This window comes from Myxine glutinosa, chromosome 10 (assembly GCF_964187855.1).
Source record: "Myxine glutinosa chromosome 10, kmMyxGlut1.1, whole genome shotgun sequence".
NCBI classification, from domain to species: Eukaryota; Metazoa; Chordata; class Myxini; order Myxiniformes; family Myxinidae; genus Myxine; species Myxine glutinosa.
In genome coordinates, this window is record NC_136270.1 from 6,802,510 (window position 1) to 6,920,098 (window position 117,589).

At 45.8% G+C, this 117,589-nt stretch overlaps 1 protein-coding gene across 3 annotated transcripts; it reads left to right on the plus strand.

Annotated features, from left to right (window-relative positions):
- Positions 1–16,623: 16,623 nt before the first annotated feature.
- Positions 16,624–106,387, plus strand: LOC137434260 (zinc finger CCHC domain-containing protein 14). 3 transcript variants are annotated; one of them, XM_068127091.2, is made up of 14 exons: positions 16,624–17,550; positions 25,282–25,408; positions 34,606–34,676; positions 35,226–35,297; positions 35,490–35,845; positions 36,147–36,244; positions 58,890–58,982; positions 59,543–59,576; positions 82,203–82,392; positions 82,519–82,604; positions 91,511–91,638; positions 100,902–100,991; positions 101,493–102,938; positions 104,119–106,387. In XM_068127091.2, the coding sequence occupies exons 1-14, from the start codon at positions 17,017–17,019 to the stop codon at positions 104,172–104,174; spliced, it is 3,381 nt and encodes a 1,126-aa protein (XP_067983192.2). In that variant the 5' UTR covers positions 16,624–17,016; the 3' UTR covers positions 104,175–106,387. The 3 variants fall into 3 exon arrangements, with proteins under 3 accessions (XP_067983192.2, XP_067983193.2, XP_067983194.2); XM_068127092.2 differs by having other exon boundaries at positions 16,625–17,550; positions 58,890–58,976; XM_068127093.2 differs by lacking the exon at positions 34,606–34,676 and having other exon boundaries at positions 16,792–17,550.
- Positions 106,388–117,589: the final 11,202 nt, after the last annotated feature.

Genomic DNA, 117,589 nt, shown 5'->3' on the forward strand with positions numbered 1-117,589 from the left:
GAAGCTTATACTACAGTCTTAACTTATCCCAGGACACGGGCCCGTTTCACTCTCAGACACACTCACACGGGGATGTAAAAGGTCAGGGTGATGGTCCAGGGATGATGGCGTCCAGGCAGTCGCTCCGGTCCCCGACTCGTACCGCGAAGCAGATGGTCAGGGCAGCAGAAGCTCCCACTGGCCATTTACGTGGAGCGGACAGTTACAGGGCGAAAGGCATGGCTGGCTGGCGGTTACTGGCGACCACGGTCACGTATGTATTAAATGCACTGGCGCTATACGCGCCCCCAATACCGCTCAATAGGCGCTCCCTAATGCAAGTTCAATGGCATACATGCTCTTTCAAAGCGCGTATCCGCTGCAGTCCTCTTCCAATGCGCTTTCCTCACGAGGCCTCTTTGCACAATCACGTCACATAAGTCCTCCGCTTCGACCAGTCCTTTTACATGCACCAATCATGCCAGTTCTTTTACCTGCGCCAATCGTGCCAGTCCTCTCGCATAAGTTCCTCATACAATGATTGCAGTTGCGTCAGTCCTTTCGCGGGCTTTTGTGCGCGCGTTTATATAGCGCTGCCCAGCGAACCCTCTCAAACTTGCCAGCCACGCCCTTACCACGCCCCTCACGCCCTTTCACCCGAGCCCTGGTTGGTTGTTGGCTCTTACCGTCTCCCTGCCGCTCCCCGACCTCAACGCCGGCTCCACCCTCTCTCAGGCCTACCTCGTGTCATTTGGCTGGTTTCGAGCGAAAAACCTTGCCAGCAGCAAACGCTGCTGGCAAAGGAGGTGGATTAGCCGAATCAGGGCGCGGAATGGATGCTGCCCAACGAGGTCGATTTGGAGGGTGGCGGCAAAATGAACGGGACCTACCCTTATTTATTTTATACAACGCAGGTATCACTAATAAGAATGGCCTTATCCTACACACATATTATGACATAACTAATGTTCTAAGGTGGCCTACGTGTTGCTTGTGGACTAACTATGGGGGCAAACCTTTAACCTTTAATGATGGTATATGTACATTCTCAGAACCACAACAATATTAAATACAACCATCAATGCACTAAAGTTCGACACAGGTTGTTATGATTCATCCATTCCAATTAAATCAGTAAAAATTTATAATGGAAAAAGTTGGTCTTACAAGTCGGAAGTTAACGGACGACTGGACAGACAGACTTCCGGACATCACGATGCATTTTATAAATTCATCTCTTCATGAGAATGGAGATAACATAACCTAAAAATCAGTGGTTTGCCCCAAAAAAGATGTATTTACTTTCTTCTCCATTACATATTGTTACATTTGTGGGGGGTTGGCAATACCTTAGTCCAGGTAGAATGGTGTAGGGAGTGTGCTCCAACTGTCGTGAAGAAGAAGAAACCCCTATGTAATAAGCAGGAAATTCGTTGAGACCAGATGTCGTGCAAGCTTGTATCTTTGTCCCCATGAGAGGGGTGGGGTTTGTTAATTAGCTCGGGATTATGGGTAAATTAATCCCCTGCATGTAATGGCCTCTGTTATTTATTCCTTTGTTCCTTATGACACACGCAGAATACACACCTAGGAAGAAATCGTCCGTTAACCACACTAATTAAAAACCAACACATGCGCCAAACTAAGACATCCGCCAAACGAACACATCCGCCAAACGAACACATCCGCCAAACAAACACATCCGCCAAACAAACACATCCGCCAAACAAACACATCCACCAAACTAACACATCCGCCAAACTAACACATCCAACAAACTAACACATCCGCCAAACTAACACATCCGCCAAACTAACACATCTGCAAAACCAACACATCTGCCAAACAAACACATCCACGAAACTAACACATCCACCAAACTAACACATCCACCAAACAAACACATGCGCCAAACGAACACATCGACCAAACTAACACATCCGCCAAACTAACACATCCACCAAACAAACACATGCGCCAAACTAATACATCCACCAAACAAACACATCCGCCAAACTAACACATCCGCCAAACAAACACATCCACGAAACTAACACATGCGCAAAACTAACACATTCGCAAAACAAACACTTCCGCCAAACAAACACATCCACCAAACAAACACATGTGCCAAACTAACACATCCACCAAACTAACACATCCACCAAACTAACACATCCGCCAAACAAACACGTGCGCCAAACAAACACATCCGCCAAACTAACCCATCCGCCAAACAAACACATGCACCAAACTCACACATCTGCCAAACAAACACATGTGGTTTTCCCAGGAAAGATCATGGCAGATAGTGAGACCCAAAAGCTTGAGTGACAGAACTTCTTGGAGAGGATTATTCAGAAAGTGGATTGGAGGGTTGTCCAGTCGGTCTTTTTGGAGAGACATCGTAAGAGTGTGAGATTTGTCAGGATTGAAAGACATGTTCCACTTGTTTGCCCAGTCTGTGATTTTGTCCAGGTCTGCAGAGAGTGAGGAGGCTGCAGACTGCCGATCTGAGGGATGAAGAATGGAACGACAGAGAGTAGAGTCATCAGCAAAGAGATAGAGAGGATTTTCAAGAGAGTCAGAGAGATCATTGATGAAGACCAGAAAAAGCACAGGGCCCAGAACACTGCCTTGGGGAACTCCAGCCTGAACAGTAAGAGGAGATGAGAGAAACCCATTCAGGGCCACACGTTGACTACGACTAGAGAGGAGGTCCGCCAGCCATGCATGGAGATTTCCATGGATACCAAAAGAGGAGAGTTTGGTGAGAAGAGCGGGGTGCCAGACCATATCGAAGGCACGTGATATGTCAAGGGAGACAGCTCTAATTTCCTGTTTGGCATTGAGGACCTCCATCCATTGTTGAGAAAGCAGCAGCAGCATGTCCAAAGTAGAGTGACCAGGTCTGAAACCAAATTGATGATCAGAGATCAAGCCATTGGAGAAGAGGAAAGATTTCATATCTGAAGCAATGATGGATTCCATGACTTTGCTGATAATTGGGAGAAGGCTGATTGGTCTGTAATTGCTAGGATCTGTTTTTGCACCTTTTTTGTGCAAAGCGGTGATGTTGGCTGATTTCCAAGCAGATGGCAGATGACCTTGAGCAAAAGAGAGGGTGAAGAGAACATTGAGAGGGAGTGAAAGAGTGGAAGAACAGGATTTTAGGACGCGTGGGCTGATGCCATCAGGTCCAGTTGCAGAATCAGAGTCGAGGGTTGACAGAAACTTTTCCACCTTGTCAAGAGGAAAGGACACAGAGTCCAGGAGCAGCTGGGTACGACTGGGTACGGTGGGTACAGAGAGGGATGGGTTTGGGACACAAGATTTAGAGGCATACACAGAGTTGAGGCATTCAGCTTTTTCACGTGCGGAGTCAGCCGTGTAGCCATTTGAGGTGTGGGAGGGGATGGAGGGGGAACAAACACCAGAAACAGACTTGACCAGATGCCACCAGGATTTGGAAGAGGGAGACAGATAAGAGAGTTCGGTCCTGAGAACGGAGAGATATTGTTTCCTGGCTCTCCTGAGGGTGGACACACACTTGTTTCGGGCTTTGTGAATGGAAATGAGATTTCCTTGCGTTGGATTTGCCTTCCAGGAGACGAAAGCAAGTTGTTTCTGGGCAACAGCCTCACCACAAGAATCCGTGTACCATGGACGGGAGGAAGGGTATGACAACTGAAGACGAGATGGGATAAATCTGTGCATGAGAGAGCAATTTACTTTGGAAGAATTCCCAGGATGAGTTGATGTCAGAGGTGGTAGAGATGGGAGACCAGTCCAGATGGTTGATGGCTGCTTGAAGACCGTGCCAGTTGGCCTGAGTGAAATGCCAGACTGGTCGACGCTGAGGAGGCTCTCTGCGAATGGTCAGAGAGATGTCCACTTTAACAAGCACATGATCAGATGAGCCGATTGGAGCAGAAGAAGAGCAGCAGACATTTTCAGGGAAGTTAGTCATAACCAAGTCCAGAAGAGAAGATGCTCCGTTGAACATTATGCATTAGGCCAACTAGGCAGCCGCCGAGGGTGCAGACATCCGAGGGGCGCATTTCTGAACTTGTAGCAATAGCTCGAAGACTTCCAATGTTTATGCTGCCACAATAAGTACTTCTCTTCATACTACAACAAAAACTCCTGGATAATGTGCCTAATGTTTCCGTTGCTTTAAGGATCCTTCTCACACTTCCAGTATCAGTGGCAAGTGGTGAACGTAGTTTCTCAAAGCTCAAAGTTATAAAAACTTACATACGCTCTACAATGTTGGAAAAGAGACTAGTTGGCTTGGCAACTATATCAATTGTACATGCCCAGGCATCAGCACTTGATCTGGTTGAATTTGTGACAAAATTTGCAAAGGAAAAGGCACGCAAAGTGAGATGTTGATGTGTCTGAAATTGAAACTTCTATGAGACATTTTTAACTCTGTTTGTCTGTTTTTTGTTTGTTTCTCTGTCTGAGTGTAAGCGAAATATTGTGGTAACATGACGGGTTGGTTACGCCAAGTATCCTTAAATGGTATATATACTTGTGAAGTGAAGTGAGGAAGTGTGTGTGAAGTAAAAGGTTTGAATGTTGTGTTGCCAATGGCTGAGGTATGCATTATACCAAGTGCCCTTTAGTTCAAAATCATCTGTGTGCCAAAATATTTTATTTTGTATTTGCGAAAGATAATCAAAGATTGATTATTTAAATTTTGATTTTGCATATCTAAAACTTATTGCTCAAACCAAAAACTGTTTTGTTTATCTGTAATTTCCATTCACACACTCATAAAGGGCCCACTTACTTTATTTTGCATTGCAAACCACATGTAGTGTCATATTTTTTAAAGTGAAAGCCCATTTGCCCCAAAGCTTGGGGTAACAGGGCCACTGCCATATTAATGGATATTGCGCCTTTAATATTGGTGTTGTTAGCATCTTACGGTACTTATTCTTGCAATTTAAAATAAATTTAGCAGTTTCAAGTTTTCTGCTTTTTATTTTTTCTCCAAAACATCTTTTTAATAATCGAAGTTGGCAAAAAAAAATAATTGGGGGGGGGGGGGGGTAGGGGATGCAAGTAGCTGGCCTTGCCTGGGGCGCAAAATAGACTGGCGCCGGCCCTGGCCTTATAAGTGATACACATTGTTAAATACGCACATGAAACAAAACAAAATGACAAGTAATATAAAGTTGCAGCAGTTTTATTGTCACAGTTGTGTCAGCTTCAAAACATATGTACACATATCATGTGCAGCTTCATTTATTGTTCACAGAAAATATGTAGTGTTGAAGCGCGGTGCGACGCGCGCTTGCTTGCGCAACAAGAAGGAAGCGGACAAGGCGGTGAGTTTAAGAGTCTTTATTAAAAGAGCTCACTGTAGCACTGGCGCGCTCCGGGCTGCGCGCCCGGTGTATATCCTGAGGCCACGCCTACCCCTCGGGCGTGGTCGCCGCCCACTTGGTGCGCGGAATGATGTCACCACGCCAGTGGGCTTTCGTGTCCGCCACACGCACCCCCCCAGAATTCCCACGCACCTGGAGGGCCAGTTTGCGGGGCAAACGGATGACCCGGCCGAAGCGCCCTCTGGCGGCCGGCGGCGTCCGGGGTGCAGGGATGCCAGCTGGGATGCCCCCGGCTGTACCCGGGATGGGTGCCGGACCGGGGGGCGGCGTGCCGGCGGTGCTGGGCGGTGCCGGGGGTCCGCCCGCCGGGGGGCGGCCCCGACGCGGGGGCCGAGCCACCGGCGGTGGGTGGTCCATGTCGAGGTGGGCCAGCTTGAGTCGATCCACCGAGACACGGTCGGGAGTACTGCCGATGTCCAAGGTGAAGTATTTCACCCCGGTCTCCAGCACGCGGAAAGGCCCGTCGTACGGGGGCCGCAGTGGTGTCCGGTGGGCGTCGTGCCGGAAGAAGACATACTCCGCGGTGCGAAGCTCCGGGGCGACGTGCGTGGGTGGGTGCCCGTGGTGCGCCGTCGGCACCGGGGCGAACCTCCGGGCGGTCTCCTGCAGCGCGGAGCGCCGTGGGGTCGGGGTGCCGTGGGGTCGGGGAGGAACTCGCCCGGCACCCGCAGCGGTTGTCCAAAGACCAACTCCGCCGCGGATGCGCGCATGTCCTCCTTGGGCGCCGTCCGGAGGCCCAGCAGGACCCAGGGGAGCCTGTCGACCCAACCGCCGTCGCGGAGGGTGGCCCGGAGCGCGGCCTTCAACGAGCGGTGGAACCGCTCGCACAGGCCGTTGACCTGGGGGTGGTAGGCCGTGGTTCGGTGCAGCTGGACCCCGAGCCCCCGCGCGACCGCGGCCCAGAGCTCCGAGGTGAACTGGGGGCCGCGGTCGGACGAGATGTCCGAGGGGGCGCCGAACCGGGCGACCCAGGTGGCGATGAACGCCTGCGCGACGTCTGCCGCCGTGGTCGCTGCCAAAGGCACGGCCTCCGGCCACCTGGTGGTGCGGTCCACCATGGTAAGGACATGGGTGAAACCCCGCGAGGGGGACAGAGGTCCCACCAGGTCTACGTGCACGTGGTCGAACCTATGTGCCGGCACCGTAAACGGGGCCAATGGGGCCTGGGTATGCCGGTGCACCTTCGCGCGCTGGCACGCGAGGCACGTCCTGGTCCAGCCGCGGACGGCCTTCCGGAGGCCATGCCAGACAAACTTGTCGGCGACCAACCTCTGGGAGGCCTTCGTGCCCGGGTGGGACAGGTCGTGGATGGCGTCAAAAACCTGGCGCTGCCAGGCTGCGGGCACGATGGGGCGAGGCCGCCCGAGGGAGACGTCGCAATCGAGGGCCGTGCCCGCGCCGTCGAAGGGCACTTCGGTGACGCGGAGGCCCGTGACGGCGATCCGCAGGGCCTGGACCCCGGGGTCGGCGGCCTGGTCCGCCGCCATCCGGGCATAGTCGATGCCAAGGTGGACTGCGTGGGCGACGGCCCGGGAAAGGCAATCGGCCACCGGGTTGTCCTTTCCCGCGACGTGCCGGATGTCCGTCGTGTACTCAGACACGGCCGCGAGGTGACGCTGTTGCCGGGCCGACCACGGCTCGGCGACCTTTCCCATCGTGAAAACCAGCGGCTTGTGGTCGACGAAGGCCGTGAACGCACGGCCCTCGAGCAGATGGCGGAAGTGCCTGACCGCCAGGTGAAGCCCAAGCAACTCGCGGTCGAAGGTACTGTAACGGCGTTCAGGCGGGCGAAGCTGCCGGCTGAAGAACGCCAGCGGTTGCCAGGCACCACGCACCCATTGCTCGTACACCGCGCCCACCGCGTAGTCCGAGGCGTCGGAGGTGAGGGCGATCGGGGCATCGGGCGCCGGGTGCGCGAGCATGGTGGCGTTGGCCAAGGCGAGCTTCGCACCCGAGAACGCCGCATCCATCTGCTCAGTCCAGGTAACGTCCTGCCTCACACCTTGCTCGGCTTCACGCTGTTGAGGCCAAAGCTTTCAGAATCATTGGAATCTCCTGCGATGTAGTCAACTCCGAGGGCCTTTCACTCACTCACCGCAGGCAAGTTGGTGGTCTTTCTGTCTTCTACCGACTCCTCTCCGGCCTTGCTCCCCCAGCTCTCTCTGTGCTCTGTCCCCCCAATATTCCTTCAGGTCGCACAAGATCTGCCTGCAACCCTCTTATGGTTAAACTGCCAAAGTCTAGGCTCTCTGCTCACCTTCACTCTTTCATTCCCCTTTTCTCCCGCCTCTGGAACAAACTCCCCCACTCCCTTCAATCCCACTCCTCCCTCCAGGTCTTTAAAACAGCTGTTCACCACCATCTCTTATCTTCCCCCATCGAAAACCTTGATCTTTTCTACCCCCGGTAGTTCACCCCAGAGTCCTTGCAGTGTTCATATGTTTTATTCCTCTCCCACCTCCCCCCAAGTCCTCCCGATGTCCCTGCCCTCAAATGTTGTGTTTGTGTCCTTCCCCCTCTCTCCCCATCTTGTCTGCCGCTCCCCTTGTGTTTTTTTTTTTTTTTTTTTTTTTTTTTTTTTTTTTTGTATACAAGATCGAGGCTCGTGAAAGAGCGAAAATTAATCACACAGAAAGACAAACAGACACATAAAACAAATAACATCGGGAGCGGTAGACAAGATGGGGAGAGAGGGGGAAGGACACAAACACAACATTTGAGAGCAGGGACCGAGAGACATGGAGACATCGAGAGATCTGTGGGAGGGAGAGGGCTTTGGGGGGGAGGCATGTGAAGGGGGGAGGCATGTGAAGGGGGGGAGGCATGTGAAGGGGGGGGGTGGGAGAGGTATAAACATATGGACACTGCCAGGATTTCCAGGAAATAAGTTGGAATTTCAAACAAGGTGGATCTGGGGTGAATTAGTGGGGGTAGAAAAGATCAAGGTTATGGATGGGGGAAGATAAGAGATGGTGGTGAACAGCTGTTTTAAAGACCTGGAGGGAGGAGAGGGATTGAAGGGAGTGTGGGAGTTTGTTCCACAGGCGGGAGAAAAGAGGAATGAAAGAGTGAAGGTGAGCAGAGAGCCGAGATTTCGGCAGTAGACAAGCCCACTTGTGTTTCACCATGTGTTTGTGTGTGTGTGTGTTTTTTGTGTGTTTTGTGTGTCGGTTTGTCTTTTTGTGTGATTAATGTTAGCTCTTTCACGAGCCTCGATCTTGTATAAAAAAAATAAAATAAAATAAAACAAAAAAAAAAAACGTCACCTTTGCCCGGCTTCCCTCGAAGGGCCTCGTGTAAGGGGCGCAGGAGCTGGGCGATGCGGGGCAGGAACCGATGGTAAAAGTTTACCATGCCCAGGATGGCGGCGGACCAGGCCGCCGACCCCGGGGTCCAGGCCCTGCGGACCGCCGTCACGGGCCTCCGCGTCACCGAGGTGCCCTTCGACGGCGCGGGCACGGCCCTCGTTTGCGACGTCTCCCTCGGGCGGCCTCGCCCCATTGTGCCCGCAGGCTGGCAGCGCCAAGTTTTTGACGCCATCCACGGCCTGTCCCACCCGGGCACGAAGGCCTCCCAGAATTTGGGGAGTTTCATTTGGACCGCGTTGTTTGCCATTGCGATGGCATATCCGGTTGGTCAGCGACGGCTGACCAGAACGTCGGAGGTCACCAAATGAAGCGCGGTGCTATGCGCGCTTGCTTGCGCAACAAGAAGGAAGCGGACAACGCGGTGAGTTTAAGAGTCTTTATTAAAAGAGCTCACTGTAGCACTGGCGCGCTCCGGGCTGCGCGCCTGGTGTATATCCTGAGGCCACGCCTACCCCTCGGGCGTGGCCGCCACCCACTTGGTGCGCGGAATGATGTCACCACGCCAGTGGGCTTTCGTGTCCGCCACAGTGTATAAATTTCTACAGAAACATTTCAAACATTACTATATGCATTGTTACTTCACCAAAAAATAATTTTTATGATTCATTCACCATGTGGAATTAGTTGACGCAGTTAGTGTTTCAGACGCTCGTATAAAAGGACACGGAGCCGTTAGTAGCTCGAACAAGCCATGTTCCACGTCCGGCACTCCCGGCCCAGAGGTCACTCCAGAAGTACATGTGCACAGTATTGTCATGCCACAGTCATAGCCGGCGAAGCCGGTGTTGTGAATGAACGCGTACGTATTATGTTGAAAAGCCAGATTTTGCTGGATCCTTTGAGAATTTCGAAGCTTTGACGCACCAAATCGCTCCATGGAGGCCGCCATCTTGCGGATGCGGAAGTATGCATAAAAAATTGCGAATAAGTTCAATAGGAGTTTGTTTCACCCGTCTTTTTTTGATTCACAATCTTATGCACCTCTAATTAGTAATTAAAATACTTTAAGACCAACCTCGTTCCCCGGGCCCACACGGGCCCTGGTTATCTTCAACGAAAATCTTCACCAAACACCGGAACCAATGAGATTCGAGCATTTGAAAAAATATTTCAAAAAAGCTTGTTACCGCGTTTCGGAGGCTGAAAACGGCGTCAAATATTCTAAAATTGACGAAGAATTATTTTTTAGAAATCTCGCGGCCGTAGGGGATAGTTTTTCACGGCCGGAAATATCCGAAGTTGAGACGGAATTCACCGAATTAAACAAGAAGTAAATTTTATCAATTTTAATCTCATCCAGAATGCAAATAAGGTCATTTTGAACTAGGTACGGTACCTACTACACCTACCTACTACCAACTACCTAACCTACTGAGTACTGATGCCTTAGTGATGGGTAAAATAGTGGCAAGAGGGCTTTTGCTTCGCCGGCTCATTGCGGCTTTGCAGTCGGGTACTAGTACACTAGGCGGTGTTATCAACACAAGCTAACACCTGTAACAGTTAGTTGACGCAATTAGTTGCGATCGCAGTTGACTCACACATGAACTCACACTTGTCAGGGCCGAGGGCGTCGCGATTGGTTGTTAAGTGCTTCGTGACGTCAATGCATAAGGTCCATACCATTAAATAAGGACGATTATAGTAGTTTTGAAGGACGATTATAGTAGATCTGAAGGATGATTATAGTAGATCTGAAGGACGATTATAGTAGATCTGAAGAATGATTATCGTAGATCTGAAGGATGATTATAGTAGATCTGAAGGACGATTATAGTAGATCTGAAGAATGATTATCGTAGCCTAGATCTGAAGGATGATTATAGTAGATCTGAAGGACGATTATAGTAGATCTGAAGGCACGGAGGTATATAATATGGAGAGCCAATTGGCCACCTCGCAGCATTAGCCGCCGTGAAGCCACCGGAAATAGTCTGGCGGCCATATTGGGAAGCCGATCGTTTTGTAAACAAAGCCTGTCAAAGCAAAGGCGTGGCGCACTGATGATGCAGCTGGAGCGAATTTTAGGACCGCCGACTATTTAATTAATATAGAATACTAATATTTGAACTGATATTCGGGCTCAGAATCCCGTTCTTTAAGGAAATGGTGTTCATTAAGTTTGAAGTTGGTTCTAGACGCATTTTTCCTGGGGAATCCAATGGTTTAGAGCTTGTTTGAAAAAAAAGTGCCCAAAATTACCACTCGGTGTTCTTTATCGTTCTTCTCATGACCCAATCACCCACTAGTAGGAATAAGAATCCTGACATGTTACACCCCTGTTTAACTCCTGTCTTCACCTTGAACCATTCTGTTGTTTCACCTTGGTCGACGACCGCACATTGAAAGTCTTGGTAAAGGGCTTTTACAAGGTTCACTAATTTTCCAGGTATGCTGTATTTCTTCATTATGACCCAGACTTTCTCTGGGCAAGGAGTCGAAAGCTTTCTAGAAATCTATAAAATTGAGGTACATCGTCGTTTGCCATTCTTTGGCTTGTTCTATAATATTCCTCAATATAAAGATCTGATTTGTTGTCATGTTATATGATGTTAGTTAATTCAGTCATTATATTGTAACTAAGATGTGTATGTTTCTATTACCGAGATGTTAGAAACCACGCAGATATAATGATAACCAGAGTTTATTCTACACTGACATGGGTCAGCAACACATCAACAGTGAGTCAGTCACATAAATGACATGAAACGCTGTCATGTAGTTAACCCACACAATTCACAGTTAACCCACAAAACACACCCACACCATGTAGAGATGAGGTCGCTCTTATATTTCAGCTTGCTCTGGTGTTGCCTCACTGGTGAGCAAACAGGACCAGTTTGCAATATTTTTTCCTGATGCGCTCTTCCTTCATGTCATCATCGAGTGTTCTCACAACATGATGGAAACGTATCTTGCTGTATGATTGTGATACAGAATGTATTAAAGCAAACACATGGTTGCTGTCTGCCTCACAGTCAAACATGTGCCGATCCAAGGAAGCAAATGTAGACGGACCGACCTCAGAAAGGACAGAAGTGGAAATTGCCACTCTTATCCCACTTTCACGAGGCATTTTGCCATTGCTTACAGCCAGGAGCCTCTTGACACAGCGTTCAGTCGCCTCACAGACACGAACAACACTGTGCGAGGGAACTATGAGGCCACCCCTGTTCTTGGTAACAATCAGGCTGTACATTGGTGTGGTTTGCCATTCTTCGTTGTTACTGGTCAATGCAGAAAGACATTGGCTACACTTCAGAGTCTTCCTCACCATCCTCACCACATAGCCGGCAATATAGCCAACACATGACTCTGTAAAGATGGAAAGTTGCTCAAAATTTGGAATATCCGCATAGTCGTGGTCCTCTTTTGCCGGCGATCTCAACTCCAGGTCGTATCGTCTGGCCACCAACATGTCGTGACTCTCGTCAGGCACAGCCTGCTTTGCAACGCACTTGAAGGAAGCCGCATTCAGGATTCTGGTTGAGTCCTGTGCAGAACAGTTCCCACTTGCAGACTTGATGTCATGTCGCATCAAGAGGCGCTTATATGCGGCAACAAACTGCCGGGCCGTTGGGTTATTCCCACTTCCACATGCAATGCGGACCGCTCCAAAGAAAAGTTCAATGTGGTCTTGGCTCATTTTGTACGTGAGCAGGTATCGCAGGGGAGATGAGGCAGGTTTGACATATGTGAAATACAAAATTTTGACACTCTCTATGCAGATCATGAAACCAATGAAGGGGGTTTTCAAACGCGTATTGGTCATAACTTGACCATTCATGTTTTTGATGTTGGACAAGTAACTGTAGGCAGTATCCAGGAATGGCAGGAAAAGTCCTTCTCGTGATGTCATGAGTGGTGCCTTGTAGTTTCGTGCCAATGGATTGCGAGAATTTAGAATGTCAAACAGTTTGTCCAATGTTTCAATGTATTGGCAGGTAGCCTCACTGCCCTGAAATTCTGATAGTTGCAAAGTGTCCCTGCAAAACCGAATTGCATCTGCCACACTAGTGCTCAATGTCTGAGCAGCTGTGTCCACCTTCATGACATTGCTCTTCCACTCGATGTGTTTCCGGGAGAGCTTATTTCCCAGACGCAAGCCTTCCCTCTTCTGCAGATCAAAGAGTGCCTGGATGTATTTCCACGCGATGACTTTTTTGTTGCCATCCTCCATCATTTTCATGGATCCAAGACAGTTTCTTGCAAGTTTAAGCATGTGACATGCATCGAGTACAACACAAATTTTCTTTTCGGGATTTGCTGGGTGGGGAAATGTTGGTTTCACATTCTGCGGCGTGATGTCGGCACCTAGCTCACGTAACATTGTCAAATGAGCGGACGGTCCATCGCAAGTTAAGGAAACCACCTCTGCACCGATATCATGCAATTTTAGTAGACATTGTGTCACCAAATTCGCCTGTTCCTTCCCCGACAATCCATTTATCATAAAGTATGCTACAGGCACTTTCCAACTGTCATTCAGCTTCCATTCCCCGATTCCGATTCCCCGATCGACGTGGGAGCCCCAGCTCCTTCACTAGCAGACAAGACAGCCGGCTTAACGTTCGCCAGGATGATCAGTCGCCCTGCCCGTGAAATACCAGGATCGGGATTCGTACCAGGGCCCTGAACAACTTCCTGCCCTACCTACTGCTACTGCGAAGTGGGAAGGCAATGGCAAACCACCTAGTGCTGTAATTTATACAACCCTCATTTGCAGTTATTGGCATCAGATAGCTAAGGAAAAATAACAACTATTGAACAATAAACTTCCAATTTAGTTGCATGTTCGAGTCCGGTGTATTGTATTACTTGCCCTGATGGATGTGGACGAATGTCACAATCGGCTTCCCAATATGGCCGCCAAGCAACTTCCGCTAGCTTCAGCCGACAGCCGTCATTGGCTCTCCAGTTTATTATATACCTCCGTGTCTGAAGGACGATTATAGTAGATCTGAAGAATGATTATCGTAGCCTAGATCTGAAGGATGATTATCGTAGATCTGAAGGACGATTATAGTAGATCTGAAGGACGATTATAGTAGATCTGAAGAATGATTATCGTAGCCTAGATCTGAAGGATGATTATAGTAGATCTGAAGGACGATTATAGTAGATCTGAAGGACGATTATAGTAGATCTGAAGAATGATTATCGTAGATCTGAAGGATGATTATAGTAGCCTAGATCTGAAGGATGATTATAGTAGCCTAGATCTGAAGGATGATTATCGTAGCCTAGATCTGAAGGATGATTATAGTAGCCTAGATCTGAAGGATGATTATAGTAGCCTAGATCTGAAGGATGATTATCGTAGTTTTGAAGGACGATTTGCGTAGATCTGAAGGCCGATTTGCGTAGATCTAAAGGACCATTCTAGTAGATCTGAAGGACGATTACAGTAGATTTTAAAAATGATTCTCGTAGATCTAAGGACGGGAATGAGGGCACAAACATAACTGTTGAGCGATGTATTGACATGCACATGCTCGGTTAAGGCCGAAAAAAAAATATTGCTGGTCTCTGGTCAGACCAAAGTTCCAGAATTGATGTGGCGATGTGGTTTTTTTTTGTTGTTTTTTTGTTTTTGAAAAGCATGGATTGCACATATAGAGGTTTTTTTGTGTGTCCTCATGCCTTGTGGTCCTCCTCATCTACTGTGGCACCGTCCAGAGAGAAATTAAAGACAGCCAATGGGACTTGTCGGCCTTTTTTTTGTAAATAATGAACACAAGCTTAAGTTATTTTAAAATTTATTTATTCTGAAAATTATTAAGTTCTTCAAGCATATTACAGACTGCCATTTCGATCTCGAGATCGCGTCGCCGTACCGTCAAACATTCCAATGCGTCCATCGCGTCAACACCACGCATGTGCAAGTGGTCTAACAGGCCGATGGTCTCCCACGATCTCTTCTCCCAGTCCACCAGATTATCACAGACACTTACAACTTCATGACAAACGAGATAGGATCCAGGCCTAACTAACGAGACCACCCACAGCTCTCTAGGCCTTCTGGTTGCTTCACACGAACCCGACAAAGAACGTCTTCGTTTCAATAAATGACAATATCCAGCTGATAGAGGCCTTGCATCACGTGAGCGTCGTCCATGGCAACCGGTTCCGGCCGCCATCTTGGGTGGCATAAACAACATGGCGGGAAAGCTGTCGTTTGATCAGACGGACCTGTCAGCTTACGCCCGTAGCTTGCCCGTTGAGGCGTTTTCGCAGTATTGCAAGAAACTGAGGCTGTGTCATCTGCCTGTGGACCCGTGTGGACCCACAAGTACGCCACACACACTCCACAGTCCACACACACTCCACACGTACGCCACAGGTACACCACACACACTCCACAAGTACGCCACACGTACACCACACGTATGCCACACACACTCCACACGTATGCCACAAGTACGCCACACACACCCCACATGTACGCCACAAGTACGCCACACATACGCCACATGTACACCACAAGTACGCCACACGTACACCACACGTATGCCACACACACTCCACACGTATGCCACAAGTACGCCACACACACCCCACATGTACGTCACACATACTCCACATGTACACCACAAGTACGCCACACAAACCCCACACGTACGCTACAAGTACGCCACAAGTACGCCACACACACTCCACACGTACACCACACGTATGCCACACACACTCCACACGTACGCCATACGCACTCCACATGTACGTAACCAAATGCCTAATCCTGCTTTTCGCTTCACGAGTGAAGGTAACAACCTCACGAGTCATATTCTCAACTGAGAGTTGCAGTCAAGGCAGCCATGAATCGGTTCTAGCGCGTTGTGTCGTCCGGAAAACGGTAGAATGACAAGCCCGATCCCTTATTAAATCGGGCTGTACATCCGACAGCACAACAACTCTTTACCATCGTGTAGGGGGCAATTTATATGTGAGACGAGTTTCAAATTGCCGTCATTACGTATGGTGGCAGAAGCAATGTTTTGCCACCCAAGCGGTCACGTGACTAAGACGATGACGTCACATGCAACTTCCTTATTGGATTCATGACGTCATGGCACACAAAACTAGTCATATCTTTGGAACGGCTGGTTGGATTTGGACAAACTAAACGCTGTTTTGTAGGGGAGAACCGTGCGCGAACGTCGATAACAAATTTAAAGAAAAAAAATTGTTGACGCGCAGGATCAAAATCGATGTACGCCACACGTGCGTACGCCATCGATGTACGCTGACCAGAACCCGGAAATATCTTTTTCTCGGCCTTATCGCTGTTCGTTCTGCTGGTTCAGTCAGTGAGAGTTCGAGTGCGCGGCCTGAGCTCTGTGTCGTCAGCCATTGGTTATCCTGTTATTGGAGCTCCTCGCGGGTGATTTTGGCTTTGACGTTCACGTTTGTGATAGGAACGTAACAAATACGTAGACAATTGCGTCATCGCGTGGAGAGGTTGCAGGGGACGCGTGTTGCTGCGCGGCAACGTTTCCTGTTTTTCCATGTGCGGAAGGAGCCTCCACCCGGTGGAGAGCAAGGCAGAATGCAGGGATCCCTCAAGTCATCCAGTAGCAGGATCAAAGGTCCAGAAATTCTATGATCTCTCCATCCGCGGAAGAAATGTAATTATCCCCGCATATTTACCTCAGCTGTTATGAAAAGGAACCATTTTTGTTCATTTTTTTTTTCTCCAGAAAGTTCGCTTTGTGCTTTATTTAATAAGCGCGAACGTCCCGAATGGGATTAAAGCAGAATCTAACGGGGGTTGTGATTGGACAGGACAACGCCGGGCCCGCCCCCCACACCCCCGTATCCACTCACACCGACATGTCCTCACGCCGAGGGTCCCACAGCACCCCCTGCTGTAGAAAGTTCTGTGCGGAGGAGTTAAATGGTGACCGGTCGTCGAACGTACTCTGTGTAGAACCAGCGAACCGTCCACAAGTCGAATCGACGCTTTCCGCCATTCTTCAACGTCGTGTCCGCGGCGGATCGGAGCGAGGACAGGGAGAGAATGTGAGAACCGGCGCGGCCGGGGATATGTGTCCGGACAAGTCGACGAACCGCAGCGAGCGCTTCGGGAGCCTGCGAGGCCCATCCGTCCGCTCCGGGTTCGAATGATCGTGACCGGGTCCGTCGAGCCGGCCCGTGTCTGCATGGTGTCCCACGGCGGTCCGGGCGGCACCTCTCGCCGCTGATTCGTCGCCCGCTCTTCCGCCGTCCTTGTGGAGTTATGAAGTAGAAGGACTCGAGGAGGGACGACCGACATGCTGTACAAGGACCTGAAGAAGGATGACGTGTATCGCTGGCTCGGTGAACTGTCTCCAGCTCCTCGCCTGGAATTCTTGTGCGGCCTCCTGGACCTTTGTAACCCGCTGGAGCTTCGCTTTCTCGCGTCCTGCCTGGAGGAGCTCGCCCGGAAGGACTACCACTCCCTGAGGGACGCCGAGACCAAGGGCAACAGCTCGGCCGACCTGGCCAAGCTGACGAACCTCACGGACGAGGTGGTGAGGAGCAAGCTCATCGTGTCCGTCGCTCTCTTGTATTCGGACAACCGAGAGGCCGCGTCCATGCTCTTCGGCATCCTCGCTTACATCGACACCATCATGCACAACTACGGTCTGCAGCTGCTGGGTCGCACCGGCGACGAGTTCCTCCTGCTCTACACCATGGCCTCCAACCACCCGGCGTTCACCTTCCACCAGAAACAGGCGCTTCGCTCCGACCTCCGGGAGATTGCCAATCTCGCTGGGGAAGAGGACGCACCTTCGGATGGAGACAGTGACACCAGCGACGGAAAGGTCTCTCTACCTGTCTGCCTATCTGTGCACCTTTCCAATGTCCCATTCTGTCTTCCTGTCTGTCCAGACGATGTTGTTTTATTCGCTTAATTACACTATTTAATTTTATTATCTATTTATTTTATTATGAAAACAATTAATCTATTACAGTATTTTCGTTTATTGTTAATGAATTATATAATTTTATGACAATTTTTTTTTTTTTTTTTTGTATACAAGATCGAGGCTCGTGTAAGAGCTAACATCAATCACAAAAAAAAACGGACACACAAAACATGCAATAAAGGGAGCGGGAGACAAGATGGGGAGAGAGGGAAGCACACAAGTACAACAGCAGAGAACAGGGACAATGGAAGATCTGTGGGAGGGAGAGGGCTTGGGGGGAGGAGGCTAGGGAAGACGGGGGCTGGGGGAGTATAAAACACATGCACACTGCTAGAACTTCCAGGAAAGAAAGAAGTTGGTATTTCCCCCCAAAAAAAAAAGTATTGGGGTGAATTAACAAGGGTAGAAAAGATCAAGGTTTTGGATGGGGGAAGACAAGACAAGACAAGACAAGAGATGGTGGTGAACAGCTGTTTTAAAGACCTGGAAGGAGGAGAGGGATTGAAGATAATGTGGGAGTTTGTTCCAGAGGCGGGAGAAAAGAGGAGTGAAGGTGAGCAGAGAGTCTTGATTTTGGCAGTTTCACCGAAAGAGGGTTGGAGGCAGATCTTGTGCGACCTGTTGTGGGTTATGATGTGTAAATAAAGGTGGGAAAAGTCCGATTTAATACAAAATTTTGAAAGGGGGTGTAGACTTTTAATAGGTACTGCACATACATACATACATACATACATACATACACACCTGTACACACATATATCCCATCCATCCTTTCATCAAAAATGAAGGAGAACCTTTCTAACCATTGTTTAATTCTAAAATCTAAAGGGTTGTAAATTGTAATTCTAATGGGTTCTAAAGGTTCATTCTAAAGAGTTCTAAGGGGTAATTCTAATTGGTTTCATTCGTTTCTTGGCTTAGCCTGTATGCCTCCGCATAGTCCCACAACAGGTAGATGCCCTCGTTCACTGTCCTAAAAAATAAACAAATTTTATTTAAATCCCTTCAGCTGTTTTCAAGTATCACATTTTCACCAGTCATGACAGGTTTCACATCGATCGGTGAAGCTGTTTCAGAGAAGGGAAATTTTTAAATATCGGCTTTCAAGCTAATATGGCTGCCATACCACGTGACATATGACCTTAAAAAATGTACACTGCATATGTATGGGTAGGGGATCACGTTTGTGAAGTTTCGTGTTCACCGGGTAAGGTTCGTTTTTCTATCCAAGATGGCTGCCAAACCGCGTGACATACAACATCATAATTTTCAAGCTATATGCAACAATGGTGTTGGATGATATTTGTAAAATTTCACATCAATAGGGTAAGCGGTTTCAGAGATATAACTATTTAATATTTTCCTTCAAACAAATATGGCTGCCACACCATGTGACCAATGATGTTTTCGTGATCATCTTTTAATCGCCATGCCTAGTCAATGACACACGTAAAGTTTCGAGTCAATCAATTAGGTGGTTTGGGAGAAGGTGCTTTTTTAAGGTTTTAGGTTAAATCCAAAATGGCTGCCAAACCATGTGACCTATGATGGCATAAATTTAATATTTCAACACAAATGGGTCATAGATCATGTGCGTGCAATTTCAGATTTTTAGAATAAGGAATTCAATTAAAACATTTTTGGCTGGTATCCCACTTCACCTATGATGTCATCATGCTTTTGTTCCCCATTGGGAATACTTGACAATGTGGCAAGTTTCAAATTTTTCCATTCTGCGCTTTCCGAGAAATAATATTTTTTATTATTTGCGTTTAATCCAAGATGGCTTCCATACCACGTGACCTATGACATCACAATTATCATAAAATCATTCTGCATGGGTGTCATTCCTACCCTGAAAGTTTCGTCTCAATCGGACTTGTGATTGCTGAGAAAAACGAGGTTTAGCCTGTACGTACGGACGGACGGACGACCCGAAAACATAATGCCTCCGGCCACCTTCGGGGGCGGAGGCATAAAAATGCCAAACTGAACCGTTTTCTTTGGACATGCGTGCGATTTTTATGGTCATAAATGTTTGAGAATGCAAGAGAAACCCTCTAGCAACGCACCACATCTGGGGCCTGTGATTATGGCCAGATCACCAGCCTGTAGTCGTGGGAGGATACTCGATCGGAATATTTAGTTGCCATTGCCACCGAAGGTGGATGAAGATTATGTTTTCACCCCTGTCTTTCTGTTTGTTACTTGCCGGAGAAGATTCCGTCAAGTATGTTGATCTGTTCGTTTGTTACTTGCCGGAAAAGATTCCGGCAAGTATGTTGATCTGTTCGTTTGTTACTTGCCGGAAAAGATTCCGGCAAGTATGTTGATCTGTTCGTTTGTTACTTGCCGGAAAAGATTCCGGCAAGTATGTTGATCTGTTCGTTTGTTACTTGCCGGAAAAGATTCCGGCAAGTATGTTGATCTGTTAGTTTGTTACTTGCCGGAAAAGATTCCGGCAAGTATGTTGATCTGTTCGTTTGTTACTTGCCGGAAAAGATTCCGGCAAGTATGTTGATCTGTTCGTTTGTTACTTGCCGGAAAAGATTCCGGCAAGTATGTTGATCTGTTCGTTTGTTACTTGCCGGAAAAGATTCCGGCAAGTATGTTGATCTGTTCGTTTGTCTGTCTGTCTGTCTGTCTGTCTGTCTGTCTGTTTGCAGCACTGCGTCTACACCGTTGCACGGAGAATCGCCAAACTTTGCACACATATTCGTCTTGCCCTGGAATAGACTGTGCCCAATTGATGACGTCATCGGTCACGTGGTTCGGCCGCCATCTTTGAAAAACCGAAAAACTATGCACCTCTATACCTCCGAAAGTACACAACAGAAAAAATTGAGACATGGCTCATTGTAAAGAACTTTCCATGGGGAATAAAATATGTTGATGACGTCATCGGTCACGTGGTTCGGCCGCCATCTTGGAAAAACGGCAAAAAGTTGCACCACGATATCTCCGAAAGTACTCAACAGAAAAAATTGAGACATGGCTCATTGTAAAGAACTCTCCATGGGGCATAAAATCTGTTAATGATGACGTCATCGGACACGTAGTTCGGCCGCCATCTTGGAAAAACCGAAAAACTTTGCACCTCTTTCCCTCCGAAAGTACACAACAGAAAAAATTGAGACATGGCTCATTGTAAAGAACTCTCGATGGGGAATAAAATATGTTAATGATGACGTCATCGGTCACGTGGTTCGGCCGCCATCTTGGAAACACCGAAAAAACTAGCACCTCCATTTCTCCGAAAGTGCTGAATAGAAAAAATTGAGACATGGCTCATTGTAAAGAACTCTCCATGGGGAATAAAATATGTTAATGATGACGTCATCGGTCACGTGGTTCGGTCGCCATCTTGGAAAAAACGAAAAACTTTGCACCTCCACATCTCTAAAAGTCCTGAATAGAAAAAATTGAGACATGGCTCATTGTAAATAACTCTCCACGGGGAATAAAATATGTTAATGATGACCTCATCGGTCACATGGTTCGGCCGCCATATTTGTCCTAAATGGCCGATAAAAAGTACATTCCGGCAAGTCCTCGGTCTCTGACCGATTTTTCATCTGTTTGTCTGTCTGTCTGTTTGCAGCACTACGTCTACACCGTTGCATGTAGAATCCCCAAACTTTGCACACATATTGGGCTTGCCCAGGAATAGACTGTGCCCAATTGATGACGTCATCGGTCACGTGGTTCGGCCGCCATCTTGGAAAAAATTTGCACCTCTATATCTCCGAAAGTGCTGAATAGAAAAAATTGAGACATGGCTCATTGTAAAGAACTCTCCATGGGGAATAAAATATTTTAATGATGACGTCATACGTCACGTGGTTCGGCCGCCATCTTGGAAAAAACGAAAAACGTTGCACCTCCATATCTCCGAAAGTGCTGAATAGAAGAAATTGAGACATGGCTCATTGTAAAGAACTCTCCATGGGGAATAAAATATGTTAATAATGACGTCATCGGTCACGTGGTTCGGCCGCCATCTTGGAAAAAACGAAAAACGTTGCACCTCCATATCTCCGAAAGTGCTGAATAGAAGAAATTGAGACATGGCTCATTGTAAAGAACTCTCCATGGGGAATAAAATATGTTAATGATGACGTCATCGGCCACGTGGTTCGGCCGCCATATTTGTCCTAAATGGCCGATAAAAAAGTAAACTCTGGCAAGACCTCGGTCTCTGACCGATTTTTCATTTGTCTGTCTGTTTGTGAACAGGATATCTCAAAAAGTTGTGGACATATATTGGCCGAAATTTGGTGGAGAGGTTGGGTGTGTGACAAGGAATAAGTCATTAGATTTTGGTGAAAATCTGGATCCAATAATTTTTAAAAGTGATTCTTCACCATTGAGAAACGATATATTAGTCAGGTTCACTTTGTCAATAAATTATATTTCGGTCAAAATCATGGTAGATTAGCAAACCTATACATTTTTGGAAAGGTTATAGCATAAGGAAACTAAAAATCAATGTTTACATTTGGAGAGATACCTGTATGGTGGCCATTTTGGATTTTCAAAATGGCCACTGTAAAATACATATTTTGTTCTATTTCTGCCTCTAATTACCCTAAAAACTTTTTAAAATATACTAAACCTATATTTTCAGGGACAAGGAATCCAATGAAAGTATCAAATTAGTGCTATGGGGAATGGTAAGACACGAATCAAATGTTTTGAATTGCAAAATACTGTCTTTATATTCGCGATAAGTTGCATAATCAAATACATGTTATCATTTTGTACAGGCAGTTAATAACATCAAAATGTGTCACAATAATTCATATCACCAAACATACACAGGCAGTCAGCAAAATCATATACAGGTATACACATGCAGTCAGTATAACTTCACATTTACACAGGCAGTCAATGACAAAATATACACAGGCAGTCAATGGCATCAAACATATACGATTACAGAATATGCCATTTAGAGTTCGTCATCACTGTCCTGTGTGTCGTATCCGACAATATAGTCCGCATCGTTTTCACAGTCCGTTCCACACAAGCAAAGGTCGGTCAAATTGATTGGCAAATCGAATTGGTCGAATGGTCGATCGAATCGAATTCGATGAATCGAATCGAATCGAATCGATCGAATTGGTCGAATGGTCGAATGGTCGATCGAAGCAATTGGTCGAATGGTCGAATTGGTCGAATTGGTCGAATCGAATTGGTCGGAATTGGCAAATGTAAACATTGATTTTCAGATTTTCCATGTAATAACGTTTCCAAAAATGTATAGGTTTGCTAATCTACCATGATTTTGAACGAAAAAACATAGTGAACCTGACTATATAGCACAAAAACGATATTATGACGATGTCTCAAAAAGTTGTGGACGAATTCAGATGAAACTTGTTGGATAGGTTTGGTGTGTGACAAGGAAGAATTGATTCAATTTTGGTGAAGATCTGAATCCGGATACAGATACGAGAATTTTTCAATTTCCAGTGATTCTTTCCCATTGAGAGATAGGGCTAAAAACTTTCTTTATTTCAAAAAGTTGTGGATGAGGTACGACAAAACTAGGTGGATGAGTTGGTTTGGTGACGAGAACAAGCCGATTAGATTTTGGTTCAGGTCTTACTTAATCCAGATCTGGCCTATAGTGGGGCGGCTTAGCCCAAATATTCAAAAGAATTGTGCATTTTGTGAAGCAAGCACCAAATTTGGCACAAATGTACATTAATATGTTGCGAACATTTTCAGATATTGGGCCACTTGAAATTCCGTAAATTTTTTTTTTCAAATTTTTTCAAATTTCGTAATTTCAAATTTTTCGGGTGACACCGTCACAATTTCGGTCTTCGAGGCCGGCCGATAGGCAAAGTGTGACCGGAAGGGACGAGGTTCTCCTGACCACGTGGCCCTCGATCTGGGAAGCGAGAGGCGTTCCATTAGTGGACGCGCCCCTCACGCCCGACTTTTGGGCGGCCCCGGCAGGCCGTTTGTTTTGACGTTCCGTGACAGGCCCCGCACCCCCACCTCCGGGCCGACCGGAAGCTTGTGCTGAGTACATCATACCTGAACAACTCAGTGAGGCAGAACACAGCAGTGCACACCAGGGTGACCCCTTCAGTGCATAAACCAATTAACCTGTCCACTGCAGGGCATATAGAAATGAAGTTATTTTCTGCATATAATAATAATATAAGTTCAGTTCTATATAACAATTTCTGTTATCACCACTACCACTACAACTACCACTACTACAAGCTTTGTCTGGAATTTTGTGGACTAACAGACAAACAGACATACAGACAAGCTGGGATCAAAACATTACCTCCTTCCACCATTGAGTGTAGAGGTAAACATCATGGAAATTATATCATGCCCTAGATTTAATTCATGCTTACCCGTGTATTTGCTTCACTGGTTCACAAGGTCTTTTGCATACATGTAATTCAGACTCTCGTCTTCATTGCTGACCACACAATGTTCGCAACATATTAATGTACATTTGTGCCAAATTTGGTGCTTGTATCACAAAATGCACAATTCTTTTGAATATTTGGGCTAAGCCGCCCCACTATATCGGCCGGCCTCGAAGACCGAAATTGTGACGGTGTCACCCGAAAAATTTGAAATTACGAAATTTGAAAAAATTTGAAAAAAAAAATTACGGAATTTCAAGTGGCCCAATATTTGAAAATGTTCGCAACATATTAATGTACATTTGTGCCAAATTTGGTGCTTGTATCACAAAATGCACAACAGGTTTGCTATGCTGCTACACTACTATCATTGGGATACAAAACGGAAAATGTTCAGCCTGGCAGGGTTATGCTCTCTACCGAGTGTCGTTCTCATTTGGACCTGCAACTGAAATACTAAATAAATCACTGATACATACATTGATACATATGTACATATATACATAGAAACAGAGTTCGAGTTCCTCACATGTGAGACTGAAGGAATGAATTGGTGTAAATAAACTATCTATCTATAATTCCAGTAATCTCTGTCTGTACGTTTGTACGTTTGTACGTCTGTTTGTCTGTGACCGCTGTTTCTCGACAACCACGGGTCCGATATACTTTTAACTTGCCAGGTATATTGCTGGGGACCCGAGGATGTGCCTTTTCAAGGTTTCATATTAATCGGACAATTACTTACCGAGCTATGTCCAAAAAACGATTCAACCAATCAGAGAGCAGCGAACGATCGCGTGTGCCGAACGTGGCGGACACACTCTGCCTCGGATGGCACATTTGAGAGCGTATTCATTTATTTCACGTTTGCAAACTATGTTGGCGTTAAACGATGTTTTAAAACTAATAAAACCGAATTTGCGATTCATTCGCTTTCCTGCGCGTTTGTGCACGCGATGGCGATTTCTTTACCAAACTCCGGAAGCCGTTCGCTTTGGACCAAACCATTGCATGTAAATAGAGGGGGGGGATTGTCACCGTACTCGCAAGCCGTTCGCTTTGGACCAAACCATTTCATGTAAATAGAGGGGGGGGATATAATTTTATATATATATATAGTACGGGCATGCCCTAGTAATTACAATTTTGAGAGTATAGATTAAGAATCTTGTTCTTGTATAGGAATTGACGAAGAGCATTGTAGTGAATGTTGCGGTGTTTCTTTCAGTGCTCCCCCCAGCACGAGGCGAGCCTCCGAGCCTCGGATGGAGTTTGTAAAGGTGTTTCGGAAGGCCCTCTCTCTCAAAGCGAGCCCTTTACTTGCAGCCTTTGTACTCGAAGCTCGTACCTGCCAGGTGAGTGTTATCCTGCTTGGGGCGAACAGTTCTTGTCGGTTACAAACTTGGAAGTCCATCCTAAGGCGATGCTTTGTGCATCATTTAGTGGTGCCGAGCATACACGAGAAACTTTGCAATGCAAAGAAAATGTTTAAGATTGTCAAGGAGATGGGAAAAAAATATTAGAATTTGCATTTAAAGCGTTCTGGCTTTTTAAAGTCTCGCTTGAAGAACCTTTTTTGTTTGTAAATAACTTGTAAATAGAGAATTAAGCTTTACTTATCCTTCCAATGTTTTTATGCTTCCGTTGACGAAGTCACCGGTCGTTCATGACTGACCGACGTGGTCCCGGGGGTATGACGTCACGCCCGGTCGGCGCTGGGAAGGGTATTAGGCCCAACCGTCCTATGACCTAAATACCAGCGCCTCCCGGTACGCAAGGAAATACTCCATCCTGCTGTCTGGTCGCAGTAGATTGTCGAGGTTCTGGTCCCGGTCCGTGCATCCATGAAAGGTGTTCGTTACTGCGATAACTTGAGAACGGCTGAAGGGATTTCAATCAAACTTAGATTCAAGTATGTACTATGATGTAAAGATGAACTGTTTAGATTTTGGGGTCAAGAGATCAAAGGTCAGAGGTCATGTTAGGCAAAATCCTATTACTGTGATAACTTGTGAACCAGTGATGGGATTTTGACCAAAGTTGGTAAAAGTATGTATTATGATGCAAAGATGAACCGATTTGATTTTGGCATCAAGAGATCAAAGGTCAGAGTCTGTAATAGATTTCCGTTGCCACTATAACTTAAGAACGGCTGAAGGGAACCAAGTCGAACTTGGTACAAGTATGTATAATGATGTACTAATGTGGACTGAGGTATATCGGTTGAAGAGTGCCATTCGAGTAATATACTATTTTACACCCTCGTTTTAGTAGCCAGCAGGAAACATAGATACAATCAAACTGTCCTCTGAGCTGACTAGCTTGGGGTTGAATCTCGCTCCAGCTATAAAACTATCATCCTGGTGTTTCATTTGCAAGGCGAGGACGTAATGCGTCTGCTATCCTTTGAATGGGAGTTAAGCCGTAGGACCCGTTTTCAAGAACCCTTCGGTTGGTGATTGGTGGATGTATAAGATCCTATGGTGTCCTTCGCGAGGAGTAGGTGAGTTGTCTCCAGCACCCTGTACAAATTACAAATTCCAGTGACTTTCACGGGAACATCACGACTGGCCAACCGGTCTTTGAAAGATTTGGCTCAAAAATGTTCCCTGGCCTCCTCCACAAAGGTGGTGGGAAGAAGACGAGTAGTAGTTGTGATAGTTGTAATGATTTTGGTGGTGGTAGTAGTAGTCCGTTTTAATCCTAAGGGAACTTTTATTGAATATTTTCTGCAAGTGTTAATGAAGTACAATTTTGCAATAAATACTAAGACTTACTTTTTTGTTGTTGATTTTGGAAGGTTGTCCATGTTGTTTGTGCTCTGCACGTTGGTATGGAAAGTAAACACATCCTTAGGTCTAGGTACAGTAGTGGTCTTGGGGTTAGGACATCGAACTGGAATGCTGGAGGTTGTGTGTTTGATTCTGGTTGGATTTGAAATGTTATCTTCTTGAAACTGAGCGACGCCACGGTCGTGTTGTCGGTAAAAACCCAGCTGACTCACTTATGAGGGTTAAGTTGTGGGGGTGATGTGCCTTTCTCACTTGATCGGTTCTAAATATGGTGTCACGTTTCTGGTTCACTCATACATGCGTTCCGGGGCAACTTGGAACAGGCACCAAAATGTTGTCAATAAATGGTCGAATAAACAAAGTTATTGCAAACTTGTTACCTCTCACTGATGATAACAGCTGTTTATTATACTGTTACCGATCTGGTCTAAGGGGTAAATGGGGAATATGTTATAATAGTTATTTCATGTCAGCATAATCATGATGTAATTGCTGTAATTAATGAGATAGTGTCACATCTTTCTGCTCAAATTATAAATTTCTGCCCTGACTAACTGCTGGGATGGCAATGGCCACGCAGTATCACCCTTGCCAAACCTCTAAGAAGAAGAATTTCCCTTTTGGGTGCAAAGAAAGCGGACACGTTGCACTTCACACACACTGGGTGCAGGTTCAGTGCAACAGGCTCGATGTGTACATAAAATGGCTTCTAATTCCAAGTTGTAATTATTCCTCGTATATACACTGTGTTGCTTTTGCAGGAGAATTCATTTGTTTCCAATAGAATGAAGTTCCCTCGCTTTTTTTTTTTTTTTTTTTTCTTTTGTATAGTCGAGGCTCGTGAAGGAGCTAACATTTATCAAACAAACAAATCAAACAAACATGCAAACAAAGTATATAAAAAGGGGAGCGGTCGACAAGATGGGGAGAGAAGAGGAGGAAGCACACAAACACAACATTTGGGAGCAGGGACATCGGGAGATGTGTGGGAGGGAGAGGGCCTGGGAATATGTTATATTTAGGATAGGTATAAAAGGGCAGGATAGGTATAAACGCAAGGACACCAAGGACTTCCAGGAAAGAAGTCGGCACCTCAAAAAGTGGATTTGGGGTGAAATTAGCGGGGGTAGAAAAGATCAAGGTTCGCGAAGATTTAAATGATTTAAATCTCTGATTTAAATAATTATGTACGTTAAATCTGATTAATCTGATTCTGATTTAATTTTAATTAAATAATCTGATTAAAATTTCGCTGATTTAAATGGACGAAAAGGAAGTTATTCGTTGGACAGAATAACTTGTGGTTGTAAATGTTTTTTTTACTTCTGGTAGGAATGCAAACCAGCGACACTTAGATTATGCATCGCCCATGAAACTTCATGCTTCCACTCACGCAAGGCTTTGTTGGAGCATCATTTTGTACACCGCACATGCACATAAAAAGATGGTGCAAGCAATAGTAAGGAGTCCCAGGTTCTGTTTGTTATGAAAATTTGTTTCAAATGGAGTGTGGAATGTTTCTGGAGTTTGCTACGAATATCCCTTGACAGCATAATAGTAACTTGGGTCTTCTGGGTCTTTGGGGACTTTTGGGTCCTCTGGGTCTTTTGGATCTTTAGGGGTTTTTTAATTTTATTTTATTTATTTATTTTGTATACAGAATCGAGGCTTGTGTAAAAGCTAACAACACATTGAACATGAAGACATGCACAGCCACACAAAACATGCAATGAAGGGAGCGGGAGACAAGAGGGGGAGAGAGGGAAGCACACGAGCACAATAACGGAAGAGAACAGGGACGCCGGTTTTACAGGGGTCGAATTACTCTGTAGGGAGGGCACAGCAATGTTTGCCTTTGATGACTTCAAATTTTTTGGGGCACCAAGGCATTTTCTTTTGGGTTTGGGGGGCACCAAGGCATTTTCTTTTGGGTTTGGGGGGCACCAAGGCAATCTAGAATTATTATTGTGGGCACAAAGGCAAAGTGTGTCGGTAACTTAAACAATCAGGGAAATGTTACTGACAGAACAAGTAAATCAACTTAAACTTTTTAATAATGTATTTTTAGAATTTGAATCTCAATAACAGTTTCAGATTTGATTTCTCTCAAAACTCAACTCAACTCAGTCAGAACTGCATTGTCATCATGTCCATGTAACAAAGTTTAACTTTTGTTTGACAGAGTTGAACTTTTTTCATCATCATCATCAGACATCATTTTTACTCAATACTGACTCAGTCTTGAGTCAGGTATACATGATTACAATTCAATCACCCTTGGGGGAAAGGGGTGTAGTATCAGGCCTACGTCCAAATGCACTCAAAGAATGCCACCTGGCAACGCTACGTGTAGGATCAAAGTCGTCGGGGTCGGGCCCTTCTGTGCTGATGCGCAGAAGGTGTTCCTGTATACCCAACCCCAGTTTTAGCCTCCAATCCCCAAGAATACGCTTCACTGCTGAGAACTGCCTCTCTACATGTGGTGTGGCCACTGGGCACACAAGGCAGATCTGCACCAGATGAAGTATATTAGGGTATTTGTGGCCCTTTTCTGTCAGAATAGTCTTCCATAGACCTAGGAAATTGGACTCCTCTCCATGATTTCTGCTGATGTCAAGCTTCAAGGACAGCCATTCTCTTTGTATTTGACTTGGATCACAACCATTTCTTTCAATGATTTGCTGAAAGTGATTGCTAAGGTAAGTGACTTTGGCATTGCCATAGGCAGCAAGGGTGTCCTTGCCCTTTGGCATGTTGCTGGGGTCAAACACCTCAAACGCAATCAGGACCTCATTCTCATAGAACTCGTTAAATCTCTTGTCCAAACAATCAATCACTTTGTCAACTACAGTTTTCAAGGGTCCAGCCTGAAACTCCTCAACAGATGGTACTCTAGGACCATAAAGCATGCATGTAACATGCATGTAACAAAGCCCTTGAACCTCGTTTCCCGTACCCAAGGACGATAGTAGGACTGCAACATTCTGTATTCAGTAAGAGAACGGGAAACGAGGTAGCCAAGACTACCGCCATGCTTACTACGACATACTAATGCTTACTACGCTAATGTTCCGACATGCACTGAGAAAACGAAAGCCGACGAAGTCAGTTTGTTGTTTTCATCATTACTTTATTCATACTTTGGTCTCTATTATTATGCTTTATTGACAAAAAGGGCACAGCAGCAACTGAAGAAAAAGGGCACTGCAACTCTCTGCCGTAGTGATCATGAAAAGTTCGGGGGCAGCCCGGCAAATAGCTTGGGCACGCCGGCTTTTGCCGTCGATGCCGTCGATAATTTCGACCCCTGCCGGTAGATCTGTGGAAGGGGGAGGGCTGGGGGAGGAAGGGATGGGAACACAGTAAAAAGCAAGTGATCACTTCTAGCAATTTCAGTAAAGAGGCTGGGGATTCAAAGACGCGGATTTGGGGTGTTTTAACGGGGGGTTTTTTGGGGGTTTTTTTTAAAATACAAGATCAAGGCTCGTGGAAGAGCTAACATCAATCACAAAAAACAATGAACGGACGCACAAAACATACAAAAAAGGGAACGGGAGACAAATGGGGAGAGAGAGGGAAGCACACAAGTACAACAGCAGAGAACAGGGACAAAGGAAGATCTGTGGGAGGGAGAGGGCTTGGGGGGAGGAGGCATGGGAAGGTGGGGGGGGGGGTGTGGGGGGGGGGGGAGAGAAAGTATAAAACACATGGACCCTGCTGGAACTTCAAGAAAAAAGTCAGTATTCAAAATAAAAAGTGGATTTGGGGTGAATTAACAGGGGTAGAAGATATCAAGGTTTTGGATGGGGGAAGATAAGAGATGGTGGTGAACAGTTGTTTTAAAGACCTGGAGGGAGGAGTGGGATTGAAGAGAGTGAGGGAGTTTGTTCCAGAGGCGGGAGTAAAGAGGAATGAAGGAGTGGAGGTGAGCAGAGAGTCTTTGGCAGTTTCACCAGAAGAGGGTTGCTGGCAGATCTTATGTGTCCTGCAGGAATAATTGGGGGACAGAGCACAGGCAGAGCAGGGGGGAGCAAAGGAGAGGAGTCGGTAGAAGACAGAAAGACCACCTTACCTGCCTGTGGAGAGAGAGAGAGAGAGAGAGAGAGAGACAGAGACAGAGACAGAGACAGAGACAGAGACAGAGACAGAGAGACAGAGACAGAGACAGAGAGAGAGAGACAGAGACAGAGACAGAGACAGAGACCCTCAGAATCGGCTTCATCGTGGGAGATTCCAATGATTCTGAATGCTTTGGTTTCAACTGTGTGAAGCCGAGCTAGGTGTGAGGCAGGAGCACCGGCCCAGAGGGGAGAACAGTATTCCATTGAGCTGCGGATGAAAGCTTTGGTTTCAACCGCGTGAAGCCGAGCTTGGTGAGAGGCAGGAGCACCAGCCCAGAGGGGAGAGCACTGAGCAGTACTCCATTGAGCCATGGATGAAAGCTTTGTATGTGGTGAGGAGCTCAGAAGTGCCCAGAAAGGACTTCGCATGATGGAGGATGCCCAGTCAGCAACTGGCTTTGCAGGCCAGCTTGGAAATGTGGTTTTCCTAGGAAAGATCATGGCAGATATTGAGACCCAAAGTCTCAGAAGGTCTTGGGGGACTTAAAGAGTCTTCAAAGGTCGAAGCGGTCTCGGCTTTCTAAAGAGTCTGAAGGTATATTCCAACAGTACGTAATCATTAGACGTTCGTAATTATTAGACGTTCGTAATTATTAGACGTACATAATTATTAGATGGACGTAATCAACACAGGATGCAACCAACATTCAAACACTATGTAATTCATTGATATATATTGACACGGCTTCAGCACCGTTTTATTTATTTATTTGGTTTTATATATATTTGAAGAAGAAGATGACGTTTTGGTCACCAATATACATACATACATACATACAAAACCATATATGTTTGCTCCATTATCAAAAGATATATAGTCTAGTAGGAAGACTAGGTCCCCCTGCACCCCCCGGAGATATACTTCTAATCAGTGTTTCTAGATTGGAAAAAATGTGTAGAAAATGACTAGCTATGGCCCCAAGCTGAAAAAATGTCCCACATACCATTTTTATGCAAATTACTGCTGCAAATTTTATGCAAAATTATGCAAATTTTATGCAAATTTTTGATGAGGAGTAGAGTTGAGGGGTCTTTGAGGGCTTCATCGAGGTGCTCTCGGTTGCAAGACTGGGTCATTCTGAGAAGCACAGCAGGGTCAGAGATCATGATGTTCTCCTCCTCAGTGAATCTCTCCATCAACAGCCTCTCCATTGCCTCACACACTGTTTTGAGGCAAAAGAGGGACTTTGCGTAGGCCTTTCCACTGAGAACACCTTTGAGAGATCCACTTGTTACTAGTTGTGCCTCAAAGAGAATCTCTGCATATCCAGAACCACGCATCTTGTGTCCAGTGAGCATCCCGATGTAGTTCATGGATGTGTGGAAGGGTCCAATCGTTACTACATGACTAGCAAATTCATTTGGCCAGCGCCAGATGATGGGAAGGGCTTTCATGCAGACACCCAGATCAAATGTATTCAGGACCCATCTCTGACCCACCTCAGCAGTTGCTGCCTCGGAACGCTTCAGTAGCTCACGAACAACTGCGTTGTCTGTGATCGGTCTGTGCCTGGTGCCTGCATGGCATGGCAATGGCCTGCAGCCTGTGCCTGGGCTAGGGGGTTTCACCTCTGCAACTGGTTCTCCCCCACCCAGCAAATCAACAGTCGACTACTGCACGCCTATCCACCAACCGATCACAGACAACGCAGTTGTTCGTGAGCTACTGAAGCGTTCCGAGGCAGCAACTGCTGAGGTGGGTCAGAGATGGGTCCTGAATACATTTGATCTGGGTGTCTGCATGAAAGCCCTTCCCATCATCTGGCGCTGGCCAAATGAATTTGCTAGTCATGTAGTAACGATTGGACCCTTCCACACATCCATGAACTACATCGGGATGCTCACTGGACACAAGATGCGTGGTTCTGGATATGCAGAGATTCTCTTTGAGGCACAACTAGTAACAAGTGGATCTCTCAAAGGTGTTCTCAGTGGAAAGGCCTACGCAAAGTCCCTCTTTTGCCTCAAAACAGTGTGTGAGGCAATGGAGAGGCTGTTGATGGAGAGATTCACTGAGGAGGAGAACATCATGATCTCTGACCCTGCTGTGCTTCTCAGAATGACCCAGTCTTGCAACCGAGAGCACCTCGATGAAGCCCTCAAAGACCCCTCAACTCTACTCCTCATCAAAAATTTGCATAAAATTTGCATAATTTTGCATAAAATTTGCAGCAGTAATTTGCATAAAAATGGTATGTGGGACATTTTTTCAGCTTGGGGCCATAGCTAGTCATTTTCTACACATTTTTTCCAATCTAGAAACACTGATTAGAAGTATATCTCCGGGGGGTGCAGAGGGACCTAGTCTTCCTACTAGACTAATACTGTATACGTATTGAGTTTGAAAGCTGATGATGTACCATATTTTTGTTGTTGGTGGTGTTTGCTTATTCGATGATAAATTGAGTGGAACATGTTTAATTTTGTGCAGTACATGAGAGGATATTTGTTATGTTAAGGCTCAGAAGGCTTGAAGCGTATTAAGGAAGCTTTGATTTGGACTAAAGTGGGACCGCTGAATTAATGGAGGCCTCATGTTTGAGCCGTGGTCTGACTGTATGCAGCCACAAGCTCATGCCAATGTCTCTATCCACAGGCAAGGCTACATTGAGAGCAATAATGTAAGCAGGAGTGATATTGTGATGGCTTGGAAAGTGATGACAGCATTCGTGTTGGTTCCAAGGAGTTGCACATTATGGTATAAAAGGTGAATAGGTGTGTTTGATCTAATTCACATTTCGCACTTGAGAATTTGACACAGTTTTGCTCCTGAATTTCCTCCCTGCATCTGCAGGTGGGAGGTAAAGAGGCATGGCTTTTATACAACTAGATTATGGCAGTGCCGCCACTGTGGTGGTTTGGGCTACATATTTTGGCTCTAGTTTTTGCAAGCCGATGAAATAACATTTCTGGTTGAAGCAGTCTGACCATAGAAAAAAAAGCCGATTAGAATTTTAAATAATTGTGTTGTTAATGTTTATTTTAGAGGCCATGGAATAATTTTAAAGTAATTAGTGATGTAGTGTCGGAGAAGGAAAATGTGTTTTGTGCATGTCTCGACACCGCACCTCAGCACTCCATTTCTCCTCCTGAGGTTGCCGTTTTTAGACTGTAAGGCTCGTCTCTGCCAAATCCCTTTTGGCAGTTTGCTTCGACTTTCCAAAAAGGCATGCCTTTCGAGGAGAGCTACGTGCTACCTGTGAATATTTAAGTGTGTCTCTGTGCTGACAAATTCCTGTTTTTCCTGCAGATTCTTTATGCAGAGATTTGTGATTTTTGTCTTTTAAAATTCTTCGTCAGCCAATTTTATTGATTTATTCATACATTTATTTTCCACTGCTATGTACAGTTCAACCTACATATCATAATGTTGCCTTTTAAATGCTTGCTTTTCGTATTGCTAAAGAACCGAAGGCTTTCGGAGCGGGAAAAGTGCTTGCCTCGTCCAATTGCCTCTTCACAGTGAGACGGATTGTGATGGCAAACCTTAGTCACTGCTGCACTCTGCGGACAGATGTCTAAGTTTGGTTTATTCTCACCACAAGCTGATGCAGCTGTCTGTTCCAGCCATTAAATCGGTGTGTATCGTTCGTGCAATGGCACAACTCATGGCTTTATTCATTGATATTCTCTCGACAGTTTCGATCGAAAGGATTGAAAGAAAGTGGGTGAAGAAGAAGAGTGATAGACAAGTTGAATATCTTTTGGAAGTGAGTTGTTTAAATTTCACCTTTCAGTCAGCAAAAGGTGATTGTAGCTTTGTCAAAGTGCTTTGGTCAGGTTTCCTTTAACTTCAGAGCATTTTGTAGTCATGGTGGCAGATGGTTATATACCATCCAACTCCATTTTTCTTTCTTTTGGACAGCATCTTTAGTGATATGGTTGGCTTCAATATACCTAAACAGAGTTGTGGGCTTTGAACATGTTGCCAGCTTTTAAACCTTCTTAGGAGAGGGCTCTCTTGGAGAAAAATTCATAAACCTTTGTAATATTTTGAATGGAATACTATTCTTGGTGAAAGCGAGTGTCGATCTTCGTCGGCAACAAGTTAGTGGATTTGATCAATATAGTTAATAAGAGTGTGTTGAACACCATGAGAAATTAGTGTTAGCCCTTTTCTCCTGTGCCGAAGAGTTAATGCTTGAAACGACATCCGCACCTTGTTTCCCACTGTGGTTAACATTCTGTTGGTGGTTTTCAGTTGATAAAATCAATTGATTTACAACATATTTCAAAGTCTGCTTTGTCCTACATATCAGGTCATGTGGTCAAATGGTTTCAAGAATAGTTTGACGAAGACGCAACCGGAACTTCTAGAATTCTTTGCTAAGGCAAGTACCTTTAATTGTATGGCTGTGAAAAACGGAAAATATTTTTGGATGGCTGAGATTTTATAATGAAACGTGGTATATTGCAATTGTATAAGGGTGTGGTAGGCGCAAGCCTCTTCCCCACATTGTTTATGGATTATCATGCTGATTTATCATGCTAAATTGCACTACATTGTGCTTTTTGGCTTGCAGTTGCCCCAAACCTTCTGTGAGAATGGACTGGACAATGTCGGGCTCTTGCCATCATCAGTTTCTCGCAATGCCATGATAACACAGATCATCGCACCCCACGAGCGGAAGCCTTCACAATCTGCCATCGGATGTGATGGATTGAGCATGAGACGCATTTCGAGGCGTGATCATGTCTCATCTCGTTGGTGTGGACAGCCAGCATCATGGTCCACAAAAGAAGAACAAATTGAAATGGCAAAGACAGTGTCACCAGGGCATTCCATACTCCCAAAGGAGGAGGTTGCGGAAAAGGCTGGTGAAACGCAATCGCCGACACTGACGGTCAACAAATCCTGTGATATGGATGCCATCCTCAAGTGAGCTTACTGCGTTGTTCTTTTTTGGACAACTTTAAGAAAACAAAAACTGTAGTGGTTTACAGTAGTGGAGAACTATTGATTACTGGAGCACTTAATTGCTGCAGTATTTTACAGATGAAGTTGAAAAAAAAAATCAACTTGTTCGAACTTGCAATTTGCAAATATGACAACAGGTAAAATATTCCAGAAACTTTATTAAGGCCACAATTGCCTTATAAGCATTGCATATGTGCAGTCATGCACTTGTGCAGGACTTCAATTTGAGCCATTGTCTCATTGCCTGCCATGTTACTCGCAGGTGTCTCAAGTCATTACCACCCCATGTGCTCGCCACTGCTCATGTCAAAGACTTCCTTTGGGACAGCCAGAACCTGCAGATAACCTCCTGTGAGCAACGTATGTATTTTTTTATGGAAAACCCTGCTCTTCCTCTCACTTTCCATGGGCACTTTATTTACGGGTTTGTTTTGCTATATTTTCTCGATTGCCTGTGTCATTCCAAGATATATTTTTTATTCACTTCAAAAGTCGCCTTTGTTCAATTTGATTACGACATAAAGATCATGAGTAGTAATCTTCTACTGTCCATTTATTAAATCCTGGCAGTATAGAAATAGGTCGAACAACCTTGCAAGTCAGGAAAGGAGGGGCAAAAAAACGCAGAAAATTTTGTATTTGTTTTATCAGCAGTTATTTTTGAGATTGAGAATCTTGCAGAACAGAGGAACATGCAAACGGCACAATAGCTATGGCTTCTTTGTTTAAAAAACAACAACTTTATGATCAATCAGAAAATGCAGCAGATGTTCACTACATGCATCCATGCATACTACCTCTTCACTGGAATGGTGACCCGAAACCCTCATCTCGTATCAGCAATTCCTGCAAAGGTTTTAACCACTAGGGGGTGTTTACTATGTATCCACCCTATTTTGGCATCTATTACACATTTTAAGCTGATATAGGCAACCGAGAATTATGATTTTTATTGTTAAAAAGGTATTTCCGGCTTCGGATGCGGTCTGTAGTAGGTGGAGCCTGTGAAAGACACAGGACTGCACAGAACTAGTGTCAGTTGTTGCACTATGTTCCGCAGGATGCGATGGCGTTGTTAAAAGGTTGACCAGTGGCAGCAGTATGTCAGCTAGCACTCACTGCTTGTATGCAGTGGGTAGTACTGTCTTTCACAGGCTCCGCACACTACAGACCCCATCTCAAGCCGGAAGTACCTTTTAACTGGAATATATATATATATATATATATATATATATATATATATATATATATATATATATATATATATATATATATATATATATATATATATATATATATATATATACAAGAAAGATGATCTGCATCGCTGAAATATCATAAAATAAATAAAAGAGAGATTGTGGTGAAAAATACACTGTTTTAAAAAGAAACATGATCGACGTTTAAAGCATAACACTTTTTTATTTATCTTTCTATACATATATACAGTCACGTGAAAAAGTAAGTACACCCCATGTAACGTTTTGACTTTTTCAACATATTTCAACATACAGCTATTTGATCTTCATTACAACAATATTGATAGGTAAAGGTGATATAATATAACAAATATCATGAAACATTTACATTTTGTAGTCCATTGTATCATTTAAATAAACATAAATGCTAATTTCGCATGTGGAAAAAGTAAGTAGACCCTTGGCTCTAATAGGTGGTATTGCCCCCTTTGGCAGAAACAACCTCAAGTAGGCGTTTCTTATAACTGTCTACCAGTCTCTGACATCAACTGGGAGAAATTTTTGCCCACTCCTCCATGCAGAATTCTTTCAGCTGTGCGATGTTTGAGGGGTTTCTTGCATGCACAGCTCGTTTCAAATCCCCCCACAACATCTCCATGGGATTTAGATCTGGGCTTTGACTTGGCCATTCCAGAACCCTCCATTTCTTTCTTTTCAGCCATTCCTTGGTGGATTTACTGGTATGTTTCGGGTCATTGTCATGTTGCAAGGTCCACCTTCGGTTGAGCTTCAACTTTCCAACAGATGGCCTCACATTATCCTCAAGCACCCTCTGGTACAATGAAGAATTCATGGTGGATTCTATGATCGTGAGCTGCCCAGGCCCTGATGCAGCTAAGCTGCCCCAAACCATAATATATACACCACCATGCTTTACAGTTGGTATCAGGTTCTTGTGGTCAAATGCTGTCTTTGGTTTTCGCCAAACATGTCTTCTGGTACTGTGGCCAAATAGCTCCACCTTTGACCCATCTGTCCAGAGCACATTGTTCCAGAAGTGCTGGTCTTTGCCGAGGTGTTCATTGGCAAACTTTAGTCTTGCCCGAATGTTCTTTCTGGACAGCAAAGATTTCCTCCTGGCACGCCTCCCATGTAGATCAAATTTGTGCAGCCTCTTTCTCATGGTAGACTCGTGCACTTTGACATCAACAGTGGCAAGAGCTACCTGTAGGTCCCGTGATGACATTCTGGGGTTCTTAGAGACTTCTTTCAGCATCTTGCGGTCTGCTCTCGGGCTGAACTTGCTGGGGCGGCCTGGTCTGAACAAATTGGCAGTTGTTTGGAATATTCTCCACTTGTAGATGATCTTCCAGACAGTCAAATGATTGATTTCAAATTGTTTGGAGATCTTTTTAAATCCCTTCCCAGACTCTTCGGCATCTATAACCTTCTTTCTGAAGGCCTCAGAAAGCTCTTTTGATCCAGGCATGGTGATGCCGCACACCTCAACAACAAAGAGCAAACCAAACGAAATGTCTGAGGTTTAAATAAGACAGGTTCCTCCATGATCCTCTCTGAAGATGTTTTAATCTTTTGCACCTGAGCTGGTGCACCTGATTCTAATTTTAGGTATTTGAAGTAGTGATAAATGTAGGGGTGTACTTACTTTTTGCACATGCGAAATTTGCATTTATGTTTATTTAAATTATACAATGGACTACAAAATGTAAATGTTTCATGATATTTGTTATATTATATCACCTTTATCTATCAATATTGTTGAAATGAAGATCAAATAGCTGTATGTTGAAATATGTTGAAAAAGTCAAAACTTTACATGGGGTGTACTTACTTTTTCACATGACTGTATATATATATATATATATATATATATATATATATATATATATATATATATATATATATATATATATATATATGTATATATATATACGTATATATATATACGTATATATATCTATATATATATATAGAGATATATATACGTATATATATATATATTGTTACCGATCGCGGATTAAGATGTTAGTTACCGAGCGGTTTGGTATTTCCGCGACCGTTACAGGATCCCTGACTCACCCGATTCACCCAGAACTTTGGCCGTATCGCACCCTAGCTGCTCAATGAGGGAAAAGACAAAAACGACGCAATGTAAAGAGGAAAACGAAGGCCACGAAAGGTTTGAAATACTACTACATTTATTTACTATTTACACACAAGCAAAAAGAAAGCAGTGACGTTTATTTACAAGCACATAAGACGCAGGACACAGGGAAGTACTAGCTTATCGTTATACAGACTTAATTAACCCCAGGACAGAACAAACAAAGACGACTCACACGGGGAATTGCAGAGTGGATTGGCTGGACGGCAGTGCGTGGCTGGAGGGGGAGGACGGCACGGAGCTGGCTGGAGCTTGATCCTGCACGGGACGTCGGGCGGGACCTCGACGGCCGCTGATGCCTCCGATCCTGTCATGTGCGTGGGATCACGGGTCGGATCACGGGTCGGATCACGGTCAGAGCCGACGCGCTGGTGGGGGGTCTGGCGTGACGGGTTCTCTCCTCTCTTCTTTTGTTTGGTCCAACCACTCCGTCTCCAACGCAACCCCTCAACGCAATCACTGAACGCAACCACTGAACGCAACCACTGAACGCAACCACTGACGACCAACTCAGCTCTTTGTGACCCTCCTTGTCTCGGCTCAAAAGTGCATCTCCGTTTCTGCTTCCAAGCTCGACTCCCCCAGGGAGCGTCGCGCTGTGGGTTATATAGGCCCCGCCCCTCAACCTTGGCGAACCTCCCCCAAAAGTTCTTCCTCCGCCCTCTCCAGCCAAACCCCTGGCTCATGGTTGGTCGAGTGGGGCTGGCTCACTCCTCCCCTCTCTGACGAGGTGGGGAAACGCCTTCCTTCCCCCAACCCTGCCTCGTGGTCAATGGCGGATGAAGGGAAAAACCGACCAAAATACGGAAGGCGCTTCGAATTGCAATTGACGGAAAGGGGGGAATGGAAGGGAATCTATCTCTTTCACTGGTGCAATGGAGTATTTCAATTAATGGAAGACACAGCCTTACGCTAATACACATAATAAGGATATAACTGTCAAAAGAAAGGATATATCGTGTCCTGCATGTATGTTTTTATGGACTAACTACGGGAACGCCCTTTGACCTTTATACAACCACAACGGAGGGAGGAGGGGTGATATTTTACAACAACCTTTTACAACAACATTTTACCACAACAAAAAAACAAAAAAAACATTCTCATATCCACAACACTGCACCCTCCTCCCCTTAGGCACGTCCCGGGCCTATTACTTTTACCTTAGTGTGGCACGTAGGTGTAGTTCCCTCTACTTTTAACCTGACCCTGAGTGCGACAGTTTTAAAACATAAATAAATGTGTCCCGCTGCTCCATTGCACCCTACCTAACAGACTTACGCCCACAGTTAACCGAATTGCGGAATGGTCTTCAAACTACACACTGACGGTGGGAAGCATTATTTACACTGACGCTAATTTTATTTACAAAACTAACCCAGGACCTGTAATTGTTCTTTCTGGGGGGAGACAGTCTGCTCTGCATCGACGCACCATTAAAAGCACCCAAAAACGCACCAATACACACCCAAGCACCAATCGGTGCAGTCACCATAGTTCATCAGTGTTCCATAAAAATAAACCAACAACCCCTAACCCTGCAGGTGATCTCTTGCTCTTCGGCTCCCTCTGCTGGTTATTATTATTTGTCTTCCAGATGTTGTCATTCTCTTTTGCTTTGCTTACTGGCGGCCTATTTGCAATAAAGTGTGCCCAATGTGTCCTTCTTATTTATTTTATTTATGGCCCACAGGGCCGACTAGTGTGGTTCACCTGGGGGGCATCGGTGCCCTGTGGCCAAGGTCCGCCAGCAAGATTTCGGGCCCTCATGGCCGGTTCCAGCAGAGGGGCCATGCCCCAACCCATGGGGTCCATAAGTGGTGCTCGGCCACAGGCATGTGGTCCATAATGTGGTGCATCGATGCAGACAGCTGGTTCTGGGAATTTCGGGCGCACAATGGCCGACCCACGCACGCTCCCCTCGGCGCCCAATGGCGCACAGGTCATGTGGGAGACAAAAGAAAGACAATTGAGCAAGGGGTAAGGTCACAAGGGTACACGTCAAAATGGCAATGCAAGGCGAAATGCGTACGGAGGGCGAAGTGAGAAAGCTCGTCCCTACCGTACGTCACCCCCCTGTTACCTAGCCCACCCTTGCCCTTACCCCATATGTACAAAACCTACACATTACCAATTCGTCACTACTGTCACGTCTTCCCCATATTTCCCCTATACCAAATTCGTCTCCACAATCCCTCTACTTCAAAATTTGCCATCACCAAATTCATCATCAATCCTCATAAGGAGGCAGAGATGGAACATCAAAGCACAATGTCACACCCACGTCATGATGCGTCCCACAATCCAAACATTTGCATCATAAAAATAATTAAACCATGGCATGGTGTGGAGTACCTGTCACCTCAGGCGAGTGGATGCAGATGGTGCGAGGAGATCCTTCATCCTAACTATCCTCTAAATGACATTAACACACTTTACACTACCCGGGGTCTTTCCCTGCCAATCCATTGGCCACTTACACTATGGGTTCTAAAAACCAAATTCCCATTGACCAAACTGTGGTGCTTCTCAATTTGGGGTCTCACTCCCCCGATTCATCTCCCGGTGCCCTCGCACAATTTCTGGGCTGCGACGTGTAGCTCTCCCAGCAGGTCTACCCACCTGCACACCTCCACCACTGTAGTTGCCTCCGAGCTTACCTGCTCCTTACCCTAACCTAACTAACTGGGGACAGCCCTTCTCCTGGCTCTGTCACCCCATGGTGCCCTCTGGCACTGGGCTACCCGGGTCCGTCCTCCGGATCCTCGGGCCCCATCCACAACAACTACTACCGGCTCCCAGAGCCCACCTGCGGCCTCACCTGGCCGACATCCTCACAGTGGTGGAGTGCCCAAACCAACTACACACACTAACAGGCTACACGCCCAGCCATTTCCACAACACTAATGCACCCATCCAAAGACCATTCTTTCACCCGCACCACAGATGCCAATATCCAACCACAATTTACCTGTACCCTCTACCTAACACTTACACTACCCGCCCCGGGTATCCGTGATGGGGGTCCACTCTTCCCCCATTCACACCTTCGCACCATCCACTCCACTCCACAATTTCCACCATACTCACTACACGACCATCAATTCCAATACTCCATACCATTTATTCCATACACCTGTCTTTCATTCACCTGTCGTTGCACACCTGTGCAATCCTACCTGGTGCCACCTGCACCCTCCTCCTCTTCCTGGACCAGTTGGTCAACACAACACACATCACTCACTCATACACTGCTCCATTCACCTGTTCAGTTGCACACCTGTGCAATCACACCTGTTCAATTCTCAACCAGCATCATCTCATCTAACTACTCCCCTCTGAAACTTGCGCTTCCCAGTCGTCCCTTTAAACTATTGCGCTCCCTCGTCATTATAATCCACACTAATCTACCTGCGTCCCCACTACAGGTATCAGTCACTAACTAACCTTAACGTTACCTAATGTCATCTTCGCTAGATCCCTACAATATAACCTAACCCACCCGGGCTAGTTTTCACTGCCATACACCCCATAAACTATAGCTCCTTTGCCCCACCTGTGAGGGATGGTGGATTTGCCATCCCACCACATCGGGGGTCTCTCACTACCAATTTCGCTCGTCCAAATCCAACAATTCAAAAATTTTCCATTTACTGCCAATTCTATTCACTTTTCTAAATTTCGTTTTAAATCACTATCACTATCACCATCACCCGTCTACTTATTACATCCTCTCGGTGCGCCAATTTCCTTCGAAAGCTCGGCTTCGTACAGCCGAGCCATGAACGCGGGTTCTTTTGTGCCAGCGGCTGGATACGTCCCGCATTCGTGGCAGGGATGGGGGCTTACCCGGGCCGAGATCCCACGCACCACCTCGGCGTGGAGCCATCCAATGTCCCGATCTCGACCTGCCGGCACGTCTCAATAGAAAGTGGTCGCCATGACGACCCTTCCTATCGGGCGGCCCGCTCCGTCTAGTGGAGCCCGGACGCGGCCGTTCCACGCGAGGCCCAGCGTGGATCGCGCACGGCGGTTCTTTCGAAACCGCCGTGGTTCGGATCCCCGCTGGTTCTCGCGGCACGCGAAGCCCGGCACGCACCGAGGGCCCGAGTCGGCTATAAGTCGTTCTAACCTTTAACCCGGTTATCGTCGACGCCTCACCTGGATGCTTACAAGCATACGCTACCCCTTTCGTGCTCATACATGCAGCCGTTTCCATGCTCTTGGTCGTACCTTCTCTAACACACCTCGGTACACTCATTCCGCTCACCGACTTGGTCACACACCTGACCACCGAACACCTTGGCACACATTCGTCGCTCGCACACCTCACCAACACACCTCTTCGCGCCCCTTTCTCGGTCACCTCCTTTGTGACGATCACAGGTGTGCTCTCACCCGCACACCCAACCGCGTGCCTCACGACCAACTCAAATGTGCCTTCCCACACACGCTCTACCATTCCAGGTGTGCATCCTTCCATTCCAGGTGTACATCCTCGCTCACCTGTCATAACCAACTCACGCTCCGTTTCACTCTCACTACTCTCACCTCCATTCTTGACCGCGCACTTACCCTTACTCTCGACAGCACACTCTTTCCTCATGCACCCGTCCGTTACACACCTTTCTCGCGCACACTTTTTCGTTACTTCCTCCGTAACACTCACCCCACCGCGCTTCCCTGTGCTCCCTCGCACACGCGCTTCGACCAACTCACTCTTGACGGCACACTCACTCCTCGGCGTGCACTTTTTCCTCACACACCCCATGGTCGGACATTCTCGCACACCTCTTTTTTCGCACACCTGACCTGTCACATACTTCACCAACGGCCTTTCACGAACACCCGGATCCAAACCAATCCCCAAGCCGACTGAAGCTTTCCTCACATCATATACATTGCCACTCACCTCCGTACTTCGTCTCCGCACCTCCTTTGCCACCTGCAAACTTTTTATTTGGTTAGTGAGCACCTCATCATGATTTGAACACAGACCTTGTACATATTCCATTACCTCCTCCTGGATTTCTCTCTTAGTTTCTGTCCGTCCCTTCTTAATTTCACTCACCTCTTCTTCCACTTCCTCTAGTTTTTGTTTAACCTCTTTTATTTCTCGGTGCGTCTCCTCAAGTTCGTCCTCTAGGGCTACCGTGACCGTCTCTATGTGCATCCTCACCTGCCGGTCCTTTGTCTCCATTATCTCTGTCACCTCGTCCACCCTCATTGTCAGTTCCTCCCGTACCATCTGACATTGCCTCTGTGTCGCTATTAATTCGTTTTTAATTTCTTTTTGTGTCGCCTTTAACCCTCCGAGTACTGCAGTGTTCCTTTGAACCTGCTCCACTAATTTCGTTTGTCCCTCTGTCAGCTGTTCCACCTCCTCCGTCAGATCTTCTATTCCCCCTTGTAACTTTGCCGTATTATTTCTCACCTCTTTCTCTATACGCTTTTCGCCTCGCTTTACCTCCTCGCGTAGCCCCGAGACCTCCTCACTCACCCCTCGTCGTATTTCCTCCATCTGGTTCCCCATCTGTTCGATTTCCCGGGCGGATTGTTCCCCTATTTCCCGCAATTTGTCCTCCATCCTATTTTCTAACCCCATTAACCCATTTTTCACCCCCTCTAACTGATTCTCCTGGGCAGCCATTCTGTTTTCCACCCCCGTTAACTCATGTTTCACCCCTTCTATCCCATTGTCTAACCCCTCAAATTTCTTGTCTAATCCCTCAAATTTCTTTTCTAATCCCTCACCGGTACCCCTCGCTTCGTCCCTCATTACCCCCATTTGGTTTCCCATTACCCCCAATTGCTCACTCTGAGCCCTCGCTTCGTCCCTCATTACCCCCATTTGGTTTCCCATTACCCCCAATTGCTCACTCTGAGCCCTCGCTTCGTCCCTCATTTGCTCACTATTCTGGGCCATAAGGGCCTTCATTTGTATAAAAAAAAGGTTCAAATCCACCAACGGTGCTGCTACGGTCGCGGCAAAATTTGGTGCCGCTACACCCACGTGCGTGAGGACGCCACTTTGCGCGTCCGATACTCCCGCAACCACATTGCCATTTTTCTCCTCCCTTTCCTCCACATACATTTCCCCGAGGTCCTGGGTCGATTCCACCCCGTCTATCTCTCCCACCGGCATCCCGTCGCCTTGAACAGCCATGGCGCGATTTCAAAATTCGGGTTTTTTTTTTTTAAAACAAACAAATTTCGGTTCTTTATAATTTTGAGCGCGTGAAGCGCGCTTCGGGTCCGAATCTCACTCCTCGACACCAATTGTTACCGATCGCGGATTAAGATGTTAGTTACCGAGCGGTTTGGTATTTCCGCGACCGTTACAGGATCCCTGACTCACCCGATTCACCCAGAACTTTGGCCGTATCGCACCCTAGCTGCTCAATGAGGGAAAAGACAAAAACGACGCAATGTAAAGAGGAAAACGAAGGCCACGAAAGGTTTGAAATACTACTACATTTATTTACTATTTACACACAAGCAAAAAGAAAGCAGTGACGTTTATTTACAAGCACATAAGACGCAGGTGACACAGGGAAGTACTAGCTTATCGTTATACAGACTTAATTAACCCCAGGACAGAACAAACAAAGACGACTCACACGGGGAATTGCAGAGTGGATTGGCTGGACGGCGGTGCGTGGCTGGAGGGGGAGGACGGCACGGAGCTGGCTGGAGCTTGATCCTGCACGGGACGTCGGGCGGGACCTCGACGGCCGCTGATGCCTCCGATCCTGTCGTGTGCGTGGGATCACGGGTCGGATCACGGGTCGGATCACGGGTCGGATCACGGTCAGAGCCGACGCGCTGGTGGGGGGTCTGGCGTGACGGGTTCTCTCCTCTCTTCTTTTGTTTGGTCCAACCACTCCGTCTCCAACGCAACCCCTCAACGCAATCACTGAACGCAACCACTGACGACCAACTCAGCTCTTTGTGACCCTCCTTGTCTCGGCTCAAAAGTGCATCTCCGTTTCTGCTTCCAAGCTCGACTCCCCCGGGGAGCGTCGCGCTGTGGGTTATATAGGCCCCGCCCCTCAACCTTGGCGAACCTCCCCCAAAAGTTCTTCCTCCGCCCTCTCCAGCCAAACCCCTGGCTCATGGTTGGTCGAGTGGGGCTGGCTCACTCCTCCCCTCTCTGACGAGGTGGGGAAACGCCTTCCTTCCCCCAACCCTGCCTCGTGGTCAATGGCGGATGAAGGGAAAAACCGACCAAAATGCGGAAGGCGCTTCGAATTGCAATTGACGGAAAGGGGGGAATGGAAGGGAATCTATCTCTTTCACTGGTGCAATGGAGTATTTCAATTAATGGAAGACACAGCCTTACGCTAATACACATAATAAGGATATAACTGTCAAAAGAAAGGATATATCGTGTCCTGCATGTATGTTTTTATGGACTAACTACGGGAACGCCCTTTGACCTTTATACAACCACAACGGAGGGAGGAGGGGTGATATTTTACAACAACCTTTTACAACAACATTTTACCACAACAAAAAAATAAAAAAAACATTCTCATATCCACAACAATATATAAAGCAGTAAAGTATGTTTGTTTGTTTGTCCTCTTATAACTCGAGAACTACTCATCGCAGAGAAAAACCAAAGGAATATTCGGAATCAGTACATCTCAGAGCAACTACAGCACACCTTAAATTTTAAAAAACTTCGGGTTTTAAAATTAGCGTATTAGCGCAGAAGCGCTAGCAGAAGAGGGAGGGAATGGAAGGGAGGGAGCGCAGCGCTCCCTCTAGCGCCACTGTATGTTCGTTTATTACGTACGCGCTTTGATGGGCGGGGCGTATGGCGTTCATGAAATGGTCGAATGCGGAAGTGCTTGAAGCCGTTGCGAGCGACTCGCACGATCTCTTGTCATGGTCCACAAGATTATCACAGAGACGTGCAGCTTCCAGCATTACGAGATATGATCGAGACCTAACTTTTGAGACCAGTCCCAGCCTTCTAGGCCCCGTGGTTGGTTCAGACGACCCCGACAAAGGACGTGTTGGATTTTATCGCGAGCCGATTCGAGCGCCGACGTGCCGGCGAACAAAACCAGTCATATCTTTTTAACGCGTGGTTCGATTTTTACAAAATAAATTTTTCTTGAAGGGCTGAACCGTGCGCTCACAACGATACCGAGTTTGACCCTGGGAGAGCCGTTTTGCGCCGGCAAAGGCGCCTTGTTTTCCGTGATGACCATGTCGTGCTGCATAGATTACCATAAATTATAATATATTACCGGCGTTCCGTGACGTCACGGCTCACTTAATTGCAATTATCTCTGGGATTCCTTGGCCGAATCGTACCAACTTCTATCTATCTATAATTCCAGTAATCTCTGTGTGTATGTCTGTGTGTCTGTGACCGCTGTTTCTCGACAACCACGGGTCCGATATACTTGAAACTTGCCAGGTATATTGCTGGGGACCTGAGGATGTGCCTTTTCAAGGTTTCATATTAATCGGACAAGTAGTTACCGAGCTATGTCCAAAAAACGATTCAACCAATCAGAGAGCAGCGAGCTATCACGTGTGCCGAACGTGCCGAACAGACTCTGCCTCGGACGGCACATTTGAGAGCGTATTCATTTATTTCACGTTGGCAAACTATGTTGCCGCTATGTTGGCGTTAAACTATGTTTTAAAACTAATTAAAACTAATTTGCGATTCTTTCGCTTTCCTGCGCGTTTGTGCACGCTATGGCGATTTCTTTACCAAACTCCGCAAGCCGTTCGCTTTGGACCAAACCATTTCATGTAAATAGAGGGGGGGGATTGTCACCGTACTCGCAAGCCGTTCGCTTTGGACCAAACCATTTCATGTAAATAGAGGGGGGGGATTGTCACCGTACTCGCAAGCCGTTCGCTTTGGACCAAACCATTTCATGTAAATAGAGGGGGGGGGGGATTGTCACCGTACTCGCAAGCCGTTCGCTTTGGCTTTGCGAATGGACCAAACCATTTCATGTAAATAGAGGGGGGGGATATAATTTTAGATATATATATAGTACGGGCATGCCCTAGTATATATAAAGCAGTAAAGTATGTTTGTTTGTTTGTCCTCTTATAACTCGAGAACTACTCATCGCAGAGAAAAAGCAAAGGAATATTTGGAATCAGTACGTCTCAGAGCAACTAGAGCACACCTTAAATTTTAAAAAACTTCGGGTTTTAAAATTAGCGTATTAGCGCAAAAGCGCTAGCAGAAGAGGGAGGGAATCGAAGGGAGGGAGCGCAGCGCTCCCTCTAGCGCTTCGCAGCGCCAGCGCTTCTGTTAGCGTAATTAGCGTATTTCGGAACATTAATTTTTCAACTTCATTATTCGGAATCAGTACGTCCCAGAGAAACTTCGTAATGTTAATTTTTCAACTTCATCCGATTGACATGGGACCAACGGCATGTGACAGAGAGTGAAACATACATGCTACATTTATTTGACGACAATGAGTTCCGACTTCCGGGTTCGTGCCGCCAACCCTGTTAGGCGCCTCTTGCGGCACACAGGGAATTATCAGTGAACTGGTACTCAATTTGCCGACCTCGGTAGGATGACAGGCTGAGTCAACCCCCCTGGTGTTAAGGGGGAGGAGGGGAGGGGGAAGAGGAGGGGAGGGGGAAGAGGAGGGGAGGGGAACGGGGGGGGAGGGGGGGGGAGGGGGGGGGAGGGGGAAGGGGTCCCCCCTCCCCCCCGTCCCCTCCCCTCCTCTTCCCCCTCCCCTCCTCCTCCCCCGCCCGGCAATGCCGGGTACTTCTGCTAGTATATATATATATGTATATATATATATGTATATATATGTATATATATATATATATATATATATATATATGTATATATATATATGTATATATATGTATATATATATATATATATATATATATATATATATGTATATATATATATATATATATATATATATATATATATATATATATATATATATATATATATATATATATATATATATATATATAGATGACGGGTTGGCCCCCCCTTTGGAACTCAAGAAGAGGCACCTTGAAGCAGCAAATGAGGTTTAATGAAAAATCGAGCAAACATAATATTGTGGAGCACGCCTTGAAATCGCAGGGCCCTGTCACACAGGACCTGCAAGTCCAAGCCACACTAAAAACTCAGCAAAATACAATTTGTTATATACATGAAATAACAGAAAAAACGCTGCGCTAATTATGACCTCAGACAAGAGAGGGCCTTTGAAGACACAAAAAGGAAGATATTTCTCAGGCTCTAATTCCAAACGAGTTGGGCTTTCCAAGGCCCAAGGATGCGTTCCCATAATAAAGTTCAATGGGGTTTACATTTGGCAGTAAAACACAAGAAGCCAGGCACACAGAGATCAAGGGATACATGTTACATCATCCCCTGTTCGAGGTTAACTTACAACTATTCCCATAACTTTCTTCCTTAGAAGATGGTGAAAAAATGTCCCCAAGGTTGGATATGACCGAGCCGTGAATCAACATGTTTTTCAGTGAATCTAGTTTTTTTTTGAAGCAAGCAAAAGAAAGACACAATTAAATATATATTTCTCAGGTGCCATGTGTCACGTGGTGTGCCCCCCATGGCCCCCCATGGCCCCCCATGGCCCCCGACATATTTCTCCCTTTTGTCTTTACGACAACTCTTCGGAAAGACAACGTATTACCCCAGGGGGTCAGCATCTCCCCCAGTCACATGCCAGGCGCGCCAAAGCGTCACGCATGCTCAGGAAGGGATACCGGCCCCTAATTGTGGCCGTCCGACATTAACACATAAATTGCCAGCCATAATTCGCGACGAGGACGCCTGGTTAGGAGATAGCTGCCGCCCGGCCGGGTTCCGAGCCCCCCTTCCTCCAGCGTGGGTGCGACCCAGTCGCCGGCCTGGTGAGGGGCCCCCCTTATGCAGGTGCGGTCCTCGCGAATCAGGGCAAACAATCCACGTCCAATGCCATCAAGCCTGGCACATGTGATTGTTCTGTGGGAGAGAGGGTGGCACATCCATCATCACAAATCTCCATCTCCTCATAGTCACAAATCTCCATCTCCTCATATTCTGCATCAACATCAGTATTCATAGTGTCGGGTGCCTTAAGCTGAAACGACCCCAAATTGCTTACTACAGGTGGTGTAGGTGGTGGTGTAAGTGGTGGTGAAGGTGGTTCTCCCGGATATCCCAGATATTTGTTTGCCATCCGCTCCTCACTACTTGCATAATAGCAATAGCTCTTAAAGGAACCTACACTACTTAAATCACGGGTAAAAGAATCCCAATCCCAATGAAGTGAACTAAAATCATAATCGTCATCAGAATCCCACGCATCAGCGCCATGAGACGATAGAGTTGGCCGGTTCGCCGATGGCCTTTGGATCCTTCCCATGTAGCGAAAGAAACATCTCGGTGGTAGCGGTGGATGGGGTCCATCCTGTGAAACATTTTCTCACACACACCATGATCAAATTCCTAGCCCCCCCAATTATGATCAGTCAATGGAGAAACTCACTCCATTTTCTCCATCCTGCTCTGCTGTCTTCCTATGTGCAACCATCATTTTTTGTAAACCCATATTTGTAAACATTATCTCGTATTGCTTCCATCCCAGCGGTGTCTCAAAATCTGAAGCACAATTTTCCCTATACATCTCATCTCACCTGTGTAAGAAAATTATTTACATTGACCCATATCACTATTTACATTATTAGCAGCTCGTAGTTAAATATCAAAATACATCAACTGGTATTCTTCCTTTGATAACCTCTCCCTTATCATATTCAAGCGAATTTCGCACCAGTATAATCCACTGGAAAAATATTTCCTTTCCCTGCGCTTTGTCCTCGGTTCTAGAACCTAGAGTCAACCATGTAGAGTAAACATTTATTTACACATCTTCCTAGGGGAAATTGCCCTATCACCTCCCCTTACGAGTAATAATTCAATTGCCCAACATACCTGATGGAGTTCTGTTCACCTGGTCTGCAGAGCTGTGATCCAATCTGCGCCAGCACCCAATCACCTCTTCGATTGGGGCAACCTGCCTGTAGCAATCTAACGCAACATTATTAAACGAAATTCACAACTTTACATTCATTGGTCCCCCCAGGGCAAGCCAACCCTTGTATCACCTTATCACAAAAACAACAGTTCATAACCAACCACTTTCTTTTATTTCCTGCCTTTACCATTCACTTTTTCCAACCTTCTCCCTTTTCTCAGCAAATCCTGCAGATTCACTTGTCATTGACAAATAATTCATCTGATCCGACTTTCCTATAACTGGCAGACAGACAATGGCGAGCCACAAGCCCCAACCCTACTAGGCTCCAGCTCCCATCCAAAGGATACAAACTCCCTCAGACTGGCATAATCTCTTTGCCAGCTTATGTACGAACCAAGACTGCAAACAAATAGTTTTCCAATAAAAATCAATTGTCACCCTATTGCACCATATTGGCAGAATTCACTTCAGCTCTCTACCACTCTTGTGTCGAGTGGTGCCCCAAAATGACATTGCACGAACCCTTTCAATACCTGTCTAAACCTACTGCCATTTAACGACGCTTCCCAGATGACGGTTCCCCATACACTATTCTGGCACAAAATTGTTGCATCCCACAGATGCCACGATTATTTTAACAAACCCATTTTCCTAATCCACCTGTTCAATTCTCATTTCAATTTAAAGTCAATCCAATGTCCTCTAATACCTCTCTTAGCATCCCATGCACCTGTTGCAGACACCTGTTTTAGCCTCTGGCCCAATAGCTGCCCAATATTATGAATATTCCCAATTTTCCCAATAAACAAATAATAAAAAGAAAATAACCTGATCTATTTATTGAAATAAAACATTCTCATGTTGGTCAATTTTCTCACCCACGGTGACTCGTCAATCCTGCCATCCCATTCCCCACCACATTTCCAGCGAGGATGACGTCACTATTTCACACCTTTCCTCCCTTGAACAGCTGGTGGTCCTCCATGAGATGCATTCCGATGTTAATCACTTCAAAGTACCCGAATAGCCCTCCCTGGAATCGCACCTTTAACATTACCGGCACCGCCCTTTCTTGGTTCAAATCTTACCTCTGACAGACACAAATCCACTGCTCAACTCTATCCTGACGGACTGCATCACTGAAATAAAATCCTGGCTTCAAATCAACTTTCTCAAACTTAACTATGATAAATCTGAAATAATCGCATCATCTTCCTTCGAACTCAGAGCACACCGACCAGTATACATCAAACATTGGATTCATATTTCCACAGAACTCCACCACTCTGTTAAATTCTAAACATGCCCAATGGGCAATCCACGAAAAAATCAAAGCATTTTCAGTCCCCCTTTTCCCATACACTAGCCAGTGTAAGCCAGCCAAACGCGAGCTGTGACCTTCATAACTCTAAACAAATCCACTGGCACTTTTTAAAACAAACTTTCCCAGTCATTTACTAAAATAAAGTGCAGCTCTTGTCCGTAGATATACGTTAACCAAGATCCACCACAATTCACAGCAGGTGACCACCCACCTGCCTTCTGTCGAAGTCCAGTCCAATTTTCTGAGTTTCCATTCACAGACAGACACAGACAGACAGACAGACGAACCCCCAACGTACTAACAGGATGGTCTCACAGAGGCCATTCCATTCAAATCTGTAGGCTGCCACGATTCTTCCCGCCAGGACACACCATCATAGTCACACTCACACATCATAGAGTCATCATAGTCACACGTCACGTCAGCAGACACAGTGAATGACATTCGACACCATAACAGACACCACAGACACTGCTCCTCCTTGATCCATATCTGCAGACGCAGTCAGACACACCCAGTCGGACAGACAGACTGGCTCCACATTACAACTGCAAACATTTGATGAACCGAAATGGCAACAGCTAACACCAAATATTTATTGTCCCATTTTCAGGGAAGTCAAATCAACCAGCATTAAAGCACAAAACAGAAAGGGAAGTAGGACGACCATATACTCAGAGTGAGACCCGAAAATCAAACAGACAGACCGACAATCGAACCTGTCTTTCGACACTGCCGAACGACAAGTCTGCAGACACTGAGGGAGTGACATTCGACCCCCAGTAGACACCGCGGACACCGCTTTGGTCCGCACCTGCAACTCCATCACGCGCCTCCAACTTCTTTTTCGGCGCATCGATCAACACAAATGTACCGACGCATCTTATATTCTACACGTGGCTATCCAACTTTTCGCCACAGTCCCATCACAAACAACGTATCTCTCGCGGCATGCATGGCAGGAATCACACTCACATTGCACCAACATGGAATTCGAGCACATTCCATAGCTGCGAAAATATTGTGCTGGACAAGACATTATTATCATCGACTTGCGCTTTCACACGCATGGCAAAGTCCACGGATGTACAAAGTCGAAGTGCCCTCTCCCTTAATTGATCCACACTGCACCTCGGCACACATCCTCAGATAATTAAATACATGTTTTAATCCAAGCGTGCATCCTCGCACCCGCTCCACCACCACCTTCCAACCACCGCAGGTGCACCTGAACTCCATGGCACACCTGCAACTCCCTCAAAATCAGTGTCCAGAGACATGACTCCATGGACAGCCAGAAAGCCAGACAAATACGGACACACACACACAGAGATAGACACAGGTGGGTTATCGCCTGCATTCTGTACAAATTCCATGTTCCTGCCCATAAGTCGGCCCATCAAGTGTAACCCCTTTCACGAAACCGTTTCCTCCGATCTGGAGAACGACCGAGAGAGCTCAGAGCTCCCGTCCTTAGGTATCTCCCTTTATTCAACGCATTCTGCAATCCCAAGTCGGCCAAATACAAGCCCCTACCTGCCGTTGAATAAACACCCAGTCGGTTGACAGCCTATCATCTTTGACTTTTACTCCCATTCTCCCTTGCTACATCTGGAGAGCCGTTAATGTGGGGATGTAATTGAACACTTGTTTTAAAGCCCTGTCTACACATGCTCTCCATAAAATACTCATTATTCCCTGCCAATTTTCCCCAGCAGACTGAGTCCCACATGGCATCTCAAAATCTAAACTGATACCTTTTATTTCTTCCTAAATGTACTCAATCAATTTTCACCTTCCAACATATAAATAATATCATTCCAAAGTACTCATCCGGATTGCCCAACGCCTGCAGGCAATGTAGGGAACCCCTTGTCAACTGTCAATCACACGTCAATGACACACACACAATAAACACAAATACACGCTGTAATGACAGATCATTCATTCCCTTATACACACATACCATGTGACTGACACTTCATTTTCCATACAATACAGTATAAATTCATGCACACTCCATATACTTCCTACCTGTGAACTTACCTGGCCCCTTGCTGTGAGCCTATCCATCCCCTTCAGGCTCACCTGTTGGTTTCTACCTGGATTTCTTTCTTCCTGTGCTTTATCTGCTTCTTCCTCTGCCCTTGAAGGCTCAGCACTTCTCCTGCCTTCCTCCTACCTGGTACCTGCGCTCTTCTCCCAGTTTAATTTATCCTTCTCCAAAAATCACATAAACTTTCCTATTTCCACATATAAGAAATCACCGATATCTCCCTTGAGATACAAAACAGAAACGCTTCCAACTCTAGCATCCCAAAGTCTTCCTTGGAAGCATGCTCGACAATGCAGCACCGCTTCCACTCAGCACACAACATACATGTGCTCACTCCAACACATCACTTCAAGCCACCTCATCACTCGCATTGTTCACGCACGCGAATGCGTCCCCTGCTGTGCACCGCACGGGATATTCGCATTCCCGTCTCGATTCCCTCCCACCTCGAGGTTCCCCGCGAGGCAGCCACCCCGTTGCCCCGGCAACCTGCCTGCACGTTTTGGCTCACGTGTTCACAGCTGGATTCCACACACCTCGTACATTATAATCTTCTCTGTTACTTCTTGCAGATCTAAACTCATCTCTTGTCCGGAAAGAGCTAATACTTGACCTGCCTTTAGCATATATTGTCAGAACTCCCTACCTTTAGGTAAAATGCACTGGATGTGCATGCCTTAAATCCTGAGACAGGACAAAGAAGGCCTTGAGGGGGGGGTTTATCAGATACGCACATCCAGTCCGTAGCTTAACTTATTTATCCAAGCCCTCGCCGGGGGTCTAGTCAATACCTATGACCTATTCTTATCCTTATCCTTATCCTTATCCATAGTCTTATCCTTATCCACCCATGCCTGGGTCTAGTCTTCTTCCCACGCCGGGGTCTAGCTACCTACTCCCACGCCGGGGATACCTTAACCTGAGGCTATCCCTCGAGGGCTATCCCTCCTAACCTATGGCGCCCTCCTGGCTCGATTCATTAATCCACTGGTTGCTGCTTCAACTTGGTTCGAGATACATGCTCAGGTACAGTCGACAAGGTTCCCATACATCCAAAGGGAAGGAAAGAGGCTTTAATTTTAGGTATGCAAATATGCTTACCTCAGCCCAAATGGTGCCAGCGCTGGCTTTTTGCCTCTCCCCGACCTGAGGAGCGTGCCCCCCCTCGACATGCACCTGGATGTATCCCACTCCTGACACCAGATGACGGGTTGGCCCCCCCTTTGGAACTCAAGAAGAGGCACCTTGAAGCAGCAAATGAGGTTTAATGAAAAATCGAGCAAACACAATATTGTGGAGCACGCCTTGAAATCGCAGGGCCCTGTCACACAGGACCTGCAAGTCCAAGCCACACTAAAAACTCAGCAAAATACAATTTGTTATATACATGAAATAACAGAAAAAACGCTGCGCTAATTATGACCTCAGACAAGAGAGGGCCTTTGAAGACACAAAAAGGAAGATATTTCTCAGGCTCTAATTCCAAACGAGTTGGGCTTTCCAAGGCCCAAGGATGCGTTCCCATAATAAAGTTCAATGGGGTTTACATTTGGCAGTAAAACACAAGAAGCCAGGCACACAGAGATCAAGGGATACATGTTACATCATCCCCTGTTCGAGGTTAACTTACAACTATTCCCATAACTTTCTTCCTTAGAAGATGGTGAAAAAATGTCCCCAAGGTTGGATATGACCGAGCCGTGAATCAACATGTTTTTCAGTGAATCTAGTTTTTTTTTGAAGCAAGCAAAAGAAAGACACAATTAAATATATATTTCTCAGGTGCCCTGTGTCACGTGGTGTGCCCCCCATGGCCCCCCATGGCCCCCGACATATATATATATATATATGGGGCATGCAAGTACGAGAGTGTATCTTACTTGCAGGCATAATATATATAAGCTTTATCTACTTGGAGTGGTTTGTGCTTGCATTTGGCATGCAGCTAAATAAATCAAGGAGATAAAGAATGAGTGATCAGCATGAGCTCTTCATTTAACAGTTTACAGCTGTAGTACTTTTTAAAATGGAAAACAGGGCCACCAGGGTGATGCAAAAACGCAGGGACAAGAACAGCACTCAGTAGAGAGCATACCTCCGCCTGGTTGGCCATTTCACTCAATGGTGAAGAATCGCCTTAAAAATTCTACTAGCTAGATCTGGATCCGGATTTTCACCGAAATTGAATCGATTATTACTTGTCACACACCCAACCGGTCCACCAAATTTCGTCCAAATCCGTCCACAACTTTTTGAGATATCCTGCTATGCATCGTTTTTCGCACTATTTCCCAATGGTGAAGAATCACTTTAAAAATTCTAGTAGCCGGATCCGAATCCAGATCTTCACCAAAATCTAATCATTTCGTCCTTGTCACATATGCTACATCTCTGCCAAATTGAGTCTGAATCCGTCCACAACTTTTTGAGATATTTTGTTCACAGACAAACATACGGACGGACAGACAAACAGACAGGGGTGAAAATATAACCTCCATCCACCTATGGAGTGGATTGTGCTTGCATTTAGCAAGCAACTAAATAAATCAAGTAGATAAAGAATGAGTGATCAGAATGAGCTCTTCCTTTAACAGTTTACAGCTGTAGTGCTTTTTTAAAATGGAAAACATGGCCACCAGGGTGATGCAAAAACAAAGAGAATAATCAAATGATTTTCTTTTTCTTTTTTTGTCTGGAATAATTTATTTAGGAAATCTCATCTGTATTTCTATGATTTCAAATGTACAATTTTGTGTGCGTTCATCTTTCCAGGACAAAGCGACCTTTCCTTATACCAGGCTTTTCCAGCAATGTGGATCTTGAGTACAGGGAAACTATGCATTGAACAAAACTGATTGTTATAAGTCAGTGTCTAATGCAGAGCTTTGACTTAAACCATGCATTGGAACACTTGCCACTTTCCACTGTCTGTCAACAATAAATGTTTGTGACTTCCATCCATTGTACATCATCTGCAAATAACAAATCCCAAAGACACTTCTCAAATCATACCACCATAAAACTGAGAAACGCGGCTCTCTTGGGGAGCGATTGTGCCCGTGCAAAATCACGTGACATGCCTTGATTACCTCCACCACCCAAGGTGGATGGAGGTTATATTTTTACGTCTGTCTCTCTGTCTGTCTGGTTGTGAACAGGATATCTCAAAAAGTTGTAGGTGGATTTGGACGAAATTTAGTGGAGATGTTGGGTATTTGACAAGGACGAAATGATTTGATGTTTGTGAAGATCCAGATCCAGATATGGATCTGAGAATTTTAAAAGTGATTCTTCACCATTGAGTGATAAGGCCAAAAAATAATATTTAGCATGGTATTTCAAAAAGTTGTAGACGAGTTATGACAAAACTTGGTGGATGAGTTGGGTAAGTGACAAGAACAAGCCGATTAGTGTGTGTTCACTCTGGGAGCACTGCATGACAAAGGACAAAGGGCTCTATAACAAATTAGCGTTCTATGCGCATCATGAAGCAAAGTATTACTTTATATTGCAATGTCATGGGGTGGGGAAGAACATTTTAAACTCTCTGCGGAGCACATTGGATGGTAAATAAATGATCAGAAGACCATAATGAAACGACTCATTGCTCCATTTGTATAACTGAAACACAATGGATAATGCTTTATTCATGTGGAGAAATCAGATATGCAGTTTATGCTGTTACAAGCAAAAGTAGCCATCCCAAGTGATGGGAAAAGCAAGCAAAAGTACCTGGAAAAGGTTTAAGTTAATCTATCAATTTAAATTATTTCTTGAACTTTCATTAAATTGGGTGTTTGACGAGGACAAAAAAATTGTGTTGCACTCTTGGTTTCACTCAAAGCCAAACCTCTGAGCAACTTATGCTGTGGTGCAACATCGAGCTGTGGAGGTTGGTTTTGTCTAAAAAGAGGACCAAATGCAGTTTAGCTATTTTATATTGTGTGCTACTCCATGAAGATCATGTTAAATCTACTTTAATCCAGATGTTCTTGTTGATTTTAAATATTACTGGAAGGGACAATAAAAAGGCAAGGTTGAGGTTTGCCTGCATGTGCAGCTTTTCAAGTGCAGCGTGGGAAACGTGTGCCATAACCGGGAGACAGAAGAACACATGGCCATACACCACCGTTCGCAATAATAACAATATCGATTATTTCTTGTCATTGTGTTTCTGCTTGTGTTTGTGTTTCTGCATTGTGTTTTTTATTGTGTTTCTGCTTCCAGATATGACATCAATTCCTGGCAGGGCTGATTGTTTAATGGAGGAGTCGGTGATACGTGCCCATAGCAGAACAGAAAACTCTGTCCAAAGTAAAAGTGGGTTTTGTACAATTCAAACCTTTCACTTGAATTGAAATATCCTTTTCGTTTTCGTTTTCATTCGTTTTCGTTTTCACCCCAGCATTAGTTTTCATCCCTCTTTTTTCATCTTTTTATTTCCCCTAATTTATTCCAGACTCTTCCACCCACCGCATTTATCTCTTTTCTCTGTTCACTTTTATCTATCCCATCTTCCGGTTTCCTTTAGGTTCCTACCCTTCCTTCCGTACTCCTCATTATTTCCTTTATGCTCAATTCACTCACCTAATTTGTATATAGTCGAATAAGGGTGAAACCCTTGATTCTAAACCTGAAGCAAAATGGTGCAATGTTTATTGATTTTATTTGAATCAAGTTAGACACCTTGTATGCTGCTTTTCCTGTATGTAGTCATTGAGCGTCACACAATATTCCTTCCATTACGTAGAATATATTTATTTGTTGGACCCCTACCAGCACAACCAAGCCAGTGTACCTTAAAGTTGTACTTTATATGTTAATGTTATTGATGGCATGTATGTGTAACAATGGACTTTGTTCTTTCTTTTATGCATCAGGTTGTGTTATACCACCAAAAGGAACATCTGCCAAGTAAGTCTTGTTTTCTACTAACACCAAATGCACTTGTGTTACGTTGGGATACCAATATGTAATTGGATGCAATAATTGCATGCAGAGAGGATGGGTGTTGAGACAGTTGTGGTGAGGACAAAGGACAGGCAGCAAATTTATAGTTATCTCCATCACCAAAGGTGGACAGAAGTTATGCTTTCACCACTGTCTGTTTGTCTGTAAGCAGGGCATCTCTAAAGGTTATGGATGGATTCGAACGAAATTTTATGGACATGTTGTTTGTGTGACAAGGACGAATTGATTCAATTTTGGTTCATATCCAGATCCGAGAATTTTTTTATGTGGTTCTTCACGATTGAGTGAGAGGGCCAAAACGATTATATAGCATGATATCTCAAAAAGTTATGGATGGATTCGGACAAAACTTGGTGAATGAGTTGGCTAGGAGATGAGAACAAGCTGCTTAGACTTTGGTTAAGGCATGGATGCAGATTTGGCCTATTGGTGGGCTACCAAACGTTCTACCGAGTGCCGTTCCAGTTCAGTTTTTGAAATCGGGGCGTTTGTTGTATCAAAGACAGATGTTTGAAGTCGATTCCATAGTCCTCAAAATGAGACTTGCGCTATACAAGCCAACCTATGCTGTTGTCATGCTGAAAGATTGCACCACAAGTTGTCACATAAACAGAAAATTAGCTGCTTCAGGTATGTCATCTGGCCTTGAGAACACCTTAACAACTGTCAATTCTTTAAATTGTTGCTTCACATTTGTTGTCCTCAACTGTTGGCATTGATGCCGTGATGGTTCTATGATTCTTCAATATTCTTCCATACATGTTTAATGTCTTACAATAAGTTTTTATTACCCTCGCCACAGGAGAGTGTATTGCATTTGAGTCCGTTTCTTTGTCTGTCTGTTTGTTACTTGCGAAAATTGAAGATTTTTCAAGTATATTGGTTGGTCTTGTGCATTTTTCTGTCTGTCTGTCTGTATGTCAGTCGCCTACAGGTCACAATTTTCAAACGACCTTCATGAAACTTCACCAAATGTTAGAGTTGGTCATAAGCAAGAAGCCTATTGTTTTTGCGGTTAAGAGGTCAATAGGTCAACATTGGCCAAAGGCCACCAACTTTGTCGAATTTCTGAAATCCTCAATTTTCATCCGATTGACTTGAAATTTTAAGAACATTTGCATATCTGGTCATTGAATTAAACCACCATCTATTTTTGAGGTCAACATAGGCCAAAAGGTCAACATAGCCCACATTTCTAAAATCCTCAATTTTCATCCGATTAACTTGATATTTTAAGACGATTTGCATACCTAGTCACTGAATTCAACCACCCATTATTTTTGAGGTCATCATAGGCCAACAACTTATTTTAGGGATTTCGCAAGTATCGTGCTATGCATGACATTTATTGTTTGTCTGTCTGTGTTTGTTTGTTTTTTGTTTGTCCGCTCAGTATAAATATGATTTTCTCTGCAACCGTTGTCCGATTGACAAGAAATTTTCACCATAGGTGCACCTCCTGTGGATTTTTTTAAATGATAGTTATGACGTCATAGGTCACGTGGTATGGGCACCATCTTGGAAAAACCGAAAAACTTTGCGCCTCTATATCTCCGAGAGTGCTGCACAGAAAAAATTGAGACATGACTCATTGTAAAGAACTCTCCATGGGGAATAACATATTGTCCTGTCAGCCCGAACGGTTAACACCACAGGGTGACGAATGGCTGTAACGATTTTAATTCCGAGGTGCGTAGCCGAAATTAGCGGTCAGTTTGTCATGCGCGGACGAAGGAACCAGGGTGCTTACCTGAACGGAGCCCACGGGGCTTATACTCAAACCCAGAAACACAGAAACGAGACAAGGAAAATCAATAATACAACAAATGAAATGCAAAAAATAATGGTTTAATGAAATAAAACACGGCAAAGTAAAGGCTGAGGTAAAATAACTGTTTGCTATTTTGAGAGACCCTCCAGCTGACACAGAAACACACAAGGGGAATACAACAACAACAACAACAACAACAACAACAACAACAGGCATTTTAAGGGCATTTTCCCTGCAAGAGCAGGGGTTAGCCTTGCGGTCCCCATGACAATCTTCTCCATTTTGCCCTATTTTCTGCATCTCTCCTTGTTAACCCCCTTGCCCGCATTTCTTCTTCGACCATCTTTAGCCAAGTCTTTCTCGGTCTTCCCCGTCCTCTACTTCCTTGTACATTCATTTCCATCACTCTTCTCAACCAGTCACTTTCATCCTTCCTCAACACATGACCAAACCATCTCAAACTGACTTCCGTTTCCGGTCCCTGGAGCAAGGAAGTGTGTTCGACCTCTGGACGGCAGCAAAAGTTAAAGTATTTTTTCCATTCGTGTATTCGTCAATTTCTACTCGTTTTTTATTGTGCATGTGTTGCAGGGTGTTTTCCAGTTGCTGTTGATTCGCAATTCCTGCAAACTTTTGTATAATTTAAGCCTTTTCTGTCCCACCGCGTGCGCGGCCTAGTTTATCTCGGCCCATAGGTGTTTTGTGAATTTAAGTTCCTTCCTTCGCTGTATTGCTTATTTCTTAGATTTTCTCTTCTCCCCCTAACTTCCCCGAACATCGACCACTTGTCTAAAGTTTTAAATCTCTTCACGTCTCTTCTCGTCTCGGGAAGTCACGTGACGTCACGTCTCTTCAAAGCTGTGCATGCGCGCACGCTTTCGAAGTTAATAAGTAACTTTTCACAATTGTGTTTTTGTCGTAATACCGGCTTTACCACAGGTCGAAACTTTATCTTTCTTTCGGTGTGTATGTAACTATTGGTGTGTCTCTAATAGTATTCTTGGTGTTGGTTTTTCATACCTGTGTACAGAATCGTCGGTTAGTTAGTGTCGCATACTCTGACGCCTCGTGTAGTACTAGGAGGCTACCGTGTCTGACCTTGGCTTGAGGCTTTGTTTCTGTCTCGGCGGTTTCTTCGATTGCGCTCGCAATTCCTTTCGGTCTCTATTTTTCACGTTCCACGTTCGGTCTCTGTCTCTGTGTTTGTTTTCATCTCAATTCAAAAAAAAAAAAAAAAAAATTCCCTTCTCTGTTCTTATCCGTTTCGTTCTTATTTGTTCGTTCGTTCTTTCACCACGTTGTTCGTGATCACGTGTTCACGTCATTAAAAAATGTTTCATCTGTCCCCTGAAGAATGGTATTCTGTCATATTCTATAACACGTTTTTCTTCTTGTTCTACAAAAGGATGCTTTCGACTTGCTCACCAAATCTATTCATTCCAAAAAAAAATTCCATCTCTTACAGTGCATCTTTCATTCATTCCCTAAACTCTCCAGAACTCCACCCATCCTTCAGCGTCCTCAAACGTATTTTTGACTCGAAAGTCGCAAGAAACTCATTTTGCAATAAATGTTCGTTTCCCATTAATCGTACATTTTTCAAAATCCAATCTCACCCCTCCCCTCCAAATCTTCCCCATCGCCCATCCCTTTCAAATCTTCCCCCTTACCCCTCCCCTCCAAATCTTCCCCATCACCCATCCCTTTCAGATCTCCCCCTTGCCCCTTCCCTCCTAAACTCCCCCCACACCCCTCCCCTCTGAGACCCTCCCTCACTCCTCCCCTCCTAGACTCCCCTCTCACCCCTCCTCCTCAAAGCGCCCTCCCCGCTTCTTCCCCCTTCCAACTCTCACCTTCATCTCCCTCAACCTTCTGCCTCACTCTTCCCCTCCTCAAATAACACCTCACTGCGCCTCACCCAATCACCATCAAAACTTTTGTCCGCCCCATTCTTCCCTTTCTCCAAGATGTTCTGAAATCTCTGACCCACCTTCAACAGCTCTCCCTACCTCTTCCTCCTCTTCCACATCATACCCTACCGCTCCCCCCCACTGTTCTGTATCCGATGCTCCCCCTTCCTCTTCTTTAACAGTATGGACCTCAAGCATCCAGGGCCTTCGCTCAAACTTGACTGATCTCTCCATACAGGTTGCTTCTGACAAACCAGACGTGATCCGCTTAACAGAAACTTTCCTCCTTCATGATGTCTCTGATTCCTTGGTATCTCTCCCAGGTTACTCCCTCCTCCGGTATGATAGACCTGAGCCTCGTCCTGGAGGGGGGGTTGCTATCTTTATCAAAAACTCTCTTCCTCACTCGCCCTGCACTGCCCTCTCTCCACCTCACCCCCAGGAATACCTTTGGCTACGGCTTCCCCTTCGCTCCCACCTTTTGTTCATATGTGTGTTGTACCGTCCACCAAACAGTGATGACTCCATCTACATCTCGCTGTCTGATAACATGGACCAACTTCTATCTACCCATCCCAACTCTCTCTTCCTCATATGTGGTGGTTTCAATTGTCACCATGCCAGTTGGCTGGGTGTGGGTACCTCTCTCACCAGCCATGGCTCTTCAGCAAAGGACTTCTGTGACTCACTGGGGCTGACACAATCTGTCGATTTCCCGACCCGGATCTCAATCATCGGAGCATCTTCTCTTCTGGACTTGGTTATGACTAACTTCCCTGAAAATGTCTGCTGCTCTTCTTCTGCTCCAATCAGCTCATCTGATCATGTGCTTGTTAAAGTGGACATCTCTCTGACCATTCTCAGAGAGCCTCCTCAGCGTCGACGAGTCTGGCATTTCGCTCAGGCCAACTGGCATGGTCTTCAAGCAGCCATCAATCATCTGGACTGGTCTCCCATCTCTACCGCCTCTGACATCAACTCATCCTGGGAATTCTTCCAAAGTAAACTGCTCTCTCTCATGCACAGATTTATCCCATCTCGTCTTCAGTTGTCATACCCTTCCTCCCGTCCATGGTACACGGAATCTTGTGGTGAGGCTATTGCCCAGAAACAACTTGCTTTCGTCTCCTGGAAAGCAAATCCAACGGAAGGAAATCTCATTTCCTTTCACAAAGCCCGAAACAAGTGTGTGTCCACCCTCAGGAGTGCCAGGAAACAATATCTCTCCGTTCTCAGGACAGAACTCTCTTATCTGTCTCCCTCTTCCAAATCCTGGTGGCGTCTGGTCAAATCTGTTTCTGGTGTTTGTTCCCCCTCCATCCCCTCCCTCACCTCAAACGGCCACACGGCTGACTCCGCTCGTGAAAAAGCTGAATGCCTCAACTCTGTGTTTGCCTCTAAATCTTGTGTCCCAAACCCATCCCTCTCTGTACCCAGTCGTACCCAGCTGCTCCTGGACTCTGTGTCCTTTCCTCCTGACAAGGTGGAAAAGTTTCTGTCAACCCTCGACTCTGATTCTGCAACTGAACCTGACGGCATCAGCCCACGGGTCCTAAAATCTTGTTCTGCCGCTCTTTCACTCCCTCTCTCTGTTCTCTTCACACTCTCTTTTGCTCAAGGTCATCTGCCATCTGCTTGGAAATCTGCCAACATCACCGCTTTGCACAAAAAAGGTGCAAAAACAGATCCCAGCAACTATAGACCAATCAGCCTTCTCTCAATTATCAGTAAAGTCATGGAATCCATCATTGCTTCAGATATGAAATCTTTCCTCTTCTCCAATGGCTTGATCTCTGATCATCAATTTGGTTTCAGACCTGGTCACTCTACTCTGGACATGCTGCTACTGCTTTCTCAGCAATGGATGGAGGTCCTCAATGCCAAACAGGAAATTAGAGCTGTCTCCCTTGACATATCACGTGCCTTCGATACGGTCTGGCACCCCGCTCTGCTCACCAAACTCTCCTCTGTTGGTATCCATGGGAATCTCCACGCATGGCTGGCGGACGTCCTCTCTAGTCGTAGTCAACGTGTGGCCCTGAATGGGTTTCTCTCATCTCCTCTTCCTGTTCAGGCTGGAGTTCCCCAAGGCAGTGTTCTGGGCCCTGTGCTTTTTCTGGTCTTCATCAATGATCTCTCCGACTGTCTTGAAAATCCTCTCTATCTCTTTGCTGATGACTCTACTCTTTGTCGCTCCATTCTTCATCCCTCAGATCGGCAGTCTGCAGCCTCCTCACTCTCTGCAGACCTGGACAAAATCACAGACTGGGCAAACAAGTGGAACATGTCTTTCAATCCTGACAAATCTCACACTCTTACGATGTCTCTCCGAAAAGACCGACTGGACAACCCTCCCATCTACTTTCTGAATAATCCTCTCCAAGAAGTTCTGTCACTCAAACTTTTGGGTCTCACTATCTGCCATGATCTTTCCTGGGAAAACCACATTTCAAATCTGGCCTCCAAAGCCAGTCGCCGACTGGGCATCCTCCATCATGCGAAGTCCTTCCTGGGCACACCTGAGCTCCTCACCACGTACAAGGCTTTCATCCGCAGCTCAATGGAATACTGCTCTCCCCTCTGGGCTGGTGCTCCTGCCTCACACCTAGCTCGTCTTCACGCTGTTGAAAGCAAAGCATTCAGAATCATTGGAATCTCCCGCGATGAAGCTAACTCCAAGGGCCTCTCACTCACTCACCGCAGGCAGGTTGGTGGTCTTTCCGTCTTCTACCGACTCCTCTCTGGCCTTGCCCCCCCAGCTCTCTCTGGGCTCTGTCCTGAAAATATTCCTACAGGTCGCACAAGATCTGCCTGCAACCCTCTTATGGTTAAACTGCCAAAATCAAGACTCTCTGCTCACCTTCACTCCTTCATTCCTCTTTTCTCCCACCTCTGGAACAAACTCCCTCACTCTCTTCAATCCCACTCTACCCTCCAGGTCTTTAAAACAGCTGTTCACCACCATCTCTTATCTTCCCCCATCCAAAACCTTGATCTTTTCTATCCCCGATAATTTCACCCCAATTCCACTTTTTGAAGTACCAACTTCTGTCCTGGAAGTCCTTGGTGTCCTTGTGTTTTATACTTCTCCCACCCCCCCCCCCCCCCTTCCCACGCCCCCTCCCCCCAAGCCCTCTCCCTCCCACACATCTCCCTGCTCTTAAATGTTGTGTGCTCTCAAGTGTTTGTGTGCTTCTCATTCTCTTGTCTTCCGCTCCCTCTTTTTATATATTTTGTTTGTCTGGTTGATTTGTTTGTGAAGTAAATGTCAGCTCTTTCACGAGCCTCGATTCAGTATACAAAAAAAACAAAAAAAACTTTCTCTTCACAGCATCCATCACAGGCTCTATTCCCATCATCTTTCGCAATTCATCATTTGTCTTCCTCTCTCTCAACGATAGCGGTTAGGGTGCCGGCTTGGGATCCTAGGATCCTGGGTTCGAATCCCGATCGATCGCTGAATTAACGCCAGGGGGGTTGACTCAGCCTGTCATCTTTCCGAAGTCGGCAAATTGAGTACCAGCTTGCTGGGATGAATGATCACGGTGTGTACCCCGATTTAGAATAGGTACACCATATCCCTGCGCATCGTAAGAGGCGACCAAGGGTTGGCGTCAGGAAGGGCACCCAGCCATAAAAACATTGCCTCAAACAGGGAACCATGATTGTCATGGGGCCCGCAAGGCTAACCCCTGGTCCAGCAGGGAAAATGGCCTTAAAACGATCATTCATTCATTCATATTCTCAACGATACTCCACACATCCACCGAACCATTCGCATTTCCACCCTTTCCAGCCTTGGTTGCTGCTCTACGTTCATTACCCATGTCTCGCTCCCATAAATCATAACACTTCTCGCACATGCAGCATACACCTTTCCCTTCAGCTTCAACGACACTCCCCTCCTCGTCAACACGCCACTCAGTTCCCGAAACTTCTTCCATGCACATCTCACTCGAGCAACCGTTGCCGAGTCTGATCCACCTTCTCCATTCAGCATGTCTCCTAGGTAACAAAATGTTTTCACACCTTCCAGCTTCACGCCGTCTCCAAGATCCAACTCAACATTTCCTCCATCTGCAGCTCCCTTTGTGCACACCTTACACTTGAATGTAGCTGCCACACTGGTTAATGACCCTCTCAAACCACTACATTTTTGATGAACCCACTCAGCGCACATTGTACATTGAATGGAATTCACTCCAACACCCTTCCTGCACACAGCGCACGGCCACTTCCCAGTTCTTTCCACCTCACCACGTGCTTTACTACTTGCCATCACTTTCGTTTTTCCGATATTCACCTTCAGACCTTTTGTCTCCATACATTCCTTCCACTTGTTCATCTTCTCCTACAGTCCATCCATACTTTCTGCAATCAACACCAGATCATCTGCATACAACAACTCCCACTGTAAACCCTCCTTTACATTCCGAGCCAGCACCTCCATCACAGCTGCAAATAGTAGTGGACTTAGTACCGACCCCTGATGCACTCCCACCTTCACCTCAAACTCACCACTGTTCCCGTCCTTCGTCCTTACAGCTGTGCGCACTCTTTTGAATAATTACATGGGGAATAAACACAAGGGGAATGATAAAAGAAAATATATTGTTTCATTTTAAGCCGGCCGCTACTTAGCTTTGCGTCCCAAATGGCTGGTAGGAGCTTGCTGGTCGTCGAAGCTCGAAGCCCCACAAGCGGGAAGTGCACAAGATGGCCGCCCATCGGCACCACAAACATGAGGTCCTTTTTAAGGGCAGTCCTCCCTCGGGTCCCTTTGTTATTGAAGGTATTGTAACAGGGCAACGTAATGTTGCACAATGATATTGAACTCTCCTCTGCTTTGGAGAAGTAGCGGAAGAGAGATTGAAAAGAGAAAGACTGAGTTTTGTGGGACTAAATAAAGTCTGCAAATTATGAACATTACTCGGGTGCATTAAACCCCCGTTTTTGAGAAATATTGTCATATCGATCGAGTCATACATTTTAATTTTTTTGTTACACTATCCCATATAGCATGTCTTTAAAATATTTTGAATTTTCGATTTTGTTTGGAACCCCCACACCAGGATCGGGTAAAAATCGGGTACCCCTGCTAATTGCTTCTTTTTTTTCTTTCTTTTTTGTATACAAGATCGAGGCTCGTGAAAGAGCTAACATTAATCACACAAAAAGTCAAAACGACACATAAAACACAAAATAAGGGGAGCGGTAGACAAGATAGGGAGAGAGGGGGAAGGACACAAACACAACATTTGAGAGCAGGGACATCGAGAGAAATGTGGGAGGGGGAGGGCTTGGGGGGAGGTGGGAGAGGTATAAAACATATGAACACTGTAAGGACTTCCAGGAAAGAAGTTGGAATTTCAAAAAAAAAAAGTATCTGGGGTGAATTAGCGGGGGTAGAAAAGATCAAGGTTTTGGATGGGGGAAGATAAGACATGGTGGTGAACAGCTGTTTTAAATACCTGGAGGGAGGAGTGGGATTGAAGGGAGTGGGGGAGTTTGTTTTGCATAGGTGGGAGAAAAGGGGAATGACAGAGTGAAGGTGAGCAGAGAGCCTAGATTTTGGCAGTTTAACCATAAGAGGGTTGCTGGCAGATCTTGTGCGACCTGTAGGAATATTAGGGGGACAGAGCACAGAGAGCTGGGGGAGCAAGGCCGGAGAGGAGTCTGTAGAAGACAGAAAGACCACCAACACCTGCCTGCGGTGAGTGAGTGAAAGGCCCTTGGAGATAGCTTCATCGCGGGAGATTCCAATGATTCTGAAAGTTTTGGTTTCAACAGCGTGAAGCCGAGCTGGGTGAGAGGCAGGAGCACCGACCCAGAGGGGGGAACAGTATTCCATTGAGCTGCGGATGAAAGCCTTCTATGTGGTGAGGAGCTCAGGCGTGACAAGGAAGGACTTCGCACGACGGCGTCGACCCATTCGCCAACTGGCTTTGGAGGCCAGCTTGGAAATGTGGTTTTCCCAAGAAAGATCATGGCAGATAGTGAGACCCAAAAGCTTGAGCGACCGCACTTCTTGGAGAGGATTGTTGAGAAAGTAGATGGGAGGGTTTTCCAGTCGGTCTTTTCGGAGAGACATAGTAAGAGTGTGCGATTTGTCAGGATTGAAAGACATGTTCCACTTGTTTGACCAGTCTGTGATTTTGTCCAGGTCTGCAGAGAGTGAGGAGGCTGCAGACTGCCGACCTGAGGGATGAGGGATGGAGCGGCAGATAGTGGAGTCATCAGCAAAGAGATGGAGAGGATTTTCCAGAGAGTTTGAGAGATCATTGACGAAGACCAGAAATAGCACAGGGCCCAGAACACTACCTTGGGGAACTCCAGCTAGAACAGGAAGGGGAGATGAGAGAAACCATTCAGGGCCACACGTTGCCTATGACCAGAGAGGAAGTCCGCAAGCCATGCGTCGAGATTTTCATGGATACCAAAGGAGGAGAGTTTGGTGAGCAGAGCTGGGTGCCAGACCGTATCGAAGGCACGTGTTATATCAAGGGAGACAGCTCTGATTTCCTGTTTGGCATTGGGAACATCCATCCATTGTTGATACAGCAGAAGCAACATGTCCAGAGTAGAATGACCTGGTCTGAATCCAAATTGATGATCAGAGATCAAGCCATTGGGGAAGAGGAAGGATTTGATATCAGAAGCAATGATGGATTCCATGACTTTGCTGATAATTGGGAGCAGGCTGATTGGTCTGTAGTTGCAAGGATCTGTTATTGCATCTTTTTTGTGTAAAGCGGTAATGTTTGCTGATTTCCAAGATGCTGGCAGATGACATTGAGCAAAAGAGAGGGTGAAAAGAACAAAGAGAGGGTGAGATAGAGCGGCAGAGCAGGATTTTAGGACCCGTGGGCTGATGCCGTCTGGTCCAGTTGCAGAATCGGTGTCGAGGTTTGACAAAAAGTTCTCCACCTTGTCAGGAGAGAAGGAGACAGAGTCCAGGAGCAGTTGGGTTCGACTGGGAAAGGTGGAAACAGAGAGAGATGGATTTGGGACACAAGATTTAGAGGCAAACACAGAGTTGAGGCATTCGGCTTTGTCACGTGCGGTGTCAACTGTGTAGCCATTTGAGGTAAGGGAGGTAAGGGAGGGGATGGAGGGGGAACAAGCACCAGAAATGGATTTGACCAGACGCCACCAGGATTTGGAGGAAGGAGACAGGTTTGAGAGTTCAATCTTGAGTGTGGAGAGATAGTGCTTCCTGGCACTCCTGAGGGTAGACACACACTTGTTCCGAGCTTGGTGGAAGGAACTGAGATTGCCTTCAGTTGGATTTGCCTTCCAAGAGGCAAAGGCAAGTTGTTTCAGGGCAACTGCCTCACCACAAGATTCAGTGTACCATGGACGGGAGGAGGGGTAAGACAACTGAAGTCGAGATGGGATAAATCTGTGCATGAGAGAGAGCAGTTTCCTTTGGAAGAATTCCCAGGAAGAATTGATGTCAGAGGCAGTAGAGATGGGAGACCAGTCCAGATGATTGATGGCTGCTTGCAGACCGTGCCCGTCAGCCTGAGTGAAATGCCAGACTCGGCGCTGAGGAGGCTCTGAGAATGGACAGAGAGATGTCCACTTTAACAAGCACATGATCAGAAGAACCGATTGGAGCAGAAGAAGAGCAGCAGACATTTGCAGGGAAGTTTGTCATAACCAAGTCTAAAAGAGAAGATACTTCATTGACTGAGATCCGGGTCGGGAAATTGACAGATTGTGTCAGTCCCAATGAGTCGCAGAAGTCCTTTGCTGAGGTGCCATGGCTGGTGAGAGAGGAACCCACACCCAGCCAGCTGACATGATGACAGTTGAAGTCGCCACACATGAGGAAGAGAGAGTTTGGATGAGTTGATAGAAGTTGGTCCATGTTGTCCGACAGCGAAATGTAAATGGAGTCCACTGTTTGGAGGAAGGTACAGAACACATATGAACAAAAGGTGGGAGCGGAGAGCAACCCGTAGCCAGAGGTACTCCTGGGGGTGGGGTGGAGAGAGGGCAGTGCAAGGAGAGTGAGGAAGAGATTTTGATAAAGATAGCCACCCCACCACCAGGACGAGGCTCAGGTCTATCATACCGGAGGAGGGAGTAACCAGGAAGAGATATTAAGGAGTCAGAGACATCTTGAAGGAGGAAAGTTTCTGTTAAGCAGATCACGTCTGGATTGTCAGAAGCAACCTCAATGGAGAGATCAATCAGGTTTGAGGGAAGGCCCCGGATGTTTGAGGTCCATACCGTTAATGAGGAGATAGGGGGTGCATCGGGTGCAGGACAGGGGAGGGGAGGGGTAGGGTCAGATGAAGGATGAGAGGGGGAGGTAGGGAGAGCAGTTGATCGTGTGTCAGAGATTACAGAAGAGTTACAAGAGAGGGAAGGATGAGGAGGATGAAAGGTTTGATGGTGATGGGATGAGGCACAGTGAGGGGTTGTTTGAGGGGGGGGGGGGGGCAGAGGAAAGTAGAAGGTTGGGGGAGGTGGAGGTATGAGATAGAAGGGAGACGAAGTGGGGAGGAGGCAGCTTTGAGGAGGAGGTGGGAGGGGGGAGAATTTGGGGGGGAGATTTGTCGGGGAGGGTTTGGGGGGGGAGTTTTGAATGGGAGGGGCAAGGGGGGAGTTTAGGAGGGGAGGGGCAAGGGGGGAGATTTGGAGGGGAGGGGCAAGGGGGGAGTTTAGGAGGGGAGGGGGAAGGGGGAGTTTGGGAGGGGCAAGGGGGTAGTTTAAGAGGGGAGGGGCAAGGGGGGAGTTTAGAAGGGGAGGGGCAAGGGGGAGTTTGGGAGGGGAGGGGCAAGGGGGGAGATTTGGAGGGGAGGGGCAAGGGGGGAGATTTGGAGGAGAGGGGCAAGGGGGGAGATTTGGAGGGGAGGGGCAGGGGGGGAGATTTGGAGGGGCAAGGGGGGAGATTTGGAGGGGAGGGGCAAGGGGGAGTTTAGAAAGTGGATGATTAATGAAAGACGAACATTGATAAGTTGATAACAAATTGGGTTTATTGTGATTTTCAAGTTTGCGATCCGTTTCAGAACGATGGAGGATGTAGTCAGGTTCACTATGTTTTTTCGTTCAAAATCATGGTAGATTTGCAAACCTATACATTTTTGGAAACGTTATTACATGGAAAATCTGAAAATCAATGTTTACATTTGCCAATTCCGACCAATTTGATTCGACCAATTCGACCAATCAACCAATGCCATTCGACCAATTCGACCATTCGACCAATCGCTTCGATCGACCATTCGACCAATTCGATCGATTTGATTCATCGAATTCGATTCGATCGACCATTCGACCAATTCGATTTGCCAATCAATTTGACCGACCTTTGCTTGTGTGGAACGGACTGTGAAAACGATGCGGACTATATTGTCGGATACGACACACAGGACAGTGATGACGAACTCTAAATGGCATATTCTGTAATCGTGTATGTTTGATGCCATTGACTGCCTGTGTATATTTTGTCATTGACTGCCTGTGTAGATGTGACGTTATACTGACTGCATGTGTGTATATGATTTTGCTGACTGCCTGTGTATGTTTGGTGATATGAATTATTGTGACACATTTTGATGTTATTAACTGCCTGTACAAAATGATAACATGTATTTGATTATGCAACTTATCGCGAATATAAAGACAGTATTTTGCAATTCAAAACCTTTGATTCGTGTCTTACCATTCCCCATAGCACTAATTTGATACTTTCATTAGATTCCTTGTCCCTGAAAATATAGGTTTAGTATATTTTAAAAAGTTTTTAGGGTAATTAGAGGCAGAAATAGAACCATATATGTATTTTACAGTGGCCATTTAGAAAATCCAAAATGGCCGCCATACAGGTATCTCTCCAAATGTAAACATTGATTTTTAGTTTCCTTATGCTATAACCTTTCCAAAAATGTATAGGTTTGCTAATCTACCATGATTTTGAACGAAATATAATTTATTGACATAGTGAACCTGACTAATGGGTGGAATGAATGTGAATTTAGAGCATGTAGTGTTTTGGAATTATAAGAGATTGAATAATTTTTTGAAATGGAATGAGTTGGAGAGGAAATTGAAAAAAGCCTTTTAAATCGGAAAAAAACAGCGTGTTGTAATAAACCACTGAATAAAACACTGCAGGGGAAAGTTTAAACATATTTAAACAGAACCGTGAAAAACAGTCTTATATTAAATGACTTATATTAAAAGTCTTATATTAAAAGTCTTATAAAAAAGGTTGCTTTGGCCAAATGAGGTTTTTCGAACTTTATACAAGTAAGAACACTTTCTTTTCGTAATTCATGGTCATCGATTCCAAAAATGCCCTCTAAAAGGTGGTCCGACCAAATTAGGAAAAAAGTTCAATTTTTAGAAAATTGGGTAATCGGGTAATCAACGAACCCAAAAAAAAAAGAATAGTTTTTCAAATTTTTTATTATTCTCTCTTCAAAACATGACAAGTTGATACATTGGTAGAATTTCCCCCGGCATCATCAATTATGGCCTTCGTGAAGCTGGCCTGTTGTCGGTGTCAGCTTGATTTGAGTGGTGGCATAGCATATCATGGGGGATGCATGCCGGAGTGTCGGTGTCCTCACTGTGAATGATGGCTACGGGTGGAAGTTGCATCACTTTCATCATTGCTGCTGGCTACCACCTCACTGTCGTCTGCCAAGGTAATGATGGAACCAGCAGCACCAATTTTCTACACCTTCCACTTGCGCTGTTCTTCCTCAGCCAGCTCACAAACCTGGTGACAGTGCATCTTCTGTAACAGGACCTTGTCGTAGCTGCCGAAGAGGCTATGTGGTCAGTCTTCATTGAGTGCAGGAACAGGCGATCCTCCAGGTTCGTGACCAGCTGCTCAACGTTGGCCGGCCACAACCGGAAGGTCGCAGCCAGTCGTTGTTCCATGGCCTGCAGCTTGGTGAGCGTGGCCGGGGTTGATCTACACGTGGTTGGGATCGCCCTCATCTTGCAGTTTGCGTCCAGAAGCTGAATGAGCAAGATTCACGCCTGGTGGTCAGAGACAGTGGGTATGTTGGCCTGTTTATAAAAGTCGGCGACCTACCTTTTGCCAGGACGAGCTGCACAGACACCCATTGAGGAAGAGCACCAGGACAGCCAGTGCGCTTTGCCACCACACCCTTCTCGATGTGATGCATGCGACAGCATAGGACTTGATGACAGGTGGGGAGACGTATTCCCGTTATCTATGCATCCTCTTTATTGATGGCGCTGCCCAGACCGAACACAGCACTGGCCTGTCACTTTGCCATCGGCGTTCTGGTCTTGGGAGAGTCCGGACTGTCCGGCATACGAGCAGGTGTCAGCCGAGGTGTAGCAGATGGTGTATGGCACATGGTGCCCATAAGCGGGTGTACCCAATTTTTACCCGATCCTGGTAGGGGGTCTAAACAAAACTAAAAATCAGAAATATTTTACATGAAATACTATATGGAGCTAGTGTTACAAACAAATAAGACTGGATCGATATGAGAATATTTTTCAAAATCATGGCATTTGATGCAGCCTAATCATTACCATAAGGCATGTAATTGGTGAAGGATATTCTGGTGGGTTAAACACCTTTGTAGTAATATTGTCTTATGATAAAGATATTACAAATTTGAATCTTGTAATATTAGAAAATCAAAAGTAAATGCAATTTTACACACGTGGTCAGCACCAGTAGTGGCGAGTTATGATTTTCAAAATGTCATGCACACAGTGGCAAATGATACAAGCCACTTGCTTAAATCAAACAATATGGGTTGACGGTCATTTTTATTTCGAAGGACGAAGGTACAGGTTTTTCCACAGTTGTAAAAGTAGTTGTAAAAGTGTGTTGAATGAAAAAAATGTAATGTGTTTACCGAGCACAGCGATGTACTACTTGTGATGCGTGATCTGATTAGATTGAGGCGTTCAAATGGCAGAATTTGTTATGAACGTTCTTTGCAGCCCGTAGGAGGCGACAGAGTGCAGGGGAAAGTCTCCTTTTAATTTTTGCATGATTGAAGGATCATTTAGTTGGATCGCGGGAAGGTGTTTAATCCAAAATGCACATCTTTTCAAGATTCATTATCGTGCTTGATCTTTGTAGCAGAAGACGGCTGTTCACATGCGAACAGCTTTGGAATGTGAATTTGTTTATGGTGTACGAGCTGCTGGCCAGACATCTTACACACCTTGAAATAGCAAGTAATGTAAGCTGTTCTGGAATGATATCCAAGAAGCTTAACCACACTTTTTGGTAGGCCATTGTGCCTACCAAATTGTAATTTAGAATTATTGAATACGGCCATTGTGCCGGAAATAACTCTCCTTCGCCTCCTGAAAGACACCGTGGGTTATTTAACCTTGAAGGTTGTAAGCAGACTAATATTATTAAAAGTTTACAATGACCAGGGCTGACAAAAGGGTCCTCTGGCTTAAAATCCATCTGATGTATGGCACACATGTTGCTTCACCTCCATATGAAACCCCAGGGTGACCGTTTATAGCCGAGTCGAGATTCAAACCCAGACGAGACAGCTCAAAGGCCGAACATATCCTGCCAGCCCATTTTTTTAATAAATGCCTTTTTTTTTAAAGACGCAATGGATAAAATCGATCTTTGTTTTTTCTTAGTTTGTAAAATATCCATGAGCCTCGCTCCTGTGAAGGGAAATAAAGTTGTATTTTGAAACTTCAGATAAAACAGCTGGTGGTGTGCTGCGTCATGTGTGTTACGTGTACATAAAGTGGTAACCGCCAGCTTTGATGGAGAGCTATGGAGGTGATTTTAAAAATAAATTTCATCCCTGCAGGTAACTCACTATAATTAGCAAACTCCTTTATCTTGGGCTTGTGATCTGTGACTTGTGATCTGTGTATGAATTGATCATTTCCCATCAGAGCTGTCCCTCCCTTTTGAATATGGATGGTACAAATGATCTTGGATGGTGTTATTTGTTTGGTGCAGGCCAAGTTGATGTTGGGATTGAAAAATAATAAGATTAACCAATCCATATATGTGGGAAAGTTATGCACCCAGACTGGGAATCGAACCCGGGTTAATAAGATTGGCTAATTAAATCGAGTAAAAGGTATTTTGGAAGGAATGCAACCATTTTTTAATGAAAGTCATCGTAATTGTTAGCAATTACTGCCCATGCCCACCCACCCCCCTCCCACCAGCTCCTCTTATTTCCAACCTTTCATCGCACATTGTATCCTCAAACATTAGGATAGCAAACTTTATTAGCTCGTCCTCCCGTGCAGTGGGAGATGGGGTTTTACAACCATTTCTGTCTGTGTGTCTGTCCAGGCCGTGTCTTTTTACCATTTGAGCTATTGTCATAAAATTTTCAACAAAGCTTTATTATGATAATATGGAGAAGACAAATTACTAATTTTGTCAAAAGGTCAAAGGTCAAAGGTCAGCGTCACGTAAAATCGTCAATTTTCATCTGATTGACTTGAAATTTTAAGAATTTGCATATTGGGTCACAGAATTGGTTCACTAATCAAAACCTAGGAGCCATTTATTTTTAGCTTTTTTTTTTTTTAGATCAAAAGGTCAAAGGTCAAGGTTGCATAAAGTCATAAACTTTTGTCTGATTGACCAGAAATTTTAAGAATTTGCATATTAGGTCACAGAATTGGTTCACCAATCAAAAGGGAGAAGCTAAAAAATTTTTTAGATCAAAGGTCAAGGCTGCATAATATCGTCAATTTTCCTTTTGTATTTTTTAGCTCACCTGGAACGAAGTTCAGGGGAGCTTATGCGATGGTGCATTGTCAGTCCGTCCGTCCGTCAGTCCGTAAACACTTGAAACTTCTTCTCCGAAACCGCTGATGGGATTGCGACCAAATTTGGCACAAATAATTTTTTGGTTGTGTTGTGACTTACGTTTGTTCCCGGCATTAAAAAAAAAGTCGGGGTCGAAGGGGGTTTATCGGGGTCAAAGTGGATCCAGTTTTGATGACCCAAAATAGATATTTGCTTTCTTCTCTGAAACTACATGCACAATTTTGATGAAACTTTACCACAATCTTCACCACCCATGCAATACTAAAGTTTGTTCACAGCATTAAAAAAAATCTGCCCCTTTTGGGGTCTACGGGGAGGGGGCTTTTCCCCCCAAAATAGGCATTTGCTTTCTTCTCAGAAACTATGCACACAATTTCAATGAAACTTGACCACAACCTTCACCATCCGTGATGTACCAAAGTTTGTTCATGGCATTAAAAATATCTGCCCCTTTGGGGGATTACAGGGGGGTTGCCCCCCAAAATAGGTATTTGCTTTCTTCTCAGAAACTACACATGCAATTTCGATGAAACGTCATCATAACCTTAATCACCCATGATGTACCGATGTTTGTTTAAGGCATTAGAAAAATTGGGGTCTTAGGAGGTATATGGGTTTGGGGGGGGGGGGGGAGGGGGGAGTTTCCCCCCAAAATAGGTATTTTTTTTTTCTTTGTTTGTTTAAAGTCTTATGATTATGAAAGCATGATTTTACATGCTGCCCTGTCTTCTAGCAACCATTGAAATTGGTTTAAAATACCCTTAGTCGGTGCATTATACTGTTTATTCTACCAGGTGAGCGCCAGGGGTATTGCCCCTATGTTTTAACTGTTTTCATCATGTTTAGCCATACGGAAAAAGAAGATGTCTGAATACAAATGGATGCGGACGAGCTTTGCATTTTCAAATGTTTTCTAGTTAAAAATTCAGATTATTTATTTATAATACCTTCTCTCAAGTTTTTTCCATCTCAATCTTTATTTTCATGTTTTGTTTATTATTATTATTATTACCGTCATTATTATTAGAATAGCTGTTAAGAAAGAGCCACCTATTATATGAATTGTAAAATATTTGACAAAAGTGTGGAAATTTGTATCCATGTTCATTAAAATATGGGGATTTCATATAAGACTCGGTATGTATTGCAATCGACTTGGTATCTGGCTGCCATCTTGAATTAAAAAATGGCCGCAATGTACATCTGCTATCTGTCATATTTAGCTTTTGTCAATATAGAAACATGATATTGGTGTCTAATTTAACATTTTCATTGTCAGTGAATCCTTCTCTGACTTATTTAATACCCTCAGATGACAGCCATATTGAAATTCAAGATGTCCGATATGCAAAAAAAAAATTTTTTTTGATAATTTTGCTTCTATGCGACATGTAAACATGATATTTGTGCTTGTAATGTAATGCAGGATGCCAGACTGTATGAAAAGCATGACGATATATGTCCAGTGAGACTGCCCTGATCTCATGTCTGACATTGAGGGCTTCCATCCTTTGTTGGGTGAGTAGAAGCAGCATGTCCAAGGTGGAGTGACTTTACCTGAAACCAAATTGGTGATCTTAGAAGAGGTTGTTGGCGAAAAGGAAGGATTTCATATCACCCGCAAAGATGGATTCCATGATCTTGCATGATGATTGGAAGTAAGCTGATAGGTCTGTAGTTAAGGGGATCAGTTTTTGCACCTTTATGTAATGCATTGATTTTATCAGATTTCCAAGCAGATGGAAAATGACCTCGGGCATACGATAGGGTGAAAAGGACAGAGAGAGGCAGGTTTTTGGGATTTTAAGGATGGGCAAGAGCAGCAGAGCAGGTTTAAAGGATATGTCAGCTGATGCTGTCTGTTCCAGTTGCAGAGTCAGAGTCGAGGGTTGAAAGAACTTTCTCCACCTTCTCAGGTGCAAAAGACACAGAGTCCAGGAGCAGTTAGGTAAGACAGGGAAGGGTGGGTACCAGGAGTGAGGGGTTCGGTACATGAGATTTGGAAGCAAATACAGAACTGAGGTATTTTCATTTTTAAATGGAAAAGCCCTTACTCGTATGCATCATAAAGGTTAGTGACTGTTATGTTGTACAACATGCATTGTACCACTTCTCTTTTCCATGGAAAACAACATGTTCAAACGCCAGTCATTTTCGCACATCATAAAGTAAAAACTATCATGCTCTTTGCACAATTCACGTGTCACCACACGCTCCCATACAACTACATGGCTCGGTGTCCTGTCAAATTGATGACTGATATTTACACTGACATTTACACCCCTTGAAGCCACAGTGCACCAGCTCATAGCATAACATCGATGCCCCTGGTAGTTCAGTCCAAAATGGTTTCCATCCTGAATCAGTTGCACTCCAACCCCAAAGTCCAGGATTAGGCATATGGGGAGCTGGCACAAGAGCTTGTGACCACACGTAACCTGCTTGGTTTACAGTCCTTTTTACATGTTGGAGAAAAGCAGCTTTTGTTGGTGGAATATTCTCAATCGTCCGAGACCCCTTTGCAAACAGCTGCTTCCTTGCCTCATCCACTCTGCGACGTGCACAAGTCCTACTGTACGTCACGATGATGAACCTTTCTATCTCGTGTAGAGTGTACGAGTCGACTTCTTATGATCGTGATGATAGGGTAAGGAAGGCTTCTGTTACAGCTGGGAACGCAGTCCATGCTAACCACGCCGACTTCTTCCTTCAGCCATAGAAGCTGGACGCAGTGTCACATCCACTTCGGGCATGAAGTAGCATGTGCTTTGGCTTTCACACCTAACTTGTTGTTGGCAATGGCATGGATTGGAATATAGTGCAAAGTGAGTATCAACACTAATGTTGACCCACAGCTGACCCAACTTCAAGAGCTTGAAAGTGCCTTACAGCCAAGACAATCGTATCTGTATCCATTGTCTGGATAGTCACTTTGTGAAGTCTTTGTTTTGCACAATGTGCTATATGAAGTAATATATGCATATCCACCTCCTCGTGTGTGCATAGCTGAAGGTACTTCATGTCGTTCAGGTCATTCTGGTCTGTGGTAACAACAATCTCATCTTGTATGCTGATAAGTACCTTTCCACCTGCATCGTATCAGACGTTACACAGTCTGACAATTAATGAAACTGCTCGTTCTTGTTCTGTTCAATCCTCAGGAAAGTCTCCCAGTTTGCTGGGATAGTAGCGCCTGGAAGAACTCTTTGCCTTTGTGTGGTTCCGATAAGTTTTCTCCGTTCTCTTGTTGATTGTTTGAGGCTATCAGCAAAATAACTATCCCTTGCAATGTCTACTCTATTGACAGTTCCGAGGTGGGAGGTATATATATATAATAATAACCACCTTTAGAGGCCATTTTTCCCCGCAAAGCGGGGGTTGGCCTTTTTCGGGAACCGTGGTTGTTGTTGTTTTTCGGTCCCCTATTTGAAGCAATGTTTTACGGCCGGATGCCCTTCCTGACGCCAACCCTTTTTGCCGCCTTTAACGACAAACAGGGAATTACCAGTGAACTGGTACTCAAATGAGAGGTTTGTGGTTTGTGGAGGTTTGTGGGGGGGGGGGGGGGGGGGGGTTGCACGGCCAGCTATAGTAGCCCAAGGCCTTAAAGCATTAGTGTAGTGAAACTTTAGAAGAAGAAGAAGAAGAAGAAGGGAGGTAATGTATGAAATAAATATGTGCTGGGCATAATCTCCAAATATCCGACTTTCCCCTGGCCTGAGCATACGTATGATAGCAGCACCATCAAATACTTTTGCATCGACCTCTGGAGAATTCTGTGATTTTTGGGGAGCAGTTTTCTGGGTACTCCAGTAAATCGGATTTTAATCCTTGTCGTAGTTGACCCATATCAAAAGGGATGGAGGACATGTATGATTCTCATGTTCAAAGAAGCTGTCAAAGTTTCCTTGGAATGTAGCCTGGCATGCAATGTAGATTGGCTTTCTCACCTGTTTGATCACAGAAAAAAACTTGGTTCACATTGAACAATTTTGTGCTGCTGCATCTGTTTCCTCGGCTGTGACTGATCGAGCGAGCTCCATCACCATTCACAATCGTGGACCACCACCACCATCACCACCAATCAACTGGACCACTGTTTTACCTGAAGAAAAAAAACACAATCATTGTTGTTTCATAAAATGTTAAGACATAAATGTGAAGTGGCTGAGGAAATATCAAGAAGTATAGGTTTTTTTTGCATCAGGTATCAAGACCAAGTTTTCTATGTTAATATATCGGAATTGTGTATCCCTCAACTCTGTACATCCATTGCCATCGACATATTACATAAATATAAGGGTTTGCATGTCAGCCATCTTGAAATTTAACATGGGCATCATCTGGCGATGCTGGTCATTGCAATAATGGATTCTTTGAACCAGAAGCGTATGTCTAGACACCATAATTGTGCATCTATGTCGCATAGATCAATAAATATAGATTTTTGTACGTTGGCCATCTTCAATTTAAATACTGTACTGTTATATGAGGATATTGATTATATGAGTTATATGAGTGATTCAATCCCTGGTGTTGGGCTAGCGGCTAGGGTGCCGGCTTAGGATCCTAGGATCCTGGGTTCGAATCCCGGTCGATCGCTGAATTAACGCCAGGGGGGTTGACTCAGCCTGTCATCCTTCCGAGGTCGGCTAATTGAGTACCAGTTCACTGGTAATTCCCTGTTTGTCGTTAAAGGCAGCAAAAAGGGTTGGCGTCAGGAAGGGCATCCGGCCGTAAAACATTGCTTCAAAAAGGGGACCGAAAAACAACAACAACCACGGTTCCCGAAAAAGGCCAACCCCCGCTTGCGGGGAAAAATGGCCTCTAAAGGTGGTTTTTTATATGAGGATATTGAATATGGCAGAAATTGATTCCTTGTCCCTGAAAAAATTCAATTAATCACTGAGATCACATTTCTATGTTGACTATAAGCTGAGATAAGATGGATAACAGATTTAAATGGTGGCCATTTTGAAGTCTTATATGAATCCCCATGTCTTAAATAACATTTATGCAAATTTCCATCGACTTTGTCATGCTTTTATCAAATTTTGCACAATCGTATCCCTTAACCGTTGTACTTAAATTGCGTTTTTCAGATTACAGGCTTGGTCAACAGGCCTGACTTTGACCACACTGGCACCCACATTGCCTCCTTCCTCTACTGGCCCAGTCACAAGTGATTCTCCAGGTGCAGCTGGACACGAGCCGAGTGCTGTGCTGGAATGGCTCAAGAAACTACGCTTGCACAAGTACTACCCAGAGTTTTGGAAGCTAAGCATGGATCAGGTGAGAGGAAAAAATGTTGACCATCAAAAGTTTCTCCTCGTTTTTATTATTATGGAAGATATGAAGCAATAAAGGTTCTCGCAGCCCTTCAATATGAATGAGCGACCTTAAATTGTCTGGCTGCAGTTTCTGAACCTGAGCGATGAAGATGTGGATAGGTTTGAAAACCTCACAGAAGGTGCTAAGAAGAAGTTGAAGACTCAGTTGGCAAAGTAAGTATTTTTGAGGTTCCAAACCTTCCAGGCTGGGAAATCTGTTGTTTTTGTTCAGATTATTTTTAATATCACTCCGTATGGTGTTTCATGGGTTTATTCGCTTTTAAATTCATTTTCTCGGCAAGGGTTGAGATGAAATGTTTACCAAAGTAGCGTCAACTCATGTATATTATTTTAGTGACAATTATGACGTCACATGTCACGTGGTGTTGCCGCCATTTTGGAAAAACCAAAAAACCTTTGGACTGCTATATCTCCGAAACTGCTCGATGGGAAAAAAATTTAAACATGGCTCATTGTATGTAAAGTACTCAGCATGAGGAATAAGTGTTGTTAACGATGACGTGTACAACGCTTTATCTGATAAGTTTGATATTTCTTGAGCATATTCTACGCAACAATATTAGTGGAGAATGTACTGAATTGGAAAACCAAATACTACATTGGAGTCATCAGAAGGAACCCGAATAAGCAAAGAGCAAAGTTGGAGTCATCAGGAGGAACCTGGATAGGATTCGGGTTTCAGCCACTCCCTCCACAACCCTCAAACCCATCCAGGCGCAGCCAAGTGAACCTTCTAGAAAAATCTCTGCAAGGATTCACTTCTCCTTGGACAGATAGATGAAGAAAGAGAGAAAGAAAGAACAACCAAGCATGAGAATGAATAAGGAGAAATGTGGAAAAAGTAGAAAGAAATGTGAAAGAAACAAAGATCCCTAGCTCCTAGCCCTAACGCCTAGCCCTAGCGCCTAGCCGTAGCTCCTAGCCATAACTCCTCACCATACCTCCTAGCCCTACCTCCTAGCCCTAGCTCCTAGCCCGAGAAAGATGTTGGAAAGAACCCAGATAGATAGATTGCAGCACTACTTCCCCAGTAATGCTGAAACTGTCAGTGTCCGAATCAGTAATGTAACTTTGTGATGTCATAGATCACGTGGTTCGGCAGCCATATTGGATTGAACATTTAAAATGTTTATGATTGAATGAATGATTGACCAGATCAATGCAAAACATCATGCACATTATCTACTGGGCTTGGGGAATATATTTTGTGAAGGATTAAGTTGTAGGTCACATGGTCTGGCAGCCATATTGAATTTTATGCAAAAAATTAAAAAGCTTTTCTCTGAAACTGCTGAATGGATCGTTACGAAATTTTAACCATGTGTTTGACTACTTATAAATTTTAACAGACACACAGAGTATTCTTATAAATCTTAACATACACAACACAAGGTACCTGCATTCATTCCGTGAGAAGAAGAAGAGAAAGAGTAGAGTAGAGGGGGGGGGGGGGGGGGGGTGTGTGTGAGGGCGAGGGGTCGTCTTGATGTGGGAGCGAGATGGAGTGTTCATGTGGTGACAGGAATATGTGGCGTAATTGCGATGGCGCAGTGTGGAATGCCAGGGCCTCTGCGGTGTCACTGCGCCCTTGCCTCATTCTGGACCCAGCATAGCTTGTCCTGGACCAGACGCAACCCAGCATGGTTCGTTCCAGCAGCCGCAACTTCGAGCAGGCAGTACTCATATTGAGGCTTCCCTGGCGCACACATAACGGCAGCTCTTACTGAGGTGATTCTGAGGTACACACCATGGCAGCTCGTACTGAGGTGACTCCGATGTACACGCAGAGGCCCTGAATCAAGCTACGTTCTGGGCTTTATGCTTGCCACGCAGGGCATGGCTTCCAGGCAAGCGCAGCCCATGTGAGCATCTTCAGCATGCTTGCAGCCTTTCCCGATTGGTGCGTGCTTGAAGGGGCCTTTTCCCAAGATACAGCTGGTGGAAAATTCCATTGTCACTGAGAAGGCTGCCAGTGTCGCCTACGACCCTCTTTCAACTACGCAGCGGCAAGGACCAGCCCCTGCCCCTCCTTTCTCCCGTGCAGAGGCTCCTCTGTACTGTGTACGTACATTGAGTGACTCAGCCTGGCTGATCTCCACCAAATTTTGCATACATATATGCTTGGGCTACCCCGTGTCAGGTCATGGGTGCAAGATAAGCTGCTTTCACTCCACTCAACCCCCATTCCCTGCCCTGTGAGGGTAGGGAGACGACTTGCAATTATCATGTGTACGACTTGCAATTAACCACTGACCCCTGCTGGAAGGGAGAGGTAACATTGCATATTGTTTCCAGAGGGAGCGGGTATTACTCGTGATTTAAGATGCTCACTCTCAAGGTTCGTTTTAATATTGATTTAAAAATAACAAGGAAATGTTTGTAATGAGAACTGTAGATCGTCAAAACTTTATAATTTTTTAATAGGGTCTAAGGCTCGTGGAGGAGCTACATCATAAATCATGCACGCCTATGCAGACAACCCCGAATTTGATTCCACACAAACACAGCCGCTGATTTTTGGAGAAGTGATGCAACTTCTCAGGGCACTCTGGGTACCGATGACAACATTTTTAACATGACTTTTCTCTCTGCACCGAGTGGGGTAATATAGGACAATCCTCCTCTTCGTGGATGGCAACCAATGGGGTTTGACCATGCTCTATCCTTTAAATGCTGAGCCTCAATCAAGGAAGCAGCACATACCATTTTATAATTGTTTGGTTTGACTCGGCTGGTGTCCGAATCATACAGCCTTTTTCTGCAACATAATTCAATATTCGTATTTATTATGAAGCAGACAGGGTTTTGGTAAATAAAACTGGCAGACATTAATTGTTTTGTTCCGATTCCAAAGTATTCACACATGGGGAGGAGAACCCAATTACATGCAAAGAATGTGGGCCACCAGACTCCATATGGCATAATAGTTGATCATTCGGGAGGGATGGTGGCGAGGTGAGATTGATCGCTGGCAGGCCAACACAGGTGTTTGATTCACCGTTCAAGTCACCCGTGTCCATTTGCTGCTGGCTTGGTAGACATGGTGTTCGCACAGTTTTGAGCGACTGGTTCGTCCACTTAATCATGGGATGGCATCTTCTCTCAATCATGGTGGATAGATAACCACAATATCTATAGCCATCTCTGTTGTTTCATTACAGTGCTCTGTAACATGTTCCGAGCACAAAAGCGAACATTTTGTCGTCCCGATCCACACTCAGGTACTTCGGACAAACCTCATCCAATTTCTGGCAACCCTCGGATTTTTCAGCCATTGGTGTAGCATGAAACCATCTCGGTTTGTATTAATGCAACTACAAATGACGCAACAACTGGGCATATTTGTAAAAAATAGAAAATGATTCGCCGTTTGATTTAAATGTAACCCGTAGACAGTAAGGATATAGCGGTCGACTTCCGAGTGTGACGTCATGGCTAAATGTGATGAAGAAGAAGATTTTATCCTTTAATCGCAAACCTATCTACTTTATAAATCGGAAATCGGAAAAAAGACATCATATCTATGTTGTAGTGTATCAAGAGATAGATTAGTGTCGAGGTGGTCTGAACATTTAGGTTCCCCTTTAAGCCATTTGATGCATTCCATGGTCAATATTTGACTTTCTTCACAGAAATTCCTGAAGTTGCAAATGTTGCTTAATGCTGTGCAGCATTTTTCAAATTTAAAATGTAAAGCTGCAAATTGTATTTGTAAGATGTACTTGTTGTGGAAAACCAATCAGGCTACCGATGTAACATGGCTACCGAGGCTACCGATGTAACATGTCACAGGAGAAGTCTCGGAGCACCGTTCGCAGCAGCGGGTCTTATAGTCACGCCCCTAGCGGTGTCAACGAGCAGCGAGCATCACCCCGGGTTCAGTACGAATACGATTTCACTACATTCACCCCCCCTGTCAGAATTATACGGCCGCGTGGCTAAAAGCGAGTGAGCGTCAGTACGAATAGGGTGCGGAATATCAGTCGACCCAACCGTATCGGGCCGGGCGGCGAATTTCTCTGCCAGCACGCGTCCGAAATTCCCCGGGTACGGCATCACGTATCCCTGTGTCCCCGGCGTCAGAGGCGCCAACAGGGTCGGGTGACGAAGGGGGTAACTCCAAGTCGTCGGGCCCAGGTAGTCTCGGCGAGGGGAGGGTCGGTAGACTTTCGGCGATGGGAGCGTCGGGAGAGGCCATAGTCTCATAGATGGATTCGATCGGTTCGTCCGATTCCCTACTTAGGTCGTCGACCCCGCAAGGGGCAAGGTGACGAACGGAGACAGTAGTCTCACGGCCATCAGTCGTCATCACACGAGCATGCTCAGGATTAGCCTGGAGAATCTGCACTTTGTCCACTAGGGGGTCGTACTTGCTCGTGCGAACCACCCGTTTAAGGTAGGCCGGCCCGGGCCCAGCGAGCCAACTGGGCAAAGACCGTATACACCCCGAGCTCCTGGGGTGGTGGAAAAGTCGCTCGTGGGGAGTTTGGTTGGTTGCCGTACTCAGGAGAGCCCTGATCGAGTTCAACGCCGCAGGTAGCGACCAAGCCCATTTATCGAGGCCCCGGCCGAGGGTCCGGAGGTGGAGCATGACGGCCCTCCAGATAATCCCGTTGAAGCGTTCGATCTGCCCATTAGCCTGGGGTCTGTACGGCGTGGTGTAACTAGACGCAATGTTATTTTGGAGCAGATAGCCGCGCACCTCCTGAGACAAGAAGACCTCACCCCGGTCGGTATGGACATAGGCCGGGTAACCGAACATTGAGAACAAGTTCTGTAAGCATCGCATCACCGTGGCAGCAGTCATGTCCGCGCACGTATAAGCAAAGGGGAATCGCGAGTACTCATCAACGATAGTGAGCAGATAGCGAGAGCCGCACGACACCGGCAATGGGTCCTTGAAATCCATCGCCAAGCGTTCCCACGGGCGTGTAGCCTTCACCAGAGTCCCCATGGGAGGGTTATAGAAACGCGGTTTGATTTCCGCGCAGATAGCGCAGTCGCGACAGATACGGCGGATATCGTCAATCGAGTAAGGGAGATTCCCACTCCGCACAAAATGAGCGAAACGCGTTACGCCGGGATGGCCCGCAGTGGCATGCAGCACCCGTAGGCCCTCCAAAGAGGTGATACCAGCACATGTAGCCGGTCGTGATAAGGCATCGGCGGCCTGGTTATCCTTCCCCGGGCGATATTTGATGGTGTAACAGAAGTCGGCGAGTTCGATACGCCAGCGAGTGATTTTCTCGTTCTTAATGCGCTGGGCGTGTAAGGTGTCGTACATGAACGCAACGCTTTGCTGGTCCGTGATGATTTGGAAGCTCCGCCCGAGTAGGTACGGGCGCCATCGCCGAATAGACTCGACGATCGCTTACGCTTCCTTTTCAACGGACGAGTGCCTCCGCTCAGCGGTGGTAAGAGTCCGTGAAAAGAAAGCCACGGGACGCCCCCCTTGGGAGAGGGTCGCCGCGATGGCCTGATCCGAGGCGTCACTTTCGAGAACGAACGAGCCGCTCTCGTCGATGGTCGCCACGGCGGCTCGGGCGATGTCGGTCTTAAGGCCTTCAAAGGCCGTCAATGCGGCCGAACTCAGGGGAAAGGTGTCGCAGGCCACAAGGGGGCGAAGTTTCGCGGAGAAACTTTGCACCCATTTGGAGTAATGGGCGAACAGCCCAAGGGAGCGCTTCAGGGACGCCCGATCGCAGGGAGGGGCCATGTCGAGCAAAGGTCGCAGACGCTCCTTATCCGGAGCGACAGAGCCATGGGTCACGGTGTACCCCAGAAGATCTATCGTGCGTAGGGAGTATTGGCACTTATCCTCGTTCATAGTTAAGTGATACCGCTGCGCGACCTCAAGGAAGCGCTTCAGATTAGCATCATGGTGCCCTTGGTCATATCCACAAACCGTAAGATTATCGAGGTAGACGAAAACATCGGTTAAGTGCTCCCGCGCAACGAGGTCATCCATGGCCCTCTGGAAACAAGCGACCCCGTTCGTTACCCCAAAAGGCAATCGCGTAAATTGGTACAACCGCTGCCCCGACTCAAATGCGGTATAGATACGATCCGCCCTAGAGATAGGGATCTGGTGGTACGCACTACGGAGATCGAGAGTGCTATAGACCGAATACTGGGACATCTGTTGCACTAGCGCGTCCATCCCCGGAAGGGGGTAGGCATCCAGCTGTGTAAAGCGGTTAATCGTTTGGGAATAGTCGATTACCATGCGTCTGCGATGGGCCTCGCTGCGCACCACCAAGACCTGGGCGCGCCACGGCGACCTACTAGGTTCTATGATGCCATCTTTCAAGAGCTGAGCCGTTTCGTCCGCAATGAATTGCATGTCAGCGCGAGAGTAGCGTCGTGATTTTACCGCGACAGGGGTGCAGTCGGAGGTTAGATTGGGGAACAGCGAAAGCGGCTGGACGTCCATTTGCGCTAGGGCGCACACCGCAAGCGCGTCGTCCGCCCCCACAACAAGAGTGTCAGGCCCACCAAACTCCATTACCAGACGTCCATGCAGCTTAAGAAAATCGTGTCCTAACAGAATATCAGCACCTAATGCGGGTAAAACCATAAGGTGTACATCAGGGAAAACCCGTCCCTTTAGCACGAGTTTCAATCGGCATTCCCCCTTCGTGCTGAGCCGAAGCCCCTGGGAAGCCATGAAGATCCGTCTCGTAGACCGCCAGATCCGCCATCCATGCCTGAGCACAAGTCGCTGGTCGATAAAACTATCCGTAGATCCTGTATCCACCAAGGCCCGAACACAATGGCCTTCAACCATGAGGGGAATAAGGGCTTGAGCCAGGCCAGACGAGGCTGCTGGGAGCGGGACTGAGCCCCCCGAATGGGTCGGACCAGCCTCGCGGGTGGATCCTACGCCAGCAGCAGTTTTGCGGTCGTGGCCGGAGTCTGCGTTGACCATGGGGAATCCATTATCGTCATCAGAGGGCTTTCCCCAGCATTCCGGTGTTTCGCGATTCAAAATCTGACAATTCTGACGAGAAAAGGCCTCCGTAGTATTTGAAATCGCCTTTTGACACTTTTGGCAGAAAAAGGCTTCCGTAGTATCCGAAATCGCCTTTTGACATTTTTGGCAGAAAAAGGCTTCCGTAGTATTTGAAATCGCCTTTTTGACACTTTTGGCAGAAAAAGGCTTCCGTAGTATTCGAAATCGCCTTTTGACATTTTTGGCAGCAAAAGGCCTCCGTAGTATTTGAAAGCTCCCTTATCTCCTTTGTCGGGGCGTGGGGCGCTGTTAGCTCGTGGACGACTCGAGGAGTACGTTCCGCTGGGGCTTGGCGAGGTTTCAAAGCCCCTTGCGTGGCCCGGAGTTTGGCCAAGGACACGGCCTTTGTGCCCGATGGAGAATGAGACGGTGGTGGCTGTCCGGTGACGCCCGCCAAGGACGTCTGAGCGCCCAGGGGTCCGCAGAGAGGGGCCCTCCCCTTCGAAGTCGGGTAAGGCGCCGGGTGTCGGGCTCGGCTCGCGGGCTCCGCAATGAGCCCATTCAAGGTCGCTGCGCCCGCGCGACCGCGACTGCGCGAGTCAATGTGCCGCGAGCCGCGTGCCGTTTTCCTGCACACTTTCGCGTAATGTCCCTTTAGCGAGCACAAATGGCATATAGCGTCACGTGCCGGACACATGACCCGGGCATGACGAGGCCCCCCACAGAAAAAGCATGCGGCCCCGCGCAAGGCCTTGGGTCTGCTGGTCGTAACGGCAGCCGTCAGGGCTGGGTCATCCTCCGGAGCATCCCGGAGTTCAGCGAGCGGATCCGCGTCTTCGGCGGTAGCACTCTCCGGCCGGGCGTGTAGTGTGGTGCCCGCCAAAAGGCGCGTGCGTTCGTAGGTGTTCGATTGCATCCGTGCTTCGGTGTATACTGTCGCTTGCTCGAGTGCCGTAGCGAAGGTCAGGTCGGTCTTCTCCAAGAGTTTGAGCCTTAGTTCCTGGGAGGAGACCCCTGCAATGAAGGCATCTAAAAGACGATCATCCTGAGCCTGCGCGGGAGTCCGTGGCTCCCTGACGCTGTCCAGCAAAAGCTGCCGGAGCTCGTGGGCGTAATGGTCCATCGCCTCGTTGGGTTGCTGACGTCGCGTTTGCAACAAATAGCGTGCGTACACCGGGCTTTTTTCCTTTATGTATAGCCGTTTGAGCTCGGCGATGGAGAGGTCCTACGTCGCGCATTGAGCAATAGCGTTGTACACCCGGTAGTCGATTTTAGCATGGAGAGTGGCTAGCTTCGCGGCAGCCGTCGGTGCAGTCTCAGGCTCATCAAAAAGATTCTGCAATTGTCTGAGCCAGTGCTTCAGCTGCAAGCCACCATCCGCGGCTTGCGGGTCGGCGCTGAAGATGGACACCGTCAGCGTCTTGTTGCCAGCCATGGATCTTAAATGCAATTAAGTGTTGTGGAAAACCAATCAGGTCCACACAACTTTAGTCCAATGGTTGGTTTAATTGCATTTAGATCTTCACATCATCCTGTAAAGTAGAAATACACAATAAGTATACGATGCGACATCTCATGGGTCCATTCATATCATTCAATGCAAGCAAGCTGGATATTCTATACAGGCGTACCGTTAGCGAGGCTACCGATGTAACATGTCACAGGAGAAGTCTCGGAGCACCGTTCGCAGCAGCGGGTCTTATAGTCACGCCCCTAGCGGTGTCAACGAGCAGCGAGCATCACCCCGGGTTCAGTACGAATACGATTTCACTACAGTACTTTTTATTTATTTATTTGCAATTCTTATTTTGTTTCCCTATAATCATCCCTTGGTATTGTTTGTGAAAAGGGTAGGCCATTGTTTGTGCCTTGGTCTTCTGCTGGAAAACAATGACACAAACCATAGAGTGTACCCTGACCATTAAACGGTTTTACGAGTGATTTATTATCAGAATATGGTTGGAGGAGTTTCTACATTTATTGCATGCAAGACAGGAACATAACATTAGTCGCATTGTTTAATTGTGAGCAAACATTCACGACGTCAGGTGGAGGGTCACCAATTCCACCCAATCACTGCAAGTTACTTTTCTGCCCTTTATTGCAGGGAGCGTGCTGAGAAACTGTACAGTTCCGAACCACCAGCCTGCACCATAACTAACAGCGTATTCCCGATGCCTTCTACCCTCTTCCAGAGTCCAGCTCACATTGGGCAGTCAAGCCAGTCACGACCTAGTAAGCCAAGCATGTAATGTCCATGAGTGTAATTTTGGACAGTAAAAATTGTAGTTTTACAAAGGGTTAGCCGTTGTGTGCCAATATCTTAAACATTCTCCAAAACCTCATCTGCTGTACGGGGTTGTGGGTTTGATCATTGTATGCTTTAAAGTATCTTTTTATGGATATGTTTATGGCTGGGATAACATCTGGTCTAGTAGATATCATCTATTGTAGAAACTGCAAGTAAGAAAGCAATGGCAAACCACCTCTATACATGCCAAGAAAACAACTTGATCAGAAATGTAAGAGATAAAGCTATGTTGCTGGATGATCTGCCCTCCCCTCCCCCAGGTTTTAAAGCACCCAAATGGCTACTAGGGAAGAGCAAAGTCATTTAATGAGTAGGACCGGTCGTTATGATGGGACTGTATCAAACCCGCAAGGAAATCCAGTCACTGATGTTGCCAGAACTGAAAGTCGAATTATGAGCTTCTCAAACGTTCACTAAATTGGGACATGGAATGAGTTTCAATCTGACAAGAGAGAGAGAGAGAGAGAGACAAGAGGGAAAGAGAGAGACAAGAGACGAGAGAGGGGCGTGAGAGGGGAGAGAGAGAGACGAGACGAGAGAGAGACGACAGAGAGACGAGAGAGAGAGGCACGAGAGACACGAGAGACACGAGTGACACGAGTGACACGAGAGACACGAGAGTGAAGGGTAAAGACAAGAGGGAAAGGGCCCATCCATATGAACCGATCAGCACTCTGACCATGATCCTGCTGCCCTGACAGAACCAGGCAGCAGGGAAGAATGGGGAAGATTTGACCCCCGACTTGTGTTGGGGAGAGGGTGGGAACAACCACCGTGAAGAGGCGTCCCTGAAAGTTGTGCTTTTTAAGGTAGTTGTGGAGGAGGCAATCAAAATTTAGCAGCTATCTGTACACAGCAGGATTGTATGGCCAAAAAGGTGGAAGCTATCAGTCTATACTACATACCATTGCCAAAGAAATGGGATGCAAGAAAATGTTCAAATAACTAAGTCATTGCCTTGATTTTACCTGCTCACAAAGAACAATATATAGCACAATATTTCGAAAAGTTGTGAATGGTTTATGACAAAACTTGGTGGATGATTTGGGTAGTTGCCAAGAACAAACTAATTTGGTTTTGGTTAAGGTCCGGATGCAGATTTGGCCTATTAGTGGAGTGCCTGGCGAGGGTGAATTTTCACTGATTTGTTGGAATTGTACGAAGACGCGAGTGTCTGCTTCCTCGTGATTGCATGGGCCCATAGGAGGTCCATTCCCAACATTGTGGACTTGATCACCTGAAGTGATGTACAGTCATGTGAAAAAGTAAGTACACCCCATGTAAAGTTTTGACTTTTTCAACATATTTCAACATACAGCTATTTGATCTTCATTTCAACAATATTGACAGATAAAGGTGATATAATATAACAAATATCATGAAACATTTACATTTTGTAGTCCATTGTATAATTTAAATAAACATAAATGCAAATTTCGCATGTGGAAAAAGAAAGTACACCCTTGGTTCTAATCGGTGGTATTGCCCCCTTTGGCAGAAACAACCTCAAGTAGGCGTTTCTTATAACTGTCTACCAGTCTCTGACATCAACTGGGAGAAATTTTTGCCCACTCCTCCATGCAGAATTCTTTCAGCTGTGCGATGTTTGAGGGGTTTCTTGCATGCACAGCTCGTTTCAAATCCCCCCACAACATCTCGATGGGATTTAGATCCGGGCTTTGACTTTGAACCCTCCATTTCTTTCTTTTCAGCCATTCCTTGGTGGATTTACTGGTATGTTTAGGGTCATTGTCATGTTGCAAGGTCCACCTTCGGTTGACTTCAACTTTCCGACAGATGGCCTCACATTATCCTCAAGCACCTTCTGGTACAATGAATAATTCATAGTGGATTATATGATGGTGAGCTGCCCAGGCCCTGGTGCAACAAAGCTGCCCCAAACCATAATATTTCCACCACCATGCTTTACAATTGGTATCAGGTTCTTGAGGTCAAATGCTGTCTTTGGTTTTCGCCAAACATGTCTTCTGGTACTGTGGCCAAATAGCTCTACCTTTGACTCATCTGTCCAGAGCACATTGTTCCAGAAGTGCTGGTCTTTGCCGAGGTGTTCATTGGCAAACTTTCGTCTTGCCCTGATGTTCTTTCTGGACAGCAATGGTTTCCTCCTGGCACACCTCCCATGTAGATCAAATTTATGCAGCCTCTTTCTTATGGTACCCTCGTGCACTTTGACATCAACAGTGGCAAGAGCTACCTGTAGGTCCCGTGATGACATTCTGGGGTTCTTCGAGACTTCTTTCAGCATCTTGCGGTCTGCTCTCGGGCTGAACTTGCTGGGGCGGCCTGGCCTGAACAAGTTGGCAGTTGTTTGGAATCTTCTCCACTTGTAGATGATCTTCCGGACAGTTGAATGATTGATTTCAAATTCTTTGGAGATCTTTTTAAATCACTTCCCAGACTCGTAGGCATCTATAACCTTCTTTCTGAAGGCCTCAGAGAGCTCTTTTGATCTAGGCATGGTGACGCCGCACACTTCAACAACAAAGAGCAAACTAAACTAAATGTCTGAGGTTTAAATAAGACAGGTTCCTCCAAGATCCTCTCTAACGATGTTCTAATCATTTGCACCTGAGGTGGTGCACCTGATTCTAATTTTAGGTATTTGAAGTAGTGATAAATGTAGCGGTGTACTTACTTTTTACACATGCGAAATTTGCATTTATGTTTATTTAAATTATACAATGGACTACAAACTGTAAATGTTTCATGTTATTTGTTATATTATATCACCTTTATCTCTCAATATTGTTGAAATGAAGATCAAATAGCTGAATGTTGAAATATGTTGAAAAAGTCACAACTTTACATGGGGTGTACTTACTTTTTCACGTGACTGTAGACATCCTTGTCACCTGCAAACTGCACTTGCACAATCTGTATCGATAGGCATTGAGAACAGTTCCTTCTTGTTATTTGTATTTGTCAAAAAATTCTGCCAGTTCCCTGGGGCTTTTTTTTTTTTTTTTTTTTTTTTTTGTATACAAGATCGAGGCTCGTGAAAGAGCGAACATTAATCACACAGAAAGACAAACAGACACACAAAACAAATAACATCGGGAGCGGTATACAAGATGGGGAGAGAGGGGGAAGGACACAAACAACATTTGAGAGCAGGGACCGAGAGACATGGAGACATCGAGAGAACTGTGGGAGGGAGAGGGCTTTGGGGGGAAGGCATGGGAAGGGGGGGGGGGTGGGAGAGGTATAAAACGTATGGACACTGCCAAGACTTCCAGGAAAGAAGTTGGTATTTCAAACAAGGTGGATCTGGGGTGAATTAGTGGGGGTAGAAAAGATCAAGGTTTTGGATGGGGGAAGATAAGAGATGGTGGTGAACAGCTGTTTTGAAGACCTGGAGGGAGGAGTGTGATTGAAGTGAGTGTGGGAGTTTGTTCCAGAGGCGGGAGAAAAGAGGAATGAAAGAGTGAAGGGGAGCAGAGAGCCGAGATTTCGGCAGTTTAACCATCAGAGGGTGGCTGGCAGATCTTGTGCGACCTGTAGGAATATTTGGGGGACAGAGCACAGAGAGAGCTGGGGGAGCAAGGCCGGAGAGGAGTCGGTAGAAGACAGAAAGACCACCTACCTGCCTGCGGTGAGTGAGTGAAAGGCCCTCAGAGATAGCTTCATCGCGGGAGATTCCAATGATTCTGAAAGCTTTGGATTCAACAGCGTGAAGCCGAGCCAGGTGTGAGGCAGGAGCACCAGCCCATAGGGGAGAACAGTATTCCATTGAGCTGCGGATGAAAGCCTTGTATGTGGTGAGGAGCTCAGGTGTGCCTAGGAAGGACTTCGCACGACGGAGGATGCCCAGTCGGCGACTGGCTTTGGAGGCCAGCTTGGAAATGAGGTTTTCCCAAGAAAGATCATGGCAGATGGTGAGACCCAAAAGCTTGAGCGACAGAACTTCTTGGAGAGGATTGTTGAGAAAGTAGATGGGAGGGTTGTCCAGTCGATCTTTTCGGAGAGACATAGTAAGAGTGTGAGATTTGTCAGGATTGAAAGACATGTTCCACATGTTTGACCAGTCTGTGATTTTGTCCAGGTCTTCAGAGAGTGAGGAGGCTGCAGACTGCCGATCTGAGGGAAGAGGAATGGAGCGGCAGAGAGTGGAGTCATCAGCAAAGAGATACAGAGGATTTTCCAGAGAGTCGGAGAGATCATTGATAAAGACCAGAAAAAGCACAGGGCCCAGCACACTGCCTTGGGGAACTCCAGCCTGAACGGGAAGGGGAGATGAGAGAAATCCATTCAGGGCCACACGTTGACTACGACCAGAGAGGAAGTCCGCAAGCCATGCATGGAGATTTCCATGGATACCATAGGAGGAGAGTTTGGTGAGCAGAGCTGGGTGCCAGACCGTATCGAAGGCACGTGATATGTCAAGGGAGACAGCTCTGATTTCCTGTTTGGCATTGAGGACCTCCATCCATTGTTGAGACAGCAGAAGCAGCATGTACAGAGTAGAGTGACCTGGTCTGAAACCAAATTGATGATCAGAGATCAAGCCATTGGAGAAGAGGAAAGATTTCATATCCGAAGCAATGATGGATTCCATGACTTTGCTGATAATTGGGAGCAGGCTGATTGGTCTGTAGTTGCAAGGATCTGTTTTTGCACCTTTTTTGTGTAAAGCGGTAATGTTTGCTGATTTCCAGGATGCTGGCAGATGACCTTGAGCAAAAGATAGGGTGAAAAGAACAGAGAGAGGGTGAGATAGAGCGGCAGAGCAGGATTTTAGGACCCGTGGGCTGATGCCATCTGGTCCAGTTGCAGAATCAGAGTCGAGGTTTGACAAAAACTCCTCCACCTTGTCAGGAGAGAAGGTCACAGAGTCCAGGAGCAGTTTGGTTCGACTGGGAAAGGTGGGAACAGAGAGAGATGGGTTTGGGACTAAGGATTTTGAGGCAAACACAGAGTTGAGGCATTCGGCTTTGTCACGTGCGATGTCAACTGTGTGGCCATTTGAGGTAAGGGAGGGGATGGAGGGGGAACAAACACCAGAAACGGACTTGACCAGACGCCACCAGGATTTGGAGGAAGGAGACAGGTTTGAGAGTTCATTCTTGAGTGAGGAGAGATAGTGCTTCCTGGCACTCCTGAGGGTAGACACACACTTGTTCCGAGCTCGGTGGAAGGAACTGAGATTTCCTTCAGTTGGATTAGCCTTCCAAGAGGCAAAGGCAAGTTGTTTCAGGGCAACTGCCTCACCACAAGATTCAGTGTACCATGGACGGGAGGAAGGGTAAGACAACTGAAGGCGAGATGGGATAAATCTGTGCATGAGAGAGATCAGTTTGCTTTGGAAGTATTCCCAGGAAGAATTGATGTCAGAGGCAGTGGAGATGGGAGACCAATCCAGACGATTGATGGCTGCTTGAAGACCGTCCCAGTCGGCCTGAGTGAAATGCCAGACTCGTCGACGCTGAGGAGGCTCTCTGAGAATGGCCAGAGAGATGTCCACTTTGACAAGCACATGATCAGAAGAACCGATTGGAGCAGAAGAAGAGCAGCAGACATTAGCAGGGAAGTTAGTCATAACCAAGTCTAGAAGAGAAGATACTCCATTGGCTGAGATCCGGGTCGGGAAATTGACAGATTGTGTCAATCCCAGTGAGTCACAGAAGTCCTTTGCTGAGGTGCCATGACTGGTGAGAGAGGAACCCACACCCAACCAGGTGGCATGATGACAATTGAAGTCACCACATATGAGGAAGAGAGAGTTGGGATGAGTGGATAGAAGTTGGTCCATGTTGTCAGACAGTGAAATGTAGATGGAGTCATCACTGTTTGGGGGACGGTACAGAACACATATGAACAAAAGGTGGGAGCGGAGAGGAAGCCGTAGCCAGAGGTACTCCTGGGGGTGAGGAGGAGAGAGGGCAGTGCAAGGAGAGTGAGGAAGAGAGTTTTTGATAAAGATAGCCACCCCACCACCAGGCCGAGGCTCAGGTCTGTCATACCGGAGGAGGGAGTAACCAGGAAGAGATATTAAGGAATCAGAGACATCTTGAAGGAGGAAAGTCTCTGTTAAGCAGATCAAGTCTGGATTGTCAGAAGCAACCTGTATGGAGAGATCAGTCAGGTTTGAGCGAAGGCCCCGGATGTTTGAGGTCCATACCGTTAATGAAGAGAGAGGGGGAGCATCGGGTACAGGACAGGGGAGGGGAGGAGTAGGGTAAGATGAAGGATGAGAGGGGGAGGTAGGGAGAGCAGTTGTTTGTGTGTCAGCGATTGCAGAAGAGTTCCAAGAAAGGGAAGGATGAGGAGGATGAAAGGTTTGAAGGTGAAGGGATGAGGCACAGTGAGGGGTTGTTTGAGGGGGGGCAGAGGAAAGAAGAAGGTTGGGGGGGGGGTGGAGGTATGAGATAGAAGGGAGACGAAGTGGGGAGGAGGCAGCTTTGAGGAGGAGGAGGAGGAGGAGGAGGAGGGGGGAGGAGGGAGAATTGGAGAGGAATGGTATGGGGGGAGATTTGAATGGGAGGGGTTGGGGGGGAGTTTTGAAGGGGAGGAGTGTGGGGGGAGTTTAGGAGGGGAAGGGCAAGGGGGGAGTTCAGGAGAGGAAGGGCAAGGGGGGAGTTCAGGAGAGGAAGGGCAAGGGGGGAGTTCAGGGGTGGAGGGGCAGGGGGGGAGTTTAAGAGTGGCGGGGCAAGGGGGGAGTTTAGGAGTGTAGGTGCAAGGGGAGGCATTTGGATGGGAGGGGCAAGAGGGGAGTTTAGAAAGTGGATGATTAATGAAAGACGAACATTGAAAACAAATTGGGTTTGTTGTGATTTTCAAGTTAGCAATCCGGTTCAGAATGATGGAGGAGGGATGGAATGAATGTGAATTTAGACCATGTAGTGAGGGAGACGTATAAGATATTGAATTTCTTTTTTTTGAGGTGGAATGAGTTGGAGAGGAAATTGAGAAAAGCCTTTTAAATAGGAAGAAAAACAGCGTGTTGTAAAATACCACTGAGTAAAACACTGAAGGGGAAAGGTTATACATATTTAAATAATATTTAAACAGAACCGTGAACAATCTTATGTGCACAAAAATACCAACGGGGGAAGAGCCGAGAGGGACCACCACGAGTCACGTGAAGGGCAAACGGTCAAACATGTTGTCGGGTTTGACATTACCAGACAGACATGTTGTCGGGTACTCGTTCCTCATTTTTCCCTTGTGGACCCTTTGATGTCATTGCATGATACTGATCCTCGACAATGTCCACTCTCTTCGATCGTTTCAAGTCTGCTGGACCCCTGGGCACAATACCTTGTTGAAATATTAATCGAATGACTTGCCTTGGATGGTTGTGCAAGTAAGTGAGTGCATCAATGCTCCACCATCGATAACGATGACCTTGTAAATGTCTGGCGCAACCAGCTCCTCGTCCCCAGAAAGGGCGGTAGTTGCACTCGCTTCCATAATGTATACCAATATATCTTACTTGGTACAATAATTGATGGACCCTTCAGATGACAATGCAGGTGAGTATGGGGAAGATTTGTGCCGGAAAAACTGCTCCATATTTCCTCCTCGGCTATCGTGCACAACAAAAGCTTGTCCATACAGCTCCGCATGCTGTTTGAAGTGCTGAATTCACCTCTTAATTGCTGTCTTCTTCCAGGTTTTTGGGCCATGGAACAACAAGAAGTTGTTTTGTGTGATTGGCTCTGTCAGAAGTACGTTATTCAAGTCAAACATATCTTTCCTAAAGTTGTCGTATTGCTCTTGTGTCGTAGATTCCAATAGACAGACAGAGGTGGCAAGGACTTGGTGACACACACCTTGTTGTCTAATGTAACCAGGTTCCCACTGCTCTCCTCAAAGGGATTCCCTCTGTTTAGCAAGACATCCATCAGGTCCTTGACTTGACGCTGAAAACGGGCCTGAGATGCACACCCTTCCTCATGGTGAGGGAGCCCTCATCGTCATCGTCATCATCATCATTTATGCCAGTATTTTCCTCAACGACACCACTAATTTCCGGGTCAGTCACGATCCACCGTTCCAACATGGCAGGGTGCTCTGTGAGTCCGATGACGCCACCAACTCCTTTCACCCTTTTGTTGGCCTGCTCATGGGCTTGATCAATTGGTATGGCTGAGAACCGCCAATTGCTTCAAGTTGTCTTCCATTGTCCCTCCTCAAACTCCTCCTGGATGCTCTCTGGGAGAACCCCTCAGTCTCTGATAAGGAAGGGGGATCCACCAGGTGTAATTCTGGTGATCAAAGGCAAAGAACTGAGGTACGAGCTTTCGTAGAGCAGCGACCATGAGTTGGAACGTTTCCTCCTGATGTGACCAGATGAAAAGTTACAAGTTTCAATATTTCACTTAGCTGCCTGACGGGGTCAGATTTCCCCCATGCCCTCCATTTCCCCTCATGGGTGCTGATCGTTGGCCACTCTGACCAAAAGTGTTCTTATAGACCCTAACCGTGATGGCGATACTAAAAAGTAAACTTTTGCATCAACTTGAAATGACTGAGCATCCAAGCACCCCACTATATCAGTGGGATAGAAAACGTAAACGGTTCAGCTTGGCAGAGGTATGTGCTCTACCGACTGCCATTCTAGCTTAAACTGTTGATGCTTTTTTTGTCAGTAATTTCGATTGGCTTGGAGTGATTTATGAATACCATCCCCAAGGATATGCTTCTAAATACTTAACAGGTCATTTGTCAAACTTATCCCATTTTTATCTCTGAACTTTTCAACTCCCACTGAGACACTATCCTCACTTTCACCTGCAACTCCTTTCCTTGTGCTGTGGTGCTTCCATCCATTCTTGTCCACCTGTTTCCCATGCGGCTCACTTTCTGTTTGTTGAACTTTTGCCCCATGTTTTTGTGTTCTTCCATGAGCTTCAACATCTGTATTTTTTTTTTTTAAACACCTTTGCACATCCTCATTGCTGTCATTCGAATGAGCATTATTATTGAGAAAAAAATAAATAATTCGTTGCTCAACAATGGCCAAAGACAAGCAAAATGACCAAAGATGGCCAAAGACGAATCATGGGAGCACATGGTCAAAGCAAAATGGATATTGGTGGCCATTTCTGAGTGATTGTCTGACTTTTGATCTGTTGTTGTATAATTTTTTCATTATTTGTCTGATTCTGTGGATTGAATTTATAATGCACAAACTATTTTGGAAACTTGTTGCCTCCTACAGGGGGTTCTGATTCTCCTTGTGCACAACTTCAAGATTCAAGGGAGAGCAGCCTGGAAAGCAAAGATGACATCAGTAACTTGAGGGATATAGGTAAATTACTTACTTTTGGTTCACATTTTCTGTGTAATTAAAATGTGCTTTTTATTTTCTCAGTATTTCAAATTACATTGTTCTGTGAGTTATTTTGTGTTGTTGATTATCCATTGAGTGGCTGCTTGGACGAATGATTTGCAACATCCCTAGGGTGGAGCTCTTTGGTTGAGCAACGAATCCCAGTTTGTTTTTTTTCCATCGTGGTATTTTACCATAGGCTTCCAGCTGGTAGTATTTATTATAAAGCAATTAAAAACTCGTAATGTTAATCACTGATGAATTCTCTGCCACGACACCACTCAATATTTTTTACCTCTATTAGCACCATTCAACAAAGTTGGATATTGTGGAAATATTTGAGTTTGGATAATCATGTCATTGTGTGAATTATTAGATTTATTCCTCATTATGAGTTGCTTGTGTTTTTGACCCGATTTTGACTGTGAAGAAGTGTTGTGTTTCACCCAATTGTTTTTTTGTTTTTGTTTTATTTGACAGCAATGGCAGGACGCCATCCTCCAGACGTTCAAGGTTTGGAGAAACCTGCTGTCTTCATTGCTCACCATAATCCTGCAATATGCACGATCCGACCAACAGCACAGGTAGTGCCAATGCAGACGTCGATGCGCAAAGGTCATCCATGTTTCTCTTCTGGATCATCTGCCACATGCATTCCACTCCACCGACACAAGGACATTGGTACCAGCACTCTTTCAACATCTGACACAGACTCTGTAAACCGAATGTCGTCAGCGATTGATGGCAGACCGCAGTTACAAGATTACAATGCATCTTCAAGACGCTTTGTGACCTGCGCCCCAACTCATTCAGCTTCTTCAGGTCTTCCATCCATTCTCGTTGGTCAGGGTTTTTCTGTACGTGGTCCGAGAGCACCAATTGCCGCTTTTTCATCGGCTTCTAGCCAAGATAATAACGATGCAATGAGACTTTTATCACAGCACCCACTCAATGTCAATCAAATTGGATCACTTCATTCCCAGTCTCCTGTTGATGCTGCTGCTCCTTCATATGGTATCAAAGAGACCCCAAGAAGCAACTCTCAGCCTGAATGCCAAAAGCAAACGCTCACTTTTGGCTCCGAGGCTGATGGTATTGGAACAAAACCCACCCTCATACCACAAGAGCTACCAGCACCTGGTGCTCCTGCTGGCATCCCCGCAGCATGCACTACAGGCCGTGGTGGTTTTGCCATTCCCCGGCAAGTTGCACAAGCCGGCACATCGGCGATATTTAGCTATGGTGGGCCTTCTCTTCGCAATGGAGGGTGTGACATTGAAAATGCAGCCATGAACAGTCCGGCATCTAGCATTGCTACCTGTGGACCACCAACTCAAGCAACATGCAGGCCAGCAGGCTGTAGCGAGTGCATGTCATGTGGCTGTGATGCGGGCTGTGGAGACAGCAATGGCAAAAGTGGTCCATGCAGAAGCCAGACATTGGGTTATCAGTATCTACAACCATTTCCCACTCCCTTCATTGGTTTCCCTATTTTATCCCTGGGTAGTACTGTCTTTTTCCAACAGCAGCAACAGCAACAACAACAACAACCACAACAGCAACCACATTCAGTGCCATCAACTGTGGCAGTTTCAACTCCCGCTGCAGCCTTTTATTTTCCTGCCCCTGTCACATCACCATTTGCTGGAGGTCTTTCTAATGATCATGGCCTTTCATCCACGGTGACATCTCCACAGCAGTATCCCCGCAATGCTGCTGAGGCTTATTACCACGTTCCTCTGCAGCAGTCATACCCAGTTCAGGCAGCAACCCCAGCTGTGCACTATCAGTACACCCTTCCAACACGAGCCAGCACCACGGGAGTGCTTCGGCGAGGCACTTTACAAGGCCTGTCATGCTACAACTGTGGTAGTAGTGGCCACCGAGCTAGTGATTGCAAGCAACCTACCATGGACTGCAGTCAGAGTAAGTTTACTTCCCTTAATCATTTGTGTTTTCCATCCATAATCTCCATTTGTCATCATTACGATACCCTTTTTACATGGACAACATGATGGAATATTGCTACCCAGAAATCTGGCATTTACTCTATACCCCTTGCTGGGGATAAGAGTGCAGAATGTGCTATTGAGATAAAAGTACATCATGCAATTATTGCTTAGGCTCTATTACAGAACAGTAATTCCCATCAGGATGAATGATGTGTCGTGTGAACAACAACAAACAACAACAACAACATGCATTTTAAGGCCATTTTCCCTACTAGAGCGGGGGTTAGCCTTGCGGTCCCCATGACAATCTTCTCCTTGTCGTGTGAACGATGTACAGATTTGAAACACTCTGGTGAATAACATCACTGGGTGGAGGTGTTAAGGGTATCCCATAGGCAGGAAAGGAGGAATGGAATGGACAAACAATAAATGGTGGAAGGGAAATAGTGAGAGAAGGTTGTTCAATTGGTACCAGGATAGAAAATGGAATGGGTGAGAATTTCAGATTTTTCCAACATTTGCCAGATTTGGATGCGTGTTTTTCCACCCTCTTGTTTTGGCTCTAAATGAATTAATGAAAGGTTCACAAAAAATTAAATTTAAGTGGAGGTTGGAGGATCAATATACCGATAATGCAGTGGCAGAGAAATGGTGTACATTGACAGATGAATAAACAATGTGGATGGGAGTAATAAAGGTGAGATGTAGAATGGAAATTCTGAGTTAAAATGGAAGTACGTTGTCACCTAAATAAATAAATAAATAGAAAGGCTGACAAACTGTTAAGAGTTAATCAGAAAGCATTATCTCAGTAAGGAGAAGAAGAAGTTGGTCGGTAGGTGAATAGTTGAGGCCTGCTGGAACTGACAAGATTTGGATGGATGAGGTCAGGTGGTCCAAGGCAAGTTGGGAAGCTTGCGATGGAATCTCTTATTTTCTTTTACCGATACTGTTCAATTAATTGTGTGTGTGTGTGTGTGTGTGTGTGTGTGTGTGTGTGTGTGTGTGTGTGTGTGTGTGTGTGTGTGTGTGTGTGTGTGTGTGTGTCCACCATAACCCAAGGCAAGTTGGGAAGCTTGAGATGGAATCTGTCTTATTTTCTTTTCTTAACTGACTTATTTTCAGTCTTTGAAGTCTTGCTTCTGTCATTGCAGGCACTTTTAGACTCAAGTATGCAGCCCCAATGGAGGCTGCAGAGCCTGCGGAATGAGCAACGCATTTAGTTGTTGGGACAAAAAAGTGACGGTACAAAGATCCCCACCTGAAACTGTATTCGGTACCAATGGGATCTCGGAGCTTTTGAGATTAGCTCGTTTGTTACACAAGGTCTTGAAGAGATCCACTTTGTTTTGTTTTTTGGTTCATGGGAAAGTGAAATGCCAATGAGTCTTGCAGTGTAATCAAGAGAGGGATCCCTTGCTCTGAGTCATCCAATAACATTTTGGTCCAACCGTTTATAAAATGTTTAACATGAACACGATTGTAACGATATAACACTAGACAGCTTTCAAGACTTTACTGCCTTTTTGAGGCTATTTTTATGCAACACTAAGTCTGCCACGTGTGTATCGTATCAGCTGATTTCTGTACAAGTTTTAACTTCCTGTAGTTTCAATGAGTGGTGCCACCATCCTGTTTCAAATAGTGTGCAGCTCGAGATGTTAACGCACCAACATGGCTTTGCGGAAGCAATATTAGGGACTTTTGAAACTTTTTGGTAGCATCTCGATGCCTTTTGGCCGATCTGCGGTGCATTATAAACCATGTGCTTGGTTTCTAAAATTGTACTTTGTTCTAATTGACAATCCCAGGGAACATTTGCAAAAGTTTGTGGGTTTATGTGGCAAAAGGTTATGGTCCTGTATTTAATTTCGCCGTAAATAATATAAGGCTTATTCCTCTACCTGTCCTTTTGCAAGAATGCAATGCCTTGCTCATCAGAAGCCAAACCTTGTAAAGGCAATGTGAGTATCATTTGTAGTGTTTTGGCTGTGAAGGCAGAAAGGGGGAGGCTTTTATTGAATTTTCTTCAAGTGCAAAAAAAAACTTTTTTTTTTGAATGCAACAGAATAATATTTTAAATTTTTTTTGGGGAGGATCGATTAGATTTCCATTGAAAAAGCAGTTCCACTATTCGGGCAAGATGCGCACGTGTAAATTGCAAGCGACGTAGTCCTTGTGGTACATATAGCTTCTTTGGAAGGGTATAGTCCATCATAACCTGCTACCTTTTTTTGTTATTTTAAATAAGTCATCTACTCCTGTGCAATTATTATTTTTCTTTAAGCTCATAAATGGTTCAACAGAATCAAAAGCACTTACATTTTTATGGATATCCTATGCATCTCCACATTACTTTTCCAAGGTTTTGAAATGCTAAACACTATTAGGACAGCTTTATGTAGAACTTGAAGATGACGTGAATTTAATGTCGAGTGAAGTATGAGGAAATAGTATTCGCAAGTTTGTTTGCACTTTTGATGGCTTTGTTTTTGGAAGGTTTGCACTAGCCTTTCACAAGCCGTCCGACACGAATGGTTTTACAACTGCACAACTCAAGTTAATGGATTAACTTTAAACGTTCAGAGAAGTCTATTCATGCTTTCAAAGTTGTTGTTTTTTTTTGCTGTCAAGTATTTCGGAAGTGCTTTGGACACGGGTTAGTGTGTGTACATGCCTTACAATCCACATGACATTTGCCTCTACCACTTTGCAAGCATTATATTTTTTATCTTGCATCAGTAACCTCTTGTGCGCAAAGGAACAGGACATTCATTAATGACAAACTTGTTTCCATTTTCTCTGAAAGGTTTGAAAAACGGATTTGTTGAGGCAGAATATGACAAACGCAGCTGTATGAAACTGTTGGTTGCGACTCCAATTTGCTCGAATTAATTTTTTAATCCCTACTTTTCATCGAGTAAACATCCACTGTTTGTCAACATTTCTTTCCTGAGGGCACTTGTTACAACTTTATATTTTTCAAAAAAGCTGCAGGTTTACATTAATAATGCTTTAAATAATGGAGAAGTTTTATGTTTCTTTTTAAAATCTATTTGATTGTACGTCACAAACCCAATTTTATCGGATGCAAATAAGGATATCGATTTGTTCTTCCATCGTTATGTAAGGGAGTGCTTAACTAACATTCCAGGATGCTCTTTTTAAATACCGACACGCCTGTTTTGTGGCGTCGGATCGACAGTTATTGATTGCAGTGCATTGTGCAAGGAATGACCAGATGTTGGTCATCAGCCAAGTTGTATTAACTTCAAGTTAGTTAGAACTGCAGTACCAACTCTACGAAGTTTGGGTGTGTTTTAAGCGATACCTTTTGCAGCTTACGAATGCTCTTGTTCATGCCACCGAACTTGCATTGTATTTTTGAATGTTTGTACAAAAATTAAATGTATTTTTCTCAAACTCGTGCTGTGCTTGCTAAACACCCGAATTCACCCACATTGCAAATGTTTTCTGACTTCTGTTTCCGTAACTACAATGAATTAAATGGTAAGAGCAAGTGATGTAACCTTTGTGATCACTATAGGTACCGCAAATGCTGTTTTGGTTCTTCGTTGAGCTTTCGATGCAAGAACAGATATCCTTCAGCAATTCCGCTACACTGTATTAAACGACCGTTTTGTTTGACCTCCGTAAAATGTTGATACAGGTCAAAAGAAAAGAGCATTTTGTTCTGAAAACTTGCAAGTTGCTCAAAGCTTTTTTTTGTACATTAGTACATAATCATTATTGAATTTTCTTAACGATCTCGTGCTCATGCAGAAATCTTTTACATAAATCATGTGCAAGAGGAAGACATAGGTGCGCTTTTACATTCGTAAGCAGCGGATAAACAACATGTGACATTATGAACCTGTGTTCTGTGCATCATGAGTCAGACTCAGATGGGAATGCCAAACAGATTGATTAAATTCCTAGATTATGCCTCGGTTCTCTTTAATTCTGATTGTTACGGATTAGCACACATATTTAACCCATGTTGATGTGGAATTGTAACTTTTATTTTTATGCCTCCGTTGACGAAGTCGCCGGAGGCATTATGTTTTCAGGTTGTCCGTCCGTCCGTCCATGATAGGTTTTCGTTACCGCGATAACTTGAGAACCGCGATAACTTGAAAATATCGTTACCGCGATAAGTTCAAGGGATCTTAGTCAAACTTGGTGCAGGTATGTATAATGAGGTAAAAAAAAACAAAAAAAACCCACCTTTAGAGGCCATTTTTCCCCGCAAAGCGGGGGTTGGCCTTTTTCGGGAACCGTGGTTGTTGTTGTTTTTCGGTCCCCTTTTTGAAGCAATGTTTTACGGCCGGATGCCCTTCCTGACGCCAACCCTTTTTGCTGCCTTTAACGACAAACAGGGAATTACCAGTGAGCTGGTACTCAATTAGCCGACCACGGAAGGATGACAGGCTGAGTCAACCCCCCTGGCGTTAATTCAGCGATCGACCGGGATTCGAACCCAGGATCCTAGGATCCTAAGCCGGCACCCTAGCCGCTAGCCCAACACCAGGGCACCAACAACACCATATAATGAGGTAAAGATGAACTGATTCGATTTTGGGGTCATGAGGTCAAAGGTCAGGTCATGTTAGGTAACAATCCTGTTACCACGATAACTTTTTTTTTTTTTTTTTTTTTTTTTTTTTTTTTTTTTTTTTTTTTTTTTTTTTTTTTTTTTTTTTTTTTTTTTTGTATACAATATCGAGGCTCGTGAAAGAGCGAACATTAATCACACAGAAAGACAAACCGACACATAAAACATATAACATAGGGAGCGGTAGACAAGATGGGGAGAGAGGGGGAAGGACACAAACACAACATTTGAGAGCAGGGACCGAGAGACATGGAGACATCGAGAGATCTGAGAGAGGGCGAGGGCTTTGGGGGGGGGGGCGTGGGAAGGGGGCAGTGGGAGAGGTATAAAACATATGGACACTGCCAGGACTTCCAGGAAAGAAGTTGGAATTTCAAACAAGGTGGATCTGGGGTGAATTAGCGGGGGTAGAAAAGATCAAGGTTTTGGATGGGGGAAGATAAGAGATGGTGGTGAACAGCTGTTTTAAAGACCTGGAGGGAGGAGTGGGATTGAAGGGAGTGAGGGAGTTTGTTCCAGAGGCGGGAGAAAAGAGGAATGAAAGAGTGAAGGTGAGCGGAGAGCCGAGATTTCGGCAGTTTAACCATCAGAGGGTTGCTGGCAGATCTTGTGCGACCTGTAGGAATATTTGGGGGACAGAGCACAGAGAGAGCTGGGGGTGCAAGGCCGGAGAGGAGTCGGTAGAAGACAGAAAGACCACCTACCTGCCTGCGGTGAGTGAGTGAAAGGCCCTCAGAGATAGCTTCATCGCGGGAGATTCCAATAATTCTGAAAGCTTTGGTTTCAACAGCGTGAAGCCGAGCTAGGTGTGAGGCAGGAGCACCGGCCCATAGGGGAGAACAGTATTCCATTGAGCTGCGGATGAAAGCCTTGTATGTGGTGAGGAGCTCAGGTGTGCCGAGGAAGGACTTCGCACGACGGAGGATGCCCAGTCGGCGACTGGCTTTGGAGGCCAGCTTGGAAATGTGGTTTTCCCAAGAAAGATCATGGCAGATAGTGAGACCCAAAATCTTGAGCGACAGAACTTCTTGGAGAGGATTGTTGAGAAAGTAGATGGGATGGTGTCCAGTCGATCTTTTCGGAGAGACATAGTAAGAGTGTGAGATTTGTCAGGATTGAAAGACATGTTCCACTTGTTTGACCAGTCTGTGATTTTGTCCAGGTCTTCAGAGAGTGAGGAGGCAGCAGACTGCCGATCTGAGGGAAGAGGAATGGAGCGGCAGAGAGTGGAGTCATCAGCAAAGAGATAGAGAGGATTTTCGAGAGAGTCAGAGAGATCATTGATGAAGACCAGAAAAAGCACGGGGCCCAGAACACTGCCTTGGGGAACTCCAGCCTGAACAGGAAGAGGAGATGAGAGAAACCCATTCAGGGCCACACGTTGACGACGACTAGAGAGGAAGTCCGCCAGCCATGCGTGGAGATTTCCATGGATACCAAAGGAGGAGAGTTTGGTGAGCAGAGCGGGGTGCCAGACCGTGTCGAAGGCACGTGATATGTCGAGGGAGACAGCTCTAATTTCCTGTTTGGCATTGAGGACCTCCATCCATTGTTGAGACAGCAGAAGCAGCATGTCCAGAGTAGAGTGACCTGGTCTGAAACCAAATTGATGATCAGAGATCAAGCCATTGGAGAAGAGGAAATATTTCATATCAGAAGCAATGATGGATTCCATGACTTTGCTGATAATTGGGAGAAGGCTGATTGGTCTGTAGTTGCTAGGATCTGTTTTTGCACCTTTTTTGTGCAAAGCGGTGATGTTGGCTGATTTCCAAGCAGATGGCAGTTGACCTTGAGCAAAAGAGAGGGTGAAGAGAACAGAGAGAGGGTGAGATAGAGCAGCAGAGCAGGATTTTAGGACCCGTGGGCTGATGCCGTCGGGTCCAGTTGCAGAATCAGAGTCGAGGGTTGACAGAAACTTTTCCACCTTGTCAGGAGGAAAGGACACGGAGTCCAGGAGCAGCAGGGTACGACTGGGTATGGTGGGTACAGAGAGGGATGGGTTTGGGACACAAGATTTAGAGGCAAACACAGAGTTGAGGCATTCAGCTTTTTCACGTGCGGAGTCAGCTGTGTAGCCGTTTGAGGTAAGGGAGGGGATGGAGGGGGAACAAACACCAGAAACGGATTTGACCAGACGCCACCAGGATTTGGAAGAGGGAGACAGATAAGAGAGTTCGGTCTTGAGAACGGAGAGATATTGTTTCCTGGCTCTCCTGAGGGTGGACACACACTTGTTTCGGGCTTTGTGAAAGGAAATGAGATTTCCTTCCGTTGGATTTGCTTTCCAGGAGACGAAGGCAAGTTGTTTCTGGGCAACAGCCTCACCACAAGATTCCGTGTACCATGGACGGGAGGAAGGGTATGACAACTGAAGACGAGATGGGATAAATCTGTGCATGAGAGAGAGCAATTTACTTTGGAAGAATTCCCAGGATGAGTTGATGTCAGAGGTGGTAGAGATGGGAGACCAGTCCAGATGATTGATGGCTGCTTGAAGACCGTGCCAGTTGGCCTGAGTGAAATGCCAGACTCGTCGACGCTGAGCAGGCTCCCTGAGGATGGTCAGAGAGATGTCCACTTTAACAAGGACATGATCAGATTGTTCCGATTGGAGCAGAAGAAGAGCAGCAGACATTTTCAGGGAAGTTAGTCATAACCAAGTCCAGAAGAGAAGATGTTCCGTTGACTGAGATCCGGGTCGGGAAATTGACAGATTGTGTCAGTCCCAGTGAGTCGCAGAAGTCCTTTGCTGAGGAGCCATGGCTGGTGAGAGAGGTACCCACACCCAGCCAACTGGCATGATGACAGTTGAAATCACCACATATGAGGAAGAGAGAGTTGGGATGAGTAGATAGAAGTTGGTCCATATCATCAGACAGCGAGATGTAGATGGAGTCATCACTGTTTGGTGGACGGTACAACACACATATGAACAAGAGGTGGGAGCGAAGGGGAAGCCGTAGCCAGAGGTATTCCTGGGGGTGAGGTGGAGAGAGTGCAGTGCAGGGCGAGTGAGGAAGAGAGTTTTTGATAAAGATAGCAACCCCGCCTCCAGGACGAGGCTCAGGTCTATCATACCGGAGGAGGGAGTAGCCCGGGAGAGATACTATGGAATCAGAGACATCATAAAGGAGGAAAGTTTCTGTTAAGCAGATCACGTCTGGTTTGACAGAAGCAACCTGTATGGAGAGATCGGTTAAGTTTGAACGAAGGCCCCGGATGTTTGAGGTCCATACCGTTAATGAAGAGGAAGGGGGAGCATCAGATACAGAACAGGGGGGAGGAGGGGTAGGGTAAGATGTGGAAGAGGTGGAAGAGGTAGGGAGAGCTGTTGAAGGTGTGTCAGAGATTTCAGAATAGCTCGGAGAAAGGGAAGGATGGGGCGGACAAAAGGTTTGATGGTGATTGGGTGAGCCACAATGAGGTGTTATTTGAGGAGGGGGAAGAGCGAGGCAGAAGGTTGGGGGAGATGGAGGTGAGAGTTTGAAGGGGGAAGAAGCGGGGAGGACGCTTTGAGGAGGGGGAGTGAGCGGGGGGAAATTGAGAAGCAATGAGGGTGGGGAGATTTGAAGGGGAGGGGTGAGGGGGGAGTTTGGGAGGGAAGGGACAAGGGGAGGGATTTGAAAGGGATGGGATATGGGGGAGATTTGGAGGGGAGGGGTGAGGCAGGAGTCTAGGAGGGGAGGGGCGAGGGGGCGTCTTGGCGGGGAGGGGTGAGGGGGTAGTTTAGGAGGGAGGGGGCAAGGGGGGAGATTTGAAAGGGATGGGTGATGGGGAAGATTTGGAGGGGAGGGGTGATGGGGAAGATTTGGAGGGGAGGGGTTATGGGGAAGATTTGGAGGGGAGGGGTGAGATTGGATTTTTGAAAGTGTACGATTTATGGGAAACGAACATTTATTGCAAAATGAGTTTCTTGTGACCTTCGAGTTAAAAATACGTTTAAGGACGCTGGATGGAGGATGGAGTGCAGGAGAGTTTAGGGAATGTAGAACAAAGGCACTATAGGAGATGGATATTTTTTTTGGGATGAATTGATTTGGTGAGCAAGTCGAAAGCAGCCTTTTAAAGAAGAAGAAGAAAAAGGTGTTATAAAATATGACGGAATACATAACTTGAGGGGAAAGTGTAAACATTGAAGGTTAATGAGTGAAAACTATCTGGGGAAATGGGGGAGAAACACGTGGTCGAAGAACGAACGAACGAATAAGAATGAAAAAACGAATGAGAACAGAGAAGGAAATGTTTTTTTTTTTTTTTTTTTTTGAGTTGAGATTTACACAAGGAAGTAGGCTATGGGTGAAAAGACTGGGAATACAGAGAACGAAAGTTATTGGATCACAAACGACGGACCACTGAGAGAAAAACAAAGCCTCAAGGTTGTACAGTGCACACTGTACAAGGCCTTGCTCGCGACACGGCAAACAGACGATCAATTTATGAAAGATAAACACCGAGAAACAACCAAAGTTGCACACAATAACTTCACACACCGAAAGATAAATACAGTTTCGACAAAATACAATTGTGAACAGACTTAACTTCGAAAAACGTGGAGACCGTGTGGAGCTTCGAAAATCCCTGCCGCCGTCTCCAAGATCTCGCGAGATCTCAACTTGTGAACCATTTACTTGTGAACCATTTATGGGATTCTGACCAAATTTGGTACACTTATGTAGATTGATGTAAAGATGAACTAATTAGATTTTGGGGTCAAGAGGTCAAAGTCTTTTATCGGACTATAACTTGAGAATGGCTGAAGTGATCTAATTCAAACTCGGTGTAGGTATGTAGAATGATGTAAAGATTAACTCATGAGAATTTGTGGTCAAAGTCTGCAATAGGTCTATAACTTGAGAAAGGCTGAAGTGATCTAATTCAAACTTGGTACGGGTATGTATAATGATGTAAAGGTTAACTGATTAGAATTTGGGGTCAAAGGTCAAAGTCTGTAACAGGTCTATAATTTGAGAACGGCTGAAGTGATCTAATTCAAACTCGGTGTAGGTATGTAGAATGGTGTAAAGATTAACTCATTAGACTTTTGGGTCAAAGTCTGTAATAGGTCTATAACTTGAGAAAGGCTGAAGTGATCTAATTTAAACTTGGTACAGGTATGTGTAATGATGTAAAGATTCACTGATTCGATTTTGGGGTCCTGACGTCAAAGGTCAGAGGTCACATCAGGTTAAAATGTGATGACTTGTGAACAGCTGAAGGTATTTAAATTAAAACTTGGTACAGGTATGTATAATGATGTGATAATGTGGAGGATGCATATCTGGTGACGTCAAAGAGTCTCGTTCTAGTTTTATTTGAACTCTTGTATGTTCTAGATGAAACAATGATTTTGTACCTTTATTGTCCCCCGTCGCACCGCGGAGCGAAAGGGGGACTATGGTTTTCCCCTCCGTCCGTGTGTGCGTCCGTCCGTGCGTGCGTGCGTACGTGCACTGCAATGTCTTTATAAAACTAAGCAAAGGACCGAATTCTAATTTGGTGTGTGGGTGCAACTAGGCATATGGAAGACCCCTATTGAAAATTAGGTCGCCATGTCAAAATCCAAGATGGCTGTCACCATATCTAAACCTTGTGAGTGCGATATCTTGAAAAGTAAATGTCTGAACCTTGTGAGCGGAATATCTTGAACAATAAATGAACTACTAACTTCTCATCCGGTTTCTGGGTGTATCGAGGCATAAGGAAGAACGCTATTGAAAATTGGGTCGCCATGTCAAAATCCAAGATGGCCGCCGCCATGTATGTCTGAACCTTGTGAGCGGAATATCTTGAAAAATAAATGAACTACTAACTTCTAATCCGGTGTGTGGGTGTATTTAGGCATAAGGAAGAACGCTATTGAAAATTGGGTCGCCATGTCAAAATCCAAGATGGCCGCCTTACGTCTTCCACTTTGTCAACTCATCACTTCACCGAGGGGGGACCTAGGCGTAACGCTTGTTATTCATGAACATTTGCTTTACACATTGATGATACAAACATACAACTGGTATGATATGGACACAATTTCAAAATTCATCTGATCACAAGTGTGCCTCACTGACCGGGGCTTCAGTCGAAGTTCTCAGCATCATCTCATTTCGGCCCTTCAACCTCGATACGGTCAGCAAGGTGGGCCAGGCGGGGCAGATACGCCTCCACATGCAGCAGCTACACATGGATACGTATGTACCCCCACCCCCAGTCAGCGAGATCACAGACTACACCTAGAAGGGCACTCATTGGAGAGCATACCTCCGCCAGGCTGAACAGTTTACACTTTCTATCTACTGATAGGCCAGATCTGTTTTCGGACCTGAACCAAAAGCTAATCGGTTTGATCTTGTCACTTACCCAACTCATCCACCAGGTTTTGTCACAATTCGTCCACAACTTTTTGTGATATCATGCTATATATTGCTTTTGGCCCTATCACTCTATGATGAAGATTCACTTTAAAAAAATAGAAAAATCCTCTGATCCGAATCCGGATTCGAATCTTCACGAAAATCAAATTGATTCATCCTTGTCACACACCCAACCTGTCCACCAGGTTTCGTCTGAAACCGTCCACAACTTTGAGATATCTACGATGGAAGATATCGTTCAAGAAACCGAAACAATGAGTACAGCCCCAACAATTGCAAAAAGAAGAAAAATATATATATAAAACGAAACATCAACAGATGTACAGCGACAACTGTGAAAACAATAAAAGAGCAGGAAGGTATAAAAAAAAGTGTTGAACAGATTGAGAGTAGACAAAGAAGGCTCTCTGGAATGGCTAAGAAGAGGTCAGCTCAACTGGGATGGAGAGAAAATCATTATAAATGTCCAAGACCAAGGACACTACACTTCTGCTGCAATATAAAGAAACAGAAGGAAATATAGAGAAAATAATATACGTGAGTATATGTATGTCTATTTAAATTATGGGGACTTTGTATTTTTAGACCCGTTTGCTTAATAAAATTTAAAACCAATCTACAGAGTTGAGGGTGTTTCTGTGTGTTTCTGGCTCAGTCGGCAGGGTGCATCCGGTACGCCAGACAATGTGATCCCCATTTCTCGGCTGAATAGTGTGGGTTTCTACTCCGAGACCACAAGGCGATGTAGTCAGCGAACAGAGATATCCTGCTGTGGGGCCCTGAGGAAAGGGTTGCATCATTGATCATGATATTAAAAAGAGTGTGGCTTAGGCAGCTACCCTGTGGGATGCCATTATTCACGAGGAATACTGTCGACAAGGTCCGGCCTACTCACTTTTTTTTTTTTGTATACTGAATCGAGGCACGTGAAAGAGCTAACATTTATTCACAAACAAATCAACCAGACAAACAAAATATATAAAAAGAGGGAGCGGAAGACAAGATGGGGAGAGAAGGGGAAGCACACAAACATAACATTTGAGAGCAGGGAGATGTGTGGGAGGGAGAGGGCTTGGGGGGAGGAGGCGTGGGAAGGGGCGGGGGGGGGGGGGATGGGGGGGGGTGGGAGAAGTATAAAACACAAGGACACCAAGGACTTCCGAGATAGAAGTTGGTATTTCAAAAAAGTGGATTTGGGGTGAAATTAGCGGGGGATCAAGGTTTTGGATGGGGGAAGATAAGAGATAGTGGTGAACAGCTGATTTAAAGACCTGGAGGGTGGAGTGGGATTGAAGAGAGTGAGGGAGTTTGTTCCAGAGGTGGGAGAAAAGAGGAGTGAAGGTGAGCAGAGAGTCTTGATTTTGGCAGTTTAACCATAAGAGGGTTGCAGGCAGATCTTGTGCGACCTGTAGGAATATTTGGGGGACAGAGCTCAGAGAGAGCTGGAGGGCAAGGCCAGAGAGGAGTCGGTAGAAGACGGAAAGACCACCCACCTGCCTGCGGTGAGTGAGTGAAAGGCCCTTGGAGTTAGCTTCATCGCGGGAGATTCCAATGATTCTGAACGCTTTGGTTTTAACAGCGTGAAGACGAGCTAGGTGTGAGGCAGGAGCACCAGCCCAGAGGGGAGAGCAGTATTCCATTGAGCTGTGGATGAAAGCCTTGTATGTGGTGAGGAGCTCAGGTGTGCCAAGGAAGGACTTTGCACGACGGTGGATGCCCAGTCGGCGACTGGCTTTGGAGGCCAGATTTGAAATGTGGTTTTCCCAGGAAAGATCATGGCAGATTGTGAGACCCAAAAGCTTGAGTGACAGAACTTCTCGGAGAGGATTATTCAGTGGATGGGAGGGTTGTCCAGTCGGTCTTTTCGGAGAGGCATCGTAAGAGTGTGAGATTTGTCAGGATTGAAAGACATGTTCCACTTGTTTGCCCAGTCTGTGATTTTGTCCAGGTCTGCAGAGAGTGAGGAGGCTGCAGACTGCCGATCTGAGGGATGAGGAATGGAGCGACAGAGAGTAGAGTCCTCAGCAAAGAGATAGAGAGGATTTTCAAGAGAGTTAGAGGGATCATTGATGAAGACCAGAAAAAGCACAGGGCACAGAACACTGCCTTGGGGAACTCCAGCCTGAACAGGAAGAGGAGATGAGAGAAACCCATTCAGGGCCTCACGTTGACCGACTAGAGAGGAAGTCCGCCAGCCATGCCTGGAGATTTCCATGGATACCAAAGGAGGAGAGTTTGGTGAGCAGAGCGGGGTGCCAGACCGTATCGAAGGCACGTGATATGTCAAGGGAGACAGCTCTAATTTCCTGTTTGGCATTGAGGACCTCCATCCATTGTTGAGAAAGCAGAAGCAGCATGTCCAGAGTCGAGTGACCAGATCTGAAACCAAATTGATGATCAGAGATCAAGCCATTGGAGAAGAGGAAAGATTTCATATCTGAAGCAATGATGGATTCCATGACTTTGCTGATAATTGGGAGAAGGCTGATTGGGAGAAGGGTTGAGTTGGGAGAAGGCTGAGTTGCTAGGATCTGTTTTTGCACCTTTTTTGTGCAAAGTGGTGATGTTGGCTGATTTCCAAGCAGATGGCAGATGACCTTGAGCAAAAGAGAGGGTAAAGAGAACAGAGAGAGGGAGTGATAGAGCGGAAGAACAGGATTTTAGGACCTGTGGGCTGATGCCGTCAGGTCTAGTTGCAGAATCAGAGTCGAGGGTTGACAGAAACTTTTCCACCTTGTCAGGAGGAAAGGACACAGTCCAGGAGCAGCTGGGTACGTCTGGGTACGGTGGGTACAGAGAGGGATGGGTTTGGGACACAGGATTTAAAGGCAAACACAGAGTTGAGGCATTCAGCTTTTTCACGTGCGGAGTCAGCCGTTTGAGGTGAGGGAGGGGATCGAGGGGGAACAAACACCAGAAACAGATTTGACCAGACGCCACCAGGATTTGGAAGAGGGAGACAGATAAGAGAGTTCAGTCTTGAGAACGGAGAGATATTGTTTCCTGGCTCTCCTGAGGGTGGACACACACTTGTTTCGGGCTTTGTGAAAGGAAATGAGATTTCCTTCCGTTGGATTTGCTTTCCAGGAGACGAAAGCAAGTTGTTTCTGGGCAACAGCCTCACCACAAGATTCCGTGTACCATGGACGGGAGGAAGGGTATGACAACTGAAGACGAGATGGAATAAATCTGTGCATGAGAGAGAGCAATTTACTTTGGAAGAATTCCCAGGATGAGTTGATGTCAGAGGCGGTAGAGATGGGAGACCAGTCCAGATGATTGATGGCTGCTTGAAGACCGTGCCAGTTGGCCTGAGTGAAATGCCAGACTCGTCGATGCTGAGGAGGCTCTCTGAGAATGAGAATGAATGATCTGAGAATGATCTCTGAGAATGAACACTTGGAAGGATCTGTTGTGTTGGATAGATAAAGATATTAGATAAAGAGTATTTGCATCAGCTCCCATCTCTCTTGTACTACAAACAGCTCGTTGGGGGAAAACATGGCGCCTATTGTTCAGTTGATTAGACGGTAGACTCTATATTTATATGCAGCACTGATGCAACTCCCTCACCACCTCCTTTCCCAAAAATGCACAATAGTACAAGCTTGGCAGGGCCAGATGGCACCTCCTGCTCACTCC

What these genes read in the sequence shown, in the direction of transcription:
- LOC137434260 (XM_068127091.2), top strand. Translation starts at nt 17,017, where the DNA reads ATGCTGTACAAGGACCTGAAGAAGGATGACGTGTATCGCTGGCTCGGT. An exon ending in AAGTTGAATATCTTTTGGAA is followed by an intron (nt 34,677 to 35,225) that starts GTGAGTTGTTTA and finishes CCTACATATCAG; the next exon opens with GTCATGTGGTCAAATGGTTT. An exon ending in TACCATGGACTGCAGTCAGA is followed by an intron (nt 102,939 to 104,118) that starts GTAAGTTTACTT and finishes CTGTCATTGCAG; the next exon opens with GCACTTTTAGACTCAAGTAT.